Here is a 137,928-nt window from a genome sequence, read left to right as displayed (position 1 = left end):
TGGCCTGAAGGGGGTGTTGGGTGCCCTGGAGCCTGGAGTCACAGACAGCAGTGAACCCCATGTGAGTGCTGGGAACTGAGCCCTGTCCTATGTGCGAGCATTGGGTGCTGTAACCACTGAGCTGTCCCTCCATCCCCCTCCCTTTTATTCTGGGCCTAGAGTGCAGCAGTGAGGCTGAGCCAGCCAGGGCTCCCCAGGCATCCTCCTGCGTTGCCTCCTGCCACCTGAAACGGCACCTATACCACAAGCCCAGCCATGTGTCGCTTTGAACCCAGGTCCCCGTGGGCCCATGTTAACCCACTCAGCAAACTTTCCAGCCACAAAGCTTTTGTTTTTTTGAAACAGGTCTTGTGTTGTCCAGGCTGGCTCCAAACTCAATTAAGTAACAGAGGATGCCCCTGAATTCCTGATTCTCCTGCCTCTGCCTCCCGTAGGTAGCCTCATAAACAGAAGCCTGGAGATGGACATACCTCACTCCAGGGGTTGGCGGCTGAGCACCTCAGGGACCATTGAAGACTATCTGGGAGCCCAGGCCTTTCTCCTCCCCAAATTACCCAGGTGTCTCCAAAGACACATTTAACCTCACAGTTACACCGACAGTCCCCCTGGGAGGCTGGGCAAGACCTTAAAAGCCCTTAAACACCGCAGGCGACTCCCTGATCTGAGGTGCCAGTTCCCATGTGTGGGTCAGGTGGCCCTGAGCAGAGAGAAATCTCACAAACGCAAGACACTGTCCCTGAGGACACGGGGAGGGAGAGGAGGATTCCAGTCCCCTCAGCCAGGCCACAGGCTTCTGTCAGCCTCTGCTGCCTCACATACCCAGGGGGTACTGGACTCCATCCACAGTTCTTCATAAACTAGGTGTGGAAGCAAGGGCCTCAGATGTTCAAGGTCAGCCTCAGCTACAAACGGAGATGGGAACCAGCCTGGGTATATAAACCCTGTCTCAAAAAGAAAAAAAAAACAAGCATTTTTTTAAATTTTTATTTATTGTATGTATGTGAGTACACTGTAGCTGTCTTCAGACACACCAGAAGAGGGCATTTGATCCCATTACAGATGGCTGTGAGCCACCATGTAGTTGCTGGGATTTGAACTCAGGACCTCTGGAAGAGCAGACAGTGCTCTTTTTTTTTTTTTTTTTTTTTTTTTTTTTTTTTAAATTTATTTATTTATTATATATAAGTACACTGTAGCTGTCTTCAGACACACCAGAAGAGGGCATCAGATCTCTTTACAGATGGTTGTGAGCCACCATGTGGTTGCTGGGAATTGAACTCATGACCTCTGGAAGAGCAGTTGGGTGCTCTTAACCGCTGAGCCATCTCTCCAGCCCCAGACAGTGCTCTTAACCACTGAGCCATGTCTCCAGCCCAAAAACCAACCACTTTGAGTGTTGGTCCTTGTCTGAGGTTTTGGAGATGAAAGGAATGAAGGCATGATGAGCAAATTAAATAACTACATGCACATGGTGTGCACATGCATGTATATGGTGTGCACATGCATGTATATGGTGTGCACATGCATGTATATGGTGTGCACATGCATGTATATGGTGTTTACATTTACATTACATTGCAACAGGTGGGGAGAGCAGAGGTCACAGCCACCATTGGGTGGGAACTAGGTCAAGGCAGTGGTAGAGAAACAGGAACCCCAAGGTGAGCCAGTGAAGGCGTAGTCCTGGATGCTGTGCGGTCAGCTGCTTTTTGTTGTTGTTGCTGCTATTGTCTGAAGTGCTGGGGATCCTGGGGCCTGTGAGCACTCAGAGACAAGCACCACACCCCCAGCCTGAAAGGTTTTGCTGAAGGACTCACTCAAGTAGCCCAGGCTGGCTTTACATTCACCAAGTAGCTGAGACTGTCCTTGAACTTCTGGTCTTCCCCCTCTGCCTTCTAAGTGCTGGGATAACAAGCATGTGCCCCACCATGTCTAGCCCAAACAGGAAGACAATGTATATAAAGTCCTAAAATTACTTAACGTCCACACATCCAGTCTTGACTCTGCCTGGATCCCACAAAAACCACCCACAGCCTTGGTGGGAAGGCCCTGAGCAGGATTGTCGGAGGAGCAGAGACCCCGATGTCTGGGGCACAGGGAGAGCAGCATTAGGGAGGGGGAGGCTTGGGTAGAGGTGGCCTGGGAAGACAGGTTGAAGGCTGCACGCCCACATACAGAACCGCCTGGCAGTCAGCACTCAGTAAATGCTCACAGAGGGAACAGATGGGAAAGAGTCCGTGTTGGAACCTTGGTGCAGCCTCTGCCTTGCTAATGGGGAACTCAGCCCACGCGAGGACCCACAGTCAGGTACCAGCCAGGGTGGCTGGCCTGAAGCTCCAGATCTGGACAGACAAGCCCCATTTCCACCTTGCCTGTTCAGCAGCTGCCTGTTTGCCCTGGCCTCTCACTAACCCTGAATGCTCTGCCATCATGGCCCTGCCCTGCGCTCTCCCATGTGGCCTGTTGGTCATGTGTATCCCAGCCGAGAAGGACGTGAGTGTCCCACGGTTGGACACTTGAAATAGGTCATCACGGTGAGTGGCCCTCAGGACTCAGAGCTGCAGACTGAGTATGAAGGGTGGAATGTGGGTGTCAGGGGAGACTGGACTCCCACAGTCCAGGCCACAAACTGTTTTGTTTTGAGTGACAGGTTGACAGCCCTCATTCTGGGATTTTTTTTTTTTTTTTTTTTTTTTTTTTAGGAGAGGCTCTTTTGGGAAGGTTTCGTGTAGCCCAGGCTGGCCTGAGACAAACTGTTTTGGGCAATGGCTCTGAACTCCTGATCCACTTGCTTCCACGGCCTGGTTACTGCAGTGCATGCTGGGAACACTCTGCCCTGTGAACCCAGTTTCTAGCTGGGGGTGACAGTGACATCATTGGGCTTGATTTCTGGAGACATGTGTCACTCTTTGCATGGAGTGGGTGGAAGCCATAGTCATAGTGGTCAGCACTGACAGAACCCAGGACACCCACAGAATTCAAAGGACAAGGCTGACAGAGAAGCCTCTCTCTCTGGCACCTCACAGGGTACCCAGTGCTTTCTGGGTAATAGCTCAGCTCTTAATCTCAGGGTGCAGCCCACTCCATCCAGTATCCTAGAGTCACCTGCATTCATGCCACCCAGCAAATGGCCCCGACACAATGAAACTGAGACTATATCCGTCCCTCTGCCAACTGCTGTGTGACTTTGGCCATGTCAACTCCCCTCTCTGTGCCTCTAGTTCTTCATTCTCTTATGGACACTGGTAGCTACTTCCCATTCAGGTATTTAAGCCAGAACCAGGTGCAGATAGAGGGAACTGGAGAGATGGCCCAGTGGTTACAGTACCATCTGTGAGTCCGGTTCCAGGGGACCCAACACTGCCTCTAGCGATTGTGGGAAGGGTAGGTATGTGGTGCCCACAGACTTGCATGCAGGGATACAGGAAATAAATAAAAGACAAAAATGAAACCAAGAATATCCTGACAGAGTCATGGTGCATGGCCCAAGACTGTTATCCCAGCTTTTTGGGGGTGGGGGGTAGCGGGGAGAATCCCAAGTTCAGAGACAGCCTGGGCCACTCTGTGAGACCCAGGCTGAAAAGGTAGAGTACAGTGCATAGTAAGAGGGCTGGTGCTTGGTGGAGGGGCAAAGTCCTCCCCACCTCCCAACCTGTCCTGCCGGAGGGAGGTCCTTGGATATCCATAGTCAATAAATCAGTTTATATGTCACTTATACATGAAACACAACCTGATCACAATTCTCTCCGTCCCTGAGTGCTATAGAAAATTATTGTTTTGAGGGGGAAGGGCTGTGATTGGGATATAAAGTGTATGAATGAATGAATGAATGAATGAATGAATGGAAAGGGGAAAATTGCTTGTTTGTTGTTTATCCTTCACCCAACCACTCATCTACCCATCCATCCATCTACCCATCCATCCACCCACCCACCCACCCATTGGCATTTTGAGGTCCTGAAGAGGTCTTTGAAGATCAGGTTGGCCTTGACTCACAGAGATCTCCCTGTGTCTCCCTCCCGAGAGACGGGACTTAAGACATGAGCTGCCACACAGTTGATAAATTCCTGCTTCAGAACAGCAGACACAGCGATTCCTGGGCCTGCAGTGGCCTGCCCTGCCCTCCAGTGTCAGGCCTGTGTCTGGTCCTCCCTTGCTGGTGTCCCATGCTTGTAAGCTGTCGAGTCTGGTACTTAGTAGTCACTTCAAGAGAAACTGTGCCATCCTGGAGGCTGGGAAGTCAGGGAGGGGGTGTGGCCACATAGGGCCAGTGACTGCCATGACACTTGAGAGCTCTGGCCATGTTGGAATCAGAGACTGTCAGCAAGCCACAGAAAGGGGATCTGTATACCCCAAAGTGGGACAGGACAATAGTCATAGGGAAGGCTGGTCTGACGCAGGAGGGTCAAGAGTTCAGGGTTATCCTGTGCTACAGAGTTCCAGGCTAGCCTGATCTCCACGAGACCGTGTTTCTATAAATAAAACAAGACAATGTCACAGGCCAATCGTGGCACCTTCACCAAAAGCCCTACCAGCCGGGTATGGGTCAGCACCAGGAGCAGCCTCTTGGACTCCTGCCTCCAGGGTACCAAAGTCTGAGTCCGGGTCCTGTCTCTTGAGGCCTGGAGATGGCTTCCTCTTTCCTTCATTGGCCCTCTGTGGCTGGGGGAGGACCCCGACCACCCCACTGGGGCTTGGCATGGCCGTGGCCTAGCCAAGCCTGGCTGGCCACTGTGTCTGGGCCATTTGAGTCTGACACTGTATGGAATTGTGGAGACAGTGTCTCGCTCTGCAGTTTAAGTTGGCCTGAAATATAGGGGTTAATCATATTGGCCCAGGGAACTCTTCTTCTTTCATATATTTTATGTTTTATTTTTTATTATTTTTGAGACAGGGCTCAGCCTTGAACTTACAGAGGTCTGCCTGCCTCTGCCTCCCAAGGGCTGAGATTAAAGGCATGTGCTACCACAGCAGCATATTTATTTATTATATATAATATATGTCATATACATTTACATATACTTATATGTGTATTTAATTTTTTGGACAGGTCTCACTCAGTAAACTGGGCCACAGGTTAATGCTGAAGTCCAACAATCCTCCTGCCTCAGTTTCCCAAGTGCTGGGCAGAAGCTAGGACCTAGGGAACTCTTTATTTATGAGACAGGCTCTCTGTGTAGCCCTGGTTGTCCCAGAACTTTCTATGTAGACCAGGCTGGTCTCAAATCAGAGATTTGCCTGCCTCTGCCTCCAGTGCTGGGATTAAAGGCATGGGCCACCACCACCTGCTGTGCCCCTCTTTAACTTCTTGATGTTTTGAGATAAGGACTCTTGTAGCCCAGGCTGTATTCACTGTGTACATCAGGCTGGCTTCCACCTACCTCAACCTACCCAGTACCGGTAATAACTCTTGTAGCTCAACACAAACCACGTCTTACTTTTTGTTGTTTTGAGACAGGCTCTCTGGTAACACAGGCTGGCCTGGGACTCTTGATCCTCCTGCCTCCGCACCCCAGTCAGTGGGTTACAGACCTGGACCCCCATCCTACCTCTGAGGGACAGGTGTCACTCTGCTACCCAGTGTGCCCCCCAGTCATGCCAACCCTCCGACTCCAAAGAGGATGTAGCACGCTGTAGGCACTCCATAAATCCACCCTGAAGCCTGGGCGCCCAGGCTGTGAGTCCGTGGCCTGGGGGCTGGGGGTTTGGGGGACCATTGAGGCAGGCCTCGGGCCGGGGCTCCGGACCGTGGCGGGGGCGGGGCGCGCGGGGCCAAGGTCACGGGTGGGGCGTCCGGGCCTGCGCAGTGCCGGGCGCGGCAGGTGGAGCGGGAGCCCGGGCGGCACCGCGTCGCCATTACACAATAGCGCGGGCGGCGCGGGCGGGCGGCGGGCGGCGCAGGAGGCGGGACGCGGGGCCCCGGAGCTGTCGATCGGGGACAAAGCGCGGCCGCCCGGCGCCCCCCGAGCCGCCCGAGCCGGGGCGCAGCCCGCGCCCCCCGCGACTGACATGATGTTTCCGCAAAGCCGGCACTCGGTAAGGGGGACCCCGCGCACTGCACCCCAGAGCTCTTCCTGCACCCTCAGCTCAGCTCACTGCACCTCCAGCGCTCACCCTGCACCCCTTCTAGGTCGGATCCCTTCTGTCTCCCCGCCCAGGGCCTGTCCCAGAGGCTCCCTGTGCTCCCCCACCTCCTACAGGCCTGTGCCCCAGCCCTTGCACCCTACAACCCAGGCCCTACGCACCCCACCAGCCCAGCACTGCATCCTTAGCCCGGATCCCTGAACTTTGATCCCTGCCCTGAGTCCCCTCACCGCCTCCCCTCGCCGGCCCCCCCATCCCGACTCCAAGGTCTTCTCCCCACCCCCAACCCCTACTCCCGGGCTCCGGATCAGCCTGTCTTCAATCTTGGGCCCGCACCCCACTACAGCCGCATTCCGCCTGTCTCCCGGCCCTGGGGCTCAGACCCAGAGCTGCAGCACCCTAGGCACAAGTCCTTCATCCCCTTCACCCCAGGCGCGCATGTCCTCCAGCCCAAGACCTTGCATCCCCACCCTGTGCTCTGCACCCCACCAGGCCCAGCTCCTTAAGAGCTCCAGACTGGCCTGACACCAAGTCCAAGGCCCTGCACCCACCACCACCTCGGCCCTGCACTTCCTTCCACCTTAGATCTGCCCTGTCCCCAAGTCTGGTGCCCTCTACCCCCCAATCCAGTCCCCACACCCCCTGTCTCTCCCTCCAGCCCTGTCGGGCCTGGCGTCACCATCCGGGCCCAGCGCCACCTCCAGCCTGGCTCTGCGTCCCTCCTCTAGCTGCAGGCCCCGCACCCCAGCTGCCTTCCTCCTCCAGGCCCCATCCGGCACCCTCAGCACTAGGGTTGGGGGGACCCTGTGCCCGTATAAGGCCCAGTGCTCCCTTGTCCGGAGCCAGATATCCCCCATTCCCCTGCACCTCCTCCCCAGCACTAGGCTCTGTCCCCCTCACATCCATCCAAGCCCGGGCCCATCTGTCGCCTCCCACACCAGATCCCAGTGGCCATGCTCCCCACACCCTACCCCTAGCCTTGCTACCCAGAGAATCTTACAGCCCAACTCCTGACCCAGTGCCCTCAGATGCGGGCCCTGTAAACGCCCCCCCAAGCCCCTCCCCCATCAGCTCTCTCCCTAACTCCCAGGCCATGACTTCCCTGTGGCTTTGGCTGGGACCTGGGAGGAACCCCACAGGGCACTCCTTGTGGCAGGGCAGCTTTTGGGGGGGTCCACCCCTGAAGAGCACACCCCTGAGGAAACAGGTGTGATGGGGTACCCCCAGGAAATATAGGGTGGTAAGCTAGGTGCCTTTTCCATGCTGGCTTTGGAGGGAGGCCTGTTATCACCTTGCTTGACTTAGAGGGGCTTTCTGGGGAGTTCCTCCGGGGGGCAGCCACATGGGTGCTGCCCCTCACAAATGACCAGTGTGTAAAAGCATCACCACTGCCTAGAAGCCTCACAGTCCCTTCCTGGCTGCCAGGGCCTGTAAGCAACCCAGGAAGTGGGGCGTGGGTGGGGCAGGGCGCTGCTCACCCTCCTGCACTCCGCAGGGCTCCTCCCACCTCCCCCAGCAGCTCAAGTTCACCACCTCCGACTCCTGCGACCGCATCAAGGATGAGTTCCAGCTGCTACAAGCGCAGTACCACAGGTGAGCAGGGCCTGGGGACCCCACCTCTGTAGACTTGTCTGTGGCATCAAAGAAGGCGGGGTGGGGGGTGCCTCAGCCATCTCAGGGCCCAGGAGGTGGACCAAGAGTGTCAGCAGTTCAAGGTCATCCTCAACTACTTAGCCAGCCTGGGCTACATGAGACCATGTGTACAAAAACAAAACAAGCAGCCCCTAGTGTGGAGGAGGAAACCGAGGCACACAGCATTCGCGGTTTCAGAGGCCCAGTCCCCATGCATCCCTCTGTTTAGCACAGCCTGGACTGGGTGCCCAGAGAGGGTGAATAGTCCGCCCAGGTTCACACAGCCCCACCTTCTCCTTCTGTCCAGTTTTGGAGTGGGGAAGCTTGCAGGTGTCCCACAGACCCTCCAGCCTGGTCACTCCCACCACAAATACTTTTCTCATTTCTGACGGGTTCCTCATGTGTGAAACTGATCACCCCAAAGCCCAGAGGTGTTAGCAGTTTCCAGGAGTGCACAGCACAGAAGCAAGAAAGCTGCAAGCAGCCTGAAGCTGGGGAGTTGGGGTCCCAGCCACGGGTCTCCGTTTGACCCTAGGCTGGACCTGTTTTATAGGATCCAGTGGTGAGTGGGCATGGGGGTGCAGGCCCAACCTTCCAGCTCTCACACAGTCAGGCGAATGTTGTTCTGGGCTAGCCTGAGGTACAGAACAAACCTCTGTCTCAGAAAATGAACTAATAATAATGATGATAGTAATGATAAAATCTTTAAAAGACCCTTAGATTTCTCCAAGAAAAAGGTAAACCTCAGTGTTTGTGGAGTTTTCTATTTTAAAAAATTATTTTATTTAAGTTTTTGGTATTTATTTTGAGACAGGGTCTTATGTGGCCCAGGCTTTCCCTATATAGCCAAGGATGACCTTGAGCTGCTGACAGGACAGGACAGGCAAGGCCCAGGGGGTGCTAGGCCAGCCATCTACCCGCTGGGCGGCTCCCCCAGCATTTGCCATTTTAAAGAGGAATTTAGGGCACCATTTTGAAGAGGGATTTAGGCACCAGTGCAGGCTATGCCCGCATGGCTCTGGGACCACTCTTAGGGTGACTTCTGCCAGGACCTGCAGGGCAGACAGAGGCTGTGTGTCATCCCATAGGCAGATGCCATCTCTGAGCTGCATTGTGCTGCCCTCTGTGCACTGGGCCTGGGTTCGGGACTGGGGAGCGGACCTCGTGCACTCACGGTCGAGCCGCAATAGCCTTATTTATTGTGTTTGTGTGTGTGTGTGTGTGTGTGTGTGTGTGTGTGTGTGTGTGTGTGCGCGAGAGAGAGAGAGTATGAGAGAGAGAGGGAGGGAGAGGGGCCACAGTGTGACTCAGGGTCCACCACTCAGTCTTGCATCCCTGAGCGAGTGCGGCCTTCACTTGGAGAGCATATCAGAAGTTAGCTGGGCTAACAAGCCACGCTTTTCCCATTGCTCCTGTCTGAGCCACAGGCCCTTGAGCGGCTGAGCCTGTTCAGGGCTGGCCGAGAACAGGGTCACTGTGCAGGCTGTGTTGGCCTCCCGTTCCTGACCCTGTGGCTGCGCTAGGCTGGCTTTATGTTTGTTTGTTTTTTGTTTTTTGTTTTTTTCCAGGACAGGGTCTCACTCTGTAGGACAGGATGGCCTCAAACTCACAGACGTCTACCTGTCTTACCCTCCCAAGTTTTGAGGGCCTTTTGGATTTAAAAAGAAATATTTTGATGGGCTTGTGGGCACAGGACTTTAACCCCAGCACTCAGGAGGCAGAAGCAGGCAGATCTCTGAGTTCCAGGACAGCCAGGGCTACACAGAGAAACCCTGTCTTGGAAGAGAGAGAGAATGGGGGGGGGGAGGTAGTGCTGTTGTTGAGGTGGAAGTCAGAGGACAACTTGGGGGAGTCACTGCTAGGCAAGAGCCTACCCCACTGAGTAGCCTCATAGGTCTGGAAAGCAAGCCACAGACCCAATCCCTTGATTCCACTGACCTGTCCTGGTCCAGGAAGGTTGCCACTACAAAGAGAAAGCAAGTGGAGTCCAGAAAGGTAGAACAGCCAACCTAGAATCACACAGCAGCAGAAGGCAAAGAGACCCCAGCCTCCAGCCCCGATGAGACTAGAGAGATGGGCTGGACCTGAAGAAGTTTCCTGAAGCCAGGACACCATGGGGTGTCTGTTCCTTTCAGCCCTGGGCCATCTCAGTCTTCAGCATTTGTTGTTGTGTGGAGATATCTCCCCAGGTTTGAGTACTCGGGTTACCGCCGGCTGTGTGACCTTGAACCTCTCACTCACCCTCTCTGGGCACCCACTGAATCCCATGTTAAGATGAGATAGGGGGATGACAAGTTCTGCAGCCCTCATCTCCTGCAGGAAGGTACCTCTGACTTTGGTGGTTGTTATTCCATTGAGAATGCTTTTGGAATTTCAGTAGGGGAAACTGAGTAACCTCGCCTGCCCAGGATTGCAGAAAACCCAGGGGTGTCCTTAAATGCAGCCAGATGTGGTGTTTGGCCCTGTCTCAGTTTGCATCTTGGGGCTGTGGCTCAGTTGGCAGGAGAATCAGGACTTCAAAGTCATCCTCAGCTACATAGTGAGTTCAGGGCTAGCCTGAGCTACATGAGACCCTGTCTCAAAAAAAAAAAAAGTTTTTGGCTTGACCCTCCAGAGGTGCCCCCTACCCCGAGGGGACCTCAGTTGCCTTCCCTTGTGTGTCCTCAGCCTGAAGCTGGAGTGTGACAAGCTGGCCAGCGAGAAGTCAGAGATGCAAAGGCATTACGTCATGGTAAAGCCCTCTCGGGGCGGGGGCGGGGGCGGGGCGTTGTGAGCGGCGACCCCAGACTCCCCACATACTGCAGGTGCCTGCTACCGAGTCCCCACAGGCTATCGGCAGCCTGGCCACCAGCCCAGGTAGTGGCTGAGGTGCCAAACCACCGGCTCGCAGCTCAGGCCGGCCAGGTCTCAGCCGTCCTTGGCGGGCTGCAGGAGGAGGCAGCTGTGGAAGCCTGCCATAGCCAGCCGGAAGCAACAGTTCCCTCCCTCCAGGCCATCCGGATGGCCAGGCATCCCTTAACCCTTCCTTGACCAGAGACCTCCTAACCCCCACAGGACCAAAGGGATTGTGCTTCCGTCCTTTAGTTCCCAGCAGGGGAGGTTGCTGGGGTCTTGGGGCATTGTGACTGGGGTCTTGAAGAACAAATAGGAGCTCACTGGATGGGGGTAGGGTGGAAGGGCATTGCTGGAATGTGCAGGGAGAAGCAGGCCACCCATAAGGCCACAGCCCTTTGGCCCTGACACGCTTCTCCACCTCACAGTACTATGAGATGTCTTACGGATTGAACATCGAGATGCACAAACAGGTGAGCCTCAGTATCCCTCCTCCATGACCCCAGTGCCCTGTGATTCCCAGACTGAGCATTGAGGCCACTCCTGTTACCCCCAGAGGTGGACTCAACTCCCCCTCCCCTGCCCTCCAAGTGCCCCAGGTACTGAGGGAAAACCATGTGTTCCAGGCTGAAATTGTGAAGAGGCTGAATGGGATTTGCGCCCAGGTTCTACCCTATTTGTCCCAGGAGGTAAGCAAGCCACCAGCAGGGAGCAGTGGGATTCCCTTCTCCCTGTGCTGAGCAACCCCCTGAGCACACACCTGCCCTCTCTGAACTTAGCAAAGGTGTGAATCGGAGCAGCTGGAGTCAGACCCCTGTGGCGAGGCAGAAAGTGCTACCGGGGTGGGCGGGCCGGCGCAGATGATTGATGGGGGACCGGGTGGGCGAACTCTGAGGAAATCGCTGTGAAGCTGGATTCCTAGTCTCCCACCCCGCCAGCCCCTGAGCCCCTAGGACCGGACTTCCCTTGTGCACTCGAACCGATTGCCCACTGCACAGGAGCCTCCCCCTTATGTTTAAACTCCAGCCTGACTGTCCCTTTGCCTGAGAGAACTGTGTCTCCTCCCTTGCCTCTTCCAGCATCAGCAGCAGGTCCTGGGAGCTATCGAGAGAGCCAAGCAGGTCACGGCTCCCGAGCTGAACTCCATCATCCGAGTAAGTCGGAGCTCCTGGTGGGCGGGGACTTGGGTGGGCAGGTGTATGACCCACGGTGACTGGGGTCAGGTGACAAGACCCTGAGCTGACTCTCACCCCACCCCCACCCTCGCCCCACAGCAGCAGCTCCAGGCTCACCAGCTGTCCCAGCTCCAGGCGCTGGCCCTGCCCCTGACACCGCTGCCTGTCGGGCTCCAGCCGCCATCCCTCCCTGCGGTCAGCGCAGGCACAGGCCTGCTGTCACTCTCTGCTCTGGGCTCTCAGACCCACCTCTCCAAGGAGGACAAGAACGGACACGATGGGGACACCCACCAGGAGGATGATGGAGAGAAGTCCGATTAGCTCCTGGGGAGAGGGAGGGGGAGGGGGGATACCAGGGGAGACAGGCACAGAGAGCACAGTGTTCTGAGGGCCACACTGCACACAGCTCGGTCCCTACCCAAGCTTCCACCTCCAGTCCTGGTTCCAGCTGTGCACCCTGGGCCTAGGAGACGCCAGAGGGACAGCCCAGGCTACAGGGAAAAATTCCCCACCTTCAACATTTCCCCGGGCTACAGCCACCAATCTCGGCCCAGAATGTACACAACGCTAGCCGCCCCTTTCCACCCTGTGCACCCCGAATTTGCCCCCTTTCCCCTTCTCTGCTTCCTGCACTGCACACCTGCTAGGCCCAGACCCCTCCCCCCAGCTCACCCAGCTCTGGTTCCCTCAACCGCGGAAAGAAAGCATTGGCTCGGGACTGCAGTGGGGGTGGGCACCCCACAAACTTCCCTCTCCCCTTCCCCAAATAAACGTGAGGGTTAAAAGTCGGTTTGTTTATTATTTCTTTTTCGTCCCAGTACTCTATAGCTACCATCTAAGAGAGAAAAAGAAGGAAGCCCTGGAGCGAGCGAGGGTCTGTCTGTGCATATAGTTAGATTTTTCTGGTCGCCTCGGCTTTGCCACCGAGAGGTGGAGGGCCGCTGTACTGAGGGTGGGGTCTAGCTGTGCCTTCAAAATAAAAACATGAAAAGGTCGGATGGTGTGTCCCTGCCTCTGTCTTGTGGGGTGGGGACCCCTTTCCTCAGGGCACCCTGTGTTCTGCAATAAGACACTCCTTGAGCAAGCAAAGGCCCAGAGGGTAAACTGGGGCCCTGCAGTCCTGGGGCAGGACGGTGCAGCTCAGTGCTCAGGTTTTCAACTGTTTTGGCAGGGTGGCCTGTGGCACCCACATGGGTGCCTTGGTTACTTTCTGAGAGGTGGCCTGAAGGCTCTCTGTACCCCTTCCAGGCTAGGCTGTCCCCTGGGGACCATGCCTTTTTGGGCCTCAGTTTTGGGCCTTTTTCTGTCTTGGTTTTCTGTGTAGCCCTGACTATCCCGAACTCATTCCTCAAACTCATAGAAGTCTACCTGCCTCTGCTTTCTGAGGCCGGGCAGTGGCGTCCTGTGCCACCTGTTTTCTTTATTTGTTTTCTGTTTGTTTTTCATTTGCTGGTTTATCGTGTCTGTCCGGTTTGAGGACCTCTTACAGGAATCTGTCCTCATCCTCCTTGTATCCTCGGGGTCAAACCCAGGGCGTCACTCTTTGTAGCAACTCCTTCACAGCAAAGCCATGGCTCTCTCAGCCAGTTTTTGTTGTTGTTGTTTCAGACAGGGTCTCACTGTGTAGCCCAGGATGGCCTGGAACTTGGTTTGTAGCCTGGGCTGGCCTTACTCGGATCCCCAGATTGTTTCTGTGTTTTGAGACAGGTTCTTGCTACAGCTCTGGTCCAAGCACTAAGAGGCCTGGAGTTCACCCTGGATCTTGGGGTACTGAACCCACTCGGGATCTTCAGCCAAAGAGTCAGAGGGTCTAGGGGGGCCAAAGCTTCTCCTCCCTCTGCTCCTGGGAAATCATTTTGAGGTATCTCATTGAGGGGTTATTGCCCCCTTTCCCCCTGTGGCTCTTGTGGGGAAGGTCCTGCCAACAGCTGGACTGGCAGTACGGGGACCCCAGGGAGAGTGCTGAGCCAGCTGACCTTGTATAATTGATCACCTATGTTCTAGTCACCTGATGAAGTGTGGAGGGGGACAAGGAGGGGGCTGAGGGTCCCAGCTCCTTATGCCCAAGACTTGAGCCTAAGACAGCAATGGTGACCAGGTGACACCCCCTCCCTGAGGTCCTTCCTTAGGGATTTTGTGGCTTTCTGGAGTCCTCCTGAGGGAACTTCTGCTACTCCATCTCTGTTTACCCATCAACTCAGTGACTCTTAACATCTTTTGTTCCAGGGGTCAGCCTGTGGCTTGGGAACTCTTAGGATTATAGGTCCCCACCCCAGGGCCGGGCCACTCTTTGGGGTACCAGTTCCTAAGGCTCCATGTAGATTGGGAACCAACCCTGTGCCCAACAACTGTTCCCCTTCGCCTGGCCTTGGAGACTACACCCTAAGACATATCAAATGATCCTATTGCGCAGATAGGGAAACTGAGGTCCACAGAAGTAAAGGAAACCATACAAGGCTACAAAAGGGTTGCTATGTCTCCTCTGGGCAGTTGACCTTTCTGTTGGGAGCTCTTTAAAGAGAATGAGCAGGGAAGACCAAGACAGCACCCCCAAAATAGCAAGATGTTAAAGCACCAAGGCTTGCTGGGTATTGCCCAGGCCTCAGCTAACCCTGAGTCCCTGTTGCTTTACATGAACAGGAGAGAAGCCCAGAGACAGCAAGCAGCTGGATCAGGTCACACAGCCAAATGTGTGTGGACAACCCAACTTTTTTTTGTTCGTGTTTTCTTTTCTTTTTTTTTTTTTTAAAGATTTATTTATTTATTTATTATATATAAGTACACTGTAGCTGTCTTCAGATACACCAGAAGAGGGCATCGGATCTCTTTACAGATGGTTGTGAGCCACCATGTGGTTGCTGGGAATTGAACTCATGACCTCTGGAAGACCAGTCGGGTGCTCTTAACCGCTGAGCCATCTCTCCAGCCCATTGTTCGTGTTTTCAAGACAGGGTTTCTCTGTGTAGCCCTGGCTGTCCTGGAACTCACCCTATAGACCAGGCTGGTTTCAAACTCAGAGATCCTTCTGCTGCTGCCTCCCAAAGGCTGGGATCAAAGGCATCTGTCACCACCGCTCAGTAAAAACCTAACTTTTTCAAAGCTCACTAAGTGTGAGGAGTCCATAGTAGTGACTTAGGGAAGGGGGAACTGAGGGGGTACAGATGGTCAGACCATCAGAGACCGGAGGGAGTGCTTGCGGGGCAGGGGACTGGCAGCCACTTCTCCAGGAGCCAGTGTTTCTGCAGATGCTCAGAGGGGAACCAGTTCAAATCTCAGAGGAGAGGAGCACCTGGGTCCTTGTGGGATGTCAGCTCACTGCAGCCATGGTGGGTGTTTGAGCAGGAGCGTGGCACCTTCAGATGGGAGCAGCACAATCTCATCTGGGAATGGGGACATAGAGGGACCAGGATGAAGACAGAAACAGGCCAGGCTCCAGGGAGGGAGTTCCCACGTGGCTGCTGACTCTCGGGGTCCTCCTCTAGCTCTGTCTCTGATTTCCACCCCCCTCATACCCTGTCCCCTCCGGCTGTGAAGCTCTTTATCCTTGCCTGCTGGGTCCCTACTCCTCTTCTCACGTGTCCCATCCCCACCCTCCCCTACAAACCTCTCCACAGGCTGTGGCCCAGGGGGCCTGGATGCTGGCCGCCAGCCAAGCCCCAGACAACCTTGACCGCCTCCAGCAGCCGCCTTGCCTCCCCTCCCCTCCCCTCCCCTCCTCCTCTCTCTTCCTGCTCTCCTCCCCTTCCTCCCCCTCCTCTCCCTTCTCTTCTCTAGCTTCATTTCTCTTCTGCCTCCTGCTTCTTCTCTTCCTCCTGCTCCTAAAGCAAATCCTCCTTCCAGCTCCCCACTCCAGGGTCACAGGGCATGCTGGCTGGCACTCCGGTCTCTCTGCTGCTGCTAATGTCTGGGAATAGAGGAAGAGGTGGCAGGTGACCTGTATTTGGCCTTAGATACAGGTACTGGTGACCCCAACCCTGGGTTATGCTAGGAGCTACCTCGGTTGGCTCTTGGGCCCCAGGGACCCTAACCCTCTCTAGGCCACTCTGACCACCCTGCAAAACAGGTAAAACCGAAGGAGAAAGGAGAAACAAGGCTCAGCAAGAACAGTAGGGGTGACTCGTGCCTAGCATGGGCCAGGCCCTAAGCTCATCCCCAGAACCAGAAAAGGAAGCCCCTCCCCCAAATTTTACAAATCCTCAGGTCCTGGTGAGCAAACTCCTACACACGGCCATGCTCTCCACAGGACCGACTTCAGTATTTACTAGGCACCTACTGTATGCAAGGGTATGAATGTATACCAAGGACTCCCAGCACCCCTCCACCCTCAGGGAACACAGGAAACGGGTGCTAGGGCAGGGAGGCAAGAAAGCATGGGGAAGGTTTCACAGACCTGTCACCAGGACCCCAGGTGACCAAGATAAACTTGCCTGGAGCTGCAGGAGTCCTGAAAGCTGCAGAGTGGAGGCCGGTGCAGGCAGTGCAGCCTGTGGGTGCAGACAGTGGGATGAGGCTGAGTCTCCACCCCTGACCACACCCAGTCCCATCAAAGGCCGAATTCAGGCTTTCTGTATCCTGGTGCAAAGGCTCTAAGGTACCGGTGCGGATAGTTCCAGCTCAACGGTTGAGCAGCTTAGGGAGTTTTTGAGGGCAATGGGTAGCTATAGGAGGTTCCTGAGCTTGGGGAAAGGCTAGGATGGGATTCACACTTAAGACGACAGTGAGGTAAAGTCCCCGCCTCTCTGTGGGTGTGAGATGTGTGTGGCAGAAAACATCACTTTAGCATGGTCGGTGTAGAACAGTCATGTTGGTTAAACATTTGCATTTGTTGTTGTTGTTGTTGTTGTGACTTTTATTTTTGGAGACAAGTTTTTCTCAGTGTAGCCCTGGCTGTCCTGGAACTCTAGACCAGGCTGGCCTCGAGCGCGCTGGGATTAAAGGCATGTGCCACCATGCCTTGTGGGTAAGCATTTTCTGATCTCACTGTAAGTCTTTTTTGGAACTTCCAGGTTCGGGAGGAGAGCTGGACTGGGGCCCCTTGGTGCAGGGTTCAGGGTTCACAAGCCCCTTGTCTGTCTAGCTGCTCACTTACAGCCTAATCTTCAGCCAACCCTGGTGCTTCCCACATGCCAAGCTGCAGCCCACCCTCCCTCTACTTCTCCCAGTCATAGTCAGACGCTGAATCAGGGGCACACAAGCAAGGTCAGAGGTCAGGACTCCCCATTTTAGTTTGACCAGTGTTTAGTTAGAGGGATTTCTAACGAGCCAACTCCTATTCCCTCTGCAGAACCCCAGTATAAAACACCTACATCTAGGAAGCCTTGGGAATTTTCTAAGCAGCTTTGTGATTCCAGGCTCCGCTGTCCCGGGCTTCTCCCCTCCTGAGCCCTCTCATTAGCCTAGCCCAAGCCACAGCAGGGGGCATCTCCCTGGGAAAACTAGGCACTAAGTTTCGGGGAGGGGGTGACTCCCCCGTGTTCTTAAAGAGAAAATGATTGTGTGTGCGCTCGTGTGCGTGATTTTTTTTTCCCTGCCAACCCAGGCAGGGAACTGGGGCTCAGAGGTCACTCGTGAGCCCTGGCCAGCAGGAGGGGACCTGCCTGGCTGGTGGCCCAGTGGCTCAGCTGGGGGCGCGGGGAAGGGGAGGCTGGCGCTGTCGGAAGCCAAAGGCTTTGGCCTCCCTGAGGGAGTCGCTTTCCCGGCTCGGGTCGGATCAATGGGCTGTAATTATACCGCGCCAGGCCGGGAGCCGGTGGGGAGGGAGCGGGAGCTGACAGGAGGGAGCCAGCAGGCGGGGGCGCGGGCCGCCCGGACCCACGTTACTTTGATTGACAGCCAGAGCAGAGAGTGGCGCGCGGGAGCTTCTGGGATACGTAGTTTTTTCCCGGTCCAGATTGCTTGTTCGTAATAGCAATGTTCAGTCTAGTAAACTGAGGCACGTCCGGCACCTTCAACCTCCCAACTCCCTGTAAGCCCATTCCACCTCCTCATGTGATTTAATGGGTCAAACGAAATAAGCTTGGGAAGTTAGCGGGGACAAAAATCAAATCGCAGCCATTCCGTAAGCGGCCAAGGTGCCTTCTTTGCCTCAGTTTACCTATCTCAGAAACAGGCCGAAGGAAGCTTTGGTTGCCGAGCCTTGGCAAGGGACTTATTTTTATTTTTTTAATATAGAATATTTTGAGACAGGAGTCTACGTAGCTTCGACTTCACAACGAACCTCCTGCCTCAGCTTCTCAAGTGCTGGGATACCAGGAACCCGCCACCACGGTCGGCTTCAAGGGGCTTTTGCTTTTAAAAGAGGATCATGATCCTCAGGGACCACCACGCGGGGCCCCACTCACGGGGAGGGGGAGGAGTTGCACGCCCCAGCCCCATTGGGACCTTTCCTATTGGTCTATCCCAGACCACTGCCTCCTGCTATTGGCTGCCGGGTACCCAGAGCTCACTGGCCAGCGCTTCTGGTGACGTCAGAGACCCATGTGGGAGCTTCGGGAGCTGAATGGCTGGCATACCTGACCAACCACGGAGGAGATAGTCGGGTCCCTGGGCAGCGGGGCGGCTAGTCTGATTTAAGGTGGTCCGAGAAGTCCCGGCTCCGAGTAGCAGCTTTTTCCTTTTTCTGTTTTTTTTTATTTGCACAGCGCAGAACTGCGGAGCCTGTGTGCACGGAAGCAGGGGCGCACTTTGAGGCGCTGAACCTCACTTTGCAAAGTGGAGGATCCTGGATCAGGCTGAATGGGAAAAGTGGCTCAGGAGGGTGGGAAATTCTGAGGGTACTCCCCACTTCACCACTTCAGGTGTGGTGTCTGTACACTCCAGGGGTGGGGTTCAGGCTGTCCCAAAGGAAACCCCAGATCATCTCCTCTGCTTCTATGGAGGCTCAGAGGCTGTGGCTTCCCAGGCCGGACAACAGAGGGACAGTGACCCTCTCTTCCAGGAGCCCCCTTGGGTCCCAAAACCAGGCTTGACCCCCTCCGGGGAGGGCTCCCTTTGGCCTTGGGTTCCTTCACAGCTGGCCTTCTGTGGAAAGGTTGCAGCGGGCGGTCTTGGGCTGATTTTTTAATGAGATGGAGGTAGCCTTGGGGAGAGGGAATTCCAGGAAGAGAGCTCCAGAGAGTCCCAACTCAAATTAGGTCATTCACCTAGGAAGCACAAGACCCTGGGTTCGGTCCCCAGCTCCGAAAAATAGAACCAAAAAAAAATTAGGTCATTCAATCATGATTGGGTACCTGGAGCAGGGTAGAGGGTGTGGCCAGCACAAATAATGCCAAGAGGGAATGTGTCCCCTGATAATAGGAAACCAGGGGAGATTGTACAAAGTTAGTGAACCAACGAGGCTGAGGATCACTAGCAGGATGGGTGTTGCGTGGGACATGGGGGCGGGGTTGGTCTGAGCAAAACTTGGCAGTGTAAGCACAGATGAGAGCAGCCTGTGTTAGATTGGGAGACGCTACCAATAGCGAACAAGCTTGATTTGGGGAGATGGAGAGGGTTGGTAAAGGCGATGGTGCAGGGAGAGGAGATTGAGGGTCCCAGGGCCTCTGGGGATCAGAAGTTCTCAGACACCAAAAGCTTGTGGGACAGGAGTGTGCTAGAATTTCTGGTGTGATCCTCTGTCTGCAAGGAAAAAAATGATCAGTTAAACAGCAAAGCGGAAACTAGGACTAGTAAGATGCCATGCTCCTCGGAGCAGGTGCTGAGAGATGCATCAGGGCATCAGGACCGACCTTTGCAGGGGAGAATATGAGTGGTCAGAACCGGAAAGAATGTTACATGTATCCTTAAGGCTGGACAATGCCTACGATGCTACAGACCATGGTGGTCCAGATACTGAGAGGGCTCCACCCCTGGCCATGGCTCCAACCACTCACTGGGGGATCTAGGCTGGGGAATGGGGTAGGCAATGGGGGGGTCTACAATGCCAGCCTTACTGAGCACTCTCCCACACATATGTCACCAGTGGCTCATGTTTTTACTGCCATCGATTATCTAAATCCTTGCTTTGTTCAGACAGCTCCTGGCCAGCCAGCTGTGATCTTGGCTGGTCTGTGCCTCATTTCCCAGAGTCTGATCAGAGAGAGCTTTCTGTCCTTTTATCATGGAAGTCCTAGGTTTCAGCTTGAATCCTCCTGCTGTAGAGCACTGGCCATGAGTCTCATAAAGGCCCCTGTCCTCTGTAGTTGAATAGCTGCCCACAGAGATCCAAACTTAATATGGATGTGAGGTCTTCCCCCATGATTGTTGCCCACTGATTCCCAGTGCATAGTAGTTCACAGTAGCAGCAGCCATTTAAAAAAAAAAGATTTATTTATTTATTAGAAGTACACTGTAGCTGTCTTCAGACACAGCAGAAGAGGGCATCGAGATCCCATTACAGATGGTTGTGAGCCACCTGTGGTCTCTGGGAATTGAACTCAGGATCTCTGGAAGAGCAGTCAGTGTTCTTAACCTCTGAGCCATCTCTCCAGCCTGCAGGCATACATTTATTGTTGATTTAATTATGGACCAGAGCTCAGGTTTCTTTCCTTTTTTTTTCCCCTTCCTGAGACAAGGTTTCTCTGGGTAGAACCTGGCTGTCCTGAAACTTGCTCTGTAGATATCTTAGGGTTTTACTGCTGTGAACAGACACCATGACCAAGGCAATTATAAGGACAACATTTAATTGGAGCTGGCTGACAGGTTCAGAGATTCAGTTCATTATCATGGAGACTGGTGCACGGCAGCCTCCAGGCAGGAGTAGTGCAGGAGGAGCTGAGGGTTCGGTCTTCTTCTGAAGGGCCTAGGACAAGACTGACTCGAATGCAGTGGGCGGAGCTTCAAAGCCCACCCCCACAGTGATAGCTTCCTCCAACGAGACCACGCCTACTCAAACAAGGCCACACCTCTAAATGGTGCCACTCCCTGGGCGGGCATATTCAAACCACCACAGTAGATCAAGCTGGCCTGAAACTCACAGAGATCAGCCTGCCTCTGCTTTTCAAGGGCTGAGATTAAAGGCACAGGCCACCACTTTCCTTTTCTGAGGTTTCTTTATGTAAAATAGGATAAAGATCTGTCTTGTCTTGCCAGAACTTTACCAGAGTTGGAAACAACTGTGAGTGGTCCCCTGGTGACAAGTGGCTTCTCAACTCTGGGGGACACACTTAAACTTGATGTGGTAGGAGGTGGACCAGATGGCTTACGGAGGCCTATTGTCCCAACTACTACTGGGACTGAGGATAGGAGGATTCCAAGCTCAGGTTTTGCGGGGGTAATTTAGCAAGACCTCGCCTCCAAAAGTAAAAGGGGCTGGGGGCTTAGTCAAGGGTGGAGTCCCCAATCCCTAGTGAGAGATTGGGGGGCTGGTCATGGGTGGCGCCCCGCCTAGACTTCCGCAGGGAAAGACTGGGTGCGTGGTCAGCGGTAGAGCCCTTCCCTAGACTCTCCCAGTGAGTGGGGGGCGTGGTCAGTGGTAGAACCCCTAAGGAAGATTTTCTAGTGTTTAGGTTCAAAATACACAGAGCTGAGGTCCTATGCACTAAATTTGGGGAGTCTGACCCTTTAGGAGCCCAGTCAGGTAGAGAAGGCCACCCAGTTGACTGGTGATAGCAGTGGCACGCGAGTCTGTCCTGGACTCTGAGCCTGGCCAAGCAGCCCTGGGTTCTGTCCTGGATCTCTCCAGAGTCGGGCAGCATTGGCTGACAAGCATAGCCTGGGTCTGCCCTTCCTGGGACAGGTGCGTATCTTTCTTTCGCGCTTGGGGGCTGGGGGGGGTGTTTATCCTTCGTAGGGCACAGTGTCGCTGGCCCAGAGAAGCCACTTGCAGACCCCAGGGCTCCGGAAGCGCGCACAAGATGGTTTTTTGCCTAATTTCTTCTCTCCTTTTTTTTTTTTTTTTGAGTGGGGGTGGGGCGAGAACACTAGGATCGAACCCAAGCCTCAGTTTCCCCAGCGGGTCTTAGAGTCGAAGAAGCAGAGCAGGCGGGGGCGGCGGTGCCACCTTAAGGCGGGTCCCGCCCGCGGCTCCCAGCCGAGCCCCGCGGAGGGAGGCGGCTCCGCAGCCACCGAGGCCACCAGCGCCGACCCCGGGCGGCGGCCACGGACCTGCGGCGCTGACTGCAGCTGCCCCTGGGCTGGACAACCCGGGACGCGCTGGCTGGAGGTGGGGGCGCAGCACAGGGTCCTGTTCCCCTGCCCCTACAGGCTCTCCCTGGCTGCTCTTTCTTTGCGTAAAAATCCCTCCCCCAGCTCCGGCTTCTCTCCTAGCTTTTCCAGCCTCAGTCTCCTTGCACCTCAGCTCTAGCTTAGCACCCTAAATTCTACCGCCTGCTCTTCCCGGCTCCCCGATTCTCTCCTCAGCTCCACCTCTGCACCCCAGCTCCCCTTTGCCACATCCTCAAGCCTCCACGAAGCTGGGGGACCCTTTTCTCACCTATCCATCAGCAGGATGTACCCCCAGGGAAGGCACCCGGTGAGTACGGAGACCCCCTTCTCTAGCTGCAGGAGGTGGGGGCAAGTGAGGGGACTCCTGCCTGCTGTTGCCCTGGAACTCACCCTGGTGTCCTTCCCCACTCTCCCCTCAGACCCCGCTGCAGTCTGGCCAACCTTTCAAGTTCTCAGTCCTGGAAATCTGTGACCGGATCAAAGAGGAATTTCAGTTTCTCCAAGCTCAATACCACAGGTGAGGGGGGCCCTACTTCTGGGCACTGGAAGGCCCCATGGGGTTGAGCGGGGGGGCCTCTTGGAGGGGCGTGGTTTCCTGGACAAGGGGCGGAGTTAATCGGGCCTACTGGAGGGCTTCCTGGTGGAGGTGGTGCCCAGAAGGGTATGAAGTGAGTAGGTTCTGGGAGAACCTTCCCTGAGGAATGTTTTGATCCCAGGAGTAGACCTGGGCTCAACAGGACTGGGGACAGTTTACAAAGGAGTGGGAAGCCAGCGGCTTCTACCTGTCACTGTGGAAATTGACCCATGTGGGGTGTGGCAAGGCAACCCCCTTTTTTGTCTAACCTTCCTGCTCAGCCTTAAGCTAGAGTGTGAGAAGCTGGCCAGCGAGAAGACAGAAATGCAAAGGCATTATGTGATGGTAAGGGGTACCTGCCCAAACTGCCCACCCCATGTTCTCCCTAAAAAGGGGCAGGCTGGGATATCAGGCACTATTTCTCAGGGTGTCCCCCTCCAATTTTGGGGACTGCCTGCTTGTCCCATCTTTCTGAGCCCAACCGTGATCCATCTTGTGGGTTTCCTGTCTGGGTCCCCATAGAGCTCAGGGTGTTTGTGTCCTGCCCTGATACTCATCACTCCCCCCACCCGAGGCTGCACCCCATCAGTGTCCCCAGGGTGGCACCAGCTGTCCACACTGGCCAAGACTGTCTCCTTTGCAGTACTATGAGATGTCCTACGGACTCAACATTGAGATGCACAAACAGGTAACCGACCAGGTGGGGTGCTGGTGTCTGTGGCAAGGAGCTAAACACAATCATTGGGGTTTTCAGGTGGTAGTCCCAAAGGTTCTGAGTGCTAAAGTCTGAGATTTGAGGTAGTCCTGAAGGTTCTGAGGGCTCAAGGTTCTGAGATAGCCCTGAAAGTTCTGAGGTAGCTGACAGTTCTGAGGGCTCAAGGTTCTGAGATAGCCCTTGGAGTTGGAAGGTTGATACCGTGGTCTTCCGAGTGGTGTTAGGTTTCTGAGATGTACTCTCTGTGGAGATTGACCCCAAAGGTCTGTAATTAACCCTGACTTCCCAAAGTGGCCAGTGGCTCCAGGAGGGTCTGAGGGTTCAGAGATCTGTAGATGAGATCTATAGGTTTCCGTGGATTTGAGTGCTGACGTGGGCAGCAGGAGAGCTGGTCTACTGGCCCATGCAGCAACCATCCTCACCCGATGGAGGATACAGGTGGGGACCAGAGGCACAGAGCACCCCCAGAGACCTGTGGCCAGTGGGGCCCTGCCAGGTGAACTCACACCCTTTCACACAGGTCTTCTCAGGCCTCAGGGGATGACCGCAGTGCTGCCTTGGGTATCTGTCCATCTGTTTGCATCTCTGAGGGATTCCTAGGGTGGTGGGGAGGTGTCACAGACTTGCAGGACCTCAGCCTCAAGGACCCCCGAGCTAGTCAGCTCCACAGATGCTCAGTCCAGCTGGGGTCTGGATGATGGAGGTGGCTGTCCCCCTCCCAGCCCATCCAGCTTGCTGCAGCTTGTTACTTCTCTCTCAGGCTGAGATCGTGAAGCGCCTCAGTGCAATCTGTGCCCAGATGGTCCCATTCCTCACTCAGGAGGTAAGTGCATAGAGCCTTGGGGGCAGGGAGGGCGTCCCAGGCCTGGGGAGACACCGGCTGGGGTGAGGACCAGGGGACTTTCTGCCCTTCCTATGTTCATGTGTGCACTCATAACTAGGCCAGAAGTCAGCCTCAGTGTGCCTCCCGAGGTGCCATCCACCTTCATTTGCTTTTATTACACTTTTATGCACTTATTTAATTTTATATGTATGGGTGTTTTGTCTGCGTAGCTGTACACCATGTGTGCAGTACCCGCAGAGGCCGGAAGAGTGCACTGTGTCCTCTGGAATTGGAGTTGTGACGGCTTGTGAGCCAGGAATCGAACCCTGTTCCTTTGAGAGAGCAACCAGAGCTCTTAGCCACTGAGCCAACCTATAATTTATTTTTTGGGAGGAGGTACAAGGGCCATAGCACACATATGGAGGTCAGAGGTCAACTTGCAGGAACTGGCCCTCTCCTCTCACTCTGTGGCTTGTTGTTGGCTAGGCCACAATGCTTTCACATGCTCACACACCTTGCTATCCCGTCCTTTAACTAGGCAGGGACTCTGACTGGCCTGGAACTTTGCCAAGTTGGCAATGCTGTCCAGTCAGTGAGTCCCAGGATCTTCCTGTCTCCTCACAGGTGCTAGAATTATAGACACACACTACCATGCCTGGCTTTCTTCAGGGTTTCTGGAGAATCAAACTCAGGTCCCTATGCTTGCATGACAAGTACTTTACTGATTCAGCCATTTCTCTAAGCCTGGCTCTCTGCTCTCGATGGTGCTAGCTAGGGGTGCCCCTGTACCCATGGCTTACATCTTGTAGCCTCCTGCAGCCAGGGCTGCTGGTACAAGGCCTGGCTTTGTGCTCTTGGGCAAGATACATGCCTCTCTGTGCTTATGTCCTGGTTAGGGTATCCTGAGAGTTAGGTGAGCAATTATGGGACTAATCTTACAGGGTGATGCTTGGTGAGTTGGGCCACACACGGGACAATATGCAGGTTTCCTTTCCCAAGGACTCTGAAATTATCAGATCCAGGGCCAGGAAGTGGGGGGTTGGGAAGTTCCAGAGGTGGGTGGTGGGGAAGGCCACACAGCCCTGTGAATGAGTTTCATGTCACTGAGCCTGAGCCGGTCGTGTGCTTGAAATGGCTCTGATTAGCAAGTTTTGTTAGGCATTTTTAGGACAGTGATTTTGAAAACACAGAATCAGCACAGGCAGAGGCTAAACATCAGAAAACTTTGTGTGAGCAATTCCTCACTCCTGCTGACCACAGGACCTTGGTGTTAGCCATTCCCACTTCTATGTGATGTTCCTCCAGAGACACGGCAGGTCCCACCTCAGGGTGGGCATGCTGGGTGCCCCACATGGCCAGAATCCTCAGCTTTCTTCTGTGGGACCTGCTGCCTTTCCCCTGAGAGTGGGTGACAGATCATATCACAGTGAGGCCAGCTACCAACCTGAGTAGAGCCACCAGACATGTGTGTTCAAATTTATTGACTCCATCCATATTTAATGTTGTGCTGGGGATATACACGCTGGGTGGGTCTTCCCCTGACCTGTATGCCCAGCCCCAGGTTGCACATTCTGAGGTGGGTGCTTAGTATGTGGGTACTTGGCATGTAGGTACTTAGTATGTGGGTACTTGGCATGTAGGTGCTCGGTATGTGGGCACTTGGCATGTAGGTGCTTGGTATGTGAGCACTTGGCATGTAGGTGCTTGGTATGTGAGCACTTGGCATGTAGGTGCTTGGTATGTGAGCACTTGGCATGTAGGTGCTTGGAATGCAGGTATTTTATTTTGTATGTGAGTGGTTATTCATTACACTGTCTATGCGGACAGACCGTGGTGTTACATGGACCTCCTAGCAAGTGGTTAGAGGCTGGAACACTGCCCAGCAGCCTTCAGGGTCCAGTAAGCTCCACAAAGCACTGGAACTGTGGCCCCAGGGCCTGGGGAAGAGGCCAGGTCTCTGAACTGTCAGTTAAACAGTCAGAGAGGGGCTGGGGAAGGTGGCCCACAAGCATGAGGACCTGAGTTCAAATCTCCAGCAACCAGAAGAACCAACCAGGTGTGGTGTTTCTCCTCTGTAACTGCAGCAGGGGAGACAGGGACAGGAGATCCTGGGGTTACTGGACAGATTACAGCTGGGCCGGGAGACCCACCGCAAAATAAGGTGGGAGATGGCAGTAGCACCCGCCGTGTCTCCACACGCAGAGGCACACATAGACAGACAGACAAACAGACAGACTGCACGGCCTGCTGCTCAGTGCCTGCCTTCCGCTTCCCCACTAGCATCAGCAGCAGGTGCTCCAGGCTGTGGACCGAGCCAAGCAGGTGACCGTGGGGGAACTGAACAACCTCTTGGGGGTGAGTCACCCCAGCCCATAATTGGAGACACCCTGCTCCCAGCCCAGGCACCCAGTGGGTACAGCATTCACCCTCCGTGTACCCTGTCCCCGCCACCCGCCTCCCCCTGGCAATCCTCTCCCCCTTCAGCAGCAGAATCAGCTCCAGCCGCTGTCCCATGCACCCCCTGTGCCTCTCACCCCACGCCCAGCTGGCCTGGTGGGTGCCGGGGCCACTGGGCTGCTGGCCCTCTCTGGGGCGCTGGCTGCGCAGGCCCAGCTGGTGGCTGCTGTTAAGGAAGACCGTGTGGGTGTGGACACCGAGGGGTCCAGAGGTGAGTTAGCAACTCAGCGCTGGCGGGAGGGGGACAGCTAGTAGGGCTGCAGCTGTGGGGTTCGATTTTCATGCTGTTTGTCCTTGGGAACACACTAGCTGTCTCTGCAGAGGCATCTCCCTGGGATGTGGGAGGTCAGGCTCTGACCAGGAAGGAGCTGTTTCACTCGCCGAAGCCTTGCATGGTTACAAACCCCTAATCATGTTTCCTTCTGGCTTCCTGCGTCTGCAGTGGACAGAGCTGCCAGCAGGGTGAGTGCCAGCCATGAGAACTTGCTTGTCTTTAAGTAGGCTAGGGGACTGGGGGTGCTGCCTGTCCCCAGCCTTCACCACCTGGGCGCTGTGAGGACACCAGTGCCACCACATCCAGTGTACAGGGCCTGGTGAACGAGATGTGAGCTGTTACTTTATGAACAGGGCCTCACTCACAGAGATCCTCCTGCTTCTTGGATTGTGACATTAGAACCGCCAAGCCAGCTGTGGTGTATTTAATTTGAGGCATGGCCTTGTTTTATAGCCCATACTGCATTGAATTTAGGACAATTCTTCTGCCTCAGTGTCTTAAATTCTGCTATAATGGGTGTACGCCAGCAAGACCTGCTTGGCTCCTCATGCAGACAGACGTTTTGCTTAGCTGAGAGCTCCCATCCCCCACTCTCAAGGGGTTGGCCATGGATTTTCCGTGGATTACAGGTCTCTCTGTGATGCATTTTCATAGGACTCAGTTTTCCCATCTGTACAATAGGACTATTCATTACTCTATCTGCCTCTGTAAGCTAAATAGCAGTGAAGCTGAGGTAGAGCCCTACCTAGAATCCCCAGTGAGGGGCTGTGGGTGTGGTCAGGGGTGTAATCCCCCTATCCCCACTCCCACACCTAGAATCCCCCAGTGAGGCCACTCAATGTTGGCTGGACAAGAATGTGGTTTGAGAACCCACCTTACACCCTTTCTTGTAGAGTTCATCCCCCTCACCCCCTGAGAGTCTGGCAGAAGAGGAGCATCCTAGCAGCCGAGACAGTAACGGGAAGCAGCAGAGAGCCGAAGACAAGAATATGTCAGGGCCTTATGTGAGTTTGGGAGGGAGAAGCAGAGGCCTGGGTGGACAGGGATGGACTCGGGTCCTGGTCACATCCACTAGAACTGTATCCATGGTGCTTATGTCTGTAGTCTCAAGAGTTTGTGGAGCACCTGCTAATCAAAAGACACTGTCCCACCAGGGTTTGTAGCCTATGGGCCGTGCAGCTGCTGTGATATTATATTTCCACTGCGAGCTGAACTGCCAGTATAGCTCAGAGGTAGAGCGCCTGCATAGAGTCCCCCAGTGAGGGGCTAGGGAACCTAGAGCTTCCAAGAGGCCCTAGGCACCATGGTCAGCAGCGCAAGGGAACTTGTGCTTTGGAGGGAAATGGGATGGTGGCAATTCTGCAGAATTCAACTCAGGTCACACCCTCGGCCCCTCCCAGTGGCATATCTACCTGTGGTCTATCCTGCTGTTTGGGTCAGGAATCAGGTCCAGCATCTGGGGATGAAGCGGGAACCTGGTGTTCCTCCTCCAGAGGGCGGTGGGAGCTACAGAAGGCTGCAGAGCAGAGGCAGACTCTGGTGGTCAGACTCTGAGAGCAGTGAGGCTGGAGTTGGGGGGGTCAGAGGCCCCCCAGACAGACCTGCCTGAGACGTTAGTTGTGTTGCGTTTGAGGCAGAGAGAGAGCTGGGCATGGATGTGGAGACAGGGGCATGACGGAGGCTGTGTGTTCTCTGCCCTTCCATAGGACAGTGAGGAAGACAAGAGTGACTATAACCTGGTAGTGGATGAGGTGAGATTCGCAGTGGAGGGTGGGCAAGGGAGGGGGATGGAGGGAAGGGATTCCTAGCTGTCTGTGGCACACTCAGACTGGAGGCATGTGGGCGGAAGGTCCGGAGGACTCTGGAATGCCTGTTAGAACACAGGGGGGGAAACTGAGGCCCACAGGATGCTGGAAGAGGCCAAGGTGCTCCAGGCTCCCAGTCTCCATGAGGTGGGGAGCGGCATGGCAGCTGTGGGAGTCTTTCCTGCATCACTGGTCCCCACCCAATGTCACCTCTTGAATTCAGGACCAACCGTCAGAGCCCCCCAGCCCTGCGACCACCCCCTGTGGGAAGGCGCCCCTCTGCATCCCTGCCCGCAGGGACCTCACGGACAGTCCAGCCTCCCTGGCTTCCAGCTTGGGCTCACCACTCCCCAGAAGCAAAGACCTAGCCCTGGTAAGGAAGCCGGGCAGTTGGAATCAGATAATACCCCAGTGAGCAGATCAGCCAGGCCGGGCCAGTCTGCGTTTTCTCATTTGTTTTGCTTGCTTGCTTTTGTTTGGTTTGGTTTTGATTGTTGGTTTTTGTTTTTGTTTTGCTTTGGAGACAATATTTCTTGGCCTCCGACTCTTTATATAGTCTAGGACGGCACTGAAGCCTAAGCCTTGTGCCTCTACCTTTTTTTTTTTTTTTTTTTTTTTTGTTCTTTTTTTCGGAGCTGGGGACCGAACCCAGGGCCTTGCGCTTCCTAGGTAAGCGCTCTACCACTGAGCTAAATCCCCAGCCCCGTGCCTCTACCTTTGTGGTACGCTCCCTTACATACAAAAGTTGTGGGGGGGTTTTTGTTGTTGTTGTTTGTTTTTTGTTTGTTTGTTTGTTTGTTTTTATTCTTTGGGCCTCTCCTTTTTGCCCCCAACAAGACTTGACTCTGCTGAGCCTCAGCAAACATTTTAAAAGCAGCTTGTTGACCAAACTGGGCAAAGAAACAAGATTGAGCCGGGTTACTCACTCTGCAATGGTGACACTTCCCTGCCCCAGCACTGGCTTCTATCTAGCTGGTCTGAAACTTGGTCCTAGTGTTAAGTGCTACTGGAATCCAGCAGAGGCCTCCACTAGATGGCCCTAGAAGTCTAACTCCCTCCCTGCATCTGACCCAGACCCTCTGTCCTCCAAGTTACCCAGGGACAGAGAAGATTTGCTTCTAAGCCTACCCATCCCTGCAGGTTGCTATAGCAATAGCCAGCCATAGCGTGGTCCCATTTTTATCTAATCTCCCCACTCAGAGACTCTAGTCAGCTGGGGAAGCCACCAAGGACTTCCCTCAACCCACCAGGCTTACCTGTCACCCTGTGTAGGAGACAGACACAGGCCAGAAGGCAGGGCAGCTCTCTGTGGTGGCCCAAGTCAGCGAACACTGAGGAGTTGGAGGCAGAAGGATACAAATCCAAAGTAAGCTCAGGGCTAGCCTTGGCTACCTGAGCCCTGTCTCACAAAGCCTGCCCCCAAAAAGTACAGGTTTGACTGGCAGCCCTCTTTATCAAGTTTCCCCTCAGGGAGGTGCAGAGGTGGCTGACATGTTTCACCTGGGGCTGAGGACCCTCTTGGGCCAATAGTCCCATTGCTCTGGGAGCTGTGATTTTTGTTAATTGCTTTTTGAGACAGGGTCTCACTATATAGACTAGGTTGGCCCAGAACTCACAGAGATCCACCCACCTCTGCTATGGAGTGGTAGGATTAAAGGTTGCCCCATCACATATTGAAATTAAAACATTTTTTAAAGCCAGCTGGTGGTGGCATATGTCTTTAATCACAGCATGCAGGAGGATCTCTGAGTTTGAGACCAGCCTGGTCTACAGAGTGAGTTCTAGGACAGCCAGAGCTACACAGAAAGACACTGTCTCTAAAAACCAAATAAAAAAAAAATTTTAAACTTTGTGTGTGTGTGTGTCTACACAAGTGCTGTAGTGTGCATGTGGAGATCAGAGTCAACTCTGGGGAGTCTGTTCTGTCCTTCTACCATGTGGGTTTTGGGGATTGAATACAGAGTATAGGTCTTGGCCAAAATCACCTTTATATACTAAACCATCTAAGCCAGCCCAATGGCCTCTAACATTGCTCCGATCTTTGGGTAACACAATCGCTGTCCCCAGGGACCCCCACCTCTTTGTATAAACCTTCTACTGTGGACCCAATTAACACCCACAATCCTGAGGATGCATTTACACCTCTAACCCAGGCTCATCTAGCATTCCTCTGTGTGCCCACCCAGTGTCTTGGCTGGCCAGTGTGCATGTGCCCTCAAGTCCCTCTGAAGGCTTCAGCCGGCTCTGGTGACTTGTGGTCTTTCTTTCTCCACAGAACGATCTCTCCACAGGTACTCCCGCCTCTGGGTCATGTGGTCCCTCTCCACCCCAGGACTCGTCCACCCCAGGGCCCAGCTCAGCCAGTCACCTCTGCCAGCTGGCTACTCAGCCGGCACCGCCCACAGACAGCATTGGTGAGTCCCCACCTGCCCGGCATTCCTCTGTTCCAGGGTACTCCCCCAAACAGAAAGGATGAGAGAGTTGGCCCTGGTGGCACACACCTTTAATCCCAGGTAAGTTCGAGGCCAACCTGGGCTACATAGTGAGACCATGTCTGAAAAGAAGAAAAGAGTGCTAAGGGCCACCTTGGCTTAGAGAGGGCTCTGATGGTAGGGTATCTGGGAGCGTTGAAAACAAAGGACTTGGACTGAAACCGTAGGTCCAAGCCTGTGTTCTTCTGCAGACAGAGTTCCAGACTGCCTTCTCTCTGATGTGCTTCCTCTGAAGATCTCCAGACAGTTCTCTCTACGTTCTACTTGAGACAGTTCTCTGAGCAGTTCTCTCTTGCTACTGTAAAAACTTTCTCTGGACAGCTCATCCCCTGCAGATCCTAAGCCCAATCTTTTATTTTACACAACAATCCAGTTATCTACTTCCTTTTGATGATCCTATGAATCCTGTGATCCCAGTACTTAATCCTTAGGAGACGCAAGCACACATTTTTTTTTTTTAACATTGCAAAAAGGATTCAGAGATCTGCCTGCCTCAGTTAAGCATAGATGCTAAGCCAGCTGGGGGACCCTCCCCCCTGAAATTACCATTCCTACTACATCTGGGACTGGAGTTTATGTTCCAGGCTGACCTTGAACTCAGGAACCTGCTTGTGTTTGTATCTTTCTGATAAGCTGGCTCATAGTGTAGTTGCCTCTCTCCTTTAAGATTCCTGAAGTTCCTTATACAATTTTTATTGCATCTTTATATTTTTGCACAGTTAAGAGATTACGTATTTTCTTTTTCTTTTTAAGATTTATTTATTTATTATATATAAGTACACTGTAGTTGTCTTCAGATGCACCAGAAGAGGGCATTGGATCTCATTACAGATGGTTGTGAGCCACCATGTGGTTGCTGGGAATTGAACTCAGGACCTCTGGAAGAGCAGTCAGTGCTCTTAACCACTGAGCTATCTCTCCAGCCCCGAGATTATGTATTTTCAAACTCAGGTTTTTAGAGTTCTTTTCTATAGCCTTGAGGGCTGTCCTGAATGGCCTAGAGTTTACCACTTTGCTAAGACATTAGCCACCTTCCCCTCCTGGACTCAGCTGTCTGCTTATCATGGAGTCACTACTGCTAACAGGGAGGACATTCCTTAGAGGAGTGTAATATCTGTCCATTATTATACAAGCCTTTTGGCCTTGGCAGCCTTTGAAACTCTTGGGGTCCAAATCTACTGGCCTTGTTCCAGGGGCAGGAACCTTGTCAGTCTGTCCCCACCTAGGCTATGCCAAAGGGAAAAAAGATACAGGGTGAGAGAAGCTGACTGACTGACTGACTGATGGCAGACCCCGAATTTACCACCGGGAACAACTTCTACCCCCACCCGGGTGCTGCCTGGCTCTGGGCCTTGGTTTCTTTGTTGCTGCTGCTTAGGTGAGGACACTGAGGTCCAGAATGTCAATGTGACTTTCCCAGGTTAAGGACTGTGAGACAACCGTGTGCCTTCACTTAGCTGTGTGACCTCAGACTAGTCGCCCAACCTCTCTGAGCCTTGGTTTTTCCTCTCACTGGGTCTCGGTTTTTGAAGGATTTTGTAAGATGTGTAGTTCATCAGCTAAAGGACAGGGAAGGTGTGATTGTGTCTCTGAGTGTGTGTCCCGGCCCTTTTCACTCAGCCCTGAGGAGTCCCCTGACCCTGTCCAGCCCTTTCACCTCGTCCTTCAGCCTGGGCTCCCACAGCACCCTCAATGGGGACCTCTCCATGCCTGGCTCCTATGTCAGCCTCCACCTGTCCCCCCAGGTCAGCAGCTCTGTGGTGTACGGATGCTCACCTCTGGTGAGTCCTTGGGGTGTGGAGCAGCAGGACAGTCAGCCGAGTCCAGAGGTCTGGGGAGGGCAGAGGGAGAAACCAACTTACCCAGAGAAACCAGGATAAGTAAAGAGAAGGGCTGAGGCTGAACTCAGAGGTAGGGAGCTCGCCTGGCACACACAAAGCCCTAGGTGCATTCCCAGAACCATATAAACTAGGCATATGGTGCCAGCCTGTCACCGCAGCACTCAGGAGGCAAATGCAAGACCACCAGGAGTTCTAGGCCAGCCTAAACCACGCATAAGTTAGCACTTGCCTTGTGGCCAAGAAAAGGAATAAGGCTGGGTAGAAAAGCCTGGATCAGGAGGCTATTTAAAAGTCCAAGTAGCAAGCTTGCAAGCATTTCCACTTGCTGGGGGAGGGGCTGAGGGACAGAGGGGTGTGGGGTGGGACCTGGGTGAGGGGGTGCTGGGCTCCCCTGCCCTGGGACTCTCTGGCATCTGGCAGATGGCATTTGAGTCGCACCCCCATCTCCGAGGCTCGTCCATCTCCTTGCCTAGCATCCCGGGGGCTAAGCCGTGAGTAGCACATGGGTTTTGCCTTCTCCAAGGTGGGTGGGAGGCCTGAGTTCTGGCCCTTCTTCCTGGGAACTCCCCTGTGTTACACCTTGAGTGCCTGTCATTGGCAGCCCGAGTACCTGTGCTGGAGTGGGGTGGGGTAAGCTACCCACCCACCAGTCTCTGCGGCCTCCACAGGGCTTACTCCTTCCACGTGTCTGCGGATGGACAGATGCAACCGGTGCCCTTCCCATCGGATGCACTGGTAGGCACTGGCATCCCTCGCCACGCGAGGCAGCTGCACACACTGGCCCATGGTGAGGTGGTGTGTGCCGTCACCATCAGCAGCTCCACGCAGCACGTGTACACGGGCGGCAAAGGCTGCGTGAAGGTTTGGGACGTGGGCCAGCCGGGCAGCAAGACACCTGTGGCACAGCTGGATTGCCTGGTGAGGGCGGTGCCTGTGCGGCTGGGTGGGGCTTTGGGATAGGGCAGGGTCTTTAGGGTTAGGGCGGAGTTTACCAGGCAGGGTGGGGTTTGTAGGGGCTCAGGGCGGGGCCTGCAGTAACACACGGGTCTGTGGAGACCTGGGGGAGTACCAATGCCTCCTGTCCCTGCTTCTTGCTGCGGAAGAACCGGGACAACTACATTCGCTCCTGCAAGCTGCTGCCTGACGGGCAGAGCCTGATCGTGGGTGGCGAGGCCAGTACCCTGTCCATTTGGGACCTGGCAGCACCCACACCACGCATCAAAGCAGAGCTGACCTCGTCCGCCCCCGCCTGTTACGCGCTGGCCATCAGCCCGGATGCCAAGGTCTGCTTCTCCTGCTGCAGCGACGGTAACATCGTGGTCTGGGACCTGCAGAACCAGGCCATGGTCAGGTGTGTGGTGCCGCCCCGGGGGTGGTGAGCACATAGGTGACTGCAGACGTGGAGCCTGCTGTCTCCCCACAGACAGTTCCAGGGCCACACGGACGGGGCCAGCTGCATTGACATATCAGACTACGGGACCCGGCTGTGGACTGGGGGCCTGGACAACACCGTGCGCTGCTGGGATCTGCGCGAGGGCCGCCAGCTGCAGCAACATGACTTCAGTTCCCAGGTGCACCCACAATCCTCGGCCTCCCCGGGGTGTTCCTACCTGACCTGAAACCGGGTGGGACACAGCATCTGTGGAGACGGCTTGGTGGGTAAAGTGTTGCCTTGATGGTGTGAGTTCAAATCCCTAGACTACATAAAAAGCCAGACGTAGTTAGACATAAAAATTGCCTATAACCCTGGGCATGCAGAGAGCTTGAGGGCCAGATTATTCAAATAAGTGAGCTCCAGGTTCAGTGAGAGGCTCTGCCTCAAACAAGCTGAGAAGCTGGAAATGGAACACATCTTTTAAAAAAAGATTTACTTACTTTATGAGTACACTGTCGCTGTCTTCAGACACACCAAAAGAGGGCATCAGTTCCTATTACAGATGGTTGTGAGCCACCATGTGGTTGCTGGGAATTGAACTCAGGACCTCAGGGTGGTCAGAGCTGCATATTGACAGTCTCAAACACCCCCCCCCCAAATAAATAAAAAGTAAAAAAAACACAAAAACAAAAACCTCAGACTAAGAGAGACTCTGCAGCTCGTACCCCTAGTCCCCCTGACTCTCCATGAGTGAGAAGCAGGCCACCAAGCCTAGTCAGCCCTGGACCTTCGCCATCTGTACAGCTAGCTCTCTCTGCCCAGAATCCCGAGGTCCTGGGATCCTCTCATGAGTGCTCACGTGTGCACCTGTCCCTGGCCACCTTGTCCCCATAAGGGGCACCCCTGGGTCTCCGGCATCATGAATGGTCCAGAGTCTCAGCACTGTCTCTCTTGCCCTAGATCTTCTCGTTGGGCCACTGTCCCAGTCAGGACTGGCTGGCCGTGGGGATGGAAAGCAGCCACGTGGAGGTCCTGCATGTGCGCAAGCCTGAGAAGTACCAGCTCCGCCTGCACGAGAGCTGCGTGCTGTCGCTCAAGTTCGCTTCCTGCGGTACAGGCCTGGGAGAGCCCTGGGGACAGTATCGGGATGGAGGGAGGGTGGCACACCCAAAGGCTCGACTTAGACAACGAATCAGCCAGGCCTGTTCACCCAGCTGCTCACTGAGGTCCAAGCCAGTTTAGATAAATGCCCAGACACACCCACCACCGATGTCTCACACACACACAAAGGGATGGAGCAGGTGAGGTGACTTGCATGCCTTTAATTCCGGCCCTTGGGAGGTAGAGGCAGTTGCATCTCTGAGGTCAAGTTTAGCCTGGTCTATAGAGCTCCGGGACACCCAGGTCTACATCGAGAAACTGTGGAAGAGACTCCATGTTGACTGGCGGTTCCATGTTGATTGATAGAGCAGAGTGGTGGGCTTCGGGCTGGAGTGAATTTCTAAGCTTTTGGACACTGAAGAGCTGACCCCTACCTTGGGGGTCACTCCCTGCCCCCTCCCCTCCCCAGGACGCTGGTTTGTGAGCACAGGCAAGGATAACCTGCTCAATGCCTGGAGGACACCCTATGGGGCCAGCATTTTCCAGGTATTCACCTCCCCGAAGTGGAGGCCATGTCTGCATTTTCCTGTCCTAGACATGTCCTGTAAGGAGTCCCGCACTGAGCTCCTTGTTGAGCACGATGTTGCCTTGCCAGGAGCCCTCCGTGTTATAGCAAGTGCCACAGCCATGCTCTGTTCATGGCTCTGTGTGCTGGGGTGAGGGCAACTTTGTCTCCCACTGCACTGTTTTCATTTTGGTGTAGATGAAGTGAAATCTTTCTGTAAAAGGGCCTCGTGTGCTGGGCTGTGCTCTTCTCAGCTTAAGTGGCAATTTCTTTTTTATTTTAAGATTTATGTATGTGAGTACACACCAGAAGAGGGCATCAGATCCCATTACAGATGGTTGTGAGCCACCATGTGGTTGCTGGGAATTGAACTCAGGACCTTGGCGAGAGCAGTCAGTGCTCTTAACCGCTGAGTCATCTCTCCAGCCCTAAGTGGCTACTTCTAATAAGTCTCTTGAACCTTCTGTGGACCTGCCAGTCCTTCCCAACAACCAAAGATCTCAGACTCTCCAACCTGGAGCTGGATCATTACTGAGTTGGGGCCTTTATATCAACCCTTCACACATGAGGGATACCACTGCCCCTCTGGGACATGGTGACACAGATCTTCGATCTCAGCGCTTGGAAGGGTGGGTGGGGCAGGAGCATGGTTGGTGAGGGCTGGGGGGAGAGGAGAGGAGGAAGTGGAGGTGCTTTGCTGTGAAGCCATCTGAAGTCAGCTCAAGGAGTTAGGTACCATCTCTCTTAGATCAGTCAGGCTAGCTCAGTCCCCAGCTAGAAGGCCCTGGCCACAGCCACACCTTGTTGTCCTCCAAGCCCCATGTTTATGGTCTGTGCACTTTCTGGTGGTCACCATGTGTCCGCCCCTCACCTCTCCTTTGTCCCAGTCCAAAGAGTCTTCTTCCGTGTTGAGCTGCGACATCTCCAGGAACAACAAGTACATTGTGACAGGCTCAGGGGACAAGAAGGCCACTGTGTATGAGGTGGTGTACTGAACCATGTGCTGCCTTTTCAAGCCACCTGCCCTGGATGGCAGGCCACTCGGGACATGGGTCCCTTTGCCCACACTTGGCTTGCTCCCTCCCGGATGGGTGGGACTGGGGGCACTGGGGAAATATAAGATTATTTATCAACTTGCTTTCCGTGTGTGTGAGTGTGTGTGTGAAGCACACAGAGGACAGACAGAGGCCCAGCTGGGTGTCAGCCTTCCTTTCTCTTTACCTTGATTTTCAGAGTTGGGACCTTACTGTTGATATGCCCTGGCAGACAGGTCAACGAGCCCCAGGGACCCTCCTGTCTCTACCTACAGAGCTAGCACATCCTCGTTGCCTGCCTGGCAAGGGCTTTACCAACTGAGCCATCTTCCTAGCTCTCTAAACCAAAACCAAACAGGGTGAGGTCCGTAGCTGGTGTAGCCCTGGCCATCCTGGAACTCAGAAATCCGCCTGCCTCTGCCTCCCGAGTGCTGGGACTAAAGGCAAATACTAAGAGGTTGGAGGGCTCGGAGCTACAAAGTCCTTCCAAAGCCTGGGAAAAGGACAATCTCCGCCTTTTAAAATGCTTTATTACCTATGACTCAGGGTCTGCACACCTCATGGAAGTCTCTGGAAGCATCGCAGACCCTTCACACCCTGGCCATCCACCACTGTGCAGTTAGGGGAGGGGAGTTGAAGCTGTCAGTACTTGATGTGATATATGGAGGCACAGTCCCCAGATCCTGTGACGATCAGCCTGCTGTTCTCAGTGATGTCAAAGCATCTCACAGCGGCAGCCTCAGGGACCTGTGAGAGAGCAGCTGAGTGAGCTCGGGCCCTCTCCACCCAGAGCTTCAGAATCGGCCCCTGTGGGGATGCTGCTCACAGTCCCCCAGGGCACCCGTCTGCCCCCTGCACATAAGTACCTGAAACAGTTTCGCTCCCATGGGCATGCTGTGGACGGTGATGAGGTTGTCCATACCTACACTCACCCACCACTGGCCTAGGAGGTGGCAGAGAGGACAGTGAGGTTACGGCAGACCCCACCCATTCACTCCCATTCAGAACCCAGGAGGCTGAGGCAGGAGGATTGAAGAGTTTGAGGTGAGGATGAGCCTGGGCTACATGAGACCCTGCCTCAAAGAACAAGGCAGAACAGCAAACAGGTTTACCATTTTGTCATTTATGTTTTCCGTTTTAAGTCTTACGTAGCTCAGGATAGCCTCAGATTCCCCAAGTAGCCAGAGATGACTCTGAACTGATTATGTCAATAAAAGGGGTTGGGGTGTGGACAGTTCCACAGCACTGAGTGGGCATTGATTAAACAGAGTGGAATCCTCCAAAGGGTGACCACAGTGCATGCTCTCCTCAATGGACTCTGTTTCTTCTCAGACGGGGTTTGTCTGTAGAACCCTGGCTGTCTTAGAACTTACTCTGTACATAGACCAGGCTGGCCTCATACTCAGATCTGTCTGCCTTTGCCTGCCCAGTGCTGGGATTAAAGGTCTGAGCCACCACAGGCTCAGCGGACTCCTTACCGTTTGGGGAGAAGCTGAGCCTTAAGATGGTCTGGTCCTTGGTACCCACAGTGAGCACCTGGTTCCTCTCCCTGCTGTTGAAGAGGCAGTGCTGGCCATCGGCCAGACCCAGCAGCAGCCAGTCTTCAGTCACACTGTGAGACAGGCTCATGATCTGGACGCAGCAGGCAAAGGCAGCGATCAGACCCCAGCTGGGTAGGTAGGCTGCAAGACCTCCCCCACCTCCCATGACTCACTGACGGGCTGTGACCCGACTATCTCCTTTACATAATCCCCACACCTCCCTTTGAGGTGCATGGATTTTAGAGGGTTAAACATGGCAGTAACAAGTCTGCTTCCCATTTTTGGTTCTGAGACAAGGTCTTGCTCCATAGCCTAGGCTAGGCTGTAATGACTTATCCCATAGCCCAGTCTCTGTGATGATAGTCTTTGAGACCAGCTTTTATGTGGCCCCGGTTATCCTTCAGGCCCCTGTGTAGCTGAGGATGACCTTTAACTTGTGACCCTGCTTTCCCCAGCTCCTTAACGCTGAGTGACAGGAGTGGCGGTGGAACACAGAACTTGGTAAAGTCTTTCACCCCCCAGAGATCCCTTTTCCACTATGTAGCCCTGGATGGATTCACTTTTTCATCCTCCTGCTTCAGCTTGAGTACTGGAATGACAGCCTTTGCCACCATTGTCCAGTATGACAAAAGGTATTTTAAAGACCCCCATGATGTCTCAAAAATCACTTGAGCTGACCCGCTGGGCTGTTCCCTTGCCCTCCACTGACTGCACCGTGTCATCTAACCCAAAGGCCCACGCCTGTCCAGCTGCAGCCCTTTCGGTGCACCTGGGACTGGACCGGATACTCCAGCGACATCTTGGCTACCCGCAGGTCCCAGCATCGCAGACAGGCGTCCAGACCCCCCATCCAGACACTGTCATCCTTGATCACAAGGCATTTGGCTGCACCGGCAGGGCTGTTGAGGTCCCTGTCCAGAAAGACAGCAAAGGTGTCAGCCTATGCTCTGCAGTCTGTATCCAAGATTCCCCCAAAGCCCCAGGACCAACCAGCAGGTCCTCTTCTACCTTTGGCAAGAAGGGGACAGAGTGACATCATCCCAAAGTCCCTACCTCTAAAGGATAATGTTCCAAACCAATACCTATAAATCCAGCACTGAGGAAGCTGAGGCAGGAGGATTGCCATGAGTTCCAGGCCAGGCTAGGGTACATAGAGAGACCCCTGCCTCAAAAAAGGTGTTGGGGGAAGACCCAGTGCTGGCCGCGGTGACTCAAAATTGTCATCCCAGCTACTGGGGCTGAGATAGGATGACTGCAAGTTAGAGCCATCCTAGGCTACAGAGCAAGTACAGTATCGTCCCTGCGAGCATGACCTGGTCCGACCTTAAGAAAAACACTGAGCAGGGATCGGCAGGCAGAGGCAGGTGGATCTCTGAATTCCAGGCTAGCCTGGTCTACATACCAAGACCCTATACCAGAGAAAATGAATAAAGGTAAGTGTTGACCAGATGGCTCCCAGGACGCTCTGTGGGTAAAGGTGACCCGAGTCTCATTTTCCAGGAACTGCTTAGGAGGGAACAGGCTCCCGCAGGTTGTCCTGAGCCTCTGCTCTCCCTCGTCCCACAAGAATTACAACGAATAAGCCAGGCGCACACAGCACTTGGGAGGCAAAGGCAAGACGAGTTTAAGGTTATTTTCTGTGCTTGCGGACAACCTGGGCTACACCAGACACACCCTAACCTAAAGGTAAAAAGCAGGCTGGGGGCGTGGTCAGGAATAGGCCTCCTGCCTAGAATCCCCCAATGATGATCTGGGGGTAGAGTCCCACCCACAATCCCCTAGTGAGGGGGCGTGGCATGGCTGCCACTCCAGCAGAGAGGGCTGTAGGCAAGAAAGATGGCAGGACTTGCAGTCCTCAGCTGGTGGTGCTCCTTCCCCGTGTCTGCACCTGACTATTTCCTGAGTCCGCAGGTCCCATATCCTGACTGTGCCATCTGTGAAGCCAGCAAAGACCATGTTCTCCTTTGTGCTGGCCAGCGCCTGGCAGGACAGGCCGTCGCAGGGCAGTTGGTACTTTTCATACAGGGACCGGGCTGCCAGGTCCCACACAAACACGCCGGGCAGGTTATATCCACCCGCGAACAGGGTCCTGCTGTTGGAGGACAGCAGGCAGGTGCGCAGGTATCCCCTGTTAGGCTGCAGAGGACCGTCCCCATGAGCGAAGATCACCCGTGGTTCTTCCCGCACCTCCCCCCCAACCCCGCCCCCCTCCAACACCCTCCCGCTCCTGCACTGTCCCAGCCCTGTCACCTGGACGCCGTCACATTGCAAGTGGCTTTCAGGGTGTCTGTCCTCGGCTACCTGGCTCATGAGGTTCCACACCTTGATGCCACTCTGGCTGCAGGTGAAGACGTGCCGCGTGAAGGAGCTCACGGCTATGGCCAACAGCAGCTCCTGGTGTTTCAGCACACGCACCTTCTGCAGCGCTTGCGGGACAGTGAACCTCTCTGATTGCCAGAGTGATGTGCCTGGCACTTCAGAGTCCCAGAACCTGGGGATATGGGACACAGAGTGAAGTTTTCAAGACAAGGTCTTAGTCCAGGTTGGCCTTCAACAGCCTATGGAGGGAAGGCTGACTTTGAATTCCTAATCCTCCTGCCTTCACCTCTTGAGTGCTACGAGTCAGGCTCCAATCGCATCCTTTTAATTCTTGCCATAGCCACACATGCTTCCCCTACTCTAAATTGCTTTGCCCGATTAGACTAAGCTCCTATGCACCCTTACAGCCCTAACTGTTATAGTCCCCTTCTTCTCTGAGAATCTAGATTGAGATTTTGAATGAGACAGTCCTTCAACCCTTTAAAAAGTGTTCTTACATTTACTCATTAATTGGGGTTGGGGGTAGAGAGGGGGCAGTTTCCACTTTCAACCGTGTAGGTCCCAGGCTTAAGTTTGGTAGCAAACCCCGTTGCCTACTGAGCCCTCTCACCAGTCCCTCAATCTTCCACCACCAGGTAAGGACACGGAAGAGGGGCTGAGTGACAGGGAGACAGGGGTGGGAGACAGGGGTGGGAGACAAGTGTGAGGGAACCCTGCTTTCTCCTTGCAGGGGGCAATAAAGCAGATACTCACAAGGGATTCAGAAATTCATGAGCTCTTCCAGAAGACTCCTGCAGTACAAAGAAAGAAGCTGGCCCTGCTGGCTTGTGACCTCCCTTCCCATGTCTACATCCAGGCCTCCCATTCACCTGGGTCTCAAACTGGGGCTCACTGATGTCTTCTTGGTAATCACTTAGCAGGTCTGAGGGAGACTTGATCAGAATGGGGTCATCTGTGTGGAGACAGGACGACTCAGAGCCAATCCAGGAACGGCGGTCCCGCCCCTCTGAGGCCCCGCCTTCCTACCAGAGTCACTCAGGCTGTTTCTGTGCCTGGGCTGAGGTTCCGGTTTAGAGTAACGCAGGCCTGAGTCTTTACTTTCCTTGGGAGACAGAATTGGGTCAGATGAGGGACATGTCACTCAAGGGGCCCTAACAGAAGCCTGGGGGTTCCCTGGCTGCAGTGGGGATTCTTCAGAGAGGTCAGAGTGCAGGCATGAAGGAGGGTACCGAGGGGACACTATGGGGTGAATCCTTGGGGATTCCAGTCAAGGGTACTAACTCCAGCAGCTTCTCTGTTGCCATGACAACAGGCAAGGGGGTTGGGAAGAGATGGAGAGGAAGGTTTGCGCCTGGGAGCTCCCCTCACCTGTGAGAAAACCTTGCCCCCGTGTTGGTTCTCTTGGCGGCTGTCCATGAAAAATTTCCAGATTTCCTGGGTCAGGGAGCCTTGCCAGAAATGGGGCTCCTTGTCCCAGACAGGCTGTGGATCCTGGGGCTCGTCAACCTCTGAGAGGAACCGACGTCTGGTGGATAGCTGAGGCCCTGGGATGGCTTTGAACTCGGGGTTCTGGGGGTCCGCAGGCTCTGGGACAGGCTTGTCTTCCTTCTTAGCCGAGTTCTGGGTGGTCTGGATAGAACCCACGGGGCCTCATGAGGCACATGACTTGGCCACCTGGAGCCTGTTCCCTCCAGACCCAAGACCAATACTTACCTTGACCATCTTCGAGATATGTGGGGTCCTGCTGAGGACCCCAGTCGCCTGGAAGTTTTCCACCTACGACAAATCAGAATCGAGCCTTGTTGAAGGGAAGTCCTTGCCAAACTCTTCACTTGGGGATAAACCACACCCTACACATCGAAGATGGTGGTGCACACCTGTTCACCCTTCCTTTCAAAGGCTGAGGCAGGAGGATCAGGAGTTCAGGGTCATCCTTGGCTACATACTGAGTTTGGGATCCTGTCTCAAAAAACTTCAAGAACAGTAACACCGCCATTAAGGACTTGGATGCTCCCTTGATACACAAAGTGCTGCCCCTCACCCCCCTGCAAGGCCCACAAAGGATTTAGTGTTTTTTGCATATTGGGAAACTGAGGCCCAGAGACTCAAACAGCAACAGCAGCCAGGAGCTGTGTTTTCACTGGCCCTGCTCCTCCCCTGGGAGTTTTTGGAGAGCACCCCTGATAGAGAGGGCGGAACCTGAGACGGAGGCAGGAAAGCCCATGGGTCAGAGCTGGAAGGCCAAGGATCTGCCTCCCAGGGAGGAAGAGGGGTTCCACAAAGTCCAGGGGAGCCTCCCAGCCTCTCCTGCCTCTGTAGTGTGCCTGGAGTTCAGTGTGAAGGGAGCAGAGCTGTTGCTCTGGGCTGTGGGGGTATAGAAGACATGGGAGCTGGCTCAGCGGGGACTGGAAAGTGAGGCGGGGGGGGGCGGGGGGGGGAGGGCAGTTCAGAGCACTGGAGCTGCGGAAGCTTGCAGCTGCAGGGAACTGCCCAGGATATTCCCCGGCTATAGCCACCCCCATACACACCCTTGAGACAGTGCCACCCCCACACACTGGTCAATCATTTTCTCCCCCCTTCAGCCTTGCTGCTGCTCTCGAGGCCTGATCAGTCCCCCCCTTGGTTGACCACAGCCTTCCAGGGCTCCCACTGCCCACAGGGGCAACACCTAGAACTCCCTGCCGCTTCCAGTGCTGTGTCCTGTCTCCGCCACCGTCCTTCCCACTCCTGCTCCTGCGGCTCTTCCACCCTGGGCCCATCCCTACCTGTGGGTTTGCAGAGGACTGTTCTCCCAGACAAAAGCATCCCTTCTGCCCCTGCTGACCTACTCAGTGCACCTTCCTGTCCACCCTGAGTTGTAGTCCACACTCCAGCCCCTGCCTGTCGCTCTTGGCTCCCACCCTGGGCCCCTCGAACGTGCCCCACTGCCTTCCCTCCAGCCCCCAGACTTCACTGGTGAATGGTGGCAGCTGAGTGCCCTGAATGAACAACTATGTTCTGGTGGCTTCCTGTCCCCCTGCTGCTCACCCCCCCCCCCTTGGCCCGCACTAAGCTAAGCTGCAGTCTTGGCTCTGGCTCCCTGCCAGTGACATCAGGCCTCAGGCCGGCAGTGCCTACCCCCTTCCTGCTAGTGCCCTTGAGAAATGGGCCAGGTGGCAGGGGAAAGGCGGATAGGGACACACGTGCCATGGCTTGGGCAGGGGGTGGGGGTGCAGGGAGAGCTGGGTGCCCCTGCACAGGCCTGTCCTCCAGTCATGCACAGGACTGGCTCACTGACTTTGTCCCCAATGCTCTGCAGCTCCCAGTTCCCCGGAATCAAAGACCAGATCCTCCCAGAGGCTGCCATGGCTCCCACTCCCTTCCTGCCCTCTGTCCTGCCAGGGGAGTGTACCTAGCTCCAGTGCCCAGGTCACTGTTTGTGATGATGTTCTAGGAAGGACCGGTTTAGAGTGGACACCTGAAATCACTCAGCAGGTGAGAGGTAGGTCTCAACAAGGAGCGACCCTGAGCAAAGGTCTTCTTCACCTCTTTGAGCCTATTTGTTTTGGAGACAGGAGTTCCACAGAGCTTGGCCTGGCCTTGAACTCACTCTAGCCAAGGATGATCCTCCCACCTCCGCCTCCCCAGTGCCAGGATGACAGGTGTGTGCCACTTTGCTCTGTTCTTAACTTTTAAATACTACTGACTCTATGGTTTTTAATGAAAAATCCAAGTTCAATTTTCTTGCAACCCTCAGGCTCTGCCTGCCTCCCTCTCCCTAGCTGACATACAGAGCTTTTCCCTGCTGCTCCACCCCCAACCAGCCAGGCTCCCTCCTGCCCCAGGACTTATGCACAGTCTGTGCCTCTGCCCCAGGGCCTGAACTTGAAGACAACCCCCCAAATCCCCCCTCCCTCCCTTTGCTGCCACCAGGGTGGACTCACCAGGCTGGAGATGTTGTTTAGCTTGGCCGTCATTTCAGAGAGGATGCTGAGTAGGGGAAAAAAATTGAACATCCTTCTAGAAAAAGCCCCTGCGTCTACCCTAGAGCAGAACCCCAAGAGTAATCTATAAATGGAGGGGAAGATTTCTTTTTAATATTTTACCTAGTTTTATTCTGTTACCTAAATCTTTTTTTAAAAGATTTGTTTCGGGGCTGGGGATTTAGCTCCGTGGTAGAGCGCTTACCTAGGAAGCACAAGGCCCTGGGTTCGGTCCCCAGCTCCGAAAAAAAGAACCAAAAAAAAAAAAAAAAGATTTATTTCAAAACAAAACAAAAAGATATCTTTATTTCATGTCGCTATACTGTAACTGTTTTGAGACACCAGAAGAGGACATCAGATCCCATTACAGATGGTTGTGAGCCACCATGTGGGTGCTGGGAATTGAACTCAGGAGTTCTGGAAGAGCAGCCAGTGCTCTTAACCACTGAGCCATCTCTCCAACCCACTATACAAACTCTTAAAGACTGACCCTGGACTTTGCACATGCTAGGCAGGGAGGTGTTTTTTTGCCCTGAGCAATCTGCCAGGCCTCCATCATTTGAAGCCGGGTTTGGTTGACCTAGAACTTGCCATCCTCCTGTCTCAGCCTGCACCACTACAAAAGACATCTCAGCTTAAAAACAAATCCAAACAACACTTCACTGGAAGCTGCACTTCCTGCTGTGAGGAAGGACTGGTTCTCTGGGGACAGGAACCCATCCTGAGATATGGGGCCCTGAGAGAAGGCCTTACATTTTGAGTTCCTCAGGCAGCTGCTCCATGATGGACAAAAATCGACCAGAGGAGTTGGAAGCCTGGAAAGGTTAAAGGTATATGGTCAGCATCTTCCCCTAGCCACCCAGGGGCAGAGTCATGGCCAGCTCCTTTAAGCCCTGGACCTCCATAGGCAGGGAGCATGGCAGAACCTTCTAGACCCTGGAACAGTGGTTCCCAACCTTCCTAATGCTTTTTGTTCCTACGTTGTAACTGTAACATTGCTAGTGTCATGGATTGTAATTGCTGACATTCAGGACACGTGGTATGCACCTGCCAAGGGGTGGAGAACCACAGGGTGAGAACCACTGCCCTACAGTCAATTTAGCACAGACTTCTGACATTACCTTGACTTTGAGAGAAACAGAAGGGAAAAGAAGAGAATATACTATTACCCCCACTCCCAAAGAAAGGGTCTGTGTATCTGATTATTTTGAACTAAGAGATCCACCTGCCTCAGCCTCCCAAGTGTGGGGATTAAAGCTGGGCACCCAACTTTAATCACAATATAGTGTTAACATACGTTACTGAAGACCAGCTTGCTTGGAGGGGCTCCAGCCCTGACCACACCATGCACTAGGCACCAGGTGAACTCCTATGTGAATCAGCACTTAAGTGACATTGGGGAAGTGTGGTTTTCACTTGTGCTGGCTGTCCCGGGTCACAGGTGCAGCCGCTGTGAGGGGCTCAAGCTGGGGTGCAGGCCTTTCATCCTAGCTAGGCAGGCGAGGTTGTGTGAGGTCCAGGCCAGGTGGGGACAGAGAATTCAAGTCTCCAAAACCCCAAACCCAATATGAAGAGAGAAAGGAAGCTGAGCCCCTCACCTCTGTTCCTTTCAGCAAAATTCCACCAAAAGTGTCATTGCTTTGGCTGTGAAGAGTCTTGAGGTCACAAACCAGACGAGGTCCTACAAGGCGCAGGTATAGGTTTTTTGGAAGGCAGCAAATTCGACCCCCGCCGCCCATCCCTGTAGCCTCTCCATCATCTCGACCGAGCTGAGAAGGAAGCCCCTTCAGCATCCCCATGTCCTCTGCATTCCCTAAACCCTGGCTTTACTGTAGAGGCTACGGTTTCAGACTCCCCCCATTCCTAGCTAAGCACCAGGGGGATCTCTTCGAATACCAAGAAAAGAGAACCGGGCACCTGCACTCCCTAGCGGGAGCAGTCAGAGATGTGGCAGTCACGGAACAAGTAAGAGTTTGCTAGGTGTACTAGTAGTGAAGCCTGCATGTGGTGCACATATATACGCTCAGGCACACACTGAAAACGGTTTTTTTTTTTTTTTAAACAAGAACAAAGGAGACAAGAGAAACCACACTGGGTTCACTCTATCACTCAATCTGAGTAAACTCCCCGCTCAAGTCGGTTTTGTGAGGGTCCACACCCCTCCCTCGGGCTCCCTCTTCTCCCCACTCCCCCACCCCCCAACCCGTGCAAACCACCGGCAGGAAGCGGGCTGCCCACACGCACCACTACAGAGGTTGGGGAGGCCCAAGGGATCCCAGAGGAAGCCTCAGAAGTCAGCCAAGTTCAGGCCAGGAGGAAGACCCTCGTGCTGGGCCCCGGGCCATTTGACCCCTCTCACCCCGCCCCTCTAGTCCAGGCCAAGCACCACCACGCCCACACCCACACCACGCCCCCTGCACCCAAGGTGAGAAGCAAGTCTGGGCCCAGGCCACGGGTGCACGTGGGTCCCGGACTCTGCGAGCAACCCCCGCCCCGCGCAGGCCCCGACCAATCAGAAGGCCGCGAGCCCACGTGGGCTGCGAGACAGGCTGCTCATTGCTCAGTTTGTGGCCATGCTGTCAATCACCGAGTTCCTGCCTTGGCTTAACCCTCGCGTTCCAGGTGTAGCGATTCAGGAACTGGGAGACTTTCGGAGCATTTGTGGACCATTTGGGGCATTTGAGAGCGGTCAGCAGGTGACGGTGATTTCGGCCTAGATCTTTGATCCTTGTTCAATCCTGGGGACCCACAGGGTGGTCGGCGAGCTCACTCTTGCACATGCACACGCACCTGCCCCCCAAATAATTTTCTTTTAAATCTTATTGACACAGGAGAATCAGGATTAATCCTGGCTGGCACGCATGTGCCCTGGGCCCTATCCCCAGCACCACTTGAAACTGACTTGGTTAGACACCTTCATCATCCTAGCACTGGGGAGGTGAAGGTAGGAGGATTAGGAGTTCGAGGTCATCCTAAATTACAAGTTCCAGCCTAGCCTGGGCTACATGAGACCATGTCTCTAAAGAGAAAGAAAGGAGAGGCTTAAGGCACAAAGCCACATGCCTACACCTCCCAATTCAAGGACAGGAAGTAGAGCAGACCTCTGAGCTCCTATAAGGCCTCACCCCCATCCCTCCCATCCTTGGCCTCGGATGGAGGATCTGAGGATGGAGTAAGCTGAGGGTGGCCTGGGTTAGAGTGGACTCTCTGGACCTCCCTACCCTGACTCCTGTGCCCACTCCAGCCATAGGTGTGGGGGGGGGGCGTGAAATTAAACCATAGTGTAATCTCACCACTTTGGCTAGGGAGGCAGGGGGTGACCTTGAGTTTGGGGCCAGCCTGGTTTCCATAGTAAAAGCAGGTATAAAACAGAAAGGGCTGTGAGGGCTGAGTGGGTGAAGGCTGCCAAGCCTGATGGCTTGAGTTTGGTCCCTGTGCCCCACACAGTATAAGATGAGAACACATTCTTAATTCTCAAGAAGTGTCCTCCGGCACCCACACATGATTAATGATTATAACTCAATTAGGCCTTTGTCACAGTAACTTTTCCTTCATTAAAAAGTATTTTAAGGGGCTGGAGAGATGGCTCAGCAGTTAAGAGCACTGACTGGTCTTCCAAAAGACCCAGGTTCAATTCTCAGCAACCACATGGTGTCTCACAACCATCTATAATATGATTTGATGCCCTCTTCTGGCCTGCAGGTGTACATTCAGAGCACTCGTATTACGTAAATAAATCTTAGAAAGTATATATTTTAAGGTCAGGCAGTGGTGGCCCATGCCTTTTATTCCAGTACATGGAAGGCAGAGGCAGGTAAATCTCTTGTGTTTGAGGCCAGCCTTGTCTGCTAAGCAAGTTCCAGACAGCCAAGGATACACAGAGAATCCCTGTCTAGAAACAATAAAAAAATTAAGTGTATAAATGTTTCTTTGAATGCATGCACACTATGTGTGTGCCCAGTCCCCTCAGAAGCCAGAAGAGGCATTGGATTTCCTGTAACTGGAGTGGACATGTGGGTGCTGGTCCTTTGCAAGAACAGTGCTTGTCAGTCCAACACCATATACATACATATTTTTTTCTTTTTATCCTGGTCCTGCTTTTGACCCCAAGAGTTTTGCACATGCTGGGCCAGTGCTCAAGCCTTCACTATCCATTTCAGCCAGGACTGTCATTGAAGGGACCAGTAGATCTTCATTCCTAGAGGGCTGCTTGGGGCTGGATCCTGAAGGGGGTGGTGTTTTCTCTCTTGATCTCCCTCTAGCGGTCATACCTATTATGACACATCGACGACGAATTTACATGAGATGACGTCACCACCAAAGCTTAAGCTGCAAAAATATTCAATCATTGTGCCAGCTCTGGCCACCATCCCAGTCTGAAAAGATCAAGTCTCTTTGACTGGCTGTGGTGTCTCAGGGCTCTAATCCCCACAGTCAGGAGGCAGAGCCAGGATGATCGCTTTTGTTTTCATGTCTCAAAATAACAATAGCAACAATTTTTTAAAAAAGACATTTATTACATATAAGTACACTGTAGCTGTCTTTAGATACACCAGAAGATGGCATCAGATCTCGTTACAGATGGTTGTGAGCCACCATGTGGGTGCTGGGAATTGAACTCAGGACCTCTGGAAGAGCAGTTGGTGCTCTTAACCGCTGAGCCATCTCTCCAGCCCGCAACAATGTTTTTTGTTTTCTTTTGTTTTGTTTTTTTCTTTTCTTTTTTTCGGAGCTGGGGACGAACCCAGGGCCTTGCGCTTGCAAGCGCTCTACCACTGAGCTAAATCCCCAACCCCGAACAATGTTTTTTTTTAAGTCCCTTTTTTCTTTTTTTCCAGCCCTAAGAGGCTCACCGCCTTGTATATGCTGTTTATTGTATTTAATTGTCCTATTCACTTGTTGTTACTTACTTCTCTCTTCTCCCTCTCCATTTCCAGAGGGTTTCTCTGTGTAACCCCAGCTGTCTTAGAACTAACCCACTTAGACCAGGCTGGACTGGATCAGAGCTCCATCGGCCTCTGCCTCCTGAGCGGCTTAAATTGATTTAATTCCATTGTGTTGTTCTATTATCACATTCATTTTTTATTTCATTCTTGTTAGTTATTGCAGTTTTTTTTGTTTTGTTTTGTCTTTTTTGTTGGTTTGATGTTCCATACAGTGTTTCTCTGTGTAATCCTGGCTGTCCTGAAACTTGCTCTGTAGACCAGGCTGGCCTTGTACTCACAGAGATCCTCCTGCCTCAGGCACGGACCAGCACACCCAGCCTGTTTTACATTTAAATTTATTCTTATATAAGAATGCACATGAACATGGTGAGCCTCCTGAGGCGCTGTAGCTGGGTTCCTAGAAGGCAGAAAATGGAGCAGAGCAGTGGCAGGCTGCTGGGCAGAGTGGAGGTGTAGGAAAACACCCAGGCTGGCACATCCCCACCTCAGCGTGTACTCATCAGCTGGATGCACACGGGCGCACTTCAGTAGACCCTGTGTCTACCTCTCCCCACCCCCAAGTGTCCCCTGTATTGTAGCTCCCAAGTGCCTATCATCATCCCCACCATGGTAGCCCCTTGTAATGAGCACAGAAAAATGCCTTTTAGACATGTAAAAAAATAACTTAGTCAGGAAGGATCTCCACTCTACCCAAGGCTGCACCTGATGACTAGAACCTGGTGACCTCGCTCAGTCACATGACCTACTGCTATGCTACTGCTCAGTACATAAGCAGAGACCAAGAGCACTGTTCTGCTCTGCACACCCGGAGAGAGAGCTACATTGATCTGCCCTGCAGCTAGAGAGTCATCTCTGCCCTCTACTCCCCATCCTGACCCTCAATTCACAGACTTCTTTTAGACACTGTCCTTCAGCTAAGAGATGCTGCACAGGTGAGCAGCCTTGTGGAGATAGGCTTAGGACCATAGTTAGGAATTGAGAATGTGAACCTTGAGTGATGACCCTTGGTAGAATAAAATACAACTTTTGTTTTACTCACTATGAGTATCTACCTTCTTGCTCGTGAGACCCCTGTGTCCAACTCCAACACACGTGAGCGTGCACACACACATACACACACACACGGCACTAACCACACACACCACACAATCACATACACCACACAATAACCACACGCTACAGAGTTCACACTAACTACAAACACACCACGCTAAACACACACGTACACGCACGCACACGCATATGCGCACGTGCACACACACAAGCATAGGAAGTGACCAAGATTTCAAGGCTTCATTCTCCCCTGCTCCCCCTCCGACCGTCTGGGGTGCAGACGTTCATCGAATAATCGCTTGAGACACGTGAACATTTTGGGGCTTCCTGGGCAGGGTGACCCCGGTGGTCACCTACAGGAGGTAAAGGCTTTTCCTTCTGGAAGCTTTCTTTGCAGCGCTGAACCTCAACGCAATGCGGTGCGCAGAGGCGAGCGCCGTCGCCATCTTCTGGCCGAAGCAGGACTCCACAGGCTTCCAGAGACCGGAAGAAAGGAGGTGGGGGCAGGGTGTGTGTGGGCACGCTGAGGAGCCAGGGATCAAGGGGGAGGGTTGGGGTGTGGGTGGGTGGCTGTGAGGGACCTGGGGGGGGGAAGTGGAGGTGAGCTAGGAGGTGGCTAGCGCCTCTGGGAGTGCAGAGACCAGGCTCCGGAGATATAGGCAGAGGCAGAGGGAATCTCTGTTGAGTAGGAGGCTTGCCTTGTCTACATAGTGCACCCTTGTCTCAAACAAAAATTAAAATAAAATGAAGAAACAAAGAAAGTGAAAATGTTGAAAGCGAACGAAATTAAGGAGGAATAGTGCCCGGCGGTGGTCACACTGTGTGCTTTCAAGGGAAGGTAGTACTATGTGGGAGTGCTGGTGAAAGACCCCCGGAGTGGGGAGACCCTCACTCAAGTCTCAGGATGACGCGACCCCCCAAGAACTCACACAAGACCGTCCTTGTTGTAATCACATGAGGTTTATCGATAGCAACCAGTGCACTGGGGTCAAGACTCGTATCCCACGCAGGGGCAGTGGAGTTCGACCACTGCCAGTGGAGAGGCTGGGAGAAGAGGTATTTAAAGGGAGAAACCACAACCCGAGGGGGCAGGGATGGCGTCATAGAATAACAGTGAAAAATCACAAGGAAAAACTTTCTGTCCCCCAAGATTGTTTCCTAGGAGAAGCTGTCTCCTACTTCTCAGATTGTTTAACTTCATGGTCCGCTAGTTCCTAGGAGAAGTTGCTTCCTGCTTCTCAAGATTGTTCTCTAAGATTTATGGTCAGCTAGTTTCTGGGAGAAAGCTGTTGAGCCAGCCAATGTAATTATCCATTCTATAGCCTTAGGAGAGGCTTCTTGGAACATACAATTCTGGGCCCTAACCTGTTGTTTTTTTTTTTTTTTTCTTCTGTTCTAAACTTTGTGTCTAGGGGGGCAACTTTAAAACTTTTTTTTCCCCGCCCCCAACTTTAAAACTTTTACCTTTCACTGGGAACTAAGTTTTACTTTACTTTTTTGTCTGTGTATTGCCTGCGTGTCTGGGCACCACGTGATACAGTGCCCACAGAGGCCAGAAAGGGGCTCGGATCTCTAGAGCTGGAGTTCCAGTGGGTTGTGAGTCACCTGGGTACTCGGAATCGAACCACTGAACCTCTCGCCAGTCTTATCAATATACTTATTTTGTGTACATGTGTGGCCGCGAGAGCCGCAGAGAACATGATGGACGTCAGAATTAACACTCGCTGGGCTCAATTCAACTTCCACCACTTGGAACTCTACCTCGAGTTCTCTGTTGCAAGCGTTCCCAGGCGCTGAGCCATCTTGCGGAGCTGAATATGAGCATTAATGCTTCGCTTAAGCATTGCTGACTAGGGGGTATCCAGGCATTCAAAAAAGGACTCATGCGACCCAAGTCAGAGAATTACCCGCTAGACCCCGCCCACCGAGCAAATTTTCTTCAGAAGGGCTGTCCACTATCCAATCACATTTGAGCAAAGGCGGGCATCAGAGGTTCTGGGATCGGCTAGTGGAGGATTTGAATGGTCCTGCCCATTTTCAATATTCCACCAATCACTTGGCCAAGATCCATTTTCACTTCCGGTTCGTGGGAAAGAAAAGGAAGTTCTTTGTACGGAAAACTGGAAGTTGACTGAAACCGGAACAGGATGCTGAGAATGGTCGGAACTGGATGTTAACTTCGATCGTAAGATACCAGAAACATAAATATGTTTCTCTGACGACTCGGCCTCCGTCGCTGTTGCTCTTGACCCAAAATAATTCCTCATTCGCCCAAAGAGCCCAGAGCCGCGTGCACGCGGCTACCGCTGGTCAAGATGGCGACATCTATGGTCCGAAAAGTCACCATCTTGCCCAAAGGTCTAGAATTGAGATGGAAGGGCAGGGAAAGGCTAAAAATTTGTGTGTCTGCAGGAGCTCGTGATCTTGGGTTAGGGTACAAGGTAGGATTAGTTTCCGCTCAGGACAACACTAGCGGGCCCCGCAGGGCTACTGGAGGGATGAGACGCGGTGCTGTTTCCATGGGAACCATGCGCCTCACTCAACACTGTACCTGGAACGCAGGTACACGTACAGTCGGTGTTGAACGGTTATAAGGAATATCTGCAGATGTTACTTGGAAACATGCAAATAAGTAAATAAATGAATATTGGAAAAATAAAGTCCTGCAATGGGGCTCAGTGGTCAAAGTGACTCCCTAAGTTCAGGCCCACACGGTAGAAGAAGTTTCCCTTAAGATCTTAGGAATCACATTTTTTGTGTGCCCCGCCCCAAAGTGAAGAAAAGATGTAAAGTTCGGAGGAGAATGTGTACGGATTCTGTAGAAAGGGTATGTCATCATATTCGAGGGTTGGCCTTTCCAATGTGTATGTGTATGTGTGTGTGTGTGTCTGTGTGTGTCTACCATCATCTAAACTCCAATTCTGCTCAAATACAAGCTCTTAACTATGTCTAATGTGCCTGTGTAGAGACCAGAGGTATCTCTGGATATCTGTCCTCAGGAGTCCTGTACCACCACCATTTTCTTCCTTTGAGATAAGCTGTCTCACTGTGACCTTCGACTTGCTTCTAAGGCTGGCAGTCTCAAACCAGGGACCTTCCTGTCTCCGGTGCCCCAGTGCAGGCATCCCAGGAAGTAACCCTGGCTCCCTTGTGCTAGGGTGGGCCTCGGGTCCAAGTGCTTTACCAGCTGAGTCCCACGTCTGTGTTTTTGCTGGCGCGCATGCACCTTGTTTGCAGGTTTGGAGATCAAGCTCAGTGTTGCAGGTGCCAGACAGCGTCTTTCTCTCCCACTGTCCCTGACCACAGCTTACATTGCAATTTAAATTACCCTAAGAGACAGATACTGTGTGGTGTGAGCCGCGTGTCCTGAAAAGGTCCCACTGTGTAGCTCGGACTGTGCATAAACGTTAATCCTCCTGCCTCCACGTCCAGAGTGCTGGGAGAGGCGTGTGCGACCATGCACAGCCCAATCTCATCCTGCTTGCAGGACAGATACCTCCAGTGTACGGGCAACCCGGGGACAGGCTGACACCTGACCCTGCAGGCCACCTGCCTTGTTCAGTCCCTTCAAGGCCGTGGCTAAATTTTAGACAGTCGGGAAGGGAAAGCCGAATGGCCGCCAGGTTACCTAGTTGTAAAGACCAGGTCTCTGCAAAGGGTAGTCAATCGTGCTAGCTAGCCATCAGTCTCTCCACAATGACTCCAGCAAGGAGAGTGTACCTTAGGGAGGAGACCTGATCACTATAGCCAGGAACTGGCTCCTAGGCCACTGTGTGGGATAGAGGGGCTGGGAAACCGGACTAAACCTTCGCAGCACGGGGCAAAATCTGATGTGTAGAACATCCCAGCAGTAGGAAATCTGAGGCGGGAGGGTGTGTGTGTGTGTGTGTGTGTGTGTGTGTGTGTGTGTGTGTGTGTGTGTGTTTTAGATTACCAGGAGTTTGAAGCCAGCCTGGGCAACCAGAATAAATAAATTACTGGAGGGATTGGACATTGGGACCAGGGGACTTGAGTCTTAGAGACAGGTTTCCAGCTACAGAAGCGAGTTTGATATAGCAAAGGTGATGGGGTGAGGGACACAGGAGTTTAAAAAGGTTTGTACATTACATTTGAGAGTTTAGGGAAAAGGAATTTCCTTCACTGGGTGGTGGTGTTACACACCTTTAATCCCAGCGCTTCCTAGGAGGAAGAGACAGGGGGATCTCTGAGTTTGAGGCCAGTCTGGTCTATAGAGTGAGTTCCAGAACAGCAAGGGCTTCACAGTGAGACCCTGTCTGGGGGTGGTGGTGGGGTTCCCTTCGGTGGGAAGGGTAACACAGGGCTGGGAAGGAGGTTTGAAGTACACACTGACCTGGTACCAGCCTGTTGCCAGGAGGAGTCCAAGGTGCTGAGTGTGACCATTGAAAACCTGGTCTAGGTGAACACTGAAGACTTGTGGTCCAGTCACACAAAGGACTGTGAATGTGGACTTGGAGAAGGGACAGACCTTGTCCTGGGTCTAGTAGGAAGGTATCAGGTTTCTATTGTCTGCTTGTGGAATGCCATTTCCAGGGCAAGAGTGTGTAGGACTTCTTTTGACCCTGTTGTTGTAACGAGCACAATGATGCAAACCATTCCATTCAGCATCACCAGCAGAGGAAGGTAGTCCACCCCTGACCACACCCCTAAGCCCCTCATAGGAGTTGCTCCAAAGAACCTTTCTGGTTTTGTTTTTGTTTTTGTTTTTGTTTGTTTGTTTTTTTTTTGTTTTTTTTGTTTTTTGTTTTTATGATGTGGACCTCCCAAAGAACCTTTCTAAACAAGTCCACTTAACCTGTTTCCTTTCTCTCCCATTACCTCTGGTGCATGGTGGGCTACAAGAAAGGTTAAAACATTTAAAAAACATCACTAAAAAGAAACATTTTAAAAAATGAAAATCACAGCCAGCGATGCTCCATGCCCTCCGTGCTAGGAGGGAGCTCAGGTCTTTGAGCCTCAGTGGCAACTGTCTTATTGGTTGGTCTCACTCCCAAGGCACCACACTTGACTTTCCTTGGTCCACAGCCTCCTGTCACTAAGCTTTGTGTCCAGGAATGCAAATCTCGTATTGGCTCCATTTCCCCTCTCCCATCTGTAGTGAGAATTCTGGAATTTTGTTTTTTTAAAAAACAAATATAAGAATATGTTTTCGTTTTAACCCCAGGTATAGGATATGGGGCTGCTTCAGACTGTCCAACAGCTGACTACGATTTGTCTCCTGCTCTAGTGGCTGCAGATAGTTTCTGAGATTGTGTGACAATTGGAATTCAGGGACTCTTCGGCGATATATAATACTCTGAGGAACAGGCTGTGTAGTTCTTCGTCATTTCGGAGGATTGGATGTGGTTTGTTAGCAGTTGTGCTCAAAGAAGAAAGAAATTAGATTCAGGGATCTCTCCTCTCCCCCTCTCCCTCTCTCCTTTCTCTCCTGTCTAGTGATAGGAAGTGAAACCAATGTGATAAATGGTGGGAGAAAGAGTGGTTAAATCAAGTTACTCCTCTCCTCTCCTCTTTCCTTCCTCCCTTCTCTCCCTTCTCTTCTCTCTCCCCATCCCTCTCTTCTTCACCTCTCCCTTTCTTCTTTCTCTTCTTCTCTGCCCACCCTTTCTTTTTTCTCTCTAGCTCTCTGTATTTGAGATTGAACTGAGAGCCACACATATGCCAGGCAAGGGCTCTCCTACCGTCTCTCTTGCCTACTTTGCCATTTCTTGGTCAAGATGAAGTTGGAGCTGTTTCCGATCCCTGAGGCCCAAGGCAAACCCACAGTGATTACTGTACTCAGGGACTTAACAAGAAGATCAAGATAAAAAGAGCACATTCCTCAGTCGCATTCATCTTGAGCCTTGTCCTAGCCCAGTGTCAAATTCTTGGGCCTACTCCCTTGCCCTAGCCCGGTGTAAACATTCTTGCCCATATCCTTGAAGTGGCACCCAGAGCTCTCCACATTGGAGCATTCTTCAGATCTCCAACTCCTTTGTCACTGCAACACACTTTCTCGAGGGCTGGTTCCACTCCCTGTGTGCAGCTTCCCTCAGTAGTATTACACAGCCCTGGCATCTCTAAGGCCTTAGGGACTCTAAGGCAGTCCAGGCTTCACCTTCACAAATTCACACAATGGCCTCCCTGGGCCTCCACCATGACACCGCTGCTGAGTGCCTGGTTTCATCAGCTTTCCTTAGTCACAGAGGAACCTCCTTTTCTCTGTTTTTGACTATAAACCCAGAGCCATGTGGCTGAAGCTGGCAAGGCACTGCCTGTTGGCCTGGAAAATGGCTCCCTTGTTCAATTACTTTTTCACCAGCTTTCTGTTTCCCATGGTTTCCTTCACTTCGTAAGCTTGGCTGTCCTGGAACTTGCTTTGTAGACCAGGCTGGCCTTGGACTCAGACACTTGCATGTCTCTATCTTCTTTTTTTTTGGGTTCTTTTTTTCGGAGCTGGGGACCGAACCCAGGGCCTTGCGCTTTCTAGGCAAGCGCTCTACCACTGAGCTAAATCCCCAACCCACAGGACATGGTCTTAAACAAGATTCCGAGCATTGAATTGAAGCTACCTGTAATCTCTAATGACTCCTTAACTACTCTTCCTGCTGTGAATGGCAGTCCTTTTATGGACAGACTGTGAAGAAGGCTGCTTTGGCCAGGCTGAGGGTCCTGCTGTGTCCTGTAGGTGGAGCCAATGATGGTACAAAGTCCAGGCAGGTCTCTGAGATCTAGAAAGTGCCCCTCACAAGACACATTGTATCCTGGAGAGGACTGTGAGAGAGCCTGTTGTGCTAATGCGAATGTGGAGATTGGTGGTGAGAAGAGTGCCTGCGAGTGTGAGGACACTGGAAAAAACATCTTAGAAAATGTACAGAGTCCTCGTAGGACAAAGATCCTGAAATGTCTGGAATGTGGAACAGTTTTCCTTTCTCTTCCTTTAAGGAACACAGGAGAGGTCACAGAGCAGAGAAAAGTCATGCATGTGACTCATGTGGGAGAGCCTTCAGCTTCTCATAACTTAAGGACACATGAGGTCACACACTGGAGAGCTGCTCTGCAAGTGTACAGTGTGTGTGCAAAAGCCTTTGTCTGTCACTCGTCTTTCCTAGATGACTGCATGTGTGTCAGCGCTGTGGGATGGCCTTCTCTTGCTATTCATCCTTCAGAGAACGTGGAAGATCGTACACTTGTTAGAAGCATGGGGTGGAGCAGAGCCTTCTGGTATTCTGAGTCCTTGAGGGTACACTGCACGACTCATTTGGAACCAGTCTTTACTGTGTGAGCAGTGTGGGTAAACCTCCCCCTCCCCAACCTACTTCCAAACACACCTGAAAATGCACCCCATACAAGTACCCAACACTGAACTACACAGACAGCATCTGTTTAAGTGCTTACATTACGACGTGGTCAGAGCAAGCTGCCACATCCTGCTATGGATTTGTTCCTGAAGTCACTCTGCTCATATACACAGAGGGACTTCATAAACGTGTGTGTGTGTGTGTGTGTGTGTGTGTGTGTGTGTGTGTGTGTGTGCGCGCGCTCCAGGGACGGTAATCACAGGCATGAGTGTTCACCTGAGGATGTGGATATGTGTGCTCATGGAGACTGGAGGTCAACAGTGGGTGCTTTAGGGGATGGGGGTGGGGGAAAAACAATGGCTGCTTTGCTCTTCACCTTTGTGTGTTTGTGTACACTCACACGTGTGCATGTGAGGGATGTGCACTTGTGTATGCACTGAGACCCAAAAAGGACGTTGGTATCCTGGTCACTTACACCCAGCCTTGTTCCCTGGTTATACAGTCTCTCTTGGCCAGCAAGCTCCAGCAGTCCTACTGTCTCCACCCCCTCATGGCCTCGTGTGGTGTTGAGGGTGCAGAGTCTAGTCCTCAGACTTGTGCAGTAAGCCCTCCTATTTGCTGAGCCTTCTTGGCAGCCCCTCTTTAGTTTTTGAGACAAAGTCTTTTCCTGAACCTGAATCTCATGGCTTCACTTAGGCTGACTGTCCACCGAGCCCCAGGGACACATCTTTGCTAGCATCGGGCTTACAGGTATTGACAACCACACCTGGCTTTTATGTGGTTGCCGGGGATCAGAACTCATGTTTCCATGCTTGCCCCACGAGACAGCTATACAGCCCCGATTACTGTTACTATGCTTTCTGGTGACAGTTATATGGGTTTTTTTTTTTTTTTTTTGGAATATAATGGACTTGAGGAAAATAATTGTGTATTATTGCATAACAAGGAAGTGTATAGCCAATAAAAGAATGAGGTGAACTCAGAGAGTGAGAGGGAGGAGGGAGGGGAATAGCTGGGGGAGGGAAAGAGGAAGGGGAGGGGGAGGAGAAGAGGGAGAGAAATTGCAAGCTGTTTTTGAGCTCAGCTTCATCACAGCAATGACTTTCACCTGTCAGTTTGCCCCAGCATCAGTGCCTGAGAGGCTGGTTTCACATCCATCCAATAAGATGACCCCATTTTGGAGAACCCTGAATTGGCAGAGGCTGGTCCTGGGCAATTATTATTACTATTACTACTAATTATTATTATTACTGCTGCTACCACAACTAGTACTAGTATTCTTATTTTGACAAATTCTCATGTATTTCAAGCTGGTCAAAATCTTCCAGTGTAGCAAAGGCCAACCTGGGCTACGTGAGACTCTATGTACAAGAAGGCAGGTGTGTGTGTGTGTGTGTGTGTGTGTGTGTGCGCGCGCGCGCGCGCCCAGGAGAGATGGCTCAGCAGTTACTCGTTGCTTTTGTGGAGGACGTGGGTTCAGATCCTAGTATTACATGGTGGCTCACAGACATTTGCACTTCAGTTCCACAGACGTCCACTTCTCACCTCTGTTAGTACTGAAATCACGAGGCATAGATATATGCACCAAAACATTAATACACATAAAATCAATAATGAGGTTTTAAAGGTCCAAATTTCACAACTCAGACTCTTACTTTCAGTGAGTACAAATAAAACCAAGCTACGTGTTTGTAACAGACATTAGCACAGAATAAATATTTCTATTCCTAGAGGAAGGAATGGGTCACAACTAAGAATAATCAGAACAAAGAAGACGAGCTCAGCAGGACAAACCCCAACCCCACAGCTCCATGTCTCCATCTGGAACTCAGACAGAAGCATCCGGGCTCGCAAAGGCTCAGGTGGTCTGTGCTGGTTTGAACAAGATCAGCCCCCATAGGCTCATATATTTAAGTACTTGGTCCTCAGTGAAATTGTTTGGGAAGGATTAGGGGGTGTATCACTGGGGTTGGCTTTGAGGCTTCAGAAGCCCATGGCAGGCCCAGTGTGTCTCCCTTTGCCTGCTGCCTGTGAATACAGGATCCCAAGCCTGTCTGCTTCCCGACATGATTATCACGGACTAAACTGCTGTTTTTGAGTAAAATCTCAGTTGTTCAATTTTACCAATGAGGATTTGTGAGTCAGATGCAAGCTCAGAGAGAGAGAGAAAGCACCCGGCTGACCTTCCTCCTCAGCCAACATCCCACACAGATTCTCTTTCTGCCACACCATTTCAAACATGAGCCACCAACCAAGGAGCACACACAGGCTGGACAGAGGCCTTGGTACATGCGTGGCAGATGTGCAGCCCGGTCTTCATGTGGGTCCCCCAACAACTGGAGCAGAGGCTGTCCCTAATGCTGCTGACCTCTGTGGACTGCGTTCCCTTAACTGGACTCCCTTGTCTGGCCTCTGTGGCAGTGGATGTGCCTAACCCTACAGAAATTGGTGTGCCAGGGTGGGGGGTACCCAGGGGGCCTCCACCCCCTCAGAGGAGAAGGGGAGGGGATGGAGGGAGAGACTGTATGTGTGGGGCACTGGGAGGGAGGCAGTGATCCAGATGTAAAATGAATGAATGAATGAATAAATAAATGGGGAAAGCTCCTTCCACCTGAACGTCCCTCCCTTGTACTTCCTGTCCATCTCTCTGTCCTTCTGATTTTTCTTACTTTCTACGTTTTTCTTTTCTTTTTTTCTTTTTTCTTTTTAGATTTTATTTATTTATTTAATATATATGAGTACACTGTCGCTCTCTTCAGACACATCAGAAGAGGACATCAAATCATACTACAGGTGGTTGTGAGCCACCATGTGGGTGCTGGGAATTGAACTCAGGACCTCTGGAAGAGCAGTCAGCGCTCTTAACCGCTGAGCCGTCTCTCCAGCCCCCCCCCCGTTTTTCTTTTCTTAATAAACATATGTTCACTTCCTGTCAACAGTTGCTTGCTCCATCTCTTGGCCTATGGTTGACTCTATTGAGCCCTGTTTACAAAAGGATTTCAAGCAGGATGCTCTTGGATTAAAGGTGTGTGCTAGGGCTGAGCTGCAGCACATCAAAAAACACTTTTTCCACAGTAAATAACACAATCTCACAGTGTGGTCAAATATCCTGCACCACTATACCTGAAACTGTAAGCAAGCCCCTGGTAAAAGAATTTTTTTTTTTTTTTGGTTCTTTTTTTTTTTTTTTTTTCGGAGCTGGGGACCGAACCCAGGGCCTTGCGCTTCCTAGGCAAGCGCTCTACCACTGAGCTAAATCCCCAACCCCAGTAAAAGAATTTTTAAAATACAAGTTTTCCTTTCCAACCCTGGCTCCTGGAATGACGATTCTGAAACTAACTAATTATTATTAAATGCCCAGGTTAGAAGCTTTGACTCATTCCCTGACTAGCTCTTTTTTTTTTTTTTTTTTTCGGAGCTGGGGACCGAACCCAGGGCCTTGCGCTTGCTAGGCAAGTGCTCTACCACTGAGCTAAATCCCCAGCCCCCCCTGACTAACTCTTAACTTATTCAACCATTTAACCGTTGTATCTCTCCCCCTTGGTTAGTTAACTTTCTTCAGTCCAGTTTGCTCCTTTCTTGGAGTCTTCTCAGCTCTGAGTTTATCTGTCTGCTGGTTTATGTCTCTCAGGCCCCCCCACTCCGCCCTCCCCCGCGCCCCATCTCTATTTCCCCCGCGCCCCATCTCTATTTTATCTCTTACTATTTCCCAGAATCCTCTCTTCTTAACAGTGTCCCACCTCTTATTTCCTGCCTCAGCTCATTGGCCATCTGCTTTTTTACTGACAGTTGATGTTCTCCCTACAAGCCCCAACCAAATGTTTCCTTTTTTAAGAGTTGCCATGGTCACGGTGTCTCCTCACAGCAGTAGGGCAGCTGCGATGTGGTCCTACTGCTCCACCTCCACTACTTGCAGGGCGCTTGTCCTGTTTGTGGATCAGCTCTATTTCCTGTCTGTAGACTTCCTGGACAGATACTATATGGTCCTGGGATTTCTATTGTTACTTAAATTTCACCTTCTAAGATGACACAATGGACTCTCAGGGCCTTCCTTCAGGGATGCAGACCCTGCCACACATGGTCCAGCCTTGGCTACTCTCTGAAGCCACGGAGACCTGAAAGCCCTTCATCCACTCTTGCACCTCTTTGTGCCTGTAAGGCCAGCCCTGGCAGAGCAGGATGGCATCTGCTTTGTCCCCCGCAGCACAGCTTTCCTGACAGTTGGGTCTTCAGGGCACGTTTCCCAGCGTCCCAGTGAAGAGGGTGCAGGGATTTCCCGTAACGTCAAAGGGCCATGAGAGGATGGTAGCCTAACAGGCAGCATGTCTGGGCTCCCTCCCCAGCTTCAGAGCAATCAGGCCTGCGGTGCAGACACCATCCCAGCCCTGGAGAGGAGGAGGCAGAGAGGCAGGAGTCCTAGGCCATCCTTGCCTGCACAGTGAGTTTGGGGCCATTCCGAGACATGAGATGGTGTCTGAGGTCGGTGTTGGACTCATTTTCCATCTCTCTCCACTCATGTCTTCAGGTTAGGGTCTGTCAATGAGACTGAGTTCCCTGTCAACCCTCTCAAGGCTGGAATTCCAGTTGGCATATCCAGGTGCAATTCATGTCCTTTCTGGAATGTCCTTTTCTACTTTTAACTGCCGAGCCATCTCCCTAGCCCACAAATATCTGCCTCTCTTGTTTGTTTGTTTGTTAGGCTAATCGGTAAGTTAGGTAGGGGTGCGGTTGCATGGCATGCATGTGGAGGTCAGAGGGCAACTTATGGAGTTGGTTCTCTCTTCCCAGGGAACTAACCCAGGTTGTCAGGCTTGGCAGCAAGGGTTAGCAATTAGGCACTTCCACCGGCCTGCCTCCATCGACCTAGTGTCAGTCTATGTCATCACCTGTTGCCAAGAACTCTAAGCGTGCCCTGTGTGTGCACAAAAGGCTCTGGCTACCCCAGATCTCTCTCCTGTTTCTCTCTGGCTCTGTCTCCTTCATGTCTCTCACTCCCCGCCTGGTTCATTCTCTCTGCCTGTCTCTGTCTCTCCCTCATGTCTCCACTCTGAGACAGCCATTCACTCTCCCTCCCCTCCAGTAAACCTCGCATACTAGATCTGTTGCCTGGCACGATTTCTTAGCAGCACATTGTGGCATGGGTCTTCCAAAGGTACCCCATGTTTGCACATTACCCTGTAGCAAGCCCCTTTAAGCGCTGAGCTCTCCTGCTGGTCCAAGTGCTCATAATTTCTAACATTATTATTGGATACAGATTTGGGGATTATGTACTTTAGGTTGCAATAGAAATCCTCCCAGGTCTAGCACTCAGGAAGGAGTAGGTCAGCACGCTTCATGAGCCATCCAGAGACAAAGTGGGGCATGGTGTCTGGGTAGAATCAGAGCTAAGGGAAGTGTTCAAATAATGAGGCATTCACCATCCAATTAGACATTTTAGTAACACATTAATATCTAAAGAAGACCCAGGTGGTGGTGCAGTCCTTTAATCGCAGACATGTGGGTGGGGTGTAGGCAGAGGCAGGGGCACCTCTGAGCTTGAAGCCAGTCTGGTCTGTAGAGCTGTAGCAGAGCTTTACGGGAGCCACCATTGTTCATGCTGAGCTCCGGAGTGATGGCTCCTAGGCTTTGAAGTACCCGTTTGTAAATACTGACTGTTATCCGAGGTCTGTGGAGTTGCTCTTCCTGAAGGATTCTCACAGCCTTTGTGTAACTTAGTCCTGAGACACACCTGGCAAGCCAGTCAGTCTCTCTTGCCTGGGAATTGCTTAGTTAATGGTTCCTTCAGACAGCGCCTAGATCTGATAAGAGGTTTGAAATGTGGAAATTGATTTGCTAACAGTGCCTTTTCTGAAAAGCTGCTATGTGTTCATTCCTTCAGAGGCTGTGTCTGGGTCCATGATTCCCCAAATGACACCCCAGGCTGAAATGGTATGTAACCGCAGAGAGTGTTTTATTCTGCAGAAGTCCAGCATGCTGGGGTCTCCCATTATCAAAATAGACCCTGCAGTGGGCTCTCAGGCCTGATTTAAAGCACATAGAAGATCCTGAGAAGGTGGCCTTGTCTTACTTTATCTCTAGGCATTCTAGAACCATTACCAGGGCACGGTGGCTGGAAAGTGTTGTTGAGGAATCCCGGGGTAGGTGGCCTTTGTCTTGTTGTGTCTTTAAGGACATTCCATTACCTGCTGCCAGTTTGAAACCTGTCATGGAGTCAATGTGTCTCTTCAGTTGATCCTTTTGCTGCTGAGAAGGCTAAATTCATCCTGGAGTGTCTCCTCTTCCCAAGTTCCTGGGAACCATGGAGGAACACTTCCCAGTGGCTGCTTCTCAGGCTCCCCAAGAGGTGGCCACCTGGCTGGGTCCTCAAAGCTCACAGAGCAATGTCACCCAGAAGTGAACTGAAATCCATGCTTCCCCGATGGCTCTAGGTTTGTGTCAAGTTAACAAAAACAAAAAAAATGTATCATCACATAGGTGACTGGAGGCATTTGTCAACTTCACCACCAAACAGCTAATGGATGCCAGAAGGGACCATCTACACAAGACTGCTCCTCGAGTTTTGCATAATTTGGCACTTCAGATACTTTATGAATGAAAAGCAATATGTTCTTCTGCCCAATAAGTAAAATAATCACAGTAGGAAACCTAGAAAATGCAGCGGATGAACTCCCACATTTGCTACTCTGAGGTCATGAGTAAATACCACCAGTCATTGTACAAGCAGCCCCACGAGATAGTCACTACTAGCCACTGGACAGAGACTGAGGGGTTTGGTCAGGACCACCACGGAAACAGAACCGCGCGTGTGTGTGTGTGTGTGTGTGTGTGTGTGTGTGTGTGTGTATGTGTATGAGCATGTGTGTGTATGCCCGTGTGTGTGTGTGTGTGTGTGTGTATGCACATGTGTATGCGCGTGTGTGTATGCGTGTGTATGTGTGGATGCGCATGTGTGTGGATGCACGTGTGCTTGCTCTGAGTTATCTCTAAAACAGCAATGCCAGCACAAGCCCACCTGAGACACCGAGAACCAGATTCCCACCACTGAGGCTGGAGCCTCAGCACCACAGCAGTCCCACAATGGCCGTCTCTCACTGGAGACAACAAACAGTAGTTACTGAGTCCACAAGGTGCCTCAGTAGTACCAATCTGGCACCAGAAGGTTCCTGGAGAACCGCTGGTCTCTATTCCATGATAACTGCCATCAGCCAGAGGGCAGCAGCCACAGGAGCAGAAGGTGGGATGGTGTTTCCCCTGACAGACCTTGTCTGGGCCATTGTTCCTCACTGGTGAAGGCAATCAGAGTGTCTCTTCAGGTGTGTCTTCTGCTCAGGTGACTTTAATTTGTGACAGGTTGACATTGAACCGAGCATAATCCGAGCCTAGTTGCATATAAAGAGTTCAGTTCAGAGGCTGCAGAGATGACAGCTAAAGCTGAAGGGAGCTCGACCGCGAGACGTGGGTTTGGATCCCAGCACCCATGAATACGTTTTGGTACTGCCTGCAACCCAGGTTCTGAGTGGGTGGCTGCATGGAGACCATTGGACTTGCTGGCTTCCAGCTTAGCTGAGAAGCACATGAGGCCCAGGTTCTGCCTAGAATAGTCTGGGGACCCAGACACTTTGTTCCAGGCTTAGCATATATATGCACAGGCAAATAGCCCCACACAGGTGTGAGCACGCCTGCACACATGAGCCTGTGTGCATATACTCACACCCATGAATAAAAAATACACCTTAGGCTGGGAATGTAGCCCAGTTGTGAGGTGTTGGTTTAGCACATGCAAAACCCTGGGGTCCATCCCTTGCACGCCACACACACACACACACACACACACACACACACACACACAAGTTGCTCACACCAGCACCACAACATCTTCAACGCTAGTAGGACTGCTTCTCTTGTTTCAGGTTGCTTCTGGAACACTGTATGTGAGTCCCTTTGTAGGGTGACCCACACTATGTACCTTTGGGTTTCACAGGTGCTTTCTGATGCATCTCTGTAAGGAAAAGGAGCAACTGAAGGTCCTCCAGACTGCCGATCTGACCTTGTCTCCCACGTGCACTCGGGTGGACATAAAGACAGCGCTGCTTTATGGAAGCAGGAAGCGTCCATATGGAGTCCCTGCAGTGTGTGCACGTGCTGCCTGGTGGGTATGTGGATATGTGGAAGTCGACAACCTTCCTACCCACTTTGCATCCATGTGCTCAATCCTCAGGAACTGCCTTCCCACATTCAGGCTTCCCCACACCATGTACACTCTCTGTACAGTCTCTGTGATTGGGTAATGTTTGGGCTTCCCCACACCATGTACACTGGACAATCTCTGTGATCGGGTAATGTTTGGGGTTCTGGGCACTTTTTGGAGAACATATAAAATGCAAGGGTTCCCAAGAGGCAGGGTGGTTGGTTGATGATCATTGGCTCTGGGGCAGAAGTGTTAGGAGGGTTGGTTGGTTGTGGTTTGTTAGTAGTTGTGCTCAAAGAAGAAAGGGGTTAAATCCAGCCCTTCCACCCCATCCCCCTTCCTCCCTTATCTAGTGGTATTTGGTAAATGGGAAGGGGAGGAATAAGGAAGAACCCACAAAGTACCAAAGACCAATGGAGGGTTTCCCCATGCCATTGCTCCTGTGTGTGGAATTTCATGTGCATTTGAAAGGGTGAGAAACATCTGAAGATTTTAAGGCTTTCCCATGAGGTTTACATCTGCGGGATTTTTTTCTGGGGTCCTTTCCTGTCTTCAAAAAGACTGTAGATAAATGCAGGCTTCCCCACACTACCACACTCAAGGACATGGTTGCTTTCCAGTGCATATTACTGTCTTTGGAACGCTGGGGGTGGCCAATAGACGGTCCGCCTCAGTCCTTCCACTGTGCGTGAGATCAGTGCTGTGAACCTGACCTCACTGCTGGCACCAGGTGGCTGCGTCTAGGGTGAACTGTGAAAGATGAAGGTTGAATGAAGACTTTGCAGGGTAGGTGTTGTTCAGGGTTTGGGGTGGGGACTTTGGTCTGGGTGACGATTTGGAACGTTATGAAGAAGCCTCCATACTGAGCAGGATTTCTGAGGATTTCTCCACCATACATTTGCTATTACCAAGTGGGAATGTTGGAGGTGGGGTATGGTGAGGGTAGAGTGGAGACCACTGGCCTTTGCAGGTATCAGTCGTGATTCTGCCTGAGACTCTCACTGTATATCCCGACCAGGAGGTCCTGCAATCAGCATCTATGATTCTTGAGGTTCTCCAGGTTCCACCCGTAAAATCTGCTTGATCAGGGCTGGAGAGATGGCTCAGTGGTTAAGAGCACCCGACTGCTCTTCCAGAGGTTATGAGTTCAATTCCCAGCAACCACATGGTGGCTCACAACCATCTGTAAAGAGATCCTATGCCCTCTTCTGGTGTATCTGAAGACAGCTACAGTGTGTACTTATATATAATAAATAAATAAATCTTAAAAAAAAAGAAAAGTCTTTCTATCAGGAAGACTTACAAAATTATAAAAAAAAAAAAATCTGCTTGATCAGGTCCTCTAGAATGCCGGTGTGGGGGACCAAGCCCCTGACCAGGCAGTGGGAAGACAGACACAGAGACAGAGACAAGAGAGGCAGCGGCAGGGAGACCAGAGCACTTTCCAAGTATCCTCTCTTCTGACTTGAAACAGCACCAAGTTGAGTGCAGCCTGTGGCTCATGGATCTTTGGTGAGTGGGTTGACCTAGACCAACCAGACACCTAGGAACTCCTGGGATGTGGCTCAGTGCAAACATGGAAGACCTAAGTTCTAAACCTCAGAACCCACATAAAAATGTCAGGTCTCGCTGTGCCTGCATAAACAAGAGAGTTGTGGGAGATGTCTCCAGACCTGAACGTGGTCGGGAGGCCTGCTCCTGAGGTGATGGTGTCACAGGGATGGTTTAATCCATGGATTTGGCCATGTTGGGGAGGAATGACTTCAAAAAACAAAATAACAAAACAGGTCCTTCAAACTTCCTCCTTTGGGACAGGGTCTCCCATAGCCTGGGTTGGGAGGGACTCTAACACATTTAGGTGAATAAAGGAGGTGGGGGTGGGTTGGCTGAACAGGATTGGCGAGAGGGCTCTCAGCAGTTAAAGGTGCTTGGAGCCAAGACTGATGACCTGAGCTCCACGTCTAGGAACCATTTGGTAGGCAAGAACTGACTCCAAGTTATCAGCTGACCTCCATACATGAACCTACACACTACACACACAAAGGAAATAAGTAGATATAACAAAATGTAAATGAATGAAATGAATTTTTTTATTGCATTGGGAGCTTCTGGAAGCCTGGGGCCCTTAGCACAGATGGGTGCCTGGTGGGCCCTTGTCTCTCCTATGCATAGATGGGTCCTTGGTGGCTCTGTGTCAGGGCCAGGGGTGAGTGCAGGGGGCAGCAGTGGTGTGTGGAGTGTGTAGCTGCCGCTCCAGGCACATCCTGAGTGGTGAGTGGGGTGTGATTGGTGGAGAGGCACGTGCATCCTCAGGGCACAGCCTCTTCCTCATGCGTGGGACTCCCCTTGCCCTGAGATTCCTCAGAAGGACCCGGACAAGGGACACAGTGAGACTCGGAAGGAACTGTGCTGAACACTGGGTGTCTGCCCGCCATCCCTGCTACAGTGGAGGCTGAGGTGGGCAGGGCTAGCTCCAGGCCAGCCTGGGCTACAGTAGTGAGTTCCAGGCCAGCCTGAGAGATTTAGGGAACCCTGGTCTCAAAGGAAAATCTGAAAAGAGGCCGGGGTGTGGGATATGCAAACCTGGGTTTAGTCCCCAGGATATAAAAAACAAAGAACCCCCAACATGTGTGGTTTCTTCAAGCACCAGTCCCGCCCCACACACTCGGGTCAGCTGGCGGCAGCCTCTGTCTTCACTCTTTTGGGAGGCCTGTGGGGTACAGGGCTGTCGGGCTTGGGCTTATAGGAACCATTGAGATGCACAGGGGGCTCAGCCTTGGGTGCTACTGGGCGCGGCAGCGGTGGCAGGGCTTTCTCTAGCACTCGGGGTCCATCCCAGGTGGGGATCTCCAGCCCCAGGTGCTTCATGAGCTTGCACATCACCTCATCCACGTAGCCATGGATGCACAGATCAGCCTGGCGGTCCTGCCAGAGCGAGGGACAGTCAGTGCGGCGTAGGGGACATGCAGGGGACACAGGGGCGCTGGGCAGGGCACTGGCACATACATGTTTTGTGGGTTGCAGGTTGACAATGACCAGACGGCCTCCGCGGCGCTTAGTGGCAAGGGGCAGGTTCCCGCTGGGGCGGATCTGCAGTGAGGTACCCAGGGTGACAGACAGGTCTGCAGTCCTAGAACAGAGAACAGGACACGGGCTCAGGCCCACCTCAGGTTCCAGCCCTCATGCCCACCCGCCAGGCATTGGAGAAATACTTGGGCGCCAAGATTCAGTCTTCGTGTCTCACTTTGAACCACTGTCAGTTTTTAAAAACTAACAGCAGCACAGGCCTGTTTTCCTGGCTATTCCACAGGCTGAGGCAGGAGGATCAAAAGGTCCAAGCTTTGAGCCAGCTCTAGAAGCATTCTCCTTGAATTCCAGCATTTAGAAGGTAGACTGAGTTTGAGGCCAGTCTAGTCTACACGGTAAACCTTGTCTTAGAAAAGAAAAGGCTGAGGGCATGGTCAGGGTGGCCCCAACCTAGAACCCCCCCAGTTAGGTACTGGGGGCGTGGTCAGGGCGTGGCTCTTGCCTAGAATCCTCCAGTGGGGCTGGCTCTGTGCAGAGGGCTTGTTTAGAGTACACAAGGCCCGGTACTCTCCCCACTACCACAGAAAACCTGAAAGCAGGAAAGCACAGCGACCTTCCACTCACTATGTCTCCACTCCTCTGCACCTATCTTGCCCAGGGCTGTGGGCGATGGTACACCCCTGATGTCCCACCCAGTTCCGACCTTCTGCGGAAGTCTGTGCAGTTATTCCCTCCCACTTCTGCCTGGGGAGCATGGGGTCACACCTGCTGGCCTCATCAGCGAGCGTTAGGTCCCGGTCAGGCAACGCATCCTCCCAGTCCAGAATGGTGTCTCTCAGCTCCCCTCTATAAAAGGTCAGGGAAGGGAGTCAGGGGGCGCTCACCTCCTAACAGATGGAGTATGTGAGGAAAGTTACTTACCTACAGGCCCGAAGTCCCCTCGCCTTGGCCACGGTGCAGAGCCGGCCAGTGGCCTTGAGGCCCATGGTACCCACGACCGTGTCTCTCACGTACTGCCTATTAAGGGGAAGAGTGTGGACATGCATTTTCTAATGTTCTTTCAGCTGGGGGCTGTGTAACCAGGCTCAGCCCATGGGCTACAGAGCAAGACGAACAGTCCAGGGATAGACAGACTGCTCAGTCTGGGAAGTGCTTGGTATGCAGACACAGGGCTCTGAGTTCGAGTCACCCACAGAAAGAGATGGGCGTGGTGGAGCAGGATTGTCGCCCCAGAGCTTGGGAGGCTGAACTGGGGACCCCGGGGATTCACTGGCCATTCAGCCTAACCAAAGAGGGACAGGTTCTCAGAGAGTCTGCCTCAGAACACAAGCAGAGGGACTGAGCCTGACTGGTATCAGCCGCTGGTGTCCACACATGAGCAGGGTGGGAGGGAGGCGTCTAGGGAAACATGATGCACACCTGTGAGCTCAGCGCTCAGGAAGCTGAAACAGGAGGATGTCAAATTCCAGGCTAACCTGGACAACGTAATGAAGTCCTATCTGAAAAAAGACCCCTTAAGAGGGAGTCAGGGGCTGAAGCTCAGGGAGCATAGTTCTTGCCTAACACCTGAGGCTCTGGTGTGCCCACCATGTTGACAAGCAGCCCAGAGCCACAGTGTAGGCTCTTGGCTATAAGAACCCCTCTTGCCAAGGACACGACTGTATCACCCCATTTTCTAGCTTCTCGCTTGGGGGACTGTGAAGAAAGAGTTTGCCTATTTGTCTGCAAGCCCCCTTTCACCAGACTGCCCCTGCTCTCTAGGCCATGCTAGGGCCCTGAACTGGCTTAGGGAGGAGCAGGGCCTTGTGTTGCACACGCAGTACTCACGTCTTACACTTGGGGCACTCCTCTACAAACATGTTTCCGTGCAGCTCGGCCAGCTTGTCCCTGCAGAAGAGGATGCCAGTAAGGACCCTTCCTTCCCAGTCTGCCGCCTCCTCCAGAAAGCCCTCCTAGGTGGCTCACTCACAAGGTACATACACTTCTCTTTCCTGGAGCCTCACATTAGGAAGGACACCCCAGTCAGCCCCGTTCTGAGGAATTGCTACACGCATAGCTGACAGTATCTTCACACACACACAAATACCCGTTCCCCACTACAAAATATCTGTTGGCTAGCAGGGCGGCGGCACACTCCTTTAGTCCCACCATTGGGAGGCAGAGGCAAGTGGATCTCTGTGAGTTCTAGGTCAACCTGGTTTACAGAGCAAGTTCCAGGATAGCCAAGACATTGAGAAACCCTGTCTTGAACGCCCCCCCCCCCCAAATCTGTTGGCCCTAGAGCCCCTGCTGACCTCCCCAGGGAGGGGCTGGGGGCATAGTCAGGGGTGGAACCCTGCCTAGAATCCCCCAATTGACCAAGTACTGCCCTGATTTGCACCCCTAATAAATACCCTTGGGCTCGGGTACCCTGGTCCAATAAGGAGGAAGAGACGCAAGCCGTCTGGTCGACTCATCTGACCTGGGGAAGCCCGAGCGCACATGTAGCCCGTCTACATTCTGGCTGACCAGGAAGCTGAGGAAGCCCATGCGTTCCAGCTGAACAAGGGCCATGTGGGTCTTCGAGGGCCGGGCATTCTCAAAGGTGATGTCAAACTTGGGGGCGAGGCCTCGTTCCTCCATGGTCCACACGCCATGGGGGCCCCTGAGGATAGCCAGCAGAGGAAGACAAAGAGGGAGAGAGGTTAAAAATTCATTTTCCAGGCTTGGCCTCTCCCTGTTAACACTGAAGTTAGCCCATGCTGGGCGACGCTGGGGCCCCTCCGGCCCCTAGCCTTGCTCTTGGAGTTGTTCTATATCCTGTCGGGGAGACAATGGCAGCCAGGTAGGCAAGGGTTCTAAGGAAAGAGTGGGAAATCTTCATGAAAGAGGCTGAGAGGCTGAGGGCCTGGGGGTAAACCGAGGCAGGGAACTCGTGGAGCTGGGCAGAGTACTGGTTGAGACCGAGACCGGCTGCGGATTCTCAGAATGCTTTCAGTGGTCATAGGTTGCTACAGAAGGTTATGGTTGGGGTTGGGGATTTGGCTCAGTGGTAGAGCGCTTGCCTAGGAAGCGCAAGGTCCTGGGTTCAATCCCCAGCCCCGAAAAAAAGAAAAGGAAAAAAAAAAAAAAGAACTTCACTCTATAATATTGAGTCATTCTGACCCTATAAAACCCAATGGCCGGCTGAGCTGTGAGAAAAATACATTTCCCAGCATGTCTTGCAGCTACTATCACATGGGTATGTTCTGGCTATTGGGCAAATGGACTTTTTGCTGGGCCTTTCAGAGACATAGGAAAATGGAGAGGTCCTTCTGCCACCTCACCTTGGTCCCCAGAGGTATCAGCAAGAGCCCTGCCTCAGTTTCCCCTTCTGTTCACCGACCTGAAGTCGGGGATGCCGGAGGCGGTGCTGATGCCTGCGCCGGTGTGGAAAACCACAGTGGAGGACTGCCACATCAGCCGCGCCAGCTCCCACACCTTGCATTCCAGCTCCTCTGGTGGGTCGAATATCTGTGGGGTCAGAGGGCAGGAGGGGTCAACATATGACCTCCCAAGTGGCAGGCCTCCTGTGGGTCAATGCTCTGTCGGCCCCCTTTCAACATCCCTTAGTTCCAGCCACACAGATACCTCCAATATGTCGCTGTGCCCTACCCTACGTGCTTTGCACATGCTGAGCCCTCTTCCCAGAGTGCTGTTCCAGCAGGCACCCACTCTCCTTTGCCTTGCTCAGGTTGGGGCTCACACGACCTTCCCGGTGACATCATCCCTCATCCTGGACTTTAGATAATCCGTCTCTCTCCCCTAAATCAAGATGCAACTCGATATGTTTAGGGAATCCATAACATGAGACAGGCAGGCATGGTGGGGCAGGCCTTTAACACCATACTTGGAAGATTTGAGAGTTTGAGGCCAACCTGGGCTCAAAGAGAGACTCCCCCTCCACTCCACTATACCCCCTCAGAAACAACAAAGACTGACAGCCTCACTCTCAAGGACCATATGGCCCGGACTCAGGGAGGAGTACAGGGAGGAGTACAGGGTGGGGTACAGGGGTACCCCAGGTGAGGGTGCCGGCTTCCAGTTCTGTAGACCTTCCCACTGCTCCAGGTTCTCCCAGACAAGCCCACCTGGTCGCTTCCCCACCACCCTTAATGTATTAAAACGCCCACTCCCTGGCTTGACGATTGGGTCTCGTTTCTATTAACCCCTCACTCCCTTGACCCAGGTTCCTCCCGGTCACCCGGGTTGAGCAGGGGGCGTCACTTCCCGCCCCCAAGTCCCTCCCATTGTCTAGACTCTATGCTTCGTGCTGTTCCCACAATGCCCCGCTCCGCCCTGCAGCTCCCCGTCTGGGGTCATTCGGTGACCCGAACACCGCGGCCCTCACCTCGGGCAGCCCGCACTTGCCCTTATCCGCGTATGGCGACAACCCTGCTGCATAATTCACCGACATCACCAACACTGCCGCCGCACGGGAACAATAAAGTTTCCCTTGTTGAGGCCGCTTCCGCCGGAAGTGGATAAGGGACGGTCCGGAAAAATACGTGCCTGGGCGTGGGGTGGGGTAAACAGCATTCTTTCCAGAGCGCGTGCGCCCTTCTGATGCAGCGGGCGCAGTCTTTAGTGCTGGCAGAGACAACCCAGGGGTCGGGCTTGTCCGGGGACCAGAGCCAGAAAAATGATGAAGCCATTCACAGAAGCCGAGGCAGGGGGATTGCGAGTCTCAGACCAGCGTTTCTGTGTAGTGAGACCCTGTTTCAAAGCATCAACAACAAAACCCAGAAACAAAACAAAACAAAACAAACCTCTACCACAGTTCTCAGTGTTCAGAACCCTGCCCTGAGTGCTTATAGCACTGGCGGGACGGGACACAGCAAGTTCGAAGCCACGCTAGGCTGGATGATACCCTAGCCTATGGGTCTCTACTTTGTGACTGTCATCCAGTGTCTGCCTGTCTCTGGCTACAGGATAGAATGAATGAGCAATTGAGGTTCTCGAGCAGAGGAAAGACCCCTGGGCCCCCTGCCAACATTTCCCGGGTTAGTTTCTGGGGTGCAACTCCTGGGATAGCACAGAGCATAGGGTCAGGTCCACTGAGCTACTCCCACGTGGTACACAGGTGCCCAGAGATGCAGGGAGAGAGGTGAAGAGTATAGATTGGAGGCTCACAAATCTCCTGTGATATCCTGCTTCCGTGAGCCATCTAGAGATGGGAGGCACCATCTGACCGTTCTGCCTGTTGGTAATCAACAGACACAGGACCAGGCCATGGTAATGGTGACTGGGGGTCCAGGTCAATGGCAGCATATGACAACTGAAGCCCCCTGACCCTCGTGGGGACCCCAAGAAAGGCTTCGAGGAGGCAGGAGTGTACAGGGAGATGGGAGAGGTCGTCCTTGGGCTGCCCTTCTGAGCAAGCTGACCAACAGCAGATTGTCTCCTCCCTTGGCTCATCCCGTCCCCTTGGGGCAGGCGCATACTCCCCCCGCCCCCCAACCTGATCGGGTGTCACCTAGACTCTGCTGCTGGCAGCTCACAGCTGGAGCGGGTAACCAGAGAGGCTGCTTGGAGGCTGGGCTCCGGCTTGGAGTCGCCTGAGGTAGGGGGATGCGGGTGAGGAAGGCCCAGGGAAGTCTGGGTGCTGGTGCTGCCCCATGGGTGTTGCCTGCAACAGTCTGAACACATGCATCGGCACACCTGTGACAGGCACACACATCCCACGCGGGAGCCGTGGCCTAGGCACAGTGCGCAGCGTTACCTGTGCTGTGTCACCTCTTCCAGGAGGCAAACCCTTAAATCCACAGGCCTTCCTTGCTGCCTTGCCGCGATTTCCTTCCCACTGGTAGCATGTGGACAACTATTGGGTGTTTTGTCACCCACCCTTGATGGTGGGTGTGGGGTGAAAGTGAACCTGAATCGTCAGACTGATTAGTAGAGGAGGTGGGGTCAGTGGATGGGTGGGTGGATGTGTGGGTGGATGTATGGATGGGTGGGTGGGTGGATGGATGAGTGGGTGGATGAGTGGATGAATGGGTGGGTGGGTGGTTGGATGGATGGTGGGTGGATCTGCCCTGAATAATTGCTCTTGCTTACCAAGAGTAGTGACAGTTTTGACCTGACTTTCTTGCAAAGGACTGACTGTCCAGTGTGTCTTCCCCTCTAGCTCCATTACATACAAACCCAGGTTAGAGGTATAGGAGGAGACCCAGGTCCGGAGACCTCAGGAAACTCCATTTGTGGAGGGAGTTAGTCCTGTCTGGGAGAGGCGATTTTATGAATAGACATTTCACGGAGAAGTGTGTCTGGGTGGTGGGAGTTCATGTCATCAATGACCGCACAAACTCCAGGTCGCAGAGCCTTGTGAACTGCTGAGCTAATGCTGGTGGTTGTGAGACACTCTCAGCCCCGGCTTCAGGGAGCTGCACCGAGCTGCCCAGATATGGAGGAATTATCTCTGTTTACAGTTGAGGACAGTTCCCTCAGAGAACACAAGTAACCTGCACCAGGAGACAAAGCGGATCTGCCCAGGCTGTGTTGTGCAGGACAGTGTGGCTGACCACCCAGCATCCTGTCTCTCACCCCACCCACGCCTTGCCCAGAAACAGGACGAGAGCCCCTAGCAGGCGTGATGAAGACCCTCCGGGCACGGTTCAAGAAGACAGAGGTGAACCTGCAGGTTTGGGGGAGGGGATGAACCCACCACTCCCTCCTTCTGCTCAAACCCCCCACCCCCTGTGGCTTAGCACCATCAGTCCACTGCTTCTCTTTTAGGCTCCGCCTTTTGTCCCCTACCCGGTTCCCCTGGCTGCTCTGTGGTGATGCTAAGCCCATGTGGGTTCACCGAGTCCCACTCGTGGCTCAGTTCCCCTCCCCCAACGCCCACTCAGGGTCATGGTGGTCGCCGTGGCATCCCTTGCTCCGTTGCACATGCTGGCAAGGAGTCTCTGAGATACCCGCAAACTCTCCCTGCCCCTGTTTTCATTTTCATGTCTGAATTTAGTGATTCCTGAGGGAAGAATTCACTTGGGAGTGCTCTGCTGTGAGCCCTGGTCTCTCGCTCACTCTGATTCTTCCAGGAATGAACTTATATCATGTGCCTTTGAGAGGGGAAGGGTGGCTCAAGGAGCCGTGGAAGCTCCTCAAAGTCACACAGCTCGGAATTGATTTGCCTGTCTTGGGTAGATGTTGGAGATAGGTATCAGTAGGTGTGACCTGCACGGGAATGGGGAGGGGAGGGTGTTGGTGCGGGCGAGAGCGGGAGAGAAGGAGCTAGTGAGAGCCAGAGAGCAAGAGTGGGGGGGGGGGGCGAGAGAGCGCGCGAGGGGGGGCGGAAGGCTGGGGATGAGGTGGGAAGAGAAGAGAGAGGAGGACTGTTGCTTTCCTACACAGTAAGGCTGGACTGGTCCCTTATTATTTTCCACCTGGTCCATTATTTCCCAGATAAATTTTTGACAGAATCCCTGAGTATCTCAGTCAGTTGGAAACCAAGTCATTGCAAATGCTGAATAATGGGCTGGCAAGATGGCTCAGTGGGGAAGGGTACTTGCAGCCAAGGATGCATACCCAAGGGTTATTAAAGTATATTTTATTATTTTATGTGTGTGAGAGTGCTGTCTGTCTGTCTGTCTGTGCTGGGAACTAAACTGTGTTCCTTTGAGATAGCAGCCATTGATCTAACTGCTAAGCCATCTCTCCTGAGTTTGATTCCCAGAATCCACATGGTAGAAGGAAGAATGACTCCACAAAGTTATCCTCTGACCCCTGCCTCCGTGAATGTGTGCACGCATACACACAAATGCAACTTAAAAAAAACTCTTTTAAAAAGATTTATTTACACTGTCCCTCTCTTCAGATGCACCAGAAGAGGGCATCGGATCCCATTACAGATGGTTGTGAGTCACCATGTGGTTGCTGGGAATTGAACTCAGGACCTCTGGAAGAGCAGTCAGTGCTCTTCCTGCTGAGCGATCTCTCCAGCCCTTATAAAAGCAATTTTTAAGTTAAGGAAAAATAAGTTTTGAGAAGTTTAATGATGGCTAAAGCCTTTAATCCCAGCACTTGGGACAGCCAGAGCTATTACACGGGGACATCCTCCGTGAAAAAAAAGACCCACTCATTTAAAAAGCTGAATTATTTCAGAATCTTGCAGCCCACCCCTGGCAAGAGACACTTAGCTTGGAATGGTTGTGTTTTTGTGGGGCTTTGGTGAAGGGGCAGCAACAGGGTAGGGAGGGGCAGGGCCCTGGCACTGGACCAGACTGGGCAGCAGATGGGAGGCCTGGTCAGCCCCTTCCTGCCAGGAACTGGTCTGCCACCCCCACCCTTCTCTGGTTTCCCCACGGCAGCCAGGGAGAAGCTTGGCTTTTGGCTCTGCAGCCCCTAGGGAAGAAAGCGAAGTCTCATGGTTGCCTGGAGGGCCCCTGGGTCTCTCCTGCTGTGGCCAAGTGCCAGGCTGCAGCCTTGCAGATGTCAGCTCCGCTGAGTTCTAGTTCCTGGGGTGTCCTTCAAGGTCCCAGCAGGGGCTCAGTGGACTCTGGGCCCCAAATCTCTCTTGCACAGAATGGGAATTACTTTGTCTTGGGCTGCCTGCTGACCTTTTGAGTTTATTTGAGGAAAACCCCTTCAGGGAATGATGAAGGCTTGTAATGTTTTGGAAGTGGTAGCCCTGACTGGCCTTGGATTCCAGTCTTTCCCCTTCAGTTTCTGGGTGTTGGGATCAGGCATTGGAGCTGCACCAGGATCAATGTACGCACCTTCTCTTTCGTTTGTTTGTTTATTTTGTTTATTTTTTTTTCTGTGTAGCTCTGGCTTTCCTACAGCTTGCTCTGTAGACCAGGCTGCCCTTGAACGTCCAGAGAGCCATCTGCCTCTGCCTCTCAAATGCTGGATTAAAGTGTGAGCCACTGCACTGGCTCAGTATTTTCTCTGTTTTTTTTTTTTAAGTTGGCATGTGTGTGTATACATGTATGTATGTATGTATGTATGTATGTATACATGTGTATATCTGCATGTGTATATATCCATATGTGTATATATGTGTGTGCATACTTATGTATACATATATGTATACATGGATACACACACATGCACACATACTCCTCGACTTCTTGCAGAGAGGGACACACCAGTGTCTCGAGTGTTGTGGGACACAGAGGCAGGAGTTGCTTATTAGGGAAGCCATATTTCCACGTGTGCAAGGCAATTTTGTGAACTACTCACTTCTCCCCAAATTCTGCCTCTCTGGGAACGCTCATCCCACAGTGCACAGAAGCCACAGAGCTAGAAAGGCATCCAGCAGTCACTCAATAAATGTAGAAGAGTCTCAGGCTGTGGTGGAGGGCTCTAATTTTAGGCAAGGCAGACAAGTGCCCAAACACCTTGGAGACGGAACGGGGGTTGCAACCGGCTCTTTCAGTTGATCTAAAGACGCAGTGATTCGTATGATCCGGCCTGGGCTGTGCACGGGCCCAGATCACGTGCCTGATGAACGAACTATAGCTTTTATTGTGTACTCCTGGCGTATCAGGCCTATACAGGGCAGTGCGTTCTGCTTAGTCTCTCAGCACAGCCATCCGGAGCTGTGCCTGGAAAGTCTGTATGAAACCCATTGTGCATATGAGGAGGGTGGAGTCTAGGTCAGTCCCATAGGTGAGAGTGGCAAGGCAGGCCTGCGCTTCAAGTTCAGAGTGAGACTTGAGCGCCACTGGAGGGACGCAAAGGATTAAAGAGTAGAAGGATGGACAGGTAGGCTGGAAGAGTGAATGGGTGAGAGGATGTGTGCGAGGATGAAGGAATGAGTGAGCCAATGCATTTGCCCATGAAAAGATGTGTTAGCGAATGAATGGGTGGTGAGGAAATTACCGAGCGAATGGGTAATGAAAACATTAGCAAATGTGTGAATGAGTGTTGGAGAGAATGAATGTGTGAAACGACGGATGAACGAATGAATGAAAAGATAGGCATGAATGTATGAATGAATGAATGAATGAATGAACGAACGACTGGAAGGTGATGGATGAATGAATGATGGGCCACCTGCCCATTATTCTAAGTAAGATGAGCTGGAGTTAGCGGGCTGACACCCGATAGGAACCATCCGGGAGGTACAGGGCGGAGCATGAAAGTGGGATGGAGAAGGGCGGGGTGGGAAGAGCGCGCTGTAAAGCGGGCGAGCGGAGCAGGGAAAATAGGAGCAACACGGAAGGTAGAAAGGCTGTGAGCCCGGGCCTGAGCTTTGGTTGAGGAGGTGGGAGGGACCTGGAATATGGGGAGAAGTTGGGTGGGTTCTGTGTCTGAGGAGGATGTGAACCAGGCTTGAGCCGGGTGAAGGCGGGTGCTGAGCCTGGGGAAGGGGTGTGAAGAGACTGTGCCTTAGGAGGAGGGCAGAGCCCCAAGTTTGAGAGGGTAGGCGTGGTCTGATCTGGCTCCGCCCCTTTCCCATTCTCAAAGAAGCAGCTCTGCTTGTGCGCTACTGCCTCCTAGGCGTTTGGGTCGCTCTGAGCCGTCCCCTCCTTCCTAGAAAGAAGCTCTGCAGCTGACGGAGCGCCTGTGGAGTGGAGCCCGGGTGGGAAGTGGAGGGCGGCACCGAGAGCGTCTGTGCTGGCGCAGGGTCAGCAGGCCGTTGCAGGATGCAGGTCTTGGAGGACATTGTGGACAGTGACTTGGGAACAGTCCATGTTCCTGGGCAATGAGTTTAAAAACATTCGCGGCTGGGGATTTAGCTCAGTGGTAGAGCGCTTACCTAGGAAGCGCAAGGCCCTGGGTTCGGTCCCCAGCTCCAAAAAAAAGAACCAAAAAAAAAAAAAATGAATAAAAACATTCGCGACTGCAGTTCTACTGGCCAGGACTTGATACTGCTTGGGGGCGATGGGGCTTTGGCTGAACAGTTGTGAAAGGCGGGGGGCGAGGTCGTGGGCGCTGGAGGTTAGTTTGGAAAAGGCCAGTCATCGCAGCGTTCGGAGGCAAAGGCAGGGGATCTTTAATTTTAGTTACATTCTGTCTCAAAAAACTAAGACAGAAAAATAATTGTGAAGGAGAAACTTGGCACCCAGCAAGCCCTGGCTTCGGTCCCCAGCACTACAGAAACCAGGGGTGATGTTCCACACCTGTCATCTCAGGTGAGAACTGGGAGGCAGGAAGCTAAGGAATTCAAGGTCACCCTTGACTCAGAGTTTGAAGCCAGCATGGGCTACATGAGACCCTGACTCAAAAAACAAAAAACCAATCTGGGGCATTGAGATCCTTGCCTTTAATCCCAGCACTTTGGGGGCAGAGGCAGGCCTATTTCTGTGGCTTTCAGGCTAGCTTGGTCTGTCTACATAACAGAGATGCTATTAAAAAAAAGAGTTGGGGGGTTGGGGATTTAGCTCAGTGGTAGAGCGCTTGCCTAGCAAGCGTAAGGCCCTGGGTTCTCAGCTCGGGGGGGTGGGGGGTGGGGGGGAGGGTGATACCTCGTCTTTCAAAACTGGCTTTGGATTAAGGCACACAGAGGTAGTTCGAGGAAGATTGGTATCTGGAAGCTGCCCTAGTGGTGGGCCTGGAGACACGTGCTGGGGGATGCAGGTTTCAGAGACACCGTCTCGAGGCCCCCCAGCCCAGGACTGCCTATCCCACAGCTCCGGCTCAGCCCCACCGACCTCAGCTCCTGCCCACCCTGTGGCCGGTGCCCTATCCCGAAACCTGCAGCCAGAGGCAGGCGCCAGGCAAGTGCTCAGGGGTGGGTTGGGGAGAGCCCGGAACAAGTGCCTCTGTTCCTTGGTGGGGAGGGGAGATCGACCCACTCAGTCCCTCGAACCTCTGGGTGTGCCACTGCAGGGCCAAGACTGGGGCAAAAGTGACCAGCGACTGCTCCAGGCTGTGGAGAACAACGATGTGGCCAGAGTGGCCTCGTTGATCGCCCACAAGGGGCTGGTGCCTACAAAACTGGACCCCGAGGGCAAGTCTGCGTGAGTGTCCAAGCCCTGGGGCTGGGGTGGCTTTGGACATTCTTCTGGGGTTAACACCTGACTCATGCCTCTAGGTTCCACTTAGCTGCCATGAGAGGTTCGGCAGGCTGTCTGGAAGTGATGCTGGCTCAAGGTGCCGATGTCATGAGCACGGATGGAGCAGGTACATCCAGACGTGCCCCTGGGTGGATGGCAGGGCTATATCAGCTGCCCAGAGCAGAGACCACAGGTCCAGTTGTGGGATCTCACTGTCCACACTGGAGCTGTAGCTAAGTACATAGGACATTTCGCCAAACACGAGGGAAGTCCTAAGGTCTGTCCTCTGAATTGCTCGTGCACATCTGTCATCCAAGCACTTGTGTGGAGGAACGAGGATCAGAGTTCAAGGTGATCCTCAGATACTTATGAACTGGAGGCCAGCCTGGGCTACATGAGACCTTGTTAACAGTAAAAGTAAAAGGCCCCCTTGATCACAGCACCAGATGGCAGAGGCAGGATGACCCCTGTGCGTTCTAGGCCAGTCTGGGCTACTTGGGACATTGTTTCAAAAACAAAGATAGCAAACGAATATAGCAATGAAAAGGCCTCTGGGAACAGCAGAGTTTTAAGAATAGCTGAGTTTGAGGGGTTGGGGATTTAGCTCAGTGGTAGAGCGCTTGCCTAGCCTAGGAAGTGCAAGGCCCTGGGTTTGGTCCCCAGCTCCAGAAAAAAAAAAAAAAAAAGAATAGCTGAGTTTGGATGGTCAGGCTTGGGAGGCAGCTGAGAATACCTGGAGGACACTCCTGTCTCTTCTCCCCTCAGGTTACAATGCCCTTCACCTGGCAGCCAAATACGGGCACCCAGAGTGTCTGAAGCAGCTCTTGGAGGTCCTGATGTCCATTCCCTGCCCACACTGAACTCCAGCTACTTCTCCAAATCCTAGCTGCTCTTGGTCCCCAGCCCTTCCTTGCCCCTTTGTTTCAGTCATCAAAATAGGGTTATCGGGAGGGCTGGAACATGGGTTTTCAGGGAAGGAAGATGGGAACGGGAGAAAAAGAGCCTGAGAAGCTGGAGAGATGGGACAGTGATGCAGCACTGGCTGTTCCCGCAGAGGACTGCGATTCAATTCCTAGCACTCCCATGGAAAATCATAACCATCTATAACTCCAGTTCCAGGAGATCTGATGCTCCCTTTTGGTTTTCTCAGATATTACACTCACATACACTTCGCACACATACAATTTAAAGTAGAAGTTCTAAAACAATGAATCTGGGTCAGTGAGAGATGTCTCAGCAGGTAGAAACATTTGCCTCAAGCCTGATCTGATTTTGTTCCCTGGGAAGCACATGGAAGGAAAGAAGAGACTCCCACAGGTTATCTTCCACTCTCGGCAGTGCGCTGTGCCACATGTGAGCATGCACATGCACAGAAACCAAGGCAATAGAGAGTCACACGAAGGAGCCTGAGATAAAGCAGGGCCCAAGGGAGCAGGGGAGGACGGGAAAAATCAGTCATTCAGGAAACAGAGATGACATCACCTGTCACTCCTTCCCAGGCTTCCTGCATGGTAGACGTTGAGGACAGCAGTGGGTGGACAGCCCTTCACCATGCAGGTAGGTGCAGTCATGTTCTCCCAAATTCAAGGAAGGCCCTCTGCCAGTGAGCCATGTCCACAACCCTCACTGGGGGATTCTAGGTGGGGCTCCACCCTAACCACGCCCCTGGCTCCTCACTGGGGGATTCTAGGCAGGGTTCCACCCCTGACCACGCCCCTGGCTCCTCACTGGGGGACTCCAGGCAGGGTTCCACCCTGACCACGCCCCTGGCTCCTCACTGGGGGACTCCAGGCAGGGTTCTACCCCTGACCACGCCCCTGGCTCTTCACTGGGGGACTCCAGGCAGGGTTCCACCCTGACCACGCCCCTGGTTCCTCACTGGGGGACTCCAGGCAGGGTTCCACCCCTGACCACGCCCCTGGCTCCCTTGCTGGGGGAATTCTGGGGGTTGGGGGTGGGGGTGTGGGCTCTATCTCTGACCTGCAGCTCCAGACCTTTTCTTAGTTTTTAAAGAATGTGTTCATGTGTCCTTATGTGTGGCCTGTGGAAGTCAAAAGACAACGTTAAGGTGTCACTGTCAGGTACCTTCCACATCCTCTGAGACCAGGTCTCTCTGAACCTGGTCTTCACAATTTAAGCCAGGTTGGCAGACCAGTGAACCTTGTATCCTCTTGCCTCTGCCTCCCTGGTGCTGGGGTCACAAACATGCACTCCCATCCCTGACTAATGTGGGTTTGGGGAGTAAAGCACAGGTCCTCAGTCTTACCAGCCCTCTCCTTGTTATGATATAGAGTCTCTCTCTGTAGCCTAGGCTAACCTTGGAGTCAAGAGTCCTACTGCCTCAGCCTCTGAGTTTCTGTGTGACGATGTGGACCACCATCCCCATCTGCTAAGCATTTTTTGACCTGTGTGCAGTTCAGGGGTCACCCCTGAATGCAGTCCCCATCTGAACCAGGCCTTTTGCCCATTGCACAAAGAAGTTAGGCACATGTACTAGTGGGTGCACCCTATTTCTTGGACCTCAAAGCCTAGTCTCAGGGTGTACAAAGTGGGGTGGGTGCCTAGAACCCTAATTCCTTTCCTGGTTTCCTGGGTGCCTTGAATGCAAATAGGTCCTCCAGCACTCCCCTCAAACCTAGACTCCATCCTCAGAGCAAGTAAGGACTTATTGGCGCTCATGAGCACAGGGTCCAGGGGATACAGAGCCACCAGTTCCTGGGGATGGCACACTTGGGTTTACTTTGGGGGTGTCAGCCACTAACTTCCCAGTCAGAGTGGCACCACTAGGTGGTGTTGGTGGCAATAGGGGATGTCTTTAAAAATCAAATTGCATTTATTCATTTATTGTGGGGTTTGGGACTCCTTGTAATGGTGCTTGTGTGACAGTCAGAAGGCGACTTTTGGGAATTGGTTGTCTCTTCACCAGCTGGGTCCTGGACATTGAACTCTTCACCAGCTGGGTCCTGGACATTGAACTCTTCACCAGCTGGGTCCTGGACATTGAACTCTTCACCAGTTGGGTCCTGGACATTGAACTCAGGTCATTTGGCAGCAAACTTTTGCCAACTGAGCCATCTTTCTGACCCATGTTTTTAAAAAAGTTTTTTGGTTTTAAATTTTTGTGAAAATACATTTTAAAATTCTTTTATGTGTGGTTTGGTTGCATGCATGGCTGTGTCCCATGTAAGTGCCTGGTGCTGTCAGAGGGGGGGTTACATCCCTCGAACTTAAGTTACATACGCAAGCTGCTACGTGGGTGCTGGGAATTGAACCTGGGTCCTCTGTGGGAGCAGCCAGTGCTCTATTCAGCCACTGCTCCAGCTCTGAGGTTTTAGTTGAGGTATGGTCTCAATCTGTAGCCCAGGCTGGCTCTTAACATGCAGAGCCATCTTCCAGCCTGGGCCTTCTGGCTGCCTGGATGACCAGTGCTAACTGCTCTACTGTATAGTAAGTTCTAGGCCAGCCTAGGCTACAGACCTACGCTGTCTCAGCAATAAACACTATAGTGATCTTGGCAGGCCGCTGTCTCTCACACCCACTCCTATTTTTCTTGTCTGTAACAGCAGCCGGTGGTTGTTTGTCCTGCTCAAAGCTGCTCTGTTCCTTTAAGGCACATATGAAGCCCCGGGATCGGGTGAGCTGCTGGGATCTCATTGGGTGGCCGGTACAGTGTTATCCTTATGGTAGATGCCCCCCATGGGCAGCATCCCAGGTTTCATCTGCAAAGCACGGCAAAGCAGGCCATTTCATCCTCCCTACCAGTCAGGTGCCACGCCCCTCATCATAGCAGCTCAGATGTGTCACACAGATCTGTGCCGCCTCCTCCTACAGCAGGGGGCTGCCGCAAATGACCAGGACCTGCAAGGCAGGTGAGCACTCCCCCTCCCAACCTCCCCATCATATGCTGTACTCTGAGCTGATGATCTAGGTGCCTCTTCCTCCCTTTCCTTCCTGGTCTGGGTATAGGGTGTTGGGACTAAACCTGTGCCATCTCAGTAACCCCTTTACCTCACAGGACAGCATTGATGCTGGCATGTGAAGGGGGCAGCCCCGAGACCGTTGAAGTACTGCTGCAGGGTGGAGCCCAGCTGGGCATCACCGATGCACTGGGTCAGGATGCCACTCACTATGGAGCTCTGACCGGAGACAAGCTCATCTTGCAGCTTCTACAGGAGTCTGCACAGCGCCCTTCACCTCCCAATGGTATACAAGCCCTGCCCCCGCTCTCCTAGACGGTTCCTGGCCATCCCCTTATATGTTACTGATAGTTCTGAGTTACCCCAATCTGCTGAGTTGTGAACATTTTCATGCTTCCTAACTCAGGGCAGTTTCAAGAAGCCCCAGTGGTGGGGCGGTCCACTGTGACTTCCTGGATCATACTTAGGTGGAGACTCTGCCTTTCCTAAGAGGTGGCCACCTACCTATCCACCCCAACCTGGCAGCTCCACTGCCCTGAGTCTCAAGGCTCTCCCACCCCGGACTCCATCCATAGGGACCTTATTGTCCCTTATCTAGAGGCTGGGTTTTGTGGTGCCCAACTAGGAGACCAGAGCAGTTAGATCTGGGTTTGAGGTTAGCCTGGGGTACACAGTGAGACTCAGGTATGAACAAAAGAAGCACTAATGTTGCCCAGTGACCTTTCTAGAACTGAGAACACAGAACTGGGTGCCTGACTGTTTTCCCTCTTTCCTCAGCCTCTCTAGAGGATGACTCCGGAGAGGCCTCATCTCAGGTAGGAATCCAGAAGGCGTGAGAGTCGCCTGCCTGCACACACACTCCCTGGCCCCTGCCCTGTGCATACACTCACTGTCCCCTGCCCTGTGCACACACTCCCTGGCCCCTGCCCTGTGCATACACTCACTGCCCCCTGCCCTGTGCACACACTCACTGCCCCCTGCCCTGGGCACACACTCACTGCCCCCTGCCCTGTGCGCACACTCACTGACCCCTGCCCTGCGCGCACACTCACTGTTCCCTGCCCTGTGCACACACTCACTGCCCCCTGCCCTGGGCACACACTCACTGCCCCCTGCCCTGTGTACACACTCACTGCCCCCTGCCCTGGGCACACACTCACTGCCCCCTGCCCTGGGCACACTCACTGCCCCCTGCCCTGTGCACACACTCACTGCCCCCTGCCCTGGGCACACACTCACTGCCCCTGCCCTGGGCACACACTCACTGCCCCTGCCCTGGGCACACTCACTGCCCCCTGCCCTGTGCACACATTCACTGTCCCCTGCCCTGTGCACACACTCACTGTCCCCTGCCCTGGGCACACTCACTGCCCCCTGCCCTGGGCACACACTCACTGCCCCTGCCCTGTGCACACACTGTCCCCTGCCCTGGGCACACTCACTGCCCCCTGCCAGGGGAAGTAAACACAGTGAACCGTATGATCTAGAGTAAGTGGGAAGACATGGGGTCGGTCACAGTATGGAGGAAGGCAGGGCAGCTGAGGCTGTTGACAGCAGGGGATGGTCACACTGTATCCCCTGTGCGGATCCTGGCCTGGTACCCATGTCCTACCTCCCCCTCTGCCCACACCAGAACTCAGCGTCCAGCCATGAGAAACGAGGAGCCCACAAGAAGAGGAAGGCACCCCAGCCTCCAGCCACCACACCAATTCCTGTAAGAGTTGGAGGCAGCCTGGGGCAAGGTGGGGTTCTGCCTCCCCAGAGACTTTACCTAAAGTGGTGTCCCCTGGTGGGGAGGGGACAGGACGATCAGGATGCTTATGAGGAGATCGTGCGCCTGAGACAGGAGCGAGGCCGGCTCCTGCAGAAGATCAGGGGCCTGGAACAGCACACGGAGCAGAGGAGGAGGAGGGAGGTTAGGAGGCTGCAGGCCCTGCAGTCTGGGTGTGGGGGAGCAATTCCCCGGGACACCAGACCACCTCCCTTCCTATCCTTCCTTCTCCCGCTCTTCCCTACCATCCCTTTGCTCCCAGCGCTCAGCCCCTCACTGGCCTTTCAACAGTGCAGGCTCTGTCCAGCCCCAGGGCCTTTGCCCATGCTGTTTGCAGTACAGAACTGCTGTCCCTCCAGCCGTCCCCAAGGCTCCCTTCCTCCAACATCACCCCTGCCACCATATTTAAAATTGCACCCTCCTTTTCAGCATCTTTCATTTCCACCATAGCACTCTACCACTCAAAGGCAGGCTGAGGGCGGGCTCAGGTCAGAGTGCTGAGCGCAGAGTGCATAGAGTGGCTTATGGTGAGGAATGTGTGATGGTGAATGCATGCAGGCATGAGTGAACGAATGGCCTAGAACAGGATCTGCTATGCAGCAGGCACTGTACCAAAGCATCTTGAGTGAAAGAACAGAATAGGGTCTGACACAGTGTGAAGGATCAGTCAGAGTGGCACACAGTAGGTGCTCACTGTATGTGGAGAAAAGACATGGCTATCAGACACTAGGTGGTACACGCCCCTCCAGTCCCAACCACTTCTACCTGCAGCCCCTGGAGGCAGAGGCCAGCTCAGTGCACAGCCTGGAGAGACAGGTAGGTGGGGAGGGCACAGCCAGGGTTCGGGAGGGTCCAGTGTCCCGAAGTCCTCAAGTGCTGACCTCGGTCTCTGCAGGTGCAGGAGCTGCAACAGATGCTGGCAGAGAAGCAGGAGGAGAAGGAGAGCCTGGGCCGGGAGGTGGAGAGTCTGCAGAGTCGCCTGTCCCTGCTGGAGGTGGGCGGGGCTTGGGAGTTCCGAGGCACAGGAGGAGGGTGGGAAGGGTTTGGGGGTTAGGTTGTTGCCTTCAGGGTCAGGGCAAGAGACTGGGTGGGTTGCAGCTTGGAATGGATGTAGAGGTGTAGGGGAAGGCAGGAGTGAGTGGGGAATGAGGGCAATCATCAAAGTATGACCTACCAGTGTATGGAGGTGCAAGGGGTGGGGTCAGGGCATAGGTGATGAGTGTAGTAGACTATGGCCAACTTTGATGTGCTAGAACTTCACCTATGTACCACGGTGCATCCATAATGCCCAGGGCACACACGACTTCCACAAAATCACACACATACCAAGACTTCTGCAAACACACACACACACATGCAAAGATGGCAGCCTCTCTGACGCATACATCACACATGCCCCAGATATACACCAGTCACACACAGGGCACCCCCCTCAAACACCCACATATGGCTCTAAGTGTGCAATTAGAGTTGGGGATATAGACCAGTCAATAAAGAGGTTGCTGCCAACCCTACTGACCTGAGTTCACTCCCCACATGGTGGAGGGAGAGAATCAATTCTCGAGTTGTTTTCTGACTGCTACCTTGTACTGTGGCATGTGTGCACCCCCTGCAGACACACATGAAATAAATGTGATAAAATATCCTTACAAGTATATAATTACGCAGACCTACACAGAGATGACATGTGCTTGGGGATGTGCTGGGATTCAAACCCAGAGCTTTGATTATGTGGTCAGAATGTTGCTCAGTGGTGAGCACTTGTCCTGCATGTGCAAAGGCCCTGGTCCACACCTGCATCGCATTAGAAGGTGGAAGGGCCATTTGGGTGCCCAGTGAATAGAGATAGTCAGTTGGGAGTCACCCCCACCCCTGGTGTGTGGGTATATGACCTAAAGTTAGAGAGGACCTAAAGTCTCTTGTCAGTAAGGGCAGGATCTGACAGTTACTTTGTGCTGAACTCCTAGAGTGAGAGAGGAAACACAAGCTATGAGGAGGAGGGTGAGATGCCTGACTTCCCAGGTGAGATCTGCACCCTCGACCACACCCTCCCTGCTGCCTACCCAGGATTCTGAGAGGTGGATGGCCGCGTGGATACAGAGCCATAACCAGAGCCTCCCATGGAGGATGTGTGTGATGTCATGTGCCCCTGCACATGCACCGTGATCCCCATCTGTCTGAGGCAATGCAGTTCCCCATTGAGCAGCTCCTGACTGTCCCTCGTGTTGCGTGTCCCCAGCCTGACTCAGTGCTCTTCTCAACCCTGTCAGGAGCCGAGGCACTGCTGTCAAAGAACCCGAGTCCATCAGGAGAGGAGATAGTGGCTTCCCTACAGGAGCAGGTGGCTCAGCTCACCAGGCAGAACCAGGAGCTGCTGGAAAAGGTCCAGGTGGGGAAACTGAGGCAGCGGACAGCTCTGCAGACCTCAGGGTGGGCAGGGAACATAGTGAACCTACCTCTTAGCCTACTTGCCCTCCCCCCCCCCCCAGATCCTTGAGGAGTTTGAAAAGGATGAAGCGCAGTTGGTGGAAGAAAGTCAGCCTGAAGTTGTCCCCCTGGTCTTGTATGAATCCTTACGGGCAGAGCTTCAACAGCTTCAGAGGCAGCACACAGAGGCCATGCATATGCTGCAGCTGCAGCAGGGGGAGCCATCCGGAACTCATGGAGGAGAAGAGACAGCATACCAGGAAATCAAGGACAAGGGAATCACTATCCAGAATGGACTCGGTGTCCAAGACCTTAATGGCACCACGTATACAGAAGCCACAGCAAATGAAATGGAACCCCAAGCAGGAGGCTCCAAGGGCGTCGGGAACACTGAAGCAGGGGCTTCAGAAGCAGCGCTCATAGAACCCGAGGCTGTAGGTTCAGAGGCCAAGGGGAAAGATGGAGTGGCAGCCGAGGCAATGGACACTAGTGTCACTATAGCTGAAGCCCTAAATGTAAAATCTGTAGGCGACAATGCTGAAAGAGAACCAGTGACTGCAGAAGATACTGGAGGAAAAGAGAACCCAGGAATGAAGGCTGATGGGGTGGATGTGTTACAAGCAGGGCTCACAGGAACAGTGACTAGAAACATGGAGGCCACCGGAGTGCGGGATACAGGAATTCAGGCCACAGGAGTAGAGGCCACTGCAGTGAAGACCACTGGTGTGCAGGCCACAGTGGCGGAGGTTATAGGAGTTAAGGTCACAGGAGTGCAGACCACTGCGGCAGAAGCCATAGGAGTCAACAACACCACCGCGGAGGCCACGGAAGCGGAGGCTACGGGGGCGCAGGCCAATTGTTCGAAGGCCACGGAGGCAGACAGCACTGGAGCGCAGGACACGGCTATGGAGCCCACGAGAGCACAGGCCACTGTGTTAGATACTACGGAAGCCGAGACCAACGGCACAGAGGACCACTGCGCTGCGATTCTGCACCCGGGGGCAGCGGCCGCGGCGCTGCAGGCTGAACTGGAGAGCCGGATCCGTGCTCTGGAGGAGGCGCTACGTCGGAGGGAGCAGGAGGCTGCGGCCGAGCTAGAGGCTGCTCGGGGCCGTTTTGCGCAAGCGGAGGCAGAGGCGGAGGAGGCGGCGCGGGGGCGGAGCCGCGAGCTAGAGGCGCTTCGGGAATTGCTGGCCACGGCCACGGCTACTGGCGAGCGCGCACGCACAGAGGCCGCCGAGTTGCGCCAACAACTAGCCGCCTCGGAGGCTCGGGTCGCCGAACTCAGCTCTGCCCAGGACGCTGCTCGTGAGGAGCTGGAGCGCATGCGCGGGGCCTCGGTTCCTGCGGACGAGCACGAGCACGCGCTGGACGCCCTGCGCGACCACGTGGCTCGGCTGCAGGCGCAGCTGGCCGATCTGGCGCGCAGGCACGAGAAGACTAGCGCAGAGGTCTTCCAGGTGAGCGCCTGCGCCAGGCTGTCCTTTCTGAGTGTTTCCGCTTGGGCCTCGGTGCCTACCTGAAAGGTTATGCACGTGCGCAGTGCTCCTGAGGCCCGAAGAGGGCGTCCGAGTTACCGATGTTGGAGACATGAGCCATCATGTGGGTGTTGAGAACCGAACTCTGGTTTTCTGCAAGAGCAGTGTTCTAACCCCTTTGCTATTTTTTCCAGCCCGTAATATTTCTATTTAGATTTAATTTATTACTTTCTATGTGGTGCACACACATGGCATGGTGGGAAAATCAAATGGCAGTTTGTGGGACCCAAGCCCTGAGCACCAACCAAGGCGATTAGGCTTAGCTGCTGCAAGCGCTTTTACCCGCCGAGCCATTCCGGAGCCCTGGTCGTCGGTCTTTCCCTCCTCTCCCTCTCTCCCTCTCCCTCCCCTTCACCATCCCGTGTGTGTGTGTGTGTGTGTGTGTGTGTGTGTGTGTGTGTGTGTGTGTGTGTGTGTGTGTGTGTGTGTTTGAAACAGTCTCTCTCAGTTCTTGGGTTGGGTTGAAGTCACAGTGTAGCCTTGGAACTCCTAATCCTCCTACCTCAGCTTCCCGAGTACCTGGTCACAGGCTTGCACCATAAATGAGGACGCCAGGGCACAGAGAGGCCTAACCACCTGTCCAGGGACAAACAGTTCCATGGCCGGGTGGGAATCAGAACCTTCCTTGAGGTGGTATGGTGTGAGCTCAGCATGGAAGGGTGGGAAGAGTCCAAGGGTCCAAACCTCTTTGGGCTCTAAACGTCCCGAGAGTCACACGTTGGTTGGGCCACAGGTGCAGCGTGAGGCATTGTTTATGAAGAGCGAGAGGCACGCAGCCGAGGCCCAGCTGGCCACGGCTGAGCAGCAGCTCCGGGGGCTTCGTACAGAGGCCGAGAGGGCGCGCCAGGCCCAGAGCCGTGCCCAGGAGGCCCTGGACAAAGTCAAGGAGAAGGACAAGAAGGTGGGTTCCCTCCTTGCTCACTGTTGGTGCCCACTAACCCGAGGTTACACAAAACTGAGAACCTTCCAGCCAGCAATGTCTTGGGGATTTGGCCCATTTCTCACGTGGGAAACTGAGTCCCAGAGAAGGTGTCGATGCTCAAAAGTGTCATGGTAATCATGGTAACAGATATCCAGTCCTTACTGCAGTCTCTATTCCCATTTGAAGTAACAGGCACAGAGAGGTGATGCCACTCAGACAAGGTCGCACGGCCACAAGGTGGGTTATAAGCTGGGATTTGAACATTTAAAAATGTTTAAAATTACACGTACTTATTTATTTATGTTGGGGTTGGGGCATGTATCTGTGATCAGAGGACAACTTGGCTGAATCCATATTGTTCAACCACGCGGGTCCCAAGGATTAGACTTAGGTAGAGAGACAGGCTTGGCAGCAAGAGTCTTTACCCCTGAGCATGGGCCCCCAGTTGTATCTTCTTGTGTATGTCCTTTGTGTGCATGTGCATGTGTGGAAGTTACAGGTCAATGTTGGGCATCCCATAAAATGAGATAAAAATCCCAAGTTGGGTTTATGGGTTACTGGGTATGTCCAGACAGCCCCAGACTCTAATTCTCCTCCCCCAAAAAACCCAAACAAACAAAACAAAAATACAGAACAAAAAAACAAAGACAAACAAAAAACAGTATTTATTGACCTGGAGGCTCTATAGTGTCTGGTTCCCGTTTACTGTGAGCAGATATGGCCATGTAACAATAAAACTTTATTAATAAGTGTGAAATGTGATTTGGAATTCCTTCAATGGTCACAAAATAGATCTTAATTTGGATTTTTTTCTCTCCAAATATTTAAAAATATGAGGAACATTTAAAGCCCCGGGCTGTATAAGTACAGAGTTTTATGGAGTGTTTTCATAGCATTTGGAATTCTCCTTAAATGACTGGGTTCCTGGACTGCGTTCTAACAAGCAGGAGCATGAGCAGAATCTGGGTCAGCTCAGTGCCTGGCTTGCATCAGTGACCCTGTGCCAAGCTGCCCAGGAAAGGTGCAGAGGCCCCTGGTCCCTGCCTGGCTCAGCATGGCCACTCATGGGGTCCCCTGTTCTTACCAGATCACAGATCTGTCCAAGGAAGTCTTTACACTGAAGGAGGCTCTGAAGGTGCAGCAGTCCACTCCAGCCAGCTCCAAGGAGCAGGAGGAGGCCCTGCGTGGTCAGGTGACAGCCTTGCAACAGCAGATACAGGTACTGGCTCTCTGTAGTGTGGGGCAGGGGCGATGGGGGCCACAGACAGAGCAGTCGGGGTAGAGGTGGGGATGGCTGGGCAGGGGACTTCAGACACTGCCCCGAGTCAGCCCCAGCAGCTACTGGACATGGGGGTTTGCCTCAGGGGCAGAGAGTGTGGATGCGTCGCCCTGTAGATGGGCTTCCTTCCCAAATCCCCTTCTCTCCTTCCCTCCCTTTCTTGTTCCCTTTCTCCTTCTCCATCTTTCTTTTGAGGCAGGGTCTCAGGTAGCCCAGGCTGACCTCAGATTGTAGACAAGGATGAGCTTGTAGCTCTGATCCCTCCCTCTTCCGTGTGTCCACAGGAAGAGGCCCAGGAACACTGCACTGTGGTGGCTTTATACCGCACCCATCTCCTGTACGCCATTCAGGTGAGTCCCCTGCCTCCTGCTCCTCTGCCATCGCCTGGGCCTCAGTTTCTCCTGTTCAGAGGCAGCCTCATGGCTTCTGGAGACATCATTGTGCACTGACCTACCTTGAGGGGCATTGACTCCCTTGGGTGTGAATAGAGAGGTCTGCAAGTGACAAGAGAGCACCCAGCAGGAGCACCAGGGTGTGACTCTGCCTCTGTTGTCTCTCACCTCCCCAGGGACAGATGGACGAGGATGTACAGTGCATTCTCAGTCAGATCCTGCAGATGCAGCGGCTTCAGGCTCAGGGTCGCTGAGGACACAGCTCAGCCGTTCAGTCTCCATCCTTCAACTCGGCAAGCTGAAGCCACAGACACCACCTTCCCCAGCAACCAGGGGATCAACATGACTCATGAATCAGTGGGAGACCAGCCTGGGTCTTTAGCAATGGTGGCCACCTGAACACCCCACAGCTCCCTATAGTCTGGCCCTCTGATTCCCATCATTCAGCATTTGATATATTAGGCGTCCTGATATGTTGCCTGCATCACAACTGAGGAGTACAAGTCCATTTTGTGTGTGCGTGTACAGTGGGTGGGGACAGGCATAACCAGTGGCACACTGGGTGAGGGCAGGGGACTCAGAACCCAGTTTGATCTTCTGACTCCATAACACAATTATGGCAATAAATATGAGTGCAATGCAGTGTTTAAAAGAAACAGGCGTTAGAGTTGTGTCTCTGGTGGAGAGACACCTAGGAAGGGATGGGAGTGCAGTCAGTGCAGGAACCCTGTGACCACTCTAGAGGAGGTGGGGTCTGGGACAATGGAGGTGATAATCGAGGCAGACTAACATCTCATGCCATAGCCATCTTTATTCAAAGCCCCAGACTGTATATATTTTGAGGTTTAAGAAAGTCTGCATGAGGGGTTGGGGATTTAGCTCAGTGGTAGAGCGCTTGCCTAGGAAGCGCAAGGCCCTGGGTTTGGTCCCCAGCTCCGAAAAAAAGAACCAAAAAAAAAAAAAAAAAAAAAAAGTAAGTCTGCATGAGGACAGCCAGGGTTACACAATGAAAGCCCACCTCGGAAAAACTAAAGGCGGTGGGAAGGGTAGGGGAAGAGAGGGGAAGGAGAGAGGAGAGGAGAGAAAGTGGAGAAACTTGATTTCCCTAGAAGCAAAACAATTGCTTTGAATAACAGCAGCAAGTAATATAATCTGAAGTAATTTCACTCCTATCACATAACCGAGGGAAGGACACAAATACACTGAGGGCCCAAGAGTCTTGTCTTGTTTCTTGGCGTGTTCTCACAGCATTCGATTTCTCCTTAAATGACTGGATTCCTGGACAGTGGTTTGACAAGGAGGAGCATGATCAGCTTAGGGAAGACCTACTGATGCCAAACTAACTTAATCTTCTTATTTTCTCTCTCTTGTTCTTTTTCTCTATGTCTCTGTCTCTGTCTCTCTCTTTTTGCGATAGGATTTCTCTGTATAGCCCTGGCTATCCTGTAATTCACTCTAGCGTCAACGTCACAGCAGTCCTTCTGCCTCTGCCTCATGAGTGCTGGGGTTAAAGGAGTGCACAATCACTAACTGGCAATGCCAGCTATTTTTCCATCATCTTTCCATCCCAGGTTGTCACCCTGGAACCTCTCGTTTGGGGACCTTAATTTTGGGCATTTCCAGTCTCAGATTAAGCTGGTTTAGTCTTTTTATTTTTAAATTTATTTTATTTTATTTTTTTTAACATTTATTATGTCTACATCATACAGCTTTCTGCCTACATGTATGCCTGCAGGCCAGAAAAGGGCACCAGATCTGATTATACATGGTTGTAAGCCACCATGTGGTTGCTGGGAATTGAACTCAGGACCTCTGGAAGAGCAGACAGTGCTCTTAACCACTGAGCCATCTCTCCAGCGGGGGGGCCCCCCCCCCTTTAAAACTTATTTTATTTATATAAGTACACTGTAGCTGTTTTCAGACACACCAGAAGAGGGCATCAGATCACATTACAGATGGCTGTGAGTCACCATGTGGTTGCTGGGATTTGAACTCATGATCTCTGGAGGAGCACTCAGTGCTCTTAACCACTGAGCCATCTCTTTAGCCCTGGTTTAAACTTTTAATGCCCTCCCTCCACCTCCCAAAAGGTGGCATGAAAGGCCATTGCCACCACAGAAGGCTGGGAAAGTTAATATTTGGCCAACAGTGTATAGCTGAGAGAGAAGCGAGCAATCCTAAGTGTGCCTTATTGGAATTGCTGATGCCTGGTGAATATCAAGTTCGGTGGCTTAAATTTGACCTGAATGGGCTGGGTGTCGTTTCATTTGTGAGCAGGAGGATCACACAGTGCACAAAGTAACCATCTGTGTGTACTAGACACCCTATGCCTACCCGAATAAGTGCCTACTGTGTGCAGAAATAGTGCAGCGACGACTTTGCAGTGGGGGCGCAAGTTGTACAGTCAATCTCTGCAGGTCCGTGCCTGGTGGGGAGCCCAAGGCTGGGAATCACTGTGTTAAATCCCTGAAAGCCACTCTGTCTCTAAGGCAAATCTCCTGTCACTCAGGCGTCACTAGCCAATCAGGGCCTCGAGGCGGGCTTGCAATCAGAGTGGAGGCGGAAACTTCCGGTCCGCCATTGGCCCGTTTGACTGCGAGTCTGAGGAAGGCTCTAGTGTGTCCCGTGCGTTGCGCTGAGTCTGGCTGCTGGGAGCTGTGAGGAGAGCGGGCGAGCTGGGAATCCGCGCCATGGTGAGTGGGGCCGCCGTTCCCACACGGGGAGGATCCGCTGGAGCCCGTGTGAGATTGACCGGGGTGCGGGAACCGGCGGTGAGACGCAGCGCCCGGTGTGACTCCGTTTGTTCCCGGAGTCTCTGCCCCTCCTAGGCGGAAGCGGAACCTCTCGACGACTTAGTTCCCCTGACTGCGCCTGCGCGTAGCCTGGGAGGCGGGAATTGGTGCTTGGAAAGTGTTTACGTCACGTTCAGCGCTCACGCACGCGTTGCTTTCGTCATCAGGATAGGTGGATTGCTGACTGGCGGAGCTCTAGTTTCTCTGGTGTCTTCTAGAAGTTCTTCCCATGGCCCTTGACATTGAGGTGTAGGATCCGTCTGCAGTTAACTCTGCGCAGGTGTAAAGTCTGCCTTATTAACACAGTCGCATGTAGATGCCGCGGGAGTCCAGTCACGTGTGTCAGGAAGGCCAGCCTCACTGTTTCCTGGCTCAAGTTGGCGAAATTGACCCAATATTAATTATGATTTTGTTCTGAGTGCTCTCATGTCTGCTGATCTCTATTCTTTCTCAACAGCACAGTCTTATTGCAGGTGTAGGGGAGTTTTGAAGTCAGATGGTGCCACTGTGCTGTCTGTTCAGTCTCGTGTTGCTCATGTTTTCGTTCATGATTACCTTTTGTCATCGGTTTTCTGTTGTTCTTTGCAGAAATTGTTAGACTGTTTTTTGGATGTTTCTTAGCTCAGATGTGTACTGAAATAATACTGAGACTTCTTGTCTACAATCTTGCAGTTCCTCTCCTTTGATTGAGTTCCTTGCTTCTTTAAATTACAATGTTACAGATTTGGCTACAGGTATTTGTCCCATTTCTGTATATTTCTGGCTACTTTATCAATGGTGATGTATAAGAGATATGGAGGTCCATATTTTCAGTTTACCAACTTTATTTCCTATGCATGAGTGTTTTGCCTCCATGTATGTGTGTTCATCCGTTGAGTGTTTGGCACCCGTAGAAGACAGAAGAGGCCATTAGATGTCCTCTACCGGGATCTGGGGATAACTTTGTGCTACCATGCTAATGCTGGCAAAGAAACCCAGGTCTTCTGCAAGAGCAGTATGTGGTCTTTACTGCTGAGCCATGTGTCCAGTCCTAATCTTGACAGACTTTCAAACTTTACCGAGTGTGTACACACATACACACAGTGAGATCTGAGTGTTCAGGTAACTGAGGTGTGCACAAAGGTCTGTCTTTTATTGATGGAGATGACTCGGAGGCATACTGGTTGGGTTTGGTTAGCCTGACACAGCAGAGCAGACTGGCCTGTGGATAAATGCATAGGGTATTTTCTTGACTAATGCTTGATGTAATAAATGCCCATCTCATGCTTATTGGTGCCACCCTGGGCAGGTGGTTTTGAGTTGTATCGGAAAACAATTTCAGCCATGAGATCAGTGCAACAGCTTAGTCAAAGTTCTGCTGCGAAGAGACACCATGAACATTGTAGTTGGTACCATTTGTAAATTGTCCTTGCCTGACCTCCCAAAAATAATGACTCAGACTTTATTATTCATGAGTAAATGATTAGGCCGTAAGATTTGTCTCATTCCTTGACTAGCTGGTAACTTAATTATCCTATTCATTTTATTCTACGAGTGCCACATGGCTTGTTACCTCTCTTCAATTTTCTGGGAGCATTTTTCTCATAGTTTGTGGTGAATCTCTTCCTCTGACTCTCCCAGAATCCTCCATGCCACTAGAACTCCAACCTCCCATTTCTTGCCTCAGCTAATAGTTGAATCAGTTTTTTATTGGCAGGTGATGCTTCTACAGTGCAAAGTGAGCCCCTTGCAGGCCATGGGAGCTCATGTAAAGGAACTATTGCTACCATCTCAGAGGATTAGTCCATTGCCTTCACTGTGGGGAGTATGGTGGCACACAGGCAGACACTCTGTGACTGGTCTCAGTCCACATCAGCAGGCAGCAAGAACAGAGACACTAGGCCTGGCTTGAGTCTAGTGTGAGTTGTGTAATTTTGATTTCTTTTCAAATATACAGAAAGGTGGGGATATGGGACTGCTTCACAGTAGGTGTCTAGGATTGCCTCATGGGCTAGCAGGGGTGTGGTCTTGGCAGCAGCAGACAGTTTCCGTCTGGAAAGACATAAATGCTAGGGCCTCCAGAGGTGCATGGCTGCTTGATGCTTGGTTACAGTGTATCACAGTTGGCCAAGTAGTTGAGCACCAAGAGATGATTAGAAGAAAGTAGATATTCTGATTCTGAAGATCAAAGAACGTGCTCCAAAGAATCTGATGCCCCAGTCAGCAGAAAGTAGCCTATCGCTAATGACGCCCTTTCCCCTCTGTCCTTTCTCTCCTAAGGGAAATGACTCCCTTTCCCCTCTATCCTTCTTTCTCTCCTAAGGGAAATGACTCCCTTTCTCCCATCCTCCTTTCTCTCCTAACAGAGATGACTCCCTTTCCCCTCTGTCCTTCCTTCTCTCCTAAGGGAAATGACTCCCTTTCCCCTCTGTCCTTCTTTCTCTCCTAAGGGAAATGACTCCCTTTCTCCCGTCCTCCTTTCTCTCCTAACGGAAATAACTCCCTTTCCCCTCTGTTCTTCTTTCTCTCCTAATGGAAATGACTCCTTTTCACCTCTGTCCTTCTTTCTCTCTTAATGGAAATGACTCCCTTTCATCCTCTGTCCTTTCTCTCCCCTCTAATGTTCTGGGTTGAAAGGGAAGCAAAGAGGTGGAGAAGGGTGGAAGCCAGAAAAGAACCTACAAAGTAGCAAAGACTGGCTACACCCGAGCATCCCATCCCCCTGATATACTTCCTCCAACAAGGCCACACCTACTCCAGTAAGCTAAAGGTCCTAGTCGATGTATTCAACCCCCCCACAGGGAGTAAGTGGCATTTACTGGCTTGACAGCAAATATGAAATGCAGAAGCCTCTGGTTTATAGTAATTTAAGAGCAAAATCTGTTGGCCAGAGCTGGGAACTTGTTATTATAAAGACATTTTTCTTTACTAATCTGTAAGTGTGTGGTGTGTTTTCACATTGGGCAGGCACATTAATTTCAGAACAGCTTCACTTCTAGGCTTTCAGAAATATATCTTTACACTAAGGTCTCCCATGTTGACTCAGTTTTCCTTCATCCCACTGTGTGGCTACCCAGGCCTTACTGCCTTTCTGAGCCAATCTCCTCAATTTTTGGGTTAATGGTTTGTAGCACCACACAGTTCTAAAAAAATATCTATGTGACTCATGTAGTGAGCTGTCCCTATCAGTAACAGGAAAAGAGTTGTGTGTGGAGCATGGCTTCTCCCTTGAGACCAGAATAGAAGGAAAGAAAAGTTTACTGTGTGTACAGTGCAGGGGAAACAGTCTAGGCAAGAGCTGGGTTACAGTTGGGCTTGTGTAAGTCAGTGAGCTACAGGGGTCTGAAATGGCAGGTGAGTGGCTTTCTGCAAACTTTCCCAGCATGCATTTGTAGGGCTCTGGCGCCTGGCGCTCTACACAGCCATCTTTTGCCCGGCTAGGTGCTCAGGTTTGGGCGAGGGAAGAGAGAACTCGGGCAGGGAGGGGGAGCAGCTTTTGGTGCCCCCAGCTGCCAGGCCTGCTCCTTTGCAGTGCTGCTCACCATCTCAGTAGCTCAAGCTGGGCTGAACCAGCAGGAGGCTGACTAGCCGGCGAGGGGTGCAGAGGAGCTTCTGGCTGTGATTTTGGGGAGAGCAGATCTTTTCCCTAGGCGGCGGTGTTACAGCTCTTATGACAGAAGCTCTCGTATGATGGAATAATTCCAGCCACCTTTAATTCTGAACACAACAGTTAAATAGTTTTTTGGGTGGGTAAGACCTCATCTACATATCCGGGGGCATGGTCCTGTTTCTATGACTGCTCTGTCTTGAGCCTATATAACCTGTGGTCACATCCCCACCTGTGGAGGAGGGGCTTGGGTCATTGCTCTTCGTGACTGGTCTGTCTCAAACCTCTCTACAGAGGTTTGTGGGGACTGCGGTTAGTGAGGCACTGATCTGGGAGACTGGGAATACACCTGCCGTCCCTTTTAGGGTTCCCCGGGGATTAAACCTGTCTCGACCAGGAACCAGGGTACCTTTCACTGCCCGCTGCCCCACATGCATTAATTTATACTGTATGAATGAAGGCAAACCAAATTGGTGGGTGTACAATTTGGGGAGGTTCCCTTGGGCCAATGAAATTTCCAACTGGGCACCTCTCATTGGGTGAGTGCAAGCCCGGTTGGGTCTCTTTGGTGTGGTGAGAGACGCAGGGCATTTGGTTTTGGTTTGTGTGTCAGCTTCCAGCACTCAGCAGCTAACATTTTACACATGGCCGTTCATAGTCTCTAATTGATGGCATTCCCTCTACCAGGAGAGAACTGTTTTAAAGTCAGTATACCCGAGTGTTCTTTAGGCTTCTAACAATCGCTCTCAAAAGCCAAGTTTTGACATCTGGCTTAGTGTGGTGGTTTGAGTAGGCCTGGCTCCCATAGGTAATGTGTTTGAATGCTTGGCTCATAGGGAGAGGCACTTTAAGAGGGGTAGCCTCATTGGAAGAAGTGTGTCCCTGTGGTGGCAGGTTTTGAGGTCTTTTGTCTGTACAAGTCCGGCCAGTGTGACATAGTCCCCCTCTTCTTCTCACTGCAAATCAAGACCTAGAACAATCAGGTTCTTTTCCTGCACCACATCTGCCTGGATGCTGCCATCTCCTTGCCAAGATGATGATGGACTAAATTTCTGGAACTGTAAGCCATCCCCAATTAGACGTTTTGTTTCATAAGAGTTGCCATGATGTCGCTTCACAGCAATGGAAACGCTAACTAAGACACTTAGTGTTTTATTGCTATGAAGAGACAACACATGGGAACTCTTATAAAGGGATGCATTTAATTGAGGCTTGTTTATAGTCATAGAGGATGATTTCATTGTCAGCCTGGTGAGGAGCATGGCGGCATAGAGGCACTCAGTGTAGTTGGGGGTTCTACTTCTGGATCTACTGCAGATCTACTTCTGCAGGCATCAGGAGGAGAGAAAGCCACTGGGTCTGCCTTGGGTCCCTGAAACCTCAAAGTACACACACTTCCTTCTATAAGACCACACCTCTTTCTCCTTCTCAAGCATTGGCACTCCCTCATGACCAAGCATTCAGACATGATGGGAGTCTTTCTTATCCAATCCTCCACATTCCACTTCCTGGCTCCCTTAGGCTGGTGACCACATCAGAATGCAAAGTGGACTCAATATTGAGAGGACTGAATTAACCAGAGCCAGGCCGATTCCTTGACAGGCTGCAGACTGATAGTTCAGGAGAGTCGGCCTAAGTCGCCATTTCCCAGAAATGAAAATCTGGATCCAGGAACCTGTGGTCAGCCTTCCACAGCCACAGGCAGCCAATCCGAGGATGCCTCGTCCTCTGGCCTGCAGCGAGGATGAGTAAGCACCCCCTGGGAAGTCTCCAGAGCCTAACCGACTAATGGAACCAGTCAGACCCCGAGAATAGAGCTAACCAGTCAAGGTCCAAGGCACACTCCTCCCTGGATGCTCCCTGACTGACAGTAAAAGCTGGGCCTGAGAGTCCACCGGGGTCTTCATTCCTGAATGCAGAGACCCCTGCATGGAGGAAATTCTGCTGAGTAAACTGCTTTTGCAAACTACTGAAGTCTGGGGTATCATTCTCCTTTTTTTCTCTCACCTACCATGACATGTTTATTAGTGTGTGAACAATCCAAAATTACAATATTAATACAAGTTATGATTATATACTAATACAAAAAATAGATTATTGGTTTATTTGGTTAGACATATAGTTTTCTGGCCTAATGATAGCTTTCTAGAATCTACCAGCTTATACGGTTACAGTGGTTTCTTCGAATTCCTGCTCCTTCAGATGCCCATTGTTTGTCATTTTCAGTGTCCCCTCTTCCCTCATTTGGGATCAAACAAGAATGCTTGGTAATGCTGGGACTCTAAGTTTCACACCAAACAAAGCAAACACCACAGTCTGGGGTATCATTCTTTGCTGATTCTCTGACCCTTACAATATAACTTCAAAAATTCCAAAGTGTCTCCTGAGGTTCATGAAATCTCTCAATTGTAATCTTTGTAAATTCAAAATAAAAAAGCAGTCCCATATTTCCAACATGCGATGGCACAGGATATACATTACCATTCCAAAAGAGGAAAGGGAACACAGTGTGCGTTAGACCAAAGTAAGACCAAAACCAGCTGAGCAAACCCCACTGTCTGCTTGTCCATGTCTGATGTCAGAGCGCTCTTAAGATCACAAACTTCTTTCAGGCTTGTTTATTACAACATCTGTTTTATGCCGGTTTCATTCCCTGTTGCGGTCCTCAGGGCAATTGAGGTTTCATTTTTCCAGCTTCATGCAATGGCCTCTCTGAGCCTCCATGCAAAGATACCCTTGACATAGGTCTGTTCTCAGAGGCTTTTCTTAGTCATGGAGAGAAATCCCATAATCCCTTGTATCCTTGACTTGAAAATTAGAACCATGTGGCTAAAGCTGCCAGGTTCTGCTGCTTGCTGGTGACAGAACTTCTTCCTTTTCTTTAGTTCCTTTTGTATTAGCTTTCTCTTGTTAATGTTTTTTTTTTTTTTGGTTCTTTTTTTTCGGAGCTGGGGACCGAACCCAGGGCCTTGCGCTTCCTAGGTAAGCGCTCTACCACTGAGCTAAATCCCCAACCCCTTGTTAATGTTTTTTTTTTCACTGCCTAAGCTTTTCTTTAATTCCTTTTTTGCAAATTAGGTGGGATCTTGACCTGAAGTAACCACTCCCTTTATTCCGTTTACCATCAGACTTTTCATTAAACTATTCATCTGATTGTGCCTTGACTTATGTCCATTGTACATCCTGTTGCTCCTTTTCTCCTCAAATTATACATTTTATTTCTTTCCTTGCTCCTTTTCATTATAAATCTGCATAAGAGGAACTGTCAGTAACCGCTAGTAACCGTATGAGAGAGAGCCAGTACTTGGCTGTATTGAAATCTCCTCTGCTAGTGCCTTTAATCCAAAGTCTTCACTTTAGCTTCATGTGGATTTTTTTGTTTGAACAAGGTTAGAAAGCAGCCACATTATTCACCAAAACATCGCAAGAATGGTCTTTAGGCCATCCTAATATATCGTGCTCAGCCCTACTGCCTTCCGTGACTCATGGCTCAGATTGGAAGTCCAGTCCTACCTCTTTCCTCTGCTGAGGAAAGGCTGTTCAACCTTTTATTAACCAATCAAAGATAATTAGGGAACATTCTTTAATGTTGATACAGGGATGGTCCAATTGTCATGACAAAGTGTCCAGATTGTAACCAGATCTTGGGGCAAAGAAATGAGCAGGTAAATACACAATGCACAAAGCCCTCCTCCAGCAAGCATACTCTGACCTTTCAGAGAAATGCCCTCCTTCCTGGTACCAGCGTCCATCTTTTTTTTTTTTAAAGATTTATTTATTTATTATATGTAAGTACACTGTAGCTGTCTTCAGATACACCAGAAGAGGGCATCAGATCTTATTACAGATGGTTGTGAGCCACCATGTGGTTGCTGGGAATTGAACTCATGACCTCTGGAAGAGCAGTCGGGCGCTCTTAACCGCTGAGCCATCTCTCCAGCCCCCCCCAGCTTCCATCTTAATCAGTATTTTATTGCTGTGAAGAGATACCGTGACCATAGCAAGTCTTACAGAGAAAAACAGTCGAGGCTTGCTGACCCTTTCAGAGATTCAATCTGTAAAGCTTAGAGTGAGTCTCAACTACCGGGAGACGCCCCCCCCCCCCCCGTACCCCCAAGTGGACACAAGGACTGAGTTTGATGCAAATGCAAGAGGTTTATTTTTCCAGAGCATTGGGGTCAACCCTCAATCAGCCCCTCATGGCAAGTGACTAGAAGGCGACCCTGAATGGCTATAACAAGCCATTATACTTTTTAAGGGTACAGGTTGCATCAGCAAGGTTACAGTTTAAACTTACTGGCTAAGCATATTGACCTTTGGATCTATTGACTAGCAAGCATGTGACATGCGTTTGAACTCTATCTGGGACCAGAGGGTCAGGTGACTCTCAGTCAGTACATTCTGCGGTTTTTCAAGAATATCCCTGCTCTTCCGGAGAACTGTGGGTGGAGAATGGAACTTGGTCTAGCCTTGGCCCGAGGTAGGAAGCTGGTACTTGGCCTAATCTTGATCTGAGGTGGTGGGTGTAAGGCTGGTGAAAGGGTCCTTCATTCTCCCCTTCTCCCCTTTTCCTTGTACAAGCTCCAATCTTGGAGCTATGCTCAGGGTCTCTGGTGACTAATTCATCTTCTTTAGGTCCTATCCTCAGGGTCTCATATTGTTGGTGTAGGAACATCAGCTGTACAGCACCTGTTCTCTCTTTTATGGAGGCTATCAGCTTGTTCAATATGTAGGGTCCAAAGGTCAACAATAGCAGAACACTTAGGAGTCTTAGCAAGGTGGATGAGGGTGGTTAGCCAGGGGATGAGTTAAACCGAGCTTTGAACCAGCCCTGACTGTTCTCTCTCTCCCGTTTGGCTACCTCTTCTCTCACCTTGGCCATCATCCCACAGTTTGTACAACCTGAGTCCCCACGTTTTTCTCTTTAGCCATCTTGTTGCCTCTTTGCCTTTCTGAGTGAATCTGATTATAATTGGGCTATAGGTGGCGTTTGCGTGGACGGTATCCTAATGCTCTCGGTCTCCGATCTGAGCTCCCATTTTGGAGAGCAAATCTCTCCTGAGCAAGGACTAGGGCAGTCAGGGACACCATGAACTAGTGGGATACCTGGCCCACACCCAGGTCTACAATTCTTCGTGTAGTCCATGAATACTGTTTAGTCGCAGTGGCCTCTTGGACCCACAGGTTTTTTTGCTGGAGGCTGGCCCATCAGCTTGGAGGAGGACTGAGTGTTGGGCCCCGGTATTCACCAAGAATTGGGTGGATTTCCTTTCCACTTTCATGGTTACCCTGGGCTTGGGGAGGGGGTCGAACCCTCTCCCCCCTCGTCGCTGTCTTCCCCCAGGGCTAACACCTTCACCACTTGGGGGTGCTTTTCCCAAGGCCTGGGATTTCCTGCCCCCAGCTTCTGTTTGTTGGGAAACTCTCAGGCCCAGTGGCCCCTCTCCTTGTAATATGCACGCTGGTCCTTTCAAGGGGTTTTCTGTCCCTCTTTGGTTGGAGTCTCTCTTTTCTGCTTTTCCTAAGTACTGTAGTCAAGATTCTCTGTAAATTCTTTTCTGTCGATTTTCTTTTTTCATCTCCTTTTCATCTTCTTTTCTCTTTCTCTGCTCCTTCTCTGTCTCCTTGTTATAGTAGATTTTCTCAGGAACCTGCACTAAATCCCATAACGACTTATCCTGTGGTCCCTCTAACCTCTGAAGCTTTTTCCTGATTATTTCTTACAAGCCTGGTCTATGAAAGCCAAAGTCACAGAAACTTTGTGCTCCTCACTGCTGGGGTCATAGTGTGTATATCGGCAGAATGCTCCATGAGCCGCTCTAGAAAGGCTGAGGGCGACTCCTCTGGTCCTTGCTTAACTTCACGTACCTTGGTCAAATTTGTGGGTCATCCTGCAACCCCCTTGAGACCTGCCAATGGAGTCTGGTGATAGACCTTCAGGTGCTCCTTACCTCCTGCCATATTAAATCCCAGTCAGGTCTAGTCAGGGAAGATCCACTGTTGATGACCTCCTGGTCAATCGATGGTGCCCCCGTGTCTGAGGGGACATTCTCTCTGGCTTCCTGCATCATCCTCTCTCGCTCTCTGGTCATGAAGAGCACTCTCATGAGTGGTTGGATATCGTCCCAGGAGGGCTGAGGAGTTACTAAAATAGTCTGTGATTAATCAGCCCCTCGGGGTTACCTGAAAAGAGGGGTGGGTGTTGGCCTTCCAGTTGTACAAGTCGGCTGAAAAGAAAGGTCAACATTGCATGGCCTGATAGCAATCCTCATCTGTGGGCCTGTAGGCTGGGGGGGCGGGGAGGGCCACTGTTATATCAAGTGAAGTGGACCTTTTGTTCCAGGTCCCCATGGTCAGTCCCAGTTCTGAGCGTCCTTCCCCATGCTCCCTCCTTGCTGGGACCAGAGGAAGGGAGCCAGGTAACAGGATGTTGGATGAGGGCTCAAGGGAGATACTTGAGCGGGGCCGTGGGAACTGGGGCCATGGCAGTGGGTAAGGGGGTGGAGGATCCATCAGCAGCAGATCCACTGTGGAAGGGTCCTGGAGGATGTTGTTCTTTACAGACTCGTTGGTCTCAACAGGTTCTTCTCCTTTGTGGCCAGGACCTGCGAGATCTCGGAGACAAAAATACTTTTATCCATGTGTGAGTGTGTGTGCGTGTGTGCGTGTGTGTGTGTGTGTGTGTGTGTGTGTGTTCTCCAGCTTTTATCCAAGAGGGGGTGAGGGGTCCTCCACTAGATCCTTCCAGGTAACTATATAGGGTACTTGGTCTGGGTGCCCAAGGGATCCTGGTCTAAAGACTTTCCTTTACTGCTGTGATCACCTGCAAATCAAGGGTCCTTACAGGTGGCCACCCTACTCTGAAGGTGGGCCACTTGGAGGAGCAGAGAGTAACTAACCTGCTCTTCTTTACTACTACTGACAAGTTTTCTCCTCCTTCCCCAACTTCCCTCCAGTGGTTAACTAGGATGTTTAATAGGGCAGATTCAGTCTGTCCCATGTCCAAAAATGGCGTCAGTGGAAGTCTTAACTCCAAGAACACAGAGAAAGACCATCAACACATAGACATCTCACCCCTGCCACAGGCACAGAAACCAGGTAATCAGGCGACTTGGCCAACATGCACTGGTATTGAGTCTTAATAGGTTCCGAAAGGAGCGGAATCCTCCCGACTCCCTCCATGCAGGTGGGCTTGAGTCCTCCAGACTCCTGGTGTCACGACCTTAAGGCACGTCTGCCAGCTGCAGTTTGACGGAACCAGACCAGAGGCCCTCTAAGACTTACAGATGCTCACAAGCAAAGCAAGACAGACAACAGATACAGACAGCGCGGATACAGACAGCCCTGGTACCTGACATCAAGCTGGAGCTGTTCCTCTAACCACCATTCCTCATGACCTCATAGGGGGTCTGGCTTCCCGACCCATGCACCAATGTAAGGCTCAAAGTGAGTCTTAACTACCGGGAGACACCCCCTCTCCCCCCCAAGTAAGACACGAGAACAGAGTTCAATGCAACCAAACGCAAGAGGTTTATCTCTCTGACCTTCAATCAGCCCCTCATGACAAGTAACTAGAAGGTGACCCTAAATGGCTATAACAAGCAGTTTTTATACTTTTTAGGGATACAGTTACATCAGCAAGGTTACAGTTCAAACTTATTGACTAAGCATATTGACCTTTGAATGTATTGGCTAGCAAGCATAGGACGTGCGTTTGAACTCTATCTGGGACTTTGCAGAGACTCAGGTGACGGTCAGTCAGTACATTCTGAGAACTGTGGGTAGGGAATGGAAACCAGGCCTAGCCTTGACCTGAGGTGGAAGGTGGAACTTGGTCTAGTCTTGACCAGAGGTGGTGGGTATAAGGCTGGTGAAAGCCCCTAGGGTCCTTTGTCACCATGGCATGCAGCATGATGGCAGACAGACATGGTGCTGGAAAGGAGCTGAGAGTTCTACATCCAGATCCACGGGCAGCAGTGAGAAAGCCAATGGGCCAGCTTGGGCCTTTGCAACCCAACTCATGTCCCCAGTCACATACTTCCTTTAAGACCACACTTCCTCCAAGAAGGCCACACCTCCTTATCCTTCTCAAGCAGTGTCACTGCCTGATGACCAAGCAGGCGAACACAGGGACCCGTGGGGTCATTCTCATTCAGACCACTGCAGGGTCACTTTTACAATTTCAGTTTTGAACATTGATCGGTGCCTAATCTCTATTTCCTTCTGTTCTCCAATGTTTCTCATTTTCTTTTTTCTTTTCTTTTGTTGGATATTTTCTTTTTTTTTTTTTTTAAAGATTTATTTATTTATTATATATAAGTACACTGTAGCTGTCTTCAGATACACCAGAAGAGGGCATCAGATCTCTTAACAGATGGTTGTGAGCCACCATGTGGTTGCTGGGAATTGAACTCATGACCTCTGGAAGAGCGGTCGGGCGCTCTTAACCGCTGAGCCATCTCTCCAGCCCCCGATATTTTCTTTATTTAGATGTAACCCTTTCCTAGTTTCCACTCCAGACATTCCCCATCCCATCCCCCGGCCCCTTGCCTCCATGAGGATGCTCCCCCAACCTTCTCCCACCCATCCCCTCCCACCTCCCCACCCTGGCATTGAGCATTCACAGAACCAATAGCTTCTCTCATTGATGCCCGACAATGCCATCCTCTGCTACATATGGGACTGGAGCCATGGGTCTCTCCTTGTGTACTCTTTGGTTGGTGGTTCAGTTCCTTCTCGCTCTTTCTAGGGTGTAGTTTCCCTCCTCGTGCTGGGTTTTCCATCTGTTATCCTTTGTAGGGCTGGATTTTTGTGAAGATATTATATAAATTTGGTTTTGTCATGGAATATTTTGGTTTGTCCATCCATGTTAATTGAGAGTTTTGCTTGGTACAGTAGCCTGGGCTGGCATTTGTGTTCTCTTAGGGTCTGTATGACATTTGTCCAGGATCTTCTGGCTTTCATAGTCTCTGTTGAGAAGTCTGGTGTAATTCTTATAGGTCTGCCCTTATATGTCACTTGACCTTCTTCCCTTACTGCTTTTAATATTCTTTGTTTTGTGCATTTGGTGTTTTGACTATTATGTGATGGGAGGAGTTTCTTTTCTGGTCCAATCTATTTGGAGTTCTGTAGGCTTCTTGTATGCTTATGGGCATCTCTTTCCTTAGGTTAGGGAAGTTATTTTCCATAATTTTGTTGAAGATATTTACTGGCCCTTTAAGTTGGGAATCTTCATTCTCTTCTATACCTATTATCCTTAGGTTTAGTTTTCTCATTGTTTCCTGGATTTCCTGGATGTTTTGGGCCAGGAGATTTTTTGCCTCTTGTATTTTCTTTGACTGTTGTGTCGATGTTTTCTATGGTATCTTCTGCCCCTGAGATTTTCTCCTCTATCTCTTGTATTCTGTTGGTGATGCTTGCATCTATGATTCCTGATCACTTTCTTAGGTTTTCTATCTCCAGGATTGTCTCCTTTTGTGATTTCTTCATTGTTTCTATTTCCATTTTTAGATCCTGGATGGTTTTGTTCAATTTCTTCACCTGTTTGGTTGTGTTTTTCTGTAATTCTTTATGGATTTTTGCGTTTTCTCTTTAAGGGCTTCTACCTGTTTACCTGTGTTGTCCTGTATTTCTTTAAGGGAGTCATTTATGTCTTTCCTATATAGTCCTCTATCATCATCATGAGATGTGATTTTAAATCAGAATGTTGCTTTTCAGGTGTGATGGGGTATCCAGGACTTGCTGTAGTGAGAGAACTGGGCTCTGATGATACCAAGTAGTCTTGGTTTCTGTTGCTTAGGTTCTTATGATTGCCTCTCGTCGTCTGTTAATATCTACTGCTATCTTTCCTTGCTGTCTCTGACTGCAGCCTGTCCTTCCTGTGATCCTTGTTTTGTCAGAACTCCCCGGAGTTCACCTGTTTCCATGAGCCTATGATTCTGGGATTCTGGGATCCTGGGCGTTTCAGTGCGCCTCTGATCCCGGTTATGTTAGAGCACCTGGAATCAGGCTTCCTCTGGGTGTTGTGGGAGTGGGTGCAGAGCCAGCACCCAAGGTCTGCTCAGGGCACTGGTTCAGATTCTGATCCATGTTTCTCAGTTATTAAGACCTTCATTCAATTTTCCTCAAGTACTTATTCATTCATTTATTTTTTAAAGCAAGTTGTCACAGCAATGTTTTCTGTTGCTGGGCTGAAACACCATCACCAAGGGAGAAAAGAGTTTTATTTGTCTTATACTTACTTCCGCAGCACCGTTCATCATTAATAGAAGTCAGAACAGGAACTCAAAAAACATGGAGTCAGGAGCTGATGCAGAGGCCATGGAGGGTGCTGCTTTCTGGCTTGCTCCATAGGGTCTGGGTGGCTGGCCAGCCTGTCGTCTGTCTGTCTGTCCTTATTTTCTTTCTTTCTTCCTTTTTTCTTCCTTTCTTCCTTTCAAGATTTATTTATTTATTATATATGAGTACACTGTAGCTGTCTTCAGACACACCAGAAGAGGACATTGGATCCTATTATAGATGGTTGTGAACCACCATGTGGATCCTGGGACTTGAACTCAGGACCTCTGGAAGCGCTTAACTCTTTTTTTTTTTTTTCCGGAGCTGAGGACCGAACCCAGGGCCTTGTGCTTGCTAGGCAAGCACTCTCCAACCCTAGCGCTTAGCGCTTAACTCTTAATGGCTGAGCCATCTCTGCAGCTCTCAGCCTGCTTTCTTATAGAATCCAGGGAAGGCACCACTGACAATGGGCTGGTCCCTTCCCATTAATCACCATTTTAAAATGCCTTTCAGGCCTCCCTACAACCCAATCTTATAGAGGCATTTTCTGAGTTGAGGTTTTCTCTTCTCGGATCTCTTCAGCCAGTGTTTCTTTTTTTTTTTTTTTTTTTTTTTTTCCGGAGCTGGGGACCGAACCCAGGGCCTTGCGCTTCCTAGGCAAGCGCTCTACCACTGAGCTAAATCCCCAACCCCGTTCAGCCAGTGTTTCATTGACACAAAACTATCCAGCATTGTATGCCAGGGTCGCCTTGCATGATGTCATTGAGAATCCCTTTGAACATCTAAAACTGCCTCTGCTCCTCAGTGCTGGGTATAAGCTATTTAGGTCAGTGAGAAGGAAAAAGAGACAAGGGAATGAGTGTCCTAATGGAGCCCAGGCCTTTCCTGGGGAGATTCAAATGCAGAGGGACCTGTGTAGGAATCAGAATCAATTGTCCGTGTGGTGATTTGAATATTCTTGGCCTAGAGGAAGTGGCAGTATTAGGAGGTGTGGCCTTGTTGGAGGAAGTGGGCTTTGAGACCTCCTCCTAGCTTCCTGAAAACCGTGCTCCTGGCTTCCTTTGGATGAGGTGTAGAACTCTCAGCTCCTCCAGCACCATGCCAGCCTGGACCCTCCATGATTCCTTCCTTGATGATAATAGACTGAAACAATAAACCTGTGCCCGGGCCTCCAGGGCAGTCAGTGGAGGTTGGGGACCACCTAGGAGAAAATTGGGGACAAGAGTCGCAAAGAAGGACACCTAGACAAGAGTCTGATCAAGGTGACTATTTTTTTCTCAAGGCTGAATTTATATCATAGCAGGGGTAACAGGGAGAGGGGAAAGTGGGAAGCATCTACACAAGCCAAGGACACAGTTCTCACGTGGTCAGCTGATGTCAACAGGATGTTGGTTTCTCAGAAAGGTCACAGGTTTGTCATATCACTGGGCATCCTGACCACCGGATTTGTATTAGTCTTCTGCAGCTGGCCGGGGATTTTCCATGAACCCAGTCATACTTAACTTTATAGTATTATTATAGTATTACTTAACTCTTATAATATTAACACCAATAATGGAGGTTTTTAAGGGCATCACTCCCAACAAATCTGTAAGCCAGCCCCAGTTAAATGTTGTTCCTTATACAAATTGCCATAGTCATAGAGCAGTAGAAACTCTAGCCAAGACAGTCCACTTGTAAGGTCTTGTAGTCAGTGCAGAGAAAGGGAGGTGGCAGAAATGAGGTTGAAAGTTTTCCAGTTTTGTCTGCAGTTGGGATTATCCTTGATTAGTCAGGTATCAGTTTGAGGTGATTGATAAACGTCTTGATAAACATTGTTTTTAGGGTCTTTAGACCAGGATAATAAATAATTTTCTTATAGAAATCACATTAGTATAGTTCCACTAGTTCACCCAGAACCGAAGACCTGAGCAAAGTGGTGTGGCCCTGCCTAACTGGCCTGTTGTTTTTCTGGCTGAACATGTATAGCCTGAGAGAAATGGTGTTAGTTTTTCTTGGTATGTTCTTTTTTTTTTTTTTTTCGGAGCTGGGGACCGAACCCAGGGCCTTGCGCTTGCTAGGCAAGCGCTCTACCACTGAGCTAAATCCCCAACCCCTTCTTGGTATGTTCTAATATAAATTGTTATTCTCTTGAATGGCTTTAATGGCTATTCCTATTTCAGGTTGACCTAAGGTTGGCTGTAGGACTTCTTAGGTCTGAGGTGAAGAGGTGGCTGTACTGTACACTGAGTGTGTAATGACTGTGTATACTAGAGACCCTACACCTAAAGGAAAAACACAAAGTGCTCTGGCAGGCTGGAAGAATTTCTACTTAAATGCAAGTTTGCAGTAGAGTGGCTCTGTATGCCTCTGGGGTGGGAGGCAGGGCTGGGAAGGCCTGTGAAGTGTGAGTCATTGCACCTGTGTGGCCCTTGCCACAGAAAGTCCCTGGGAAGGCCTTGTAGGGGAATACCAGTGGGCAGCAGCATGGTGGTTCTTTCCAGGGTTCTCCAGGGCCAATATGTTGGTCTGCTCTACTATGCCAGAGTGTTTGAGCTTTCCCAGGAGTACATGGGAAAAGAAGGGAAGGCCAAATGAAGTAATTATGGTCTCAAAGATATATTTTAAATACACTGAAATAGGCTTTTTTGGTGGCCCCATGTATTCAAAAGTGGATTAGGCAGATTGCCGCTCATGTACTGGTGTTAACTCATCCTTAATGTTGTTTTCTGTGTGGTCGTGTAGGAGTCAGTTCAGGATGGCCAAGAAAGAGACTGCCACTGTAATTGCAGTGTCTGGATAAAGAGAATTCTACTCTTGATCTAGTGCCTGTGCTCCTCACCTAGACAGAGGCTGCACTTGGACTTTATTCTAAGGAAAATAGCACTGTATCTTTTATCCTGGTTAGCTGGTGTCTAACTTCAATATTGTTTATTTGGGTATTCTGAAAAGAATCGCCACACAGGAAATGAAGGAGCAAGAGGAAGAGAGGTACTGCTCTAAGGAAAAATGAGTCTCTGCTCTAGGTTATTAAAGAAGTACAATTCCGCCTTTAGAGATGGCTTTGTCTAAGTCTGGCTGCCTGGGTTAGGAAAGGTACAGTAGAGACAACAACATTGCGGCCTGCACTTGTGTCTCACACTTGTGTCCCCACAGCTGGGGGGTACCGGAAAGAGCCTATACAGCACTGTGTCTGGGTGGGGCAGGATGTGAGTAAGTAGGTGGTGGTGATGGGAGAGGAGGAGTGAGGAAATAGGTGGTAGAGAAATGGACGATAAAGAGAAGCCGAGCTGTTGGTGAAGCAGAACTGAAGACATGAAGGTGGTTCCTGTTCTCTTTCCTTGGGAGATGGTGATTTACACTGTCCATCCGTAGAGCCAGTAATAATTGTAAAGTACGGGTGGGCCTATGCATTCTTCCTTTGACAAAACCTACCACTGTGTGACTCCCAGAGCTGCATCCTAGCCCAGGAAAAAGAACAGGACCTGCAGAGTGGAGAACACAGCTGTCCTCCTGTGTTCACTTCTCATCCTTGGCTTGTCTGGTAGTCTCTCCAGGTGGTTGTGGTGGCTCATCTGTGCCAAGCTACAGTTACAGTTTCTCAGTAGGAACAGTCATTATGTTTTGAGGAATAAGGAGAAAGTTGGCCAGCTATCTGGAAGGTCCTCATCTCCCCTAGAGCCTGGGAACTTGAACTTGAAAGAATAAAAGAAAAAGCCCCTAAGGTTTTACAAAGCTATGGGAACTTTCTGAAACTTTCTAGGAAGAGGGCCATTGGCCAAGGACATCTGGTACTTGATAAACGATTCTTGGAAATTTAGAGATAGGGCCTGGAGCTGTCAGAGGGGCAGGGACCGTTCCCTGAACCCCGGCTGTGGTAAGCTGATATTTGCTTAAGTTTAAATGAGCCAACCAGGTGCATTCCCTTGCTCCCCTCCCCATCTGCAGTTTTTATGCTTAAAAAATGTGAGTGCAATGCAGATTGGGGCTCCTCTCCTCTGCTCCTGCGTGAGTTACAAGTTGAGCCTTGGCACGCTGAATAAAAGCAAAGCCTCTTGCTGATTGCATCAAGAATCGCCTCCAGCTGGTGATTGGGGGTCGCCAATATCCTGAGTGACTGAGTGAGTGTCTCTCCTCGGGGAGGTCTTTCAAACTGAATTTCACTTTATGATCAAAATGGATTCTCAAAACAAAATGGTAGTACTCAAGATAAGTCTCATTTGCTTGACCTCAGAATTCCTCTTTTGTCTTTGTATCTCACTCAAATCTTTGATGATCTGTTTCCGAATAGGGGGATTATATTGGGTCCTCAGGGTCACGAGCTTAACTGCTGTCCATATTCACCTTCCCCACACTTCTTTGTATATTTTTTGTTGGTTTAAACTGAGCAGCCTGCTTTCTTATGTAGCCATACCATTAATACCTTTATAGACACCATCACTAAAAAGACATAAGATAAATTAGAAGCAATTGCTTCTCCTCAATAAGCTGATTTTCTAGCCTTATGTTTTTATTTTATATTTTGGGTGATGGATTAGGTTTTGTACCTATTGAGCAGTTGCTCTTGTGCTGGGCTTGACTCACATAGTCACTTTGGAATCGTGGCAGAGGGTGTTGTTTGTCGCCAGGAAGGCGCGCATGCATGGCATTAATACGAAGGCTTCAGAATGGTCACATTGCAGTTCAACAGTCTTGCTACCTTTGTGTATATATATCTTTGGTCTTTAATAAATGTTCATGAGTCTTTTGCATATATATAAATATATGTATATAGATATTTATGGATGTGTAATGTTTATGCATCTGGTGTTTTCTGACATGAGAGGAGAGCATTGGATTCTCTTGATTTGGAGTTACTAATGGTTGAGAATTTCCAAATGAGTGTTAGGATTTGTTCTAGGTTCTCTGCAAAAGCAACATGTGCTCTTAACTGCTGACCTGTCTCTTTTCCCTATGCTTTTTGGTTTTGTTTTGGATAGACATTTATTTGCTAATATTTTTGAGAACTCTTTGAACTGTCAGTCAGTAACATTAAAATGGATTCCTTCGTTGGTAAACTGAGGCACTCCAGTTTTCTGATAAACTAGTATTGAAGTAGAGTGAATATTTAACTCCTTGGAGGAATTTCAAGCAAGCTCTTGAGCGCTTTCTGTCCTTTGTTTCTTTGAGACAGGGTCTCATTGTGTACCTCTGCCTGTCATGGAATCATGGCGTAGGCTAGCCTGTTCTAGAAATCAGAGATCCACAAGATCCACATGTCTCTGCTTCCTGAGGTCTGGGATGAAAGGTGTGCATCACTATGTTTATCTTGTCAATCCTCTTTTGAAGTTAGGCATTTTGATACAGCTTTGCTAATGTATACTCAATAGCTCTGATCTTCTTGAGTGTCTCTCTGTATTGTCTGTTAGTAGTCATTTCTCTTGCATGCCCCATGGAATTCAGTGGGCCCAGAAATGAGAGGGGTGATCCTCCTTTTCTGTTTCCTTCTAAAATGATTTGGAGACTGCATTTGAATGTCTGTGATATGGAATAAATGTGTGAAAGACCCAGAATTATGTAAATATTGTCTAGGGAAAATGTACATTTACAATACAGTCAGTCTCACCATTTTCATGATATATGTATGGGCTATTTTAGGATGCAGTGACCTATGAGGATGTGCATGTGAACTTCTCTCCAGAAGAGTGGGCTTTGTTGGATCCTTCCCAGAAGAGTCTCTACAAAGATGTGATGGTAGAAACATGCAGGAACCTCACTGCTATAGGTAAGAATGTGAGTTTTCCTTCACTTTTCAAATAAGGGGACAAGTGTTTCTTGGTTATTGGTCATTTCTGTGGTTTCTCTTTTCTTTTTTCTTTTTTTTTTTTTTCCGGAGCTGGGGACCGAACCCAGGGCCTTGCGCTCGCTAGGCAAGCGCTCTACATTTCTGTGGTTTCTATTGTGACAGAGGAAGAATGTGGTGAAGGATCAGACATGGTTCTCAGGTTTACCAAAGATATGAACTTAAAATTTGCATACTATTCAATAATATAAATTTTCTGTTATTATATTCTAGGCTACAAATTGGAAGACAGCAACATTGAAGAACACTGTCAACGTTCTAGAGGACCCAGAAGGTAAATGTTATGTGTGAGTTGATACAAAAGTGTCCCTGAAGAAATTGTAATGTGCCCTGAAGTTGTAAAGAAAAGCAACAGTGGGAATAAGCACAGATTTAAGTATATTGGTTATTTTAAATTGTCATAAGACTATGTCCTTTATTTTCAGATAGCTGACCTGTGTTTCCAAGGTGTTACTCTAAGAAACAAGTCAAAAAAACCAATATCTTAACATACGACACCATTTTAGTCCTGACAGTCATGTTGTAGAACTGTCCATCCATTTAGTTTCATCCCATTCAAGTATCATAAAAAGCATTGATTAGGGGACCAGTGTATGTCTTTTATAAGCAAACAGTCCATAGGAAAGCTAGTGTCACTCTAGACTTACAGTGACTTTCCAAAGTTTAGTGAGAGGAACAGTTTAGGGGGAACAAGAAGGTTGATGTCCTGGAGAAGGCTTAACCCCTATAGCACATGTCTGTGGGGGGAGAAAAGGTTCACATATGTGAATGCAGAGTGAAACCTTTTTTTGTTATTTCTCTTTTAATAGGTATAACATTTGTCATTGTGGATATGAGCCTTGCGAGCACTGGGGACATGGCAAGAAGCAATGTACCTTTGCACATAAGAGTTTTCTTCAGACATATGAAAGAATCAATACGGAAGAGAAGCCCTATAAATGCAGTCAATGCAGTAAAGCCTTTGCAAACTTCCGTAGTCTTCAAAAACATGAAAAAAATCATACTAGAGAAAAGCCCTATGAATGTAGTCACTGTGGTAAAGCCTTCCCGAGTCGCAGTTCTCTTCAAATACATGAAAGAACTCACACGGGAGAGAAGCCTTTTGATTGCAGTGAATGTGGTAAAGCATTTGCACGTCACAGCAATCTTGATATACACAAAAGAACTCACACAGGAGAGAAACCCTATGACTGCAATGAATGTGGTAAAGCCTTTTCAACTCGCAGTCATCTTCAAATACATGAAATACTTCACACTGGAGAGAAACCCTATGTATGTAATCAGTGTGGTAAAGCCTTTGCATATCGCAGTAATCTTGAAGCACATGATAAAACACACACTGGAGAGAAGCCCTATGAGTGTAATCAGTGTGGCAATGCCTATGCAAGCCGTAGTAGTCTTCGAAATCATGAAAAACATCATACCGGAGAGAAGCTCTATGGATGTAATGAATGTGGTAGAGCCTTTGCACGGCGCAGCAGTCTTGAAATACATGAAAGAACTCACACTGGAGAGAAACCTTATGTATGTAATCAATGCGGTAAAGCTTTTGCACGTCGTAGCAGTCTTCAGATACATGAAAGAACTCACACTGGAGAGAAACCCTATGGATGTAATCAGTGTGGTAAAGCCTTTGCAAGTCGTACTAGTCTTCAAAATCATGAAAAACATCATACTGGAGAGAAACCGTATGGATGTAACCAATGTGGTAAAGCCTTTGAATTAAAGTGTGATCTTCAAATACATGAAAGAACTCATACTGGAGAGAAACCGTACAGATGTAATCAATGTGGTAAAGCCTTTGTAAGTCGTCGTTATCTTCGAAATCATGAAAAACACCATACTCTTGAGAAACTCTATGATTGTAGTCAATGTGGTAAATCCTTTGCAATTTTCAGGTATCTTCAAAAACACAAAAAAACTCACACTGGAGAGAAACCATATAAGTGCACTCATTGTGGTAAAGCCTTCGCCTATCGCAGTAATCTTTATAGACATGAAAGAAGTCATACTGGAGAGAAACTGTATGAATGTAATGAATGTGGTCAAGCCTTTGCGTATTACACTAGTCTTCATAATCACAGAAAGCGTCATATGGGAGAGAACCCCCACGAGTGTAACTGATGCAGTAAAGCTTTGTCACATCAGCGTAATCTTCAGTTCATCACAGAACTCACACTGGAGAGAAACCCTATGATGAAGTCAGTGCGATAATGCCTCTGCATCTTAGAGTCTTCTTCAAAGGCATGAAAGAATTCCTATGGAGAGCAACACCATGGATCTAATACATGCAGTAAGGGCTTGAACACCAAGCACTTTTCTTTTGGTCACTAAGCCATCTCACTGGTGCTCATGTATAATTAATAGAACCATTTCATCATTAAAATATTGTCTTGTTTTCAAGTTGCATACAACTTATCATCCAAGGATAGAGGAACATACAATAGTTGAATAATAAAACTTTTTGCAAATGAAAATGATATACTGCCATCTCTTTTCTTGGTTATGTCTATTCTGAGGAATAAATACTTCTCAACACTTTCTCAAAAACGAATGGTAGAGAATTTTCTCAGTGAGTAAAGGTGGTTACTGTTTAAGCCTGATGACCTGAGGTTATTCTCAGGTTACTCATGCAAGTTTTTCTCTGATTATTAAATACTTGGGCTGTGACATGTGCACACCCACACAACAGCCTGTACATAAATAGTTTTTAAACTTGAATACAGACCAGTGAGTTCACTCACTACTTGAAGGCACGTGCTATATAACTTGACCATCTGGGTTTGATCTCTCAAGCTCAGAGGAAAAAGGGAATAAGCACCTGTAAGTTGTATTCTGATTGGCACATGTACATCATAGCACAGATGTGTCTTACACAGGTAAAAATTATTAAAGATGAAATGATGAAAGAAAGAAAATAAGCAAAATATTGAGAACCTAAATGATTTACCACGCACAATTGATACATTGTATTCCAAGAGGTGTTCATCAAGAGAATGAGGGTTCCTGTTTAAATCTTACATTATTCTTTTATTCTTTCTTCACTGATAGGTCATTTAAGAAACAACTCAGCTGGGTGTTGAGTCGCAGGCCTTGGGAGACAGGCAGATGTATTTATGTATTTGAGGCCAACTTAGATCACGTAGTGAGTTCAAGATGCCATGCTATGTAGAGAGCTAAGTCTCATAAAATCCAAAACAAAAACATCAATAACATTCCCTCCACCCCCAAACAAAACATCCATGTCTCTCATGGGTCTTTTTCGAATATTATCTGGATGTAGTGAGAATATTGTAATATTGTTATCTTTTAAAAAACTGAATATTATAGGATTTTTTTTTTTTTGGCTTAAACCCAGGTATGAGGACATGGGGATGATTCACAGCAGGTAACTATAATTTGCCTTGTGCTCTAGGAGAGGTGTTATTTTGTCAGAGGCAGATTCTTTGTGCAGTTGTGTGACATTTGTAATTCTGGGGACTTTTCAGAGGGCATATAAATGCTAATGCCCAGGGCTGGGGATTTAGCTCAGTGGTAGAGCGCTTACCTAGGAAGCGCAAGGCCCTGGGTTCGGTCCCCAGCTCCAAAAAAAAGAACCCCCCCCCAAAAAAATAAATAAATAAATGCTAAGGCCCTGACAGGTGCTGTGGGTTACTGGGATGCTATTGGCCATGATTTGTTAAGTAGTCATGCACAAAGAAACAAGAAAGTAGATATCCTGATGATGAAAATCAAAGTTGCCCAAGAAACTCACTCTCCATCAGCAGGATGGTATTGATAACCTCACTCCCTTCTCCCTCTATACTTTTTCCTCTCCTATTTAGTATTAGAGGTTTGAAAGGGTGGGAGAGGGGCTGGGGATTTAGCTCAGTGGTAGAGCGGTTGCCTAGCATGCACAAGGCCCTGGGTTCGGTCCCCAGCTCCGAAAAAAAAGAACCAAAAAAAAAAAAAAAAAAAAAAAAAAGAAAGGGTGGAAGAGGAGGAGTGGGGAAGGGTGAAAGAAAGAAGAATCCTCAAAGTAACGAACAGCTACTACATCTAAACTCACCTCTAGTCAACTAAGTCTGTTGTCCTCTTATCAAAAGAACTGTGTTAAAAATAACAACGAGAAGCAATTTGTAAAGCCTATTCACAAAGACATAGATAATTCATTCAATTCTTCAATGACCATGTACCAGGGACTTTTCAGCACTGGAAAGAGATGAAAGGCAGAGGCCTAATGGGGCCTCTTCAATTTCAGCATTATAAAGGCATATTTAGGGTTAGAATGTTGTCTCAACAGTACTGATCCTGTTGGGTACCCAACTGTGTTTCCTAGCACCCACATCAGATGATTCAGAACTATCTGTAATTCCAGGTGCAGAAGGTCTGATGCATTCTTCTGGCTTCTTTGGGCACCATGTATACAAATGAAAGACACACCCACATCCACCCCCACACACATACATGGGACTATACATTGTAAAACATGCCTTCTTCACATGTATATGTTATTTTTTTTAATTTTTTTAAAACATTTATTTATTATATGTAAGTACACTGTAGCTGTCTTCAGACACACCAGAAGAGGGCATCGGATCTCTTTACAGATGGTTGCCAGCCACCATGTGGTTGCTGGGAATTGAACTCAGGACCTCTGGAAGAGCAGACAGTGCTCTTAACCACTGAGCCATCTCTCCAGCCCATGTTATTTTTTTAAATATGAGTAATTCAATTTACATGTATTGTGACAGCCTTGGAGTCAAGTTGTGTGAGAAGTCTTAGTGCTCATGAGAACACTCCTAAAAGAGACAAGTCTTTTGACCTTAATTTCTTCAAATCACAGATTGTTTTGGGACTTCTCTCAGGTGTAGCAGATAGTAGCAAGTGAGAATACTCATCATTGATTGCTGTTGTTCAATTCAAAGTTTAAACTATGCTTTGTATGCTAATGTTGGAAACCATGTGTGTGGCATCTGTGCTTGTTCTTGTCAGTGTACACAGCTTGAATTCATGAGAACTTTACTCAGGTAGCATTTCTTTTTTTTTTAAAATATTTTATTTATTTATTATATATTATGATTACACTGTCGCTATCTTCAGACACACCGGAAGAGGGCATCAGACTCATTTCAGATGGTTGTGAGCCACCATGTGGTTGCTGGGATTTGAACTCAGGACCTTGGGAAGAGCAGTCGGTGCTCTTAACCACTGAGCCATCTCTCCAGCCCTCAGGTAGCATTTCTTAACCCTCAGTATAAATTGACTCAGGCACTGAATAATGTTGGCTATTGCATGAGACATTGGTCCAGCACTTTGTTCTCTCAGGAATCCATACCTGTAGAACATTGACAGACGTTGAAAAGGGAGTGTAAATCAACCATGAGGTAAGAGAGTGGGAACCCTCACAGCATGTGCGTGAGAATGATGGAGCAGAAACCAGGAATGGCTTTGCCTTAGGTTGAACTTGTGTATTTTGAAAGAAAGTATCTATTAAGGTTCTTATAATTTATGATTATAATTCCTGTTTGCTATAAGGAGCTTAGATGAGGAATTATGGGACAGTTTGGAAGAATATTGGAAAGGAAGATGAGCGTCATGTGTAAGAGATAATAAGTTCCTGAATAAATCAAGACCAGATAGTCAAACTTCCAAACTGGTAAGAGAGGCAGATTTCCCTGTTTAAGCAAACACAACCTCAGCAGCTGAGAGCTCCAGAAGCTTCATTGCTTTAGTTTCTTTTAGATACGGATTTTCCAGTGCCTGAGAATCAGCCTGAAGCATGGGGTGAGGAACTTGGTTAACCTAAAATGCCTATCGTCTCCTGATGAGGATTTAGGAGAGCTTGTTTTACAACCTAGGGGATTTATCAGTTTCTTCCCTGCATCACAAACCACACAAGTAAATTTCAGTAAAATCAAAATAATCAACACCTAATTATACACCGGCCAGTCTATTTAGAACTCCAGAAGGACGGATGGCATTGAACGGTGCTCTTGAATTATTTCAAGAGGCAAGGGGAGAGTTACAGCTATGGAGTCAGGCTAAAAGGCATTTCACGTCATGTGGATCTAAATGGTCTTTAAATCTATTTTCCCCACTAAGTTATCTCCTACAGGTCTTACAATAGCAGACAGTAACCTTTGGAGCAGATTTCTTTTCAATGCAAGGGTCAGAATACGGGAGCTGCTCTCCTCAGTCTCCTTGCTGAATTATTAAATCATGGGATGTCCTGATGCCAACAATCACATGGGTGTGATAATTGCTGCAGTCTGGTACCTCTACCTAATGTGTTTTTAAGAGCGTTACACACTCTGTGGGTTTTCAAACTTCGTAGATTACCACAGAAGGGTAGGAGATCCTTATCCAGCTGGCAAGATGTGATAACTGAACTTGTTATCACAGAAGTTGTCCAATCTTCTGCCATTCCACACGCAGGGACTATATTTATTGGTGGCTACTCCAATGATGTAGGAGGAGGGATTCGTGTCCCAGATACTTTCTGTTCATCAACCTATTAATACTTCATTTTCCTCAACCCAACAATTGGACCTAGCTGATTTGATTTCTCTATTGTGGCTAATTAATAAACCCTTACATATCATTTCAGATTCTGCTCATGTAGGATTATTTGCGGCAGTAAAAATGGCTTTAACTTCATCTTTACTTCCTGTTACGCTCCCAGTACAATGGAACTATAACATCCGTTTAAAGCCTGCTCGCGTCCTTCGTTCATTACTCATCACTCTGTAGCCTCCCTGGTTTTACTGCAGAAGGGAGTAAACCAGCTGATGCATTAACCTGTCTTATCTTTGCTTCTCTCAAACAGGAGCACCAACACCTACCCACTGATGCTAATAGACTTCTTGTACCACTTCCCGCTTAACCAACCTTGACAATTGTCAGACTATCATAGAACATCAAAACAATTCATAAAAGTGAAAAGGAGAACACCAAGTGCTGGTTATATTTGATTTTTACTTTTCATAATTTTTTTTTTCGGAGCTGGGGACCGAACCCAGGGCCTTGAGCTTGCTAGGCAAGCGCTCTACCATTGAGCTAAATCCCAACCTGATTTTTATTTTTTAATGTATTCATGTTACATCCTAATCACAACCCCCTTCTTCCAGTCTTCCCAGCCCTTCCCCTTTGAGGAAGGGGAGACTCTCCCTCCACTGGGTACCAACCCACCCTGGCATATCAAGTTACTGCAGAACTGGGCACATCCTTCCTCACTGAGGCCAGACAAGGCAATCCAGTTAAGGCAACAGGATCCATAGGCAGGCAGCAGAGGCAGAGGCAGCCCTCACTCCAGATGTTAGGGGATGTACATGTACATCCACATGCACATCTGCTACATGTGTGTGGTGGCCTAGTAGCCCATGAATGCTGTTTCGTTACTGGTTCAGTTTCTGGGAGCCCCCAAGGGTCTGGGTTAGTTGACTTCATCTTTCTGTGGAGTCTATCTCCTCTGGGTTTCCAAGGGGCACTCTTGCACTTTCTTCTTAACCTTTAAAAATTTGCCCACAGGTCATATATGTTCAAAATCTCACAAACATTTCTCTACAGAGCATTCTGAATGGCCTTTAGACAGGGCTGTGTAGTTTAGACTTGGAAGCCCCCTTGGCTTCAGAAAGGGGTATTCATCTGTCATTGCAGACAGATCTGTGAAATCTATTTCAATAAAGTAAAGCACTCCAATGAACCTGACTTTACTATTTTATCTCACCCAAATCCTTTGCTTATAAATGTCAAGATAAGGGGAAATTTAAGAGTCCATTTCTGTGCCAGGTAGGCTGCTTACTGGTGCTTGTATCCAAGCCTTGTGTCCTGAGTTGGAATCCATGGGGTAAAAGCAACAGGACTAATAGCCTGAGGGAGGACCACTTTTAGGTGTTATAATTATGTATTTCCAAAATATTTATGACCCCAAAATGTCAGTGACAAATTTGTTATGAACCCCTACTTGGCCAAGTGTGTTATAACAACATTGTGTGAGGAACAGAGAGAATGTGCAGAGAGCCATCAAGTCTAACATGAAAGAATTCAGGGGCTGTACTCTAAGCTCAGTTTGTAGCCTGCTTGCCTAGGATGCTGAGAACCCTGGTTTCCATTGTTAGCATAGCAAACGCTGGGTTTGCTGGTCTACTCCTGTCATCCAGCACTCAGGAGGCATGGGCTGGGGGTGGGGGTGGAGGTGGGGAGGCTCAGGAATTTGAGGTCATCCTTGACCTCATTGCTGAGTCTGAGGCCACCCTGGGTTATACCAGACTCTGTCTCAGAACAAAGTAAGAAGAAAATTCAGTTGGAAGAGAAAGACTGGTGTTGTTGTAAAAATATAATAATAAGATGGTAATGTTGGTCTTTTTTTTTTTTCTTTTTTTTTTCGGAGCTGGGGACCGAACCCAGGGCCTTGCGCTCGCTAGGCAAGTGCTCTACCGCTGAGCTAAATCCCCAACCCCTAACCCAGACAGCTTTAAGATCTAAGTATCATATTCCAGGACTGAAACACTGGTGGAACAAGTGGTCCGTAACTGTGTGCCCTGCCAGACGGTAAACGCCTGACCCTGGTAAAAGGTTCCGGGGAGACAGACCGGGCCTCTCCTGGGAAGTAGCCTTCACTGAAGTAAAACCAGGCAAGCATGGGTACAAATACCTTCTGGTTTTTATAGACATGTTTTCAGGATAGGTAGACACCTTCCCTACCAACCAGGAGACTGCTACAGAAGTAGTCAAGAAAATACTGGAAGAAATCTTTCCCCGGTTCAGAGCGCCCATGGTAATCAGATCTGATAATGGCCCTGCCTTCGTTGCCAAGGTTAAAAGGTCTACAGGTGGTAATGAAGTGTGTTCACAGTTGGCAGCTGCCTACCAGCCAGGGACCCCTGAGACATCTCATCAGTTCCAGATTGGAGACTCAGTCTATGTGTGGCGATACTGAGCCTAGACTCTTGAGCCCTGCTGGAAAAGACCCTACCTGGTGCTACTGACTACACCAATGACTGTTAAGGTGGATGGGACAGTTGCCTGGATCCATGTCTCACATGTGAAAGCAGCCCCCCTGATGGAGGAAAAGGAAAAGGATCACTCTAGCTGGAAAGTCCAGGCTACTGAGAACCCCTTGAAACTAAAAATCACCAGGAAGTTCAAAGATGTGGTTTCTCCCCTTGGCACTGGCACTGTGCCTTAGCTCCCTCCCCTTGTGTCCTGCCGGCTCCAGCCCCCAACAACCATGCAACCAAACCTGACTGGGGCGGGTGATGTGGTGTAGAGTTTATCCAAGGTCACTACGCTAAACTCATGGTGGCTGGATCTGTTCCCTGATATCTGTACCCTGGCTGTTGGGGCCACAAACTGGGATCTGGAAGGACATACTGGCCTTTAGACAGCTCCCACAACCTGTGCTTCAGATGAATGGACACACTGGATGCCCCCATGGGGAGGCTGCTATAATGGCCACTGGAGAAGCATGCTCCGAATCCAGGTGTTCTATGTCCAACCTGGGTATCACCAGAGCAGGTCTCTCAACCCCAAATGTGGGGGTAGGACTGACTTCTTTTGCAAAAATTGGGGATGCGAGTCGTCAGGGGAAGCATACTGGAAGCCTGGGACTATATTAAGGTAGTAGCCAACTACACCTTGGAACCCTAAGTTCCTGGTCAGGTATCCATGCTGGGATGTGCCTGTAACTGGTGCCACCCACTCTGTGTCACTTTTACTGAGCCTGAAAAGAGGGCCAAAAGAGGGTAAAAGGATATACTTGGGGCCTTAGTTTCTATAAAGATGATTATGATGCAGGATTACTGCTTACTGTTAAGTTAAAAATAGAAGCTCCTGGGCTGGAGAGATGGCTCAGCGGTTAAGAGCACCCGACTGCTCTTCCAGAGGTCCTGAGTTCAATCCCAGCAACCACATGGTGGCTCACAACCATCTGTAAGGAGACCCGATGCCCTCTTCTGGTGTGTCTGAAGACAGCTACAGTGTACTTATATATAATAAATGAATAAATAAATCTTTAAAAAAAAATAGAAGCTCCTTATACCTCCCTAGGGCCTAACATGGTCTTGAGCCTCACTAGATCTCAATCAAAGCCTCGGAGACCCCCTGCCCTTCCCAGTACCCCAAGGACTGCCGCCTCCTCCACAGGTGTGACTGCTGACACCCCTACCACCTCTCCTGGGCCCCCAGAAAACTTCCATTTAACTGACCTAGTCAGGGAAGCCCTCAAGGTCACCAATGCTATTAATCCAGAGGCCACCAGGTCATGTTGGCTTTGTTATGATGTGGCTCCCCCCTATTACGAGGGCATAGCGTTTGAAGGGGCAGTGAGCCAGACAGAGGATATTAACCTATGTAGGTGGCAGAATGTCAGGTTCACTCTGCAGTTACTGGGCAAGGGCTGTGCATGGGAAGGGTCCCTCCCTCGAGATAGCTGCTCTGTAACCTACCTTTGACTAGCATCTCTACTTCAGGCTACCTCTTCCCCCACTGGATGGATGGTGGGCTTGCTCTTCTGGAGTCACAACTTATGTTAGTGTGTAGGTCTTAAATGACACCCAGGACTCTTGTGTCCTAGTACAGTTGGTACCCAGACTCATGTACCACCCCTACGAGGAGCTATTGTCTCATTGGGATGAAGGACTGTCGCAAGCCAAGAGGGAACTTATAGGCATCACACTCTCCATTCTGCTGGGGCGAGGGCTAGGGGCATCAGGGGCAGTCACAGGAATATCTGCCCTGACCAAACAACATCAGAATTACTAGAGCTTGCAGGCTGCCATAGACACAGCTATAAGGGAAATGGAGAGTTCCATTCAAAGTTCCTGTTTCTCCAGCAAGGAGGCCTGTGTGAGGCCCTCAAAGAAGAGTGTTGCTTCTATATAGACTATTTAGGAGTGGTAAAAGATTCCATGGTAAAAGTTAGAGAGGGACTAGCAAGGAGAAAAAGAGAAAGAGAGCAGAGCCAGGGATGGTTTGAATCATGGCTTAATTCCTCACCACCTTGATTTCTACCCTCGCAGGACCATTGATAATTCTGATGTTACTTTTAACCTTGGGGCCTTGCATTTTGAATTCCTTCCTAGCTTTTATTAGAGAACAAATCAGAACAGTGCAAATAATGATGTTGAGACAGCAATATCAAGAATTAAATCAGGATGAGACTCAATAATATCAGGGATAATTTTAGGATTGAAATATCCACAAGAAAAAGGGGGGAATGTAAGATTCAAACATAATGCCTGCCAACTATGGCTGCCTTAAGGAAAATACTAGGTGGCTGGGACTTTCCATTATCAGAACCAGAGAGTTTCCAAAGAATTTAGAATAACACCCTGTCCCAGGAAATGAGCTCACCTTGAAGATGGCAAGGGCCCTTAGTAGTCCCCCATCCTCCATTGATGAATGTAGGGGTCAATGTGTGTCATCAAGGACCAACTCATGCTGTTGCCAAAGGCTGTCCCCCACAAGTGTATAAAAGGTGTGTGCTTTTTGCTACTCAAGTTTGCCTCTTTCCCGATTACAGGGCAACCCTAGCATGATGGATCAATAAACCTCTTGCTTGGTTGCATCACTCTCCATCTCCATGTTTTTGTGAGTGGGATCTCCCAGACGTAGGGCTCATCAGGTCCTACAGACTGTGCCAGGAAACTTGGTAAGAATGAGTAGGCTCGGAGACCCCAGATCCCATCTGAGGACCATAAGCATCTCTTTGTTCCCTATCAGATTCTTGGCCCTGAACATGTAACCACACTCCCCGTATAGTCATGTGACCAATGGTCATGTAGCCCAAAACCCAGTTCTCCATGCTAATGAGGTATCTAGCTAGATGGGCCCTGCAAGTTTAGCCAATGAGCTTCCCTTCCTGGGCATTCCTTCCTGCAAAAGGTATTTACTCTCTGGCCCAGCCGGAAGAGGTGGTATGTATGCACTTTCCATGGTGGACAATCAATCAATAAACACTTTGAAACCAAGCACTGTCTCTCATTAAGAACTACTGTGAGGAGCATAGGGAAAGACTTTGTCTACAAAGCTGCACCATCTAAATCTTGCAGAAGATCCCCCTGCGTTCCTAGACTTACCTGCCGTGTAGCTCAGTAGGAATTCCCCTTTCCCTGGCCACCCAAACATCTAGGAGTTTGGGAACCCCGGGCCCCAGGCTCCTCCTAGCAGGGACTAGCAGGCTCCTCCTCCTGACTCTACAGGGTTTCCAGCAGGGACTGGATGCCCTGGAATCCTGGAACCCCAGTTTCAGCCTTAGCCTCTTTCGATTCTCACTCAGGCTGAGGCCCCCACCTAAGGCTGCATTCTCCCACCCGCTGAGCAGTGCATTCCCTCAAGCCAAGCACCCGTTGGTGGAGTAGGGTGAACGCAGTCTAACACCTCCCATCTGATCTCCCGGTGGAGTTCCTACATACTAGCAGCGAGGTGGAACGCAGGGCCACATCATCTCAGGATCAGGATTGATTCTTGCCATTATGTCCTTCCTGTCATTATTAAATTAATATGATTGTTAGAATAGGTGGCGCAGTCTGGGACAAATCATACCTCCCATGCGGGAGGCTTTATTGGCAGAGGTGGCCTCTGGGATGGGGTGAGAGTGAATGAAGAGAAAGGGGCTCAGGCTGGGGTTGGGGGGTCCTTTATCCGGGCCATGACACATGTGATGCATGCACAGAGGGATGTGCAGCAGGTGCTATGGCAGGGGTGGTGCCGTCACCTAGAGATGACATGTCTTGTTGCTGGGTCAGGGAGCTGGCTGTAAGGATGCTTCTAGCTGTCCACGGATGTACCTGATGCTAACATTCTTCTCTTTTTTTTATTAAAAAGAGAGGTGAAAAGAAGGTGGTGGTGGTGGTGGTGGTGAGGTGGGAATAGAAGTGTCAGATCTCTTAAACTGCTTCCTGCTGTCTAAAGGTGTTGTCAATTTGGGGGCATAACTGACACTCGCTGTCAGGGCTCATTCAATAGTCATTTGCATCATGTTTCTTTGTGGACTGTAGGTGGTAATCTTGTTAAAGGAACTTATTGTTTAGTTAGAAAGTCTTTGAATTTGTCATTGGGGGAATGTGGAGATGAGGTTAACGAGGCAGGGACCAAATAGTAAAGACAAAAGAATGAGAAGGGGCATTAGGAACAGTGATATCCACTTCCATTTAGGGTTTTTGAAAATCCAGGAATTAGAGGCATCATGCTGTTCCCTGGGTTTTTGGATGTCTGATTATAGCTGCTGAATTTTGTTTCTCACTATTCTGGACTGGTTGATGTAGAAGCAGCATTCATTCTTCTTCTAGAAACAGGCAAAGACCTCTCGCTGTCAGGACATCTAGTCCTTGTCATTTCTGAAGCACACTGCTGCCAGGGAATTGATCTGTCTTTGGAGGGTGAGCATAGTTTGGGTCACCTCTTGAAGACTGTTGTTAAGCTGGGAAAAGAACTGGTATTCCATGGGTTTTGAATATAGAAGAAGAGGAGTTTGCATTGTTGATACAAGACATGATTGTCCTGTGGCACTAATGTGTGTATCTGGCAAGACAAATACAGGCAGCCCCCATGTTCGTCTGGCCATTTTTTTTAAAAGATTTATTCATTTATTATATATGAGTACACTGTAGCTGTCTTCAGACACACCAGAAGAGGGCATCGGATCTCTTTACAGATGGTTGTGAGCCACCATGTGGTTGCTGGGAATTAAACTCAGGACCTCTGGAAGAGCAGTCGGGTGCTCTTAAACGCTGAGCCATCTCTCCAGCCCGTCTGGCCGTTTTTTTTTTTTTTTTTTTTTTTACAGTCATTTTTTCATCTGGTCAAAGATGAAGCACACAAAGAGCTCATAATATCTAGATGTAATGGTGGTTACAGGGCTGGCAGCAATTTGGATTGGCTCCTGGCTCCTGACTTTATTTGGAAAGACTGCTGTCAGTAGGGGTTTCTTGAACTCAAATCTCCAGATGTAAGGGCTACCCTGGATGGAAAGGAACAGAGCGGGAAGATGAAAGGCCTTATCTAATCCAGTGGGGTCAAGCACAGCTGTTGGAGTGGAGTCTCAGTTTTCTGGGATTGGGGACAAGATGGGTGGTCTCAAGTCTTCAGAGCTTAAGAGAGCAGGGACTTGTTGGGATAGATGTGTAGGAAGAAGAGTCATTTTTGAGGTGGAGGGGTGAAAAGTTTAAGGTGAGACATGTGGACCCAATGAGAGAGTCCTTTGAGTTTAGCAGCTGTGGGAGTCATGAGAATTAACTTGAAGGGCCCCTGGCATTAGGGGGAGAGAGATGAGGGCCAATGATCTGGAGGGGAGAGAAGAACCTGGTTTCCCATGTTTGACAGGCAATGGACTGGGAACAGCATGTGGCCTTGGTAGATGGCGGTCATCAAAGTTTCATAGGAGAGAGCAGAGGTGGCAAAGTAATGTGGTAAGTAGGTGACCAGGGAGGGGAGAACATTTAGGTGAAAGACGGACGTCCATATATGAATTCAAAAGGTAAGATGAAAAGAAGTCACTTGCGGGGAGCTCGTAGCCTAAAAGGAGCCAGAGGTAGGAATTTTATCTAATCAATGTGAAGTTCCTTCACAGTTTGATGGAGTGATTTTTAGGGAGTGGTTGGCTTTTTCTACCTTTTCTGAAGACTGGGAGTGGTGGGAAATATGAAAATGCCAGGGGATGTCTAGGGCTTTAGAGTTTGGGAACTTGAGAGGTGAATTCGTGACCACTGTCTGACTGGAGGGAGGCTGGAACAGCAAATTGGGGAATAGTATCTTGAAGGAGGAGATCAGAGACCGTCTGAGCTCTTCTGTTGTTGTTGGGGAACGCTTCCACCCACCCTGAGAAGGTGTCCACCACGACAAGGAGGTATTTGGTATGTTTGACAGTGGGTATGTGGGTAAAGTCAAGTTGCCAGTCGGTTCCAGAAAGAGAACCTGTAGCCTGGTGGGTAGGAAAACGGGTACTACGATACTGGAGTTGGAGTCTGACATCTGACAGATTTTTTACAAGAGGCCGTGATAGGTTTTAAGTCCTCAGGAGTAGGCTGCAGGTGGTCTTAACAAACTAGGACAATGCTTGGCTGTTAGGATGAAAGCGTTGGTGAAGTAGGACAGAGTCTGACGAGTGTCAGGGAGTGAAGGTGGGGATGTGGATTGTAGTGTAAGAATGTCCTGGGGAGGGTGAGACAAGTCTAAGCCCCTAAAGGCAGCTCTAGCTGCCTTGTTTCCCTTGGAGACAATGGAGTCATCCATTTGGTGGGATCTGCAGTGGACAATCCCAATAGCTGTAGGGAGCTGGGAGACCTTTAACATGACCATAATTTGGTTTGCATTAGGTACTGATCCTCCTTTAGTTATAAGTAATCTACATTCCTTCCAGATAGCAGTGTGGAACCCCCTCTCCCATCCTGCCTCCCCCTGCTTCTATGAGGGTGCTCCCCCACTGACCCACCCACTTCCTCCCATCTCCCTGCCCTGGCATTCCCTTACACTGGGGGATCTATCCTTCACAGGACCAAGGGCTTCTCCTCCCATTTATGCCTTACAAGACCTCTGCTACATATGCGGCTTGAGCCATGGTTCACTTCATTTGTACTCTTTGGTTGGTGGTTTATTCCCTGGGAGCACTGAGGGAGGGGGGTCTTTTGGTTGACATTTTTGTTCTTCCTATGGGTTTGCAAACTCCCTCAACTACTTCAGTCTTTTCTCTAACTCCTCCATTGTGGACCCGTTCTCAGTCCAATGGTTGACTTCCAGCATCTGCCTCTGTATTTGTCAGGCTCTGACAGAACCTCTTAGGTGACAGCTATATCAGGCTCCTGTCAGCAAGCAATTCTTGGCATCCACAATAGTGTCTGGGTTTGGTGACTGTATATGGGATGGATCCCCAGGTGGGGCAGTCTCTGGATGGCCTTTCCCTCAGTCTCTGCACCACACTTTGTATTTCCTCCTGTGAGTATTTTGTTCCCCCTTTTAAGAAGGACTGAAGCATCCACACTTTGGTCTTCCTTCTTCTTGAGTTTCATGTGGTCTGTGAATTGTATCTTGGGTATTCCAAGCTTTTGGGCTAATACACACTTATCAGTGACTGCATACCATACATGTTCTTTTGTGACTGGGTTATCTCACTCAGGATAATATTTTTTAGTTCCACCCATTTGCCTAAGAATTTCATGAACTCATTGTTTTTAATAGCTCAGTAGCACTCCATTGTGCAAATGTACCATATTTTCTGTATCCATTCCTCTATTGAAGGACATCTGGGTTCTTTCCAGCTTCTGGCTATTCTAAATAAGGCTGCCATGAACATAGTAGAGCATGTGTCCTTGTCATATGTTGGGGCATCTTTTGGGTATATGCCCAGTGGTGTTATAGCTGGGTCCTCAGGTAGTACAATGTCCAATTTTCTGAGGAACCACCAGACTGATTTTCAGAGTGCTTGTACTAGTCCACCAACAATGGAGGAGTGTTCCTCTTTCTCCACATCCTCACCACCATCTGCTGTCACCTGAGTTTTTGATCTTAGCCATTCTGACTGGTGTGAGGTGGAATCTCAGGGTCGCTTTGATTTGTGATTCTCTGATGACTAAGGATGTTGAACATTTCTTTAGGTACTTTTCAGCCATTTGATATTTATCTGTTGAGAATTCTTTGTTTAGCTCCATGTACCATTTTTAATAGGGTTATTTTATTTTCTGGAGTCTAACTTCTAGAGTTCTTTGAATATATTGGGTATTATCACTCTATGGAATGTAGGATTGGTAGAGATATTTTCCCTCTCTTTTGGTTGATGTTTTGTCCTATTGACAAGTGTCCTATGCCTTATAGAAAATTTGCAACTTTATAAGGTCATCCATTAGGTTTCTTTACTGCTAGTATAGCAGTGTTTAAGGGGGAAGAGGTAGGATAGAGGAGCTTTTTTCTTAGGAGGTCAGAGATAATAGGCTTAAGACTCTTGAGGCTGAGAGCTGAGGGCCTAACGTCAGAGCTGTGGGACCAGAGTCTGAGGGAGGACGGTTTACCAGCATCATAGTTCACAAAAGCAACTGAGAGGGAAAAAAAACCTACTCCCAGACAGTGATAGGAAGAGGATTCACCCAAGGATAGAAGTTTTAAAATGAGGAGTCAGCTAGAAAGCTGGTCATAAAGACCGTGGCTAAATCTATCCCTTAGACCTGTAGAGGGTAGCCAGTCCTCTCCTGGGACCAGGGTCACTTTATGCCAACTGGAACAGGCAGTTTACCAATCTTCCGGTGTTTGGATGGAGTTGAATAGTCCGGTGGCCAGAAAGTGAGCCTGTGTAGCAGTAGGGTTGAGGTTCATGTCCGTGGGGCTTAACCCATGTGGCAGTAGCCACTCCACAAAGTTGTGGGCTCTGTGCCATTTGCAGCAGAGGAACTGCGAATCCACCTGGGTTTGGGCACCAATGTTAGAATAGGCGACACAGACCCGGACAAATCATCCCATGGGACAAATCTCACGTGGGAGGTTTTATTGGCAGAGGCAATTCCCAGAGGCCCACCTCTGGGAGACCGTGGGCAGGAAGAAGAAGGGGCTGCAGTCCAGCGGAAGGGGAAGAGTCTTTAACCGGGTGTGACGCACGTGACGCATGTGCAAAGGGACCTGCGGTGGGTGTCATGGCGACAGACGCAAGAGCTGCGCTGTCCAAAAATGGACATGATGCTAAGAATGATCCTGGGGCATTTGCACACCCTACTGGGCAGGTTTTCTACAGATTAATGAAGATCTCCTCTCTTGTAATAATGCTATGTGGACAATTGGTGATTTCATAATTCATAATAATTCTATGGAGTTCTAATATCTAAACCAATAATAATTTTGAGCCCTGTATAGTATGAAAGCTGCCATTATAGTTCTGTAAACCTTCACATGTCACAGGCTAATAGCCCTAGGCTAGAAAGCAGGTTTGGATCACATTTATGATCAGGGAAAACATTCCTTCTAGGATGGCTGTGAAACCATTATCAGATAACTGAAGGTCATAAACTAGGATTGGACAATTTATTAGGTGCAAGGACAAAAGATAAAATATCGACAAGTTTATTATACAAACCTTCAATAGTAATGAGACACAAGGTAGGTGATTGGCTCTTGAAAAAACCAAACTATCTTATAACCTAGGAATTATTGTTTTAGACTCTTAATGAACCTGTGGAACTGGTTGCAGATGATGAACATTTAATTAGATAACTAGTCTTAAATGGAGCACATGTAAACCTTTTTTATAACTTCTTACTCAATTTATGGTTTGAATTTATGTTATGAACTATCGAACTTTTTAAAAAAGAGATGCTGGAATGTGATTTGACCATATCCTGAAAAGATATGAGTTAAGCATGACAGTGTAAAGTAGTTTCCCCTGTTTCTTTCTCTTAGAAATAGAGATTTGAGTCTATTTTTAAAGTGAGTCCTCTCTGGGAGAGTAATTTACTCTAGATGACAAGGAGTAAATAAACTCCCAACCTTGGGCCCCAGGGCTGCTTCAATAGACTGCAGAAAAAGAAAGAGCTTCTCCATTAATCCCCCACTGTTTAACAACTGGGTATTAGTCATCTTAGGCCTGTGGTTTCTGGCCTCAGAATAACAGAGTCAAGAAAGGTAAACGTTATTAATATTAACCAACTTTTAGTTTCGCAAACCAACTTTTTTTTTTTTTTTATAAAGGACAACATTTAATAGGGACTGGCTTACAGGTTCAGAGGTTCAGTCCATTATCATCAAGCGGGAGCACGGCAGCATTACAGCATCCAGGCAGGCATGGTGCAGGAGGAGCTGAGTTCTACATCTTCACCAGAAGGAAGCCAGGAACAGACTGCACATCCTCAGGCAGCTAAGAGAAGGGTCTCCAAGCCCACCCCACAGTGACACACTTCCTCTAACAAGGCCAGATCTTCTAATAGTGCCACTTCCTGGGCCAAACATATGCAAACCATCACATTCCACTCCCTGGCCTCCATAAGCTTGTTCAAACACATGAGCCTATGGAGGCCATACCTAAACATAGTATAATAAAAAAGTACATTTAGTCCAACTTCCAAAGTCCCCATAGTCTATAGCGGTATCAACAATGTTAAAAGTTTAAAGATCAAAGTCTCTTCTGAGATCCATCCAATCACTTAACTGTAATCTCCGAATTAAGACAAGCAACCCGCTGGGCAAACTTCACACTCTGTCATCTCCATGTCTGAGGTGAAAGTGGTCTTCAGATCTTCAACTCCTTTTCATCTTTGTTGGCTGCAACAAACTTCTTTCTCCTGAGCTGGTCCCACTCCCTTTTCGCAGCTTTCCTCAGCAGATAGCCCGTGGCTCTGGCATCTTTAGGTCTCCAAGGCAGCTTGTTTTAATGACTTGGATCCACACAGGATCCTCCAAAGGGCTGGCTTCACTTCTCCAGCTCTGCCCTCTGTGACACTCAGGTTGATCCACTTCACTGCCTCAACTGTTCTTGGTGATCAACCCATGGTACTGGCCTCTCCAATACACTGGGGTCCTCCGTTGCAACCAATAGCCTTTCATAGGCTCTCTTCATGGTGCCAAGCCTCACTCCTTTGCATGACCCCTTCAATCCTGGGCCATCAATTGCAACTGAGGCTGCACCTTCACCAATGGCCTTCCATGGCCTCTCACAGTGCCCAGCCTCAGCTGCTCTTCATGACCCCTTCATGCCTTCACAACCAGTACCACCTGGTGACTCTTACACACGACCAAGTCCAGCCACAGCATGAGGTACAACCTTGGCATCTCTGGAACACAGCTCTCAAAAAACACTCCTCAGAAGATTTCACCTCAGTGATGCTGAACTCTTCCTTAGCTCCAGATGACCAACATCAATTGTCTCAGTGTTCTCCTTCTCCTCTTGAATATGAAGCCAGAGCCACATGGCTGAAGCTGCTGAGTTCTGCTGCATGCAAGAGTTGGAACATGGCCCCCTCGTTCTATTATATTTCTAACTCCTTCACTGCCAAGCTTGGCTGTGCTGCATCTTGCTCCGTAGACTGACCTTGAATTTAGAGGTCTGTGTGCCTGTCTCCTGGGATTGAAGGTCGCAAACCAACTTTTACCACCTGAAAATTGCTGAAACTTACCCAGTCACTGCCTTCCAGAGAGAACTGGGGGTTGGGCAGGCTCCCAGCAGGTGCTGAGTTGAACCATAACCCCATGGGTCCATAGACTCTCATCCTCTGATTCCCATCGCTCCCCATCTGATATGTGGTGACTCCTGATATGCTGCCTACGCAACTCAGAGTGTGTGTGTGTGTGTATGTGTGTGTGTGTGTGTGTGTGACAAAGAGAGGAGGGGGGCGGGGGAGGGAGGGAGGAGAGGCATAACCAGTGTGGGACACTAGTTGAGGGCAGGGATGGGGTTGGGGACTCAGAAGAGTTTAATCTTCTGGATCCATAACACAATTATGGTAATAAATATGACTGCAGTGCAAGAAACCAGGGGATAGAGTTGTAAATCAGGGGTGGAGACCTACTTAGAATCTCCAGGGGGCAGGTGTGGGTTGATCAGTGGAGGAACCCTGTGACCACTCTAGAGGAGGTGGGGTCTGGGACAATGGAGGTGATAATCGAGGCAGACTAACATCTCATGCCATAGCCATCTTTATTCAAAGCCCCAGACTGTATATATTTTGAGGTTTAAGAAAGGCTGCATGAGGGTTGGGATTTAGCTCAGTGGTAGAGCGCTTGCCTAGCAAGCACAAGGCCCTGGGTTTGGTCCCCAGCTCCGGAAAAAAAAAAAAGAAAAGAAAAAAGAAAAAGAAAGGCTGCATGAGGACAGCCAGGGCTACACAAGGGACCCCCACCCCCAACACAAAACCAAGCCAAACCACTTCCCTCAAAAAACAAAGAATAAGAATAAGAATAGTAAGAACAATATGAGGAATATGAAGGAGAAAAGGAAGAACATGTTTTCCTTAGAGCTATAAACATTTCTTTAAATAACAGCGTCAAGCAATATTGAGTAATTTCAAGTAATTTCACTTCTATCGAATAACGCTGGGAGGGACACGAATACACTGAGGGCCCAAGAGTCTTGTCTTGTTTCTTGGCGTGTTCTCACAGCATTCGATTTCTCCTTTAATGACTGGATTCCTGGATAGTGGTTTGACAAGGAGGAGCATGATCACCTTAGGGAAGACCTACTGATACCAGTCTTTCTTCCTTCCTCCCCCCACCACTTGTTTTTTGTTGTTGTTGTTGTTGTTGTTTTTGTTTTTAAAACAGTTTTCTCTGTGTAGCCCTGATTGTCCTAGAACTCTCTCTGTAGATCAGGCTGACCTTGAACTCATGGAGATCCGCCACCTCCGCCTCTTGAGAGCTGAGATTAAAGGTGTGGGCAACCTCCAACTGGCAATGCCAACCTTTTCGAGTCATTTTCCCATCCCAGGACATTACCACAGAACTGACCTTAATTTTGGATGTTTTTAGTCTCAGACCAAGCTGGTTTAAACTTTGATGCCCTCCCTTCACCTCCCAAAAGGTGGCATGAAAGGCCACTGCCACCACAGAAGGCTGGGAGTTAATATTTGGTCAGCAGTGTACAGCTGAGAGAGAAGCGAGCAATCCTAAGTGTGCCTTATTGAAATTGCTGATGCCTGGTGAATATCAGTTCGGTGGCTTAAATTTGACCTTAATGGGCTGGGCGTCGTTTCATTTGTGAGCAGGAGGATCACACAGTGCACAAAGTAACCATCTGTGTGTACTAGACACCCTATGCCTACCCGAAGAAGTGCCTACTGTGTGCAGAAAATAGTGCGGCAACGACTTTGCAGTGGGGGCGCAAGTTCTACTGCAGGTCCGTGCCTGATGGGGAGCCCAGGGCTGGGAACCACTGTTAAGTCCCAGCAAGCCACTGTCTCTAAGGCAAATCTCCTGTCACTCAGGCGTCACTAGCCAATCAGGGCCTCGAGACGGGCTTGCAATCAGAGTGGAGGCGGAAACTTCCGGTCCGCCATTGGCCGGTTTAACTGCGAGTCTGAGGAAGGCTCTAGTGTGTTCCG

The 137,928-nt window shown here is 50.6% G+C and overlaps 7 protein-coding genes and 1 long non-coding RNA gene across 52 annotated transcripts in view; 6 read left to right on the top strand and 2 right to left on the bottom strand.

The window, feature by feature from the left end:
* The first annotated feature begins 5,784 nt into the window (after window positions 1-5,784).
* On the top strand, window positions 5,785-12,718 carry Tle5 (TLE family member 5, transcriptional modulator). Of its 6 annotated transcripts, none has more exons than XM_039078584.2 (8): window positions 5,803-6,036; window positions 7,175-7,291; window positions 7,580-7,677; window positions 10,384-10,447; window positions 10,977-11,021; window positions 11,175-11,237; window positions 11,628-11,702; window positions 11,826-12,511. In XM_039078584.2, the coding sequence occupies exons 1-8, from the start codon at window positions 6,010-6,012 to the stop codon at window positions 12,042-12,044; spliced, it is 708 nt and encodes a 235-aa protein (XP_038934512.1). In that variant the 5' UTR covers window positions 5,803-6,009; the 3' UTR covers window positions 12,045-12,511.
* Window positions 12,719-17,347: 4,629 nt separating this feature from the next.
* Window positions 17,348-37,026, top strand: Tle2 (TLE family member 2, transcriptional corepressor). 18 transcript variants are annotated; one of them, XM_039078653.2, is made up of 22 exons: window positions 17,348-21,438; window positions 21,604-21,864; window positions 22,062-22,173; window positions 22,286-22,383; window positions 22,722-22,785; window positions 23,015-23,128; window positions 23,916-23,978; window positions 26,259-26,333; window positions 26,463-26,646; window positions 26,878-26,897; window positions 27,603-27,713; window positions 28,416-28,460; window positions 28,738-28,887; window positions 30,790-30,928; window positions 32,627-32,787; window positions 33,268-33,338; window positions 33,516-33,765; window positions 33,951-34,198; window positions 34,271-34,418; window positions 35,183-35,333; window positions 35,793-35,869; window positions 36,776-37,026. In XM_039078653.2, the coding sequence occupies exons 3-22, from the start codon at window positions 22,150-22,152 to the stop codon at window positions 36,881-36,883; spliced, it is 2,301 nt and encodes a 766-aa protein (XP_038934581.1). In that variant the 5' UTR covers window positions 17,348-21,438; window positions 21,604-21,864; window positions 22,062-22,149; the 3' UTR covers window positions 36,884-37,026.
* A 409-nt stretch (window positions 37,027-37,435) lies between these two features.
* Tle6 (TLE family member 6, subcortical maternal complex member) lies at window positions 37,436-48,995 on the bottom strand. 6 transcript variants are annotated; one of them, XM_006241030.5, is made up of 15 exons: window positions 46,989-47,171; window positions 46,343-46,425; window positions 45,498-45,559; window positions 44,706-44,751; window positions 42,496-42,558; window positions 42,151-42,411; window positions 41,809-41,884; window positions 41,652-41,734; window positions 41,536-41,573; window positions 40,714-40,954; window positions 40,352-40,599; window positions 39,233-39,374; window positions 38,401-38,554; window positions 37,789-37,865; window positions 37,436-37,669 (listed from the first exon to the last, which is right to left on the bottom strand). In XM_006241030.5, exons 3-15 carry the CDS (start codon window positions 45,524-45,526, stop codon window positions 37,565-37,567), a joined length of 1,563 nt encoding a protein of 520 aa, XP_006241092.2. In that variant the 5' UTR covers window positions 45,527-45,559; window positions 46,343-46,425; window positions 46,989-47,171; the 3' UTR covers window positions 37,436-37,564. The 6 variants fall into 6 exon arrangements, with proteins under 6 accessions (XP_006241092.2, XP_038936361.1, XP_006241089.2 ...); XM_039080433.2 differs by lacking the exon at window positions 46,989-47,171 and adding an exon at window positions 48,814-48,995 and having other exon boundaries at window positions 41,536-41,734; XM_006241027.4 differs by having other exon boundaries at window positions 41,536-41,734; window positions 46,989-47,172.
* A 2,342-nt stretch (window positions 48,996-51,337) lies between these two features.
* Window positions 51,338-67,509, top strand: LOC102551996 (uncharacterized). Of its 2 annotated transcripts, none has more exons than XR_001838737.3 (2): window positions 51,338-53,375; window positions 66,023-67,509. It is a non-coding gene; the product is annotated as an uncharacterized LOC102551996 (long non-coding RNA). The 2 variants fall into 2 exon arrangements; XR_010053551.1 differs by having other exon boundaries at window positions 51,338-63,969.
* A 788-nt stretch (window positions 67,510-68,297) lies between these two features.
* Window positions 68,298-73,785, bottom strand: Sirt6 (sirtuin 6). 11 transcript variants are annotated; one of them, XM_063263185.1, is made up of 9 exons: window positions 73,295-73,547; window positions 72,866-73,039; window positions 72,621-72,748; window positions 71,718-71,900; window positions 71,084-71,143; window positions 70,178-70,273; window positions 70,022-70,102; window positions 69,236-69,359; window positions 68,298-69,154 (listed from the first exon to the last, which is right to left on the bottom strand). In XM_063263185.1, the coding sequence occupies exons 2-9, from the start codon at window positions 72,905-72,907 to the stop codon at window positions 68,900-68,902; spliced, it is 969 nt and encodes a 322-aa protein (XP_063119255.1). In that variant the 5' UTR covers window positions 72,908-73,039; window positions 73,295-73,547; the 3' UTR covers window positions 68,298-68,899. The 11 variants fall into 11 exon arrangements, with proteins under 11 accessions (XP_063119255.1, NP_001026819.1, XP_038934594.1 ...); NM_001031649.1 differs by lacking the exons at window positions 72,866-73,039; window positions 73,295-73,547 and adding an exon at window positions 73,626-73,724; XM_039078666.2 differs by having other exon boundaries at window positions 72,866-73,547.
* A 1,145-nt stretch (window positions 73,786-74,930) lies between these two features.
* Ankrd24 (ankyrin repeat domain 24) lies at window positions 74,931-94,121 on the top strand. 2 transcript variants are annotated; one of them, XM_063263189.1, is made up of 21 exons: window positions 74,936-75,126; window positions 75,703-75,902; window positions 81,053-81,183; window positions 81,258-81,346; window positions 81,985-82,049; window positions 82,719-82,776; window positions 84,783-84,853; window positions 84,982-85,088; window positions 85,235-85,422; window positions 85,914-85,951; window positions 86,770-86,850; window positions 86,941-87,051; window positions 87,679-87,723; window positions 87,803-87,901; window positions 88,875-88,929; window positions 89,178-89,296; window positions 89,397-90,794; window positions 91,606-91,773; window positions 92,882-93,013; window positions 93,358-93,423; window positions 93,642-94,121. In XM_063263189.1, the coding sequence occupies exons 2-21, from the start codon at window positions 75,867-75,869 to the stop codon at window positions 93,717-93,719; spliced, it is 3,135 nt and encodes a 1,044-aa protein (XP_063119259.1). In that variant the 5' UTR covers window positions 74,936-75,126; window positions 75,703-75,866; the 3' UTR covers window positions 93,720-94,121. The 2 variants fall into 2 exon arrangements, with proteins under 2 accessions (NP_001100241.1, XP_063119259.1); NM_001106771.1 differs by lacking the exons at window positions 86,770-86,850; window positions 86,941-87,051; window positions 87,679-87,723; window positions 91,606-91,773 and having other exon boundaries at window positions 74,931-75,126; window positions 92,900-93,013; window positions 93,642-94,119.
* A 549-nt stretch (window positions 94,122-94,670) lies between these two features.
* Znf57l (zinc finger protein 57 like) lies at window positions 94,671-118,419 on the top strand. 5 transcript variants are annotated; one of them, XM_008765080.4, is made up of 5 exons: window positions 94,671-96,158; window positions 115,274-115,387; window positions 115,738-115,864; window positions 116,156-116,216; window positions 116,752-118,419. In XM_008765080.4, the coding sequence occupies exons 3-5, from the start codon at window positions 115,831-115,833 to the stop codon at window positions 118,064-118,066; spliced, it is 1,410 nt and encodes a 469-aa protein (XP_008763302.1). In that variant the 5' UTR covers window positions 94,671-96,158; window positions 115,274-115,387; window positions 115,738-115,830; the 3' UTR covers window positions 118,067-118,419. The 5 variants fall into 5 exon arrangements, with proteins under 5 accessions (XP_008763302.1, XP_063118898.1, XP_006240897.1 ...); XM_063262828.1 differs by lacking the exon at window positions 115,274-115,387 and having other exon boundaries at window positions 115,738-115,872; XM_006240835.5 differs by lacking the exon at window positions 115,274-115,387 and having other exon boundaries at window positions 94,671-104,323.
* A 19,353-nt stretch (window positions 118,420-137,772) lies between these two features.
* The window catches only part of LOC130046242 (uncharacterized), a 5,632-nt gene continuing 5,476 nt past the window's right edge, over window positions 137,773-137,928 (top strand). The window contains exon 1 of one of the 2 annotated variants that reach the window (XM_063262928.1): window positions 137,773-137,928. This exon is cut by the window's right edge and continues 198 nt beyond it. The gene's annotated coding sequence lies outside the window, so the exon portion shown is untranslated. The other variant, NM_001421404.1, reaches the window with a different exon arrangement.

The sequence above is a fragment of the Rattus norvegicus genome, chromosome 7 (assembly GCF_036323735.1).
Source record: "Rattus norvegicus strain BN/NHsdMcwi chromosome 7, GRCr8, whole genome shotgun sequence".
Taxonomy (NCBI): Eukaryota; Metazoa; Chordata; class Mammalia; order Rodentia; family Muridae; genus Rattus; species Rattus norvegicus.
The sequence above is the reverse complement of the archived record's forward strand: the minus strand, read 5'-3'. Positions and strand labels throughout refer to the sequence as shown.

Excerpts from the sequence above, each read along its gene's own strand:
- Tle5 (XM_039078583.2), top strand. The coding sequence starts at position 6,010 with ATGATGTTTCCGCAAAGCCGGCACTCG. Across the intron at positions 7,292-7,579 it reads GCACACCCCTGAGGAAACAG|GGCTCCTCCCACCTCCCCCA; the intron begins GTGTGATGGGGT and ends TGCACTCCGCAG. Across the intron at positions 7,678-10,383 it reads CTACAAGCGCAGTACCACAG|CCTGAAGCTGGAGTGTGACA; the intron begins GTGAGCAGGGCC and ends GTGTGTCCTCAG.
- Tle2 (XM_039078654.2), top strand. The coding sequence starts at position 22,150 with ATGTACCCCCAGGGAAGGCACCCG. Across the intron at positions 22,786-23,014 it reads TGCAAAGGCATTATGTGATG|GCTGCACCCCATCAGTGTCC; the intron begins GTAAGGGGTACC and ends CCCCCACCCGAG. Across the intron at positions 28,888-30,789 it reads GAAGCAAAGACCTAGCCCTG|AACGATCTCTCCACAGGTAC; the intron begins GTAAGGAAGCCG and ends CTTTCTCCACAG.
- Tle6 (XM_039080433.2), bottom strand. The coding sequence starts at position 45,526 with ATGGAGCAGCTGCCTGAGGAACTCAAAAT. Across the intron at positions 42,412-42,495 it reads ATATCTCGAAGATGGTCAAG|ACCACCCAGAACTCGGCTAA; the intron begins GTAAGTATTGGT and ends GGTTCTATCCAG. Across the intron at positions 41,735-41,808 it reads AAACAGCCTGAGTGACTCTG|ATGACCCCATTCTGATCAAG; the intron begins GTAGGAAGGCGG and ends GTCTCCACACAG.
- Sirt6 (XM_063263182.1), bottom strand. The coding sequence starts at position 73,691 with ATGTCGGTGAATTATGCAGCAGGGTTGTCGCCATACGCGGATAAGGGC. Across the intron at positions 70,103-70,177 it reads AGGGGACTTCGGGCCTGTAG|AGGGGAGCTGAGAGACACCA; the intron begins GTAAGTAACTTT and ends GACCTTTTATAG. Across the intron at positions 69,360-70,021 it reads CTCGCTGATGAGGCCAGCAG|GACTGCAGACCTGTCTGTCA; the intron begins GTGTGACCCCAT and ends TCTCTGTTCTAG.
- Ankrd24 (XM_063263189.1), top strand. The coding sequence starts at position 75,867 with ATGAAGACCCTCCGGGCACGGTTCAAGAAGACAGAG. Across the intron at positions 85,089-85,234 it reads GACCAGGACCTGCAAGGCAG|GACAGCATTGATGCTGGCAT; the intron begins GTGAGCACTCCC and ends TTTACCTCACAG. Across the intron at positions 87,724-87,802 it reads TGCACAGCCTGGAGAGACAG|GTGCAGGAGCTGCAACAGAT; the intron begins GTAGGTGGGGAG and ends CGGTCTCTGCAG.
- Znf57l (NM_001139487.1), top strand. Across the intron at positions 115,865-116,155 it reads CAGGAACCTCACTGCTATAG|GCTACAAATTGGAAGACAGC; the intron begins GTAAGAATGTGA and ends ATTATATTCTAG. Across the intron at positions 116,217-116,751 it reads CGTTCTAGAGGACCCAGAAG|GTATAACATTTGTCATTGTG; the intron begins GTAAATGTTATG and ends CTCTTTTAATAG.